The 127789-nt window shown below is 39.1% G+C and overlaps 4 protein-coding genes and 2 pseudogenes across 12 annotated transcripts; 2 read left to right on the top strand and 4 right to left on the bottom strand.

Annotated features, from left to right (window-relative positions):
- Positions 1 to 33706: 33706 nt before the first annotated feature.
- Positions 33707 to 106755, bottom strand: LOC103343431 (putative disease resistance RPP13-like protein 1). Of its 8 annotated transcripts, none has more exons than XM_089052169.1 (10): positions 43646 to 44181; positions 39627 to 43248; positions 39116 to 39275; positions 38313 to 38482; positions 36985 to 37297; positions 36304 to 36551; positions 36041 to 36171; positions 35549 to 35713; positions 34888 to 35009; positions 33707 to 34797 (listed from the first exon to the last, which is right to left on the bottom strand). In XM_089052169.1, the coding sequence occupies exons 1-2, from the start codon at positions 43925 to 43927 to the stop codon at positions 39637 to 39639; spliced, it is 3894 nt and encodes a 1297-aa protein (XP_088908295.1). In that variant the 5' UTR covers positions 43928 to 44181; the 3' UTR covers positions 33707 to 34797; positions 34888 to 35009; positions 35549 to 35713; positions 36041 to 36171; positions 36304 to 36551; positions 36985 to 37297; positions 38313 to 38482; positions 39116 to 39275; positions 39627 to 39636. The 8 variants fall into 8 exon arrangements, 6 of the variants coding, with proteins under 6 accessions (XP_088908295.1, XP_088908294.1, XP_088908296.1 ...); XM_089052168.1 differs by lacking the exon at positions 39116 to 39275 and having other exon boundaries at positions 33707 to 34573; positions 34747 to 34797; positions 43646 to 44180; XR_016126949.1 differs by lacking the exons at positions 38313 to 38482; positions 39116 to 39275; positions 39627 to 43248; positions 43646 to 44181 and adding exons at positions 105400 to 105618; positions 106275 to 106505; positions 106724 to 106755 and having other exon boundaries at positions 36985 to 37066.
- LOC148916755 (putative disease resistance RPP13-like protein 1) lies at positions 75216 to 78765 on the bottom strand. Its single transcript, XM_089052174.1, is given in 3 exon segments — positions 75216 to 75400; positions 75402 to 78119; positions 78121 to 78765. Coding segments are annotated over 3 exon segments (2937 nt in total). The 5' UTR covers positions 78295 to 78765; the 3' UTR covers positions 75216 to 75355.
- On the top strand, positions 87565 to 91171 carry LOC148916754 (uncharacterized; annotated as a pseudogene).
- Positions 97884 to 98516, top strand: LOC148916753 (uncharacterized). Its single transcript, XM_089052276.1, has one exon. It carries the CDS (start codon positions 97884 to 97886, stop codon positions 98514 to 98516), a length of 633 nt encoding a protein of 210 aa, XP_088908402.1.
- Positions 106756 to 107659: 904 nt separating the features above from the next.
- Positions 107660 to 108496, bottom strand: LOC148916752 (putative disease resistance protein At3g14460). Its single transcript, XM_089052275.1, has one exon. It carries the CDS (start codon positions 108494 to 108496, stop codon positions 107660 to 107662), a length of 837 nt encoding a protein of 278 aa, XP_088908401.1.
- LOC148916751 (putative disease resistance RPP13-like protein 1 pseudogene) lies at positions 108455 to 112824 on the bottom strand (annotated as a pseudogene). Its single transcript, XR_016126950.1, has one exon. The product of XR_016126950.1 is annotated as a putative disease resistance RPP13-like protein 1 pseudogene (transcript).
- Between the last annotated feature and the right edge of the window lie 14965 nt (positions 112825 to 127789).

The following is a 127789-nucleotide window of genomic DNA, read 5'->3' as shown; positions in this document are numbered from 1 at the left end:
AAAGTTTAAATTTATTTTCACAAAAAACTTTTAAAAAATGAAAACCATATAACCGAAAAAATGAATACAAAGAACATAAGATTATCAACAATCCTTCCATTCTGAAATCGAAAGAAAATATAACAAATCATACTTTCATACAAGTAATTATATGTAATGTATAATACTTCAGATTAATAATATGTGAATGCAAATAATCTTGCGCGACGAAGGCATAATTGTCGCGCAATTTTTGCGCGACGGATAACGTACACGTCGCGCATACTCTATAATTTGCGCGACAAATAATATCGTCGCGCAAGTATCTTTAGCGCGACGAAAAATAGGCCCCGTCGCGTAAACATATACATATATATATATATATTTCTGAATTATACACACGTATATAGTTGAAATTGACGATCGAAGTAGTTCACTGTATTCACATAGGGTTAAACAGTATAGCTGTAAAAAATCATCAAAATCAGAGTCAAAATAACCGTTAAATCATGACTTTTCGCTTATAACCGTCGAAACGCTTTGTCCCGTTACTTGAGCTCTGAATGTTTTTTTTTTCTCATTTTTGACGTATAAGATCTCGAAGTATAAACAAACATATTTGACGGCTAGATTACTGAAACTAGTTTCCTAGAATGCGTATTGCATAAAAACACAATATTCATAAAAACTGAATAATTTCTTTATACATTCCTTCAGTCAAACATACGATTATGTGATGTCTTGTACTGTAAATATCTGAAATTGAAGATCGAATTACATCTCTGTATTCATATAGGGTCAAGAACCGCAGCTGTAAAAAATTTTCAAGATCGGAGCTAAAATCACCGTTGAATCGGGACAATTTGTTTACAACCGTCGAAACGTTTTGTCCCGTTACTCAATCTCTGAATGTTCATTCATTATGATTTTTGACGTATACGATCTTGAACTATGAAAAAAGAAGATTGCCGGTTGGATCATTGAAACTAGTTCAGGAGTTCGGGTTTAGGGCTTAGGGTACAGGTTTTAGGGTTTAGGGTACTAGGGTACGGTTTTGCGCGACGAAGAGACACTTACGCGTCGTGCAAACCATATGCGATAAACAAAATCCATTCGTCGCGCAAAATCATTAATAATTCGCTCTGAAAAATTTCCCTCCTCCGCTCCAAAGACGTGGGAATTTTTTATCAAAAGCCGCTTATGCGATTTAACACACTTCCATTCGCCGCAAGAATCTCATTGAAAAATTTCCCTCCCTCTCCGCTCCAAAGACTTAGTGAATTTTTTTATCAAAGCCAGCTTATGGACGAACACACGCCCATTCGTCGCGCAATCTCATTGAAAAATTTCTCCCTCTCCGCTCCAAAGACTTAGTGAAATTTTTTATCAAAGCCAGTTTGCTTATGCGACGAACACACTTCCATTCGTCGCGCAATCTCATTGAAAAATTTCCTCCCTCTCCGCTCCAGCACTTAGTGAAATTTTTTATCAAAAGCCGCGATTTAACACACTTCCATTCGTCGCGCAATCTCATTGAAAAATTTCCTCCCTCTCCGCCTCCGCACTTAGTGAATTTTTTTATCAAAAGCCGCTATGCGATTTAACACATGTCCAATCGTCGCGCAATCTCATTGCATTGATTTTTCTCGGGCAAAATCAAATCCCAAAATTTTGGGCGGTCGACAACTATGCGCGACGACGTAGGTTTGTCGTCGCGCAAGGTAAATCTGTTCACAACTTTGCGCGACGAAATCAAGTTTTTTTGTCGCGCAAAGGTCAAATTTTTATAATATTGCGCGACGAAATTTTTATTTTTGCGTCGCGCAAAGGTTATTTTAATGAAGTTTGCGCGACGGATATCGTTATTCGTCGCGCAAAGTCGAATAAGTATTCTGAAAATCGCGATCTTCTCCTTCGTCCCCAATTTCTGAAACCTAACCCTAAAACCTCCCAAATCTCTCCGCCGTGACCTCAGCCCCTAATCCGCCCCAAATCGGACCACTGCCGCCGCCACCGTCGAACCCAGGAGCTTCTCCGCCGTGCCCGCCCATCCCGCCGCCGTGAATTGCTCCGCTTAGGCCGATCTCCGCCGCCGTTGTTCTCTCTCCTCGGGGCACCAAACCGCAATTGAGGTATGCTTTCTGGGCTATTTTTAATGCTCTAGCTGATGGTTGTGTAGGATTTGATTCATTGTGTGCATAGGGTAGTCAATTTGAAACCCTAGGTTTCGGCCGGTTTTGAAATAGAAATTCGGCCACTTCCGTCCGTTTTTCGGGGTAGGTCCGAGAACAAAAGTGCCTCCAATTGATGTTTTCAACCTAGGGTAGGAACCTTGGCCCTTAATTTTTAGGATTTCCCGGTGATTGTTATCGCTTAGGGCACCCACGCTGCCGGCGCGTGTGGTGGCGTGGGGTATCTTGTGCCATAGGGCATTTTGTCCCAAAGGCAAACATTTCGCTGTCACGAGCGCGTAGGTGTGCTCGGATTGGAATTTGGTTATCGTTTGAGTCTCGAACGGTTCGAACCTATTGTGCGATTTTAGGGTTTGATATGTTCGGACCGTTGGATCGATGAAACTCACGTATGTTGTACCATGTATTTATAGGATCGTTTAGGAATCGACGGATTGTGGATCGGAGTCCCGGATACTCGAAATCGCAAACCCTAGGTCAAACTATGATTTTAATTAGTTAGTTCAATTCTTTACTGACATTGTATGTGCTACATTGGATTAATGAAATTGTGCGATGTCGACTTGATTAGACGTCGTAGGGCGGTGACGGCTACACCGAAGTTCGAGCCCGGCTCGGCCAGTATCACCGCCACCGCCCAAAGACTAATGGAGCAGACCACGCATAGCTGGTCCTGGGGATCCAGGCGGCTGCATCATCATCTTCTTCGGTGGTGCAGCCTCTTAGCGCTAGGCGGCGACACCGCCCGCTACCACCACCGACACCACATCCATTGATTGTACTGGTGCCTCGGGGCACCTACAGGTAATACCCTTCCCCTTTCATTTTTTTAAACATTTTTTTAATTGGGAATTTTATGGTTCAATTTGATTGTATATGTAACAATATTGTCATATTCCTTTGCAGCCAAGAGGAACACCCGAGGGCCGTGTCGGCACCTGAAGACGGCGAAGGTCACCCGGGTGACCAACAGTCGTATCAGCATCGGATATGACGAGCGCCATCGGGCTGCACCGACGGCGGATTTGCATAGCTCCTTGGCCCACGACATTGGGCACGTCGTTGGACCCATTGCCCGATGCAATGGAAGTCTTGGAAGGTCATACCTGACGAGATCAAGATGCAAGTTCGCGGCCAGTTGTCGGTATTTTTCCTATCTTTTAATTATTTTTCTTTCAAACTTTATATATTTCTATTACTTAATGTATGTAATCAATTTATTGCAGACGAACTACGACTTAGAGGACATCAACGAGGAGACTTTGGCGTACGTCAACAGACTCTTCGGTGAGAGGTACAAGCAGTGGAAGAGCGACTTGCACCACCATTTCCAGGCGTTTGATGATCCGGAAGTCGCTCTTCAGGAGGGTTGCCCGAAGGAGCTTGAGGGGCGGGAGGATAGTTGGGCGTGGCTCTGCGCTCATTTTCAGGCGCCCGATTATGTGGTATTCTTTTAATAATATTTGTTTAATGTTTATTTTATTTTTTATATCTCATTATTATTTAATTTATTTATAGTTCAATTATTATGTTTTATTTTTTGTATAACAGAATAAAGCCCAAGTGAATAAGGGCAATAGGAAGAAGAAGACTCTTCTTCACCATTCCGGCTCCAGGCCCTTCTCATATAGGATGGATGCACGGCGTCGGGTAAGAATAATATAATTTATATTTAATTTTTAATACGTCATTATTATTAATTTCTTTTGTTCATACTAATATTTTTCTTCTCTTGTTCAATTCGAAATTCCCAGAGATCGACGTCTTTGGTGACGTTTATGTTCGACCTGGGAATGAGTTGGCCGAGTCCCTTCATGTAAGTATTATGTATTTTTAATTCTTATGTTACACTTTCAATTTATATGCATTTTTGAATTTATATTTTATGTAATGTTAAACAGACGACGATGGTGGAGAGGAGCCAGTTGGTTCTTCAAGAGTCCGCCTCCCAACTTCCTCCCGAGACTCGGATCGAGTCTGCATGGATCCTCCGCATGATGCCTGGATTTCAGATTTTGACGCAGACGTTGGATCGGACTCTCGGGAGGAGGCCGGGAACGTATTGTAGGGGATGGGGAATGCCCGAGAGGGAACCTCGACCGCGGTCTTTCGCCGCAGCAAAGCGATCAGTGACTGTTTTGACATCGCGGTTGCCGAGCTTGAGGGTCGGATGTCGGTGATTCTGCAGTCCCTTGCGCGGTCCGGCATTCCAATCCCGAATTTTGTGCGTCGACCTCCGAGCCCGTCCACCCCGAGCATCCCCAAAGACACCACGACCCCTGCAGACACCCATACCTCCGAGCCGCATGTGGCAGATGACCAAGTAGATTTTGGAACATTGTTTGATTAGTTTTTTATTTTTATAATTACTTTTACAATTTGTATACATTTATTTTATTTTATATAATAGATGTTTTCTTTATGATTAATTTTTTTTATTGTAATTTCATTTTAATGTTTTCTTTATGATTAATGTTTTCTTTACGAAACGTAAATCGTCGCGCAAAAATATTTAAATAACAAATCGACAAATATATTTTAATCTTGCGCGACCCGAATTTCGTTGTAATGTGTATGCGACGAATAAGATTTAAATCGCGCGAGTTAATCGGCTCGCGCGACGTAAATTTCCGTCGCAAGAAGCTTTTTGCGGCGATTTACCACTATTTCGTCACAAGCAAATATTTGTGCGACGGACAATGAGGTCGTCCCGAAATGTTTTTGAAACGAAGTTGTTATACGAGCGCAAACTGCGCGACGAATGACATTTGTTCGTCGCGCAAATCCTTTCTTCACGAACTTTGCGCGACGGACGATGCGCGACGAAACTTCTGTCGCGCATAATGATGTGCGACTAAAATCATTTTTGCGCGACGAATATCCTTTCGTCGCGCAAAGACTAAAATGTAGTAGTGAAAGTTCGAAGTTAATTCCAAATAAATTCTGTTTTTCCGTTTCGGAGTTACATAGTTAATTCCCAAAATAAATTCTGTTTTTTCAGTTTCGGAGTTACGTAGTTAAGTCTCCGAATTAATTCTGTTTTTCAGTTTTAATTGTAATAACTCCCCTAGCAGTTAGAAGGGTTGAGAGTTGTGTATTTAGACGGGTTCGTCTAACGTTTTTTGGCAGTTCAGATTTTAATCAAATTAATCAAAGAGAGTTTCTCTTAATTTCTGGTGGATTCCAGTTTCCTTGTTACTCAAGGTTTTCGTTTGAAACCTTATTTGCTTGTGCTGCGTCAGGAAGTCAATAGTATTTTTCACTAAACTAGACCCAGTTAACGTTTTGTTATGAAGAAAATATTATATTTCAGTTTAATAGGTATAATGCCACATGTCGTGATCCCTGGCAAGTGCCACGTGGTATTCCAGTACCACTATAATTTCTCAAGTACATTAATCTCCTCCTATATCTGCTCCCCTCCATGGAGATTATTCATAGAATGGAGCTGAAAAATGCTAGAACATTGTAATTGTAATGGAAAAATAACCAACCTGTAAACAATCACCACACGCAAGCTGGCTAAACTCTACCGGAAACTCATCGTTTCACTCAAGTTGAACCAAACATGGAGCTTTCATATAATCCAAATCTTTAGATGCTCAAACACACAGTTGTTCGATTTTGGGTATCCTCAGCGGCTCCCTGGAGCTTTATCTGTAATATAGTAACATTTAAACATTAGACTTGCGAGATATATATACCCTTTTTTGGTCTATGAAATACACATCTAAGGGCAAACAAATAAATAATGGCAAGAAATAAATAACGGAACTTCAAAAGGTTTTGTTTTTAAGTTTCATAAGTTAACATCACAATTCCTTCTCTTGTTGGATAAATTTTGTTTCATATCCACTTTAAGCATGCAGGAGCTGATCTTGTTTTCAATTTAACCACGGCCAACATTCAAATCTGTGCAAAGATAGGAATTTAATATATTCAAATCTAAGTTCATCATGCCAAAGTTAACATTGGAAGTAGAAATTTATGTTTCATAGAAAGTTTTTAAAAAAGAGACAGAAAGCCAGAGAGATTTCAAACAAACGTAAAAGTGTAGCCAAGAAAAGAGAACAAAAACAAAAAAACTAAGTAGCACACAAACCTCATAGTGTTCAAGCAATGATGCGAATAATGTAGCAACTCCAATGAGTACAAATTTCTAGCCCATACAGGCACGTAAGCCATAGCCAAAGGGAAGAAAGGCCGTATTTGCATTTGGATCATTCAAACTGAAGGAGCACTCTCCATGATTCACAATGTTTTCAGCAGCCCCTGAGAACCGGTATAAACCAAACTTCGTTATGGACGGAGCATGTGAACCTTGATGGTGTGATGCTATCTTAAACTAATTTCCCACCAGGGTTATTAACTTACTATACAAATTTGAACTCCCTATCATGCATTTTGGACAGTGAAGTGTCAATTTAAAACCAAGCGAGAACTAAAACCCAAATGGAAAAACCAGCTTCTTTACAAGAATATTTAACAAACATTTTATTATTGTCTTACAAAATGTACATCCTCTGCAATTCAAGATGGCATAAGGGATTGGAAATGGCATTTGATATAATGCACTAATACTCGTATACTACTGCAGGATTTGCAAAGAAATGGAAAAAGGCACAATGATTACCAACAGTTTAGGATTAGTTAATACTGCTATAACTGCACTGCACATTTTCAGATAAAATGCACTATAGGGAACTTGAAAACTATGGAGAAATATAGATTTAATTGATTATAATTAAATTACATCAGAGTATTTATATAAAAACTACAACCTGACTTTGCTTACTGTACAAGAGTCGTGCTCGAACAATATTCTAACAGATCTTATCAAAACTGCAAGCTGTCTAAACCGAGACTTAACAGCAGTATTAATTTTCTAACTAACTTTGACTTGTTTGACTCCTTTTAGAGAGGTCTCTTTACACCCCCTCAAGCTGAATGGAGGGGACTGAAGTGAAAGCTTGGACCTGAGCAAGAGGAAAAGTTGCTTGCTCAAAGACTTGGTGTGAATGTCAGCAATTTGGTTTTGACTACAAACATACTTCACAGTCAATTTTTGATTGAGAACCTGTTCTCTAATGTAGTGGAAATCTAGCTCAAAATGTTTAGTTCTAGAATGAAATACAGGATTATTTGATAGCGCTATGGCAGATATATTATCACACCATAAGACTGGAAGAGAGGGAAGTTTGTAACCAATATCTACAAATAACTTTGCAATCCAGGAAAGCTTAGTGGCTGTTAAAGTGAGTGATCTGTACTCAGCTTCTGTTGAGGATCTTGCCACATATGATTGTTTCTTTGCACTCCAACTGATGAGAGTAGATCCTAGAAAGATGCAATAACCTCCAGTAGATTGTCGATCATAAGGGCAACCTCCCCAATCTGCTTTAGAGTAGGCTTGCAGAGAGAGAACATTAGAAGCTTGCTTTTGAATAAAAAGACCATGGCTGATTGCCTTTAAGGTATCTCAGAATTCTTTTTACTGCTTGTAAATGAGGGTCTCTTGGAGTATGCATAAACTGACACACTTGGTTGGCTGCATATGAGAGATCAGGCCTAGTCCAAGTAAGATACTGGCACGTGAGACCTAGCTCGGGATAGATTATGAGAGATCGATATTTAGCAGGATTAGGCAAGAGATCACCACTGTGATCCAATTTTATAGAACCAACAAGAGTGGCACAAGGTTTAGCACTAGTCATTTCCACCTTGGTGAGAAGGTCAGTGGCATATTTGGCTTGAGAAAGAAATAAACCAATGAATGATCTCTAAACCTCAAGACCGAGAAAATAATGAAGAGGACCCAAATCCTTGGCTGGAAATAGGGCACCCAACTGAGTAATAATAGAGGTACAGTCTAAAGTAGAAGGACCTTTGATTATAATATCATCCACATATACTAAAACAATAACCAAAGAAGGAACTCATTTGATAAAAAGAGAGGTGTCAGACTGTGAAGCGCTGAAACCAAGAGAAAGAAGTGCTAAATGCAATTTCTCATACCAAGCTTGTGGAGCTTGCTTTAGACCATAAAGAGAACGATGGGGCTGACAGACATGAGTAGGTTTTGAAGAATCCACAAAGCCTTGGGGTTGCTCCATATAGACAACTTCCTTAAGAAAACCATGGAGAAAAGCATTACTTACATCCAATTGATTAAGGAACCAATTATGATGAACTGGCAGGGTAAGCAAAAGTCTAATGGTGACAAGTTGGCCACAGGGCTGAATGTTTCACCAAAATCCACTCCTTCTTGCTAATGATAACCTTTTGCAATAAGGCGAGCCTTATATCTATCCACAGAACCATCGAGTTTTCGTTTCATTAGAAAAACCCACTTGCAGCCTACAAGATTCTGTTAAGGACAAGAGGGTGTTAAACTCCAAGTACCCGTGAGTTGGAGAGCATTAAACTCTTCTTGCATGGCTTGTCTCCAATGAGCAAACTTAGAGGCTTGAAGATAGGTTGTGGAAACAAAGTCTAAATTTGTAGGAAGAATTGAATTGGGCAGAGGATGTTTAGTAGCAGTGTAGGCCTTAGGTTTGTATATTCCACTTTTAGATCGAGTTTGCATTAGGTGAATGGGTTGAACTGGCTGGAGAGGGACAGATTGTATAGGGGCAGATTGGATAGGGACAAATTGTCTAGGGACAGATTGTATAGTGGCTAATGTGGGGCTTGGTCTAACAGTTCTGGCCCATCTATACAAGAATCGCACACCGCCTCGAGAATCCCTTGAACCTTTCTCGCTCTGGCATATTCGGATGATCCAGATCGGCTGCAGTGTTTACTTCCTGCACTGAGGTTCCTGGGATATCGCTTTGCCTAAAGACCAGGTGATGGCACTTCCTTGATGTCCGCAAAGTGCCCAAGCGTTCCACGGAAGAGTATCGATGTTGTTCGCACCGCACTAAGAGATCCGCAGCTTAGTGGCGGGTGGTGATTAGAAGAACATATCCTTGGTTTCAGCTTGGATTCAGACTTTTGAGAGGAATAAGTAGCCGAATTGACTTGGGAAGAAGTTTCGAGTGTGCCAACGCCAAGGGACTCGCCTTTTGGAGAGGGAAACCTCCTAACTATCACTTGGGGCGTAGTGTATCATCCCAAATTCTGCGCTAGACAACTCAGCTGCCCTAAGCTTATTCCACTCAAATCCTACAGAAGCTTCAATCGGGCCACTTCCTGGAGGGATTCGAATGATCTAGAAGTGCATAAAGATGTCAGATGTGCAGTGAACAAGATAAACAATAGTGCAGATGCCCTTTATCCATCTTGGGAGCCTAACTCATGCAGTTTTGCCGATTTTGATGCTTGGTGGAAAGCCAGATTCCACGGTCTACCCGCCTCGAGCACTACACTCAAAATACTTTTTGATGGATGGGACTCCTGGACCATCTTTGCAGAGGCAGAAGTTAAGAACTTCATGGTGCAGACCATCAAAGATATCAATGCACAAGTTATAGAAGGTAGATTCTCGATTCTGCCTGTGCTTTTACTCATTCCGCCTCTGTAATGACGTCGACATTTTGTTATGCCATGCAGATCCTTTTTGAGAAAAATATCGGGGCCAAAGTTGTTCAGGCCGGAGAAGTGTTTGGTAAGCTTCAATTCTGTATGTTCTTTCTTTTCTTTGTCGGATTGCTTTCGACTCCTTCTTCTTCCCTGTGGATCCACTACATCATAGCCTGGTGACCTGGAGCTTTCCTTTGGAGATGAAGGAGATGAAGGAGAAACCTTGGCAGAACCAATAGCTGTCCAAGCAACTCCTTCTACCGTAAGGAACAAAAGGAAAGAAAAGCTGTAGCACAAGATAGTGTTGCCCGAAACTTCGTAAATCTTGAGAGTTTGAGCTTTTCGATCCTGTTCTCGCCTGTTTAATTTAATTCAGCTTGTGTTCTAATATTTTATTTCATGTTCTTTGTAGCTGAAAGCCCTTCTCATGCCTCTACTAGGTCAAAAAGACTTAGAAATAGGAATGAGGTGGAGTACGTAGCCACAGAAGAACACAGCAGCTCTCACAACCACTTCTGGAGCAGATGAAGAGCTAAGGGAGGCTTTTGAAGCTATAGAGCAGGAGAAAGAGCAAGAAAAAGGGGATGTCCCTTTAAAAGAGAAGAGCAAAGAGTATGAAGAAGAGGTGAGACTCTATTGTTGCTGTATGAACTTTTGTGTCTGTTCTTCTTCTAACTTCTGACTTTTGTCCGTCTTGTACGAGGAGATTCCTGCTCAGGTGATGGCAAAAAGCATTCACAAGAAGAAACTCAGAGGGCAGAACCCACAAGCTCAGAACTGACCCTATTCGATGATGTGGAGGCGTAACGCGTTCGCCGTAGTCCAAGTGCTCGTGGAGCGTGCAGAGCCATCCGCTTGAACACGTGGGACGAGTGTAACTTCTGCAGCCCTGCATCCGGGTGGATGTAGTTGCTGTTCCCTGAACCCTGAGGTGTTTTTCTGTCCTCCTTTTATTATGTCAATTCTATCCTCGCCTTTTTCTAACAATCGGTCCTTCCAGGTAGTGTCCAGTGACTACTAGGATTTTGGCAGTAGTGACAAGTTCTTTCAAGCCTCCAATTGTTGTTGTAAGTATTTACTTATTTTGGGTTTTCCCTTGATTCCAAATTTTGCATAGAACTTACTTGAGCTCTTCTTGCATATGCCCATCCATTCCATCCTAGGTTCATCCGCCACGCTTCCTTTCGATCCGAGTCGCGTAATTTGAGGCTATGAATCGATGCCCAACCGACAAGCTTGAGAAGCTCACTCTACTCCGCAAAGCTAAATCTATGGCAGTGGATGAGGTGTGGATAGAGTGAGAATCGCAATCCGAGCTGGACTTGGATGACAGTGGTGAGGCTTTTGACCAGCTAATGAAGGATCTGGACCTGCTGCATAGGGAGAACATGGCTCCCAAGCCTATCCTTGAGCTTAGCTTGGGCCTGGTGAGGGATGTGCTCAATCTCCACAGCCGTTATGAGGATCTCAAACCCTCCTTCAAGGCCTCTGAATTTTGCAAGGCCACTCATGAGGCCAACTTGGCCAATTATGCAAAGCGTATGCGAATGGACCAAATGGTTGCAGGGTATAAGGAGGCCAAGACTGCTGCTGACAAGTTGGAGAAACAAATTGAAGAACTTCAAACACAGCTGGCTGGGTGAGGGAGAGGCAAAACAAACTTGGGGCCGGATTTGGGTACCAAGACCAAGGCCAACTTCCTTGTTCAGAACATGGTTGCAGCTTCCAGGCTAGCATTGGAGATTGCAGAGGCCTCTCTTCATCAAGGGATGCTTCTCCAGCAATAGATTTCTACCAAGGAGACCGGATTGCAAGAAACCATTAGGAAACTAGGGTTGTAATTTTTAAATGCTTGAATGTAATAAAACTTAGTCATAAAAAATGACTATATTTAATAAGACTATTTATTTTTGTGGAAACTTTCTTCATTTTCAATTTTGTCTGACAAAAATAAAAGAAAGCAGAAAAATAAAACATACTTAACAAATTACATCAAAATTACAACTTTGATCAGAAATTTAAACAACGGTTCCATTTTGTTCCCTTTCTATTCCAGGATCTGTTCGTACAGCCTGTGAATCCCATATAGTTGGATATAATTTCTTCAACCATTTGCCATTGATTGGTGCAACATGGATGTCTCCATCTCGATCCTGTAGTCTGTATGCCCCCAATCCAAGGATTTGCTTAATTATGAAAGGACCTTCCCATGTAGGTGACCACTTTCCATAACCAGCTATGTGTGTTCCAAGAGGCAGAACTGCTTTCCAAACTATTTCCCCTTCTTCAAAGCTCTTGTTTTTAACTCTTTTGTTGTAGGCCCTTGATAGAACCTGTTTTCTTGCTAAGAGTTTGTTGATGGTGTCAATTCTACTTGCATCCAATCCTTCCAGTTCTAGCAGCATTGCTTGAAAGTAGTCTTCTCCAATCAGATTGTGTTGCTGAGCAATTCTGAGAGATTGGACTGCTATTTCCATAGGCAGAATTGCATCATGACCATAAGTTAGAGCATATGGGGTCATGCCAATTGCCTCTCTCTTTGAAGTCATATATGCCCACAGAGTTTATGATAATTTCTCATGTCATTGCTTTGGATTTTTCTCAAACATTTTCCTGATAATGTTGATGATCACTTTGTTACTTGATTATGCATGTCCATTAACTTGAGCATAATAAGGAGTGGATTGAAGTAGCTTGAATTTGAATGCTTCTGCCATATCTAGCATATCTCCAGATATGAAAGAAGATCCCCTGTCAGTTGTGATTGATTCTGGAATGCCAAACCTTTGTATAATCTGCTCTTCTATGAAGGTGATGATCTCTTGAGATGTGGTGGATTTAACAGGTTTGGCATCTACCCATTTGGTGAAATAGTCTGTAGCTACAATGATAAAACAGTGTTGTTTGCTACTGGCTGGATAAATCTTGGCAATGAGATCCATTGCCCATCCTTTGAATCGCCATGGCTTGACTACTGGATTCATGGGAACTGAAGGAGCTTGTTGGATTGGACCATGCATTTGATAAGCCCCACATCCCTTGGAATACTCAATGCAATCCTACATCATGGTTGGCCAGAAGTAGCCATACATTTTAATTAACCAACATATTTTTCTTCCACATTGATGAGCTCCATAGATTCCTTCATGGGTTTCTCCCATGACCTTCATGTACTTTTTTTGTCCTAGGCACCTCAAAAGTAACTCATCTTTGTTTTTTGGGACTAAATCTCCATTCCACATTAGGTAGTTTAAAGCCATAATTCTAGTTCTTTTTTTAGAAGGCAGAGTTGGATATTGCAAGTAATTTATGATGGGAGTTCTCCACTCATCTTCAGTGATTATGGCAGAATTGACATCTATCTCCATTCCTCTGGTCAGAATAGATGGTAGACTTTTCTTTCATACCTTGATGATTCTTTGCACACAGTCTTCAAGTATTTGTACCCCTGTTGCTATCTGAGCCATTTCATTGGCTGCAAAATTTTCTTCTCTTGGGATATGTTCCCAAGTAGCTTCCCGATTCACAAGATTTCTGCCACTAGATAGACAGCTAGAGAAGGATTTAGACACTTGTATTCTCCAGCAATCTGTTTCAACACAAACATAGAATCTCCCAAAATTTCCATAGATTGGATTTCTAATTCTACCAGCATTTCGAGGCCAATGATTAAAGCTTCATATCCATTGTTAGTGCATTGGAAATCTAATCGAAAGAATAATAAAGGCTCGATCCCCAGTGGCTCCTCCAAAATAATTCCTGCCCTGTAGGCTATATCAGTCTTTGATCCATCAAAGTACAGTTTCCAAGGTGTGAGGTGAATTGAATAGATGGGATTGTTAAGGCAAGTATGAGCTCTAGTCAACAGATCTGGTGGATTTGAGAGGTAGTGTTTGATTTCCACAAAAGCTTGCTCGTGCTGCTCCTCCCACTTAAACGTCTGTTCCTGATTCAACCTTAACAAGTAGGAGAAATGCTGGATTTTTCCTGCAGAATTGGATATGAATCTTTTTAGAAAGTTGATCTTTCCTAGGAGACTCTGCAATTCTTTCTTGTTTCGAGGTGGTAGAGCTTCTATGATGGATTTTGCCTTATTTTTATCAATCTCTATGCCTCTTTGGTGGATCAAGAAACCTAAGAAATTTCTTGCTTGAACTCCAAAAACACACTTCTTGGGATTCATTTTCAACTTATGTTGTCTCATTCTTAGGAATGCCCTTTTCAGATTTGATATATGATCTCTTTCTTCTGAGGATTTAATCACCATATCATCTATATACACTTCTAAAGAATGACCTATCATGTCATGGAAAATAAAATTCATTGCTCTTTGATAAGTGGCACCTGCATTTCTTAAGCCAAAAGGCATTATAGTGTATTCAAAAGCACCTATATGTCCTGGACACATGAAGGCTATCTTATGGATGTCTTCTTCTGCCACCATAATCTGATTATATCCTGCATTGTCATCCATAAAAGATAGCATTTGGTTATGAGTATCTCTATCTACTAGCATATCTGCCATTGACATAGGATATTCATATTTGGGAGATGCTTCATTCAGATTCTTATAATCCACACAGATCCTAACTGCCCCTATTTTTCTTTTCAGAACTAGCACAATATTGGCTAGCAAATCAGCATAAATGGTTGGTCTAATGAATCCTGCTTTGACCAATCTTTCTGTCTCTTCTTTGACTTTCAGTTCCTTTTCCTTAGACATTCTTCTTCTGGCTTGTTTGACTGGAAGGTAGCCTTCTTTAATTGGCAACTTGTGTTCTACCAATTTTCTATCCAGTCCAGGCATCTCATGGTAATGCTAAGCAAAATCGTCTCTAAAATCATGCAAAAGTGCAATGATTTCACTCTTGAGTGGTTCTTTCAACAATGCACTAATGAAAGTGGATCTTGGATCCTCTTCTGTCCCTAAGTTTATCTCCTGTAATGGATCTTCCACTTCTGGTAAAGAGTCATCTAGTGTTGCTGGTGCAAAATCTAGTACTTCCTCCTGTAAACTCTCTTCCTATTCTTCAAGTGCTCTCATGGGTGAATTCTGCCATTTTGATGGCTGGATTCTGCATAAAGAGCTTCCTTTCTTCCCAATATATCAACAATCTTTTTGTAATGGATCAGATTATTGCAGCTCGATCCTTTTCTTGTTAATTGGGACTAAACATCAAAGTTCTGGAGGTTCATAACAAAAGGTCTACTCCAGTCCTCTAGAGAACTGGCCAGGCCATCTTTAATGAGTTCCAACTATGACGTCTACATCTAGGATTCCATGAGTCTTAGTGATGCCCCCAGCAAAGTTGGTGACCGTCAAACGTGTTGGAATTAGATCATTCTCTGTTCTGCTTATCTTGTTCAGCAATCTGTGAGGCAGAAGATTAATGGCTGCACCTCCATAAACCATAACTTTGGGAATAGGAACACCCCCCAAAATTTGATGTCATGAATAGAGGTCTGAGGTGATTGGCCATCTCTTTGGTTGGTTTGGAAAAAACAAAGCTATTCTGCGACTACTTTCATGGCAGTTCTACCTGCTTTGGAGTAGGTGTCTGCTGTTCTGGCGCCCTTTCTACTTTTACCAATCTACATTCAAAACTTTCTTGGGAGAGCACGTCTCCCTCTAGAGTGTTTTCTTGTCCTTTTGCTACCCTGAACTTTTCTGGCATGATAAATACCATATTAATGCCTAGATCACCCTGTAACAGGCTTTCTAATTCTGCACCAAAGCCTCAGTGTTCTTCGTCCAGTTCTCCATCATACTCCTCTGTTCTTCCGCATATTCTTCTGTCCAGTCATCTAGTTGTCTGCAGATGGTTTATAGTCCAACTGCTCCTCTTCATTTTCTTTAGTCCGATCTTCTTGTTCTTCTACTAGAATAGGTCCAGATTCACCTTGTGATTGTGACAGTTCAAGCTGATTGATTGAGGATGAGGCAGGATGGATGGAAGGTCTACCGAGATTCTGTCTTTGTCAACTCTTATGGTGACATGTTGTTTGTTCGCCTGAGGAGTTGCCTCGATTTTTCCCTCTTCTCGTAGAACTGGTCTCGAAGTACCTGTGTCATCCCTGCTCTTGAGGAAGGTGCAGATTGCCTTTGGACTCTTCTTTTTTGTGTTCTGGTTAGTTCTAGAGTTGGTCTACCGCTTTTTCCAACAGAATACCAACTACCTTCTATGATAGTTGCCAGGCATCTTAATTGGTATCTCCTTCTGTGGCTGCTCTGTGATTCTTTTGTTGTGTTGGGCAGGCCTTAGATAGTCCTTGTATTTGGCTTTGTCTTTAGGTGGAGCTGGAACTGGGCCCTGTTGGTATGATGTTCCAATCCTGTCAAAAACGCTAGGTGCAGGCTGATTTTGCCTATCTAGAGTTACCTCCAACTCACTTTCACACTTGCACTTTGTTAGGATTTTGGCTCGTCAAATATGTCCTAGTTGGTTTAGGATTGTTTTAGGAAAATTAGAGGTATACCAATTCTTGTCCTGGAGGGATTAGGAAAGAATTTCAGTTTTCCTTATTCAAATCAGGTTTGGATTTCTAGAAGTCTATTAGGATTTGGATAAATGTAATTTCCTAATCCACTTAGGAATAGGAATCCAATCAGCCTTGGGACATGTAAGCCAACTCTATATCTATAAATAGGGTGTGGCAAGGCTTATTTTTAAGAGAGGAGAAACAGCCAGAGATAGCCAAGAGTTTTGAGATTAGTTCTAGGTTTGCAAAAGTTCTATAATCTCTATTATTAATCAAAGGAGCGGTGATTTCTCTACCTAGAGAAATCACAACTGGACGTAGGCAAAAGTTCTGCCGAACCAGTATAATTCTTGTGTGTTTCTAAGTGTTTTAATATTTGCTAATTTAGTCTATTGCTGTTGGTTACATCAAAGAACAAGATCTAGAAGGCGGGTTATTTAACAAGTGGTATCAGAGCCAGGTTAAGGGTTCTACGATGTCTAAAGGGAAGATGAATGCGGATCTAGGACCTGCGTTAAAGCCCTTTGACGGCAAGGATGACTTCATGGATTGGCAAAGGATGATGAAGAACGTACTGATACAGCAAGATTTGGATGATGCACTCAACGGTGAGAAGCCGACGGGCATGATAGACGCAACATGGACCAAGGTTCTCAATAAGGCCAAGAGTTCCATCGAGATCTATCTCACAAGGTCAGTTCGGTCACACATCACTGAAAAGATGACTGCCCAAGAAGCGTGGGAAAAGTTGGAGAATGTTTATATGGGAAAAACCGTGTCCAATAAACTTTTTCTAAATGATGAACTATTTGGACTTCGACTGGAAGAAGGAGGTGATATTGAAGATCACGTATGCAGGTTCTAGAATTGCATAACTTATCTTCAAAAGGTGAAGAAACTTACAAAGATGATGATATGGCTATCATCTTGCTGAGGTCTCTACCTTCGTCTTTCAAGCACTTTCGAACAACTCTAATGTTTGGAAAAGAGTCCCTGAAGCTTGAAGACGTGATTCAAGCTCTTCACTCATATGCTAAACTAGATGATATAACTGAAAGCTCTCAAGGCCTTTATGCCAAAGGCAAGGAGAGGGGGCGGGAAAAGACGAAGGAAGACAAAACAGGCAACAGAGGTAGGTCAAAATCCAAGAAGAAAAAGGAAAAGAAGGAAGGTTGCTTCGAATGTGGTTCAGCCGATCATTGGAAGAGGAACTGCAAGATTTGGAAAGAGAAGAAAGCCAAGAGGGAAGGAAGCTCAGGTTCAACTAGTGCGTCACCGAGCATGAGAGTGACGGGGAGCTTCATTCAGTAACATCAGGCTCCAAGGCTTTCACAAATTGGATTTTGGATACCGGATGCACTTTTCATATGTGTGCAGTAAGAGAATGGTCCGATACTTACAAAGAAGTCAGCAGTGGGAAGTTTTAATGGGGGACGATTCTTCATGTCCTGTAAAGGAATCAGACTGTTCGAATCAGAATGTTTGATGGGATGATACGAGTTTTGGGGAATGTTAGATATGTCCCTAGACTAAGAAAGAATTTGATTTTCTTGGGTACTTTAGATGAGGCTGGCTATGGGTATGAGTCTAAAAAGGGAAGACTCAGGGTAGCCAAAGGATCACTGGTGGTAATGCGAGGTGACCTACAACCCAATAAGCTGTATAAGTTAATTGGGACCACCATAGTCGGGAGAGCAGCTATTTCTGTAAATCAAGGTATAGAAGACAAGACTGAACTCTGGCATCATAGGCTTGGGCACATAAGCCAGAAAGGGTTGCAAGAATTACAGCAAGCCTGTTGGAAGGCGTGTCATCTTGCAAACTGGACTTTTGTGAATATTGTGTTCTTGGAAAGCAAAGGAAGGTATCATTCACGAGTAGCAGTGCAGATAACCGAAGCAAGGAGCAACTCAGCTATATTCACTCAAACGTTTGGGGCCCTGCACCAACCAAATCAAATGGTGGAGCCATGTATTTTGTTACTTTCATGGATGATTTTTCTAGGAAGGTTTGGGTTTATTTCATGAAGTAGAAATCCGAGGTTTTTGCAAAGTTCAAGGAATGGAAAACAGAAACCGAGAATCAAACTGGAAGAAAGATCAAGTACCTGAGAAGTGACAATGGAGGTGAATATACAAGTAATGAGTTTACCGATTACTGCAAGCAAGAAGGCATCACAAGGCACTTCACAGTAAAGAAGAATCCCTAAAAAAATGGAGCTGCTGAGAGGATGAACCAAACTCTCATGGAGAGAGAGAGAGGAGCATGCGATTTCATGCAGGATTGCCTGATAGTTTTTGGGCAGAAGCTGTTAATCATGCAAGTTATTTGATTAACAGATCACCATCTACAGCTTCTCGCTTTAAGAGTGCAGAAGAGGTATGGTTTGAAAAGCTGGTGGACTATTCCAAGCTCAGGGTATTCGGCTGTAGTGCTTATGCACATATTCCAAGTGATGAAAGGTCCAAGCTCAAACCAAAGTCTACACATTGCATATTCTTAGGTTTTGAGAAAGGAGTGAAGGGTTTCAAGCTTTGGGATATCAACAACAGGAAAAAGGTTGTCAGCCGAGATGTTGTCCTTAATGAGACAACCATGCCTCTGAATAAAGTCGTGAGCAGTGGGGAGAAGAAAGACGATGTTGAAATTGAAGCAAAAAACATTCCGTTAATCAGTTCAGACGAAGAAGAAGCTCAGGTGGACCAAATTGAGCAAGATGCCGAATCTGATGGTTTTGAAGAAGAAGATGAGCATCAGCATCGTTCACCAGTTAGGAATCAGGTGGAGCAAGAAATAGGGTAGATTGAAGGCACTCTAATCCGCCAGACATCCCAAAGGGTTAGAACTCCAACCAACAATCCACCTACATTCCAGAGATGCATAGCACTGGACAAACCTAATCGGAACAAGAAGAAACCTGATAGGTTTGGGTTTGACCAAGACGAAGTTAATTATGCTCTCAACATTAGTCAAGGAGATCCAACTACTTATCGAGAAGCTATAGCAAGTGATGAGCGAGATAGTTGGATAAGTGCTATGACATAAGAAATGGAGTCTCTTTACAAGAACTCTGTTTAGGAGTTAGTTCCTAAGCCCAAAGACAGAAAGCTAGTTGGATGCAAGTGGGTATTTAGGAAAAAGGAAGGACTACATGAACAAGATGTCGTGAGATTCAAAGCAAGGCTCGTGGCTAAAGGGTACTCACAAAAGGAAGGGGTGGATTATGATGAGATCTTTTCACCCGTAGTTAAGCATACTTCTATCAGATTGCTTTTAGCAATGGCAACTCAGCATGACATAGAGATTGAGCAGATGGATGTGAAGACAGCGTTTCTTCATGGGGATCTAGAAGAGACAATTTTCATGGCTCAACCAGAAGGGTTTATTGAATATGGGAAAAAAAACCTAGTATGTCAGCTAAAGAAGTCCCTGTATGGCCTGAAATAGTCTCCAAGACAGTGGTACAAGAGGTTCGATTACTTCATGCTGAAAATCAATTTTAGAAGATGTTTATATGACTGTTGTGTGTATTATCATGTGTTCCAAGATGGGATGATCATATTGCTATTGCTATATGTGGATGACATGCTAATCGCTTGTCAAGACAAGTCTAGAATTCAAGACTTGAAGAAGATGTTGAGCAAGGAGTTTGACATGAAGGATCTAGGTGCAGCACAGAAGATCCTTGGCATGGAAATTCAAAGAGATAGGACCGCTGGAAGGATTTGGATATCACAAGCCAAGTATATTCAAAAGGTTCTTGAGAAGTTCAACATGCAAGAAGCAAAGGTAGTTTCGACTCCTTTGGCAACTCACTTCAAGTTAAGTGGGCAACAGTGTCCTAAGTCCGAGGAAGAGCAGCAAGTAATGGAGAAGGTTCCTTATCCTAATGTCGTGGGCTGCCTTATGTATGCAATGGTATGCACACGTCCAGACATAGCTCAAGCAATCAGTGTCATTTTCAGATACATGGGAAATCCAGGAAAGCAACATTGGGATGCAGTCAAGTGGATTTTGCGTTATTTGAAGGGTTCTTGGCGACAAAGGATTATGTTTGAGAAGCAAAAAGAAAATGCAAGGGTGTTGGGATATGTGGATGTTGATTATGCAGGGGACTTGGACAAAAGAAGGTCAACTTCTGGTTATGTGTTTACATGCGCAGGAGGACCGATCAGTTGGAGGGCATTACTGCAACCAATTACAGCTTTGTCGACCACAGAGGCAGAGTATATTGCATTGACCGAAGCTGGAAAGGAAGCAATTTGGCTTAATGGCTTGGTAAGTCAAATGGGAATCACCCAAGATTTTGTGAAGCTGAAGTGTGATAGTCAAAGTGCCATTCACTTGGCAAAGAATCAAGTTTTTTCTAGAAGATCAAAGCACATTGAAGCAAGATATCATAGAATCAGAAATTGGGTGGAGTCTAAGGAGATTTGGATTGAAAAGATTCATACGAATGACAATGCTGCAGATTTCCTTACAAAGATAGTGTCGGCCAAGAAGTTCAAGCATTGCTTGAACTTGATCAATCTCGTTGATTGATTAAAGTGGAGCACCTCCTCACTTGAGGTGCAATGAGGCAAGAAGAAGATTGCCAAGGTGAAGACTCTTGAACATTTCCAGAGCTGCTTTAAGGAGGTTCAAAGATACTCTGGGGTGCAACAATCAAGACTTGGTTTGACTCACCAAGGTGGATATTGTTAGGATTTTGGCTCGTCAAATATGTCCTAGTTGGTTTAGGATTGTTTTAGGAAAATTAGAGGTATACCAATTCTTGTCCTAGAGGGATTAGGAAAGAATTTCAGTTTTCCTTATTCAAATCAGGTTCGGATTTCTAGAAGTCTATTAGGATTTGGATAAATGTAATTTCCTAATCCACTTAGGAATAGGAATCCAATCAGCCTTGGGACATGTAAGCCAACTCTATATCTATAAATAGGGTGTGGCAAGGCTTATTTTTAAGAGAGGAGAAACAGCCAGAGACAGCCAAGAGTTTTGAGATTAGTTCTAGGTTTGCAAAAGTTCTGTAATCTCTATTATTAATCAAAGGAGCGGTGATTTCTCTACCTAGAGAAATCACAACTGGACATAGGCAAAAGTTCTGCCGAACCAGTATAATTCTTGTGTGTTTCTAAGTGTTTTAATATTTGCTAGTTTAGTCTATTGCTATTGGTTACATCAAAGAACAAGATCTAGAAGGCGGGTTATTTAACACAATTGCTGCACAAAACTACCCCAACCGAGATGGTTGCCTTTGGCCTTTGATTAGCCTCCCTTGTTACTCTTTTGCCTATGCTGGTGCTAGCTTCTACTGTTAGTTTGCCTATCTTCTGTTCTAGCTAATTTAAGTTGATCATGTTGACTTGAAGCTGGGGAAAGGGATCTGTTGTAACTAAGGGAGGTTTCTCTATCAGTTTTAGTCTTCCTGCTGTTATTCCCTCCTGTATGACATCCCTGAAGACAACATAGTTGTTGGTGGAGTGGTTCCAAGAGTTGTGTCATCTGCAATACCGTCTCCCCTTGAGTTCTTATGGCTTGGGCAACCTGTGGGGTGTCTTTATTGCCTTATGTAGCAGCATTTCATCAAACAAAGCATCAACCTTAGTTAGATCAAAGGAATAGACCTTGTTCTGTGTTGGTTTTTTTGGAACAAACCCTTTTATGAACGGTGGTGGCTTCTAGTTCTTTGGTGGCTTTGTAAGAGCCTTACAACTAATGGGATGTTTCAATTTTGCCATTTCTGCCACTGTAACTTCTCTTTCTTCCTAGCCTTCTGTGCCTTCTTCTACTTCTTCCGAGCCTTCTGTGCATTCCCTGAGTAGTTCCTCGTATTTCGATGTTTTGTCTGCTAGTTCTGCCAGAGCTCCAAACAACATCCTATCAAATCTCTTTCTCAGAGAGATTTTAAGGGCGGTTTGAGCCATCTGAATGAAGTGCCTTTCTTCCATAGGGATTCGGCATTTCATCTTAAGCTTTATGAATTTGGTGATGAAGTCTTAAGCAGGCTCATCTTCACTCTGTTTGAGGGCAGCAAGATCACTGATGGTGACTTTTGGCTGGGTCTTGAAATAGTAGTCATGGAAGACATTTTCCATATGTTCCTAGGTTTGAATAGAATTGGCTGGTAAGCTAGTATACCAGATGAAGGCTTGTCCAGAGAGAGAATTTCTAAAAAGCCTTAGTTTTAACAGGGGGTTATTTTCTATGGCACTGGACAAAAAATCTGCCTATATGCTCAACTGATGAAGCATGGGGGTCTTCTTCATTGAATAAGGTGAAGTTTGGTACCTTAAAACCCAGGGATAAAGGTATCTGATCAATGTAAGCCGGATATGACTTTCTGTAGGTGGGCCTTTCTCCTATTCTGGATTCAATCTCCCTAATCATTCTCTGAAGTGGCCCCATGTCATTCAAAGCATTGACAAGATGCGGATTTCGCCCTTGTTCTAGCTGAATGTGGTTAATCTTGTGCTCCATTCTGTATGGTCTGGGCAGAAATTCCTCCCTGTGTACTTCCTCTTCTTCAAAATCTAAATGGTTCCTCCAGTTTGCCCCAGGTCTGTTCCTATCATTGTTGGCGAAGAGGTTAATTCCCCCTCTACCTCTTCTCGCCTCTTGCTAGTGGAGGGAATGGATTGAGGTCCATCCTTCAGGTCTGTAGGGCAACACACCTGGTTGCTCAGGCAGAAGTGCCAAAGGCTGATCACGTGGGGCCACAGTGGAATAGGTGGAGGTTCGGCTGATTCGGGCCCGAATCGTGCAGGGCATTTTGGACGAACTGGAGCCTCGTGTTCTTGGATAGGAAGGGCTCCTCCCCTCTGTCCAGCTTGGATTTCTCCACGTCCTGGTATTCAGCTATTTGTGCAATGAGAGAATTTTCTTGGTATGGCCATGCCAGTCCTGGTGGAGGTCCATAAGGGAGGTCTAGCAATAGTAATCTCATTGCACAAATAGTTGGGTTCGGAATTCTGGCAATAGTAATCTCACGCTCCTTCCTGAATTGTCTGTTGACTTACCATTGCATCATGGCTGTCATGTTGTTTAGAGTATCATGGCTCTTTTGTGCTGTGGCTACCGTTGGAACACACCTCCTGTATTTGGTTCAACCTTATGGAGCCAGACCTGGAATGTCTACTCCTGCATGCCATGGGCTAATTGCCTAGCATCACTTTCTTCTGACTCCAGTCTTTTCCCGAACCTCGTCACACCCTCCAACGAGATTATTCCAAAAATACCTACTTACCAACTGCAACCTCACAATCATTGGACTAAATGTCCGCATAACACTTCTATCAGTATCGGATCGTTATAGACTTTTCCAAAGTCACCTTCACTAACCTCACTTGTACCGTATGAGCCCCACCACGACTCATGTACAAGGCCTCATTCTTGGTACACATAATCACGTTCCCAATGCCCGTTTAACAAGCCTAGATCTCCCAAACCAAGAAGACCACTACTTCAACCACACTAGTAGATTATACCCAATCTACCACCATTTCCACTTTATGAAGATCCATTAGTAGTTTTTCCTGTAGACGCATCTGAAACGTCTAAAGAGGTTACTCGCATTAGGTATATCTCATTCCTCGACGGAACCCACTACACCACCCACAAACTATGGATGCACACTAGGTATGGGGTCTACAAAAAATTGAACCTAGAGCTCTGATACCAATTGACAGGATCCGCCTCGAATTTCCGGAATCCGAGACGAATCCTGTGGAGACCCCGGCATCACACCCATGCCGGGCTCACTCCCTACGAAGATAGCCTCATTTTTCAAAAGGAGTAAGGGCACGAGACTTTCTGCCCAAAATTCTGCAGAGTCTCTCCAGTAAATCGGACTTTCCCCAAAATTCCAACCTGCATAAAAACACATTTAATATCCCAATCGGCAGCATGCACAATGTAATAACATGCACTTCACATAAATGGCCTCCGGCCTTCAAATAATCCCAAGCAAAACCATTAACAAATCCCTTAAGTCAAATAATAAATCAACCAATACAAATAATGGATTCAAACAATTTTGTGAAGACCCACTGTAATCAACATAAAATAACCTCCCAAATTCCAACATGTGAAGTTTAACATCCTAACACAAACGCAAGTAGTTTAAGGCCTCAGCCCAAATCATATAGCAATCCAAACGGGTTTTACCCCTGTTTTGACCATAACACATTTACACAACCCTCCCTTAGACAACCGGGAGTATGAACAATTATCTAATCATACCTCAGTTTCAATCAAGTTTCAGGACTAACGACAAGGTTAGAACCAAACTCAATAAAACAGCATAAGTAACATTTAGTCTGCGGCTGCACCTAGGTAAGACCCTAGGCTACCTACGTACCCATACTAAGGGATCAAGCCACACGTAGTTCTAAATTCAACATTCAACACTCCAACAATATCTAATCTTTTTCCTTTAATTAAAACTCACGAAGGACTTTAGACTCCTTATTATATCAAATTCAACAAGGCAACTCCTAAACACTTTATGATTTCCTTTCTTTTATCAATTCTTTCCGCGCAACCATACCCTATCCAAGGCGTATGTTGCCAAACATCACTCCCCAATCCGGGACTCAGACATTCATACCAGTGCAAGGTAATGATAAAGCACAACCTCACGGATCTCAATCCGGAAACAAATCCACATATACCTATGTAATATGCATGTCCATATATATATATATATATATAAATAACCACACCCACCTCTCACCATCATCATGTACCAGGGGAAAACAATCCAATTCAGGGATTGTTTGACTAAACCACATGGAGGAGTCCTCAACAACCATGTGGCTAGGGAACGAGCCGTCCAACTGGGGGACTAACTCTCAGCCAGCATGTACAGCCGAGACCCTCAAAGCTCAGACGCAAAACCAGTCCTACATGCACAGACTACCACCCCTCAGGGTCCACGAACCCCTTGCAAGGGCGTCCGAGTTCCAACATATCGAAACCATATCATAATTTTCCGGCATCCCACAGTTCCAGGATCCGTAACCAAGAAATCCCACACGCCCGAAACACGGCACGTGTGTGTAGTAACTAGGGAAGGTACGTATGATGGTGGAGTTCATAACCCTTATCACAATATTATAAAACGACAAGTTCAATAATTGAATATACTATACTCACATAATCCTTAAAACACTATAAATCTGAACATCCGGGGCTCCGATCCATGATCCGTGACATCCTACATGATCCTAGGAATGCCTAGATCAACATAAGTTAAACTCAGGACCATGCAACGGTCCAAACCTAGCGAACCCGGATAACGCGCAAAATGCGATATCCGTTTGAGACTCTAACAGTATCCACATTCAAATCCGAGCACACCTATGCGCTCGTGACATCAAGGGGATCACATTGGGACAAAAATGCCCTCAGCTACAGTGCTCACGCGCCGCCACACGCGTTGGCAGTGCGTGGGTGTCCAAAGTGATTAAGCTTGTCCGGAAAATCTCAAAATCTCAGCTCAAGACTCCTACCCTAGGTGTAACACCCTATTTGGAGCCACTTTTGTTCTTGGGCATACCCCAAAAACTGACCGAAAGTGGCCGGAATCTCATCCCGAAATCTGGCCGAACCCTAATTCGAAAATCAAGCTGCCGACACTCAAAATTGATGCAATCCTACCCAACCATCAGCTAGAGCATAGAAAATAGGTAGAAAAGCATACCTCACTCGTCAAATTTGGAGAAGAAATGAGGGAGAACGAGCGGTTAAAAAATCTGTGAAAATAGGTTTTTCGCAGATTCCGCGATGGCGTGGTGACGACGGCGGAAACTTGCCGGGTTTGACGGTGGGGCACGGCCGGTCAGTTTGGTACGGTGCCGTGGCTGTGGTGGCGGAACCGTGGTTGCACAAAACTGATCGGGAGAGGGTGTGCTCGCGGGAGAGAAAGAGAGAGGACGCAGAGGAGAGAGAGAGAGAAGTGAGGGCATTTCTGACTTTTATCAAAAATCTATTTTTGAAATAATTACGATTGTGCCACTGAGTTTCATTTGATCGTAACTCTCTCGTTACAACTCCGATTCAAGCCCACTACGTGTCTACGGACTCATCTCGCCGTGCTCTACGCAATGGTACAATCAAAATTCCCAATTTCCTTCCCGGTCAAAAGTCAACCTTAAACCTAATAAAATATTCTAGGGGCAAAATGGTCCTTTTATTTGAATAAATTAATATTCACCAACTTATTTAGGACCGGGTCGTTACAGAATATCCCCCAAGTAAGTTCGTTTCTTGCTTTAGACTGGTGAGGACTTCACAATTTTTCACAATATAAAACTGGTAGTTCTGGCCAAAATAAATGATAAGAAAGTGACTGCTTTTTAAGCGCCTTTTACAAAACTCAAAAAGGAAAAACAACTCTAGAAAGACAAAAAGAGGGCTGGACTTCCATTTCTGCTGGATAGATGCTTCGATCCGAGTTGGACTAAATATGCCTGTGGCTGATCGACTATCAACAACTTCAATTAAGTTTCAGTGTAAATCAATACCAACGCTCGAGTTTGGCGAACTTTAATCTATTTCAAGCCCGGCGAATTGAGGCCTCTTCACCGAGGGGGCGAAGTGGCTGGATTTGATGATTACCTTGAGCCGCAATCGCATCAGTAAAACTGAACTCTGCTTGATTTGGCTTGTGCTAAACCAAATTTGTAACGAGAGAAATCTCATTTTGAATGACTTATTTCTCTAAGACTGGACTGAAGTTAGAGATTCTGAATTGTAGTTGGTTTCTTTTTTGTGGCTCAATGAGGTTTTGGTTGCTTCAGTTTGTTTGAAGGCTTTTGAGATCAAGTGATCATTTTTAGTTTTGTCTTTGATTGAATTTTTTGGCTATCCTCTGCTCTGTTCACCTTCTCTTATATTTATAGGAAATGCTGAAGCGGATTTTTAATTTTTAAAATGGGCGGCATATTCTCTTAAAAACAAGACCTTTTTGTTTTCAAATGGCCAAGAAAAGGGAAGTTATCTATTCTGACAAGTAGACCATCAACAGTCAGTTCCTAAGGTAGTCACTTCCATGTTTTTCTTGAAAGAAAACCTAATCCTTCTTTAATTCTATCTACTCTCTGTAAGAGTTCAAACTGCCGTGATGGTTAGTTTTGATGTTCCAGCTAAACAACTCCCTCCTTCCTACTTATCTCTTAAAAATTTAGTATGTTTATCTCTTTGAAAAGGCCACCTGTTTTGGTGCAGAGCTTCTCTATACGTTTATATATATATATATAATAATTCTGACCTTCTTCTTTTGGCTGAGTAAAAATAGGGAAGCCTTTCTGTAAAACCTGCCTTCATTAATTTCCTATCAACCTCTCTGTAATAGTTGAAAAAATTGACTTTTCAATGCCAGGTAGTCACGTTGGTTTGTTTAAAAAAGATCTTCTGACTTTGTCAACCTTCTGGGGTAGAGATTTAGATGGTGTAAAAACGCTAGGCTGGTCTCTTTTTAGTAGATAAAAGCCCCAAATGTTTTTGTCTTATGGCCATTTTCTCTGAAAAAGAAATGGGCTGGGTGTGTTGGAAATTGGCCCAATCTTAAAAGATTCTGGTGGCTGTCCACAATTTGACATGGTTTTGGATTTGGGCTCTTGATTCCAATTTTGAACAAAAAGCCCAAATTGCTTGGATCCTAAGCTTTGTCTTCCTGGGTGTCTAGCGTTGGGCCTGTGCGTGCAGATTTATGTCCCAAACACCTTCCCCTTCACCACCCTCACAAATTCAAGCAGAGCATTCTGCACAATTTTGAATTACTTTCTTAATTATCTAATTAATTGAAATTCCAATATAATACTGAAGAAATTAAAAGGCAAAAAAGAGTAAAGACCTCCTTGTTGTTGTGATATTGGACAGCAAAGCGAGCGAGGTCTTCGGTTTCAAGGCTGTTCTGGGAGGCATGGGATTCGTGGACTCCGCCGAGAGTGGCTATGTTTTGGAAATGGGAGGGATTTGATTCTTCCGCAAAGGATGAGAATGCAAGGAAAGGTAAGAGGACGGAGAAGATGAGTTGCATAAACAGACACAAGAAAGAAGAAGAAGAAGATGATTTTGATTTTAATTTCATCTGCTTTTGTTTTGTGTTTGGGTTTCTGACATTTCGTAAGACAGATAGGAATTTATCTCTTTCGCTGCTCGGAGTCTTTTTCTATACATGTCAAACACGTGTCGCTTTGAGTATCTTTCTTTGCTTAGTCGGTAAGCTTTTGTTTTCCTTTTTCTATTTACTCTTTTCTTTTTCTTTAATTCAAGCGTAGTCTGTAAGTAAACAAAAACAAAAACAAAAACCCAAACCAACGGAGGAAAAAAAAATACTATTTTTGTTTGGAACAAAAAAAAAAACTTATGACATGTTTAGGATCTGGTATCTTATTTGGATGCAATTCTATAAAATGAAAAATAAATTTTAAGTCCAAAGCCACAAAAATCAATTTGGTAGGCCCATTTTTTAAAACCCAAACCCAAGAAAAACTCAAAAGCACCCCATTATTAAAAACAAAAAATCATATATAATTTATAGTTTTTTTTTTCTATCTCTCCTCCCTCTCTCCACGCTTTCTATCTCCTCCCTCTCTCTCTCTGCCCTCCCCCGTCTCTCCATCTCTCTCCTCCTTTCCCCATTTCTTTCATTCTCCTTCCACTCTCTCTCTCTGAGCATGTCTAAACTTTTTTATGGTGTTCATTGAGGACGTCTAAAATTTTAAATTAGAAAAAAGAAGAAGAAGGTGGACACGATTTGGGTGGGCTGAGGAGATTTTTGTGTGGAAGCTAGGTGTGCCATAGAAGAGAGAGGAGGAGGAAGGGGTGGAGGGAAGGGGGAATGGAAGAAGGGTCTGTGAAGAGGGAAGGGGGAATGGATTTCAAGGTGGGCAAAGTTGGTTGGAGCTTTCCATGTTTAAAATATCCTTGAAAACAGAAAGACTAAAAACCCCTTCAAATATATGGAAAATTATATAATGTTAAAGTTCGACAATAAATCATGAAATTTGAAAATTTAAGTGACACGTCTGAGTAGAAATCTTTCATTAGAATCATAAATGGGTCATGGTAGAGAGAGGAAGATGATGATTACAATTCGGTAAAAATGATCCTTTCTGATATCCCTCTCAAAGAATCATGTTGGCAAGGTCGTTTATTGGTTCTAAAGAAAGAAGGAAAATATCAACAAGTCAAAGAACGTGGATTTCTCTTGGGGGGAAAGCCAGAGGAAAATCAAATCACGAATGGAAGCGTTTAGCTTTCAGAGGAAGATTAAGCATTACAGTAGCTATTAAAGGATATTCTTAGTGGAAGAAGGAGACTTCTCTTCCTCTGTTTGTTTAGCTAGAGCTTTTGGCTTGGCTGCCAATATGGTTGTAGAGAAGGAAACTTGGAAACCCGAGTAGTAAATGCGGATCCAGTACCCATACCCTTTGAGTGACAGGTATGGAATTTCGAGGACGAAATTTTTATAAGAGGGGTAGATTGTAACGACTCGATCCTAAATAAATTGGTAAATATTAATTTATTCATATAAAAGACCATTTTGCTCCCATAATATTTTATTGGGTTTAAAGTTGACATTTTTGCCGGGAAGGAATTTGGGAATTTCGACTATACCATTGCGTAGAGCACAGCGAGATAAGTCCGTAGACACGTAATGGGCTTGAATCGGACCTGTAACGAAGAAGTTACGAGCAAAACATTACCAACGGCACAGTCGTAAATATTGTGAAAAGGGTTTGATAAAAATCAGAAAACCCTCCTTTCACTCTCTCTCTCCCTCTCGATCGCGCCTCCTCCCTGTCAAAATAGCTGTGGCGGTTTTTCCACCGCCACCGCTTCTTCCGGCCACCATTTGAGGTGGTGCTGGTCCCAAAATGACCGGCTGGTCTTCCACTTCCAACCCCAGCCAAGCCCTGCCACTAGCAACCCCGAGTCTTGCCGGAAATTGCAGAAAATCAAGCAATTTTTCCTGAATTTTCAGACCGCTCGTTCTCTCTCATTTCTCCACCAAATTTGACATGTAAGGTATGCTTTCTCACCTATTTTTCATGATCTAGCTAATGGTTGGGTAGGATTGCATCAATTTTGAGAGTAGGTAGCTTGATTTTCGAGTTAGGGTTCGGCTTGTTTTGGGATAGGGATTCTGGCCACTACCGGCCATTTTTCGGGGTATGTCCAAGAACAAAAGTGACTCCAAATGGGATTTTACACCTAGGATAGGTAGCTTGGCTGGTAGTTTGGAGTTTTTCTGGCTGCCGGAAATTACTCAAGGCACCCACGAGCTGCCGGCGCGTGTGGCGGCTCGTGGGCTAGGAAAATGGACCGACTTTAGGTCCTAAAGTGATCTCCTAGTCCTCACGAGCGCGTAGGCGTGCTCGGATTTCAATTTGGATACCGTCTGAGTATCGATCGGATATCGCATATTGCACTTTCGGATCGGAATTTGGAGGTCGTGGGCCCCGCGGGACCGTTTGACCAAGTTTGGGTAGTTTGACCCTTGGTTGACCATGAGTCTTCCGAAATAGGTTTACCTTCCCTGGAAGATTAGAATGACCGTAGAGACAGGTCTTGATCGTTAGTTGAGTTATGTGGATTAGGATATTAATTTATTGTTTTAAATTGGGGGATTATCAGATGCTATATTGTGGTAGAGGTTTATGATATTTTGGAAATTAATGTATTTATATATATTAAAGATATAAAGATGTTTGATTACACTGTAAGTACCATCTCGTGATTGTGAGGTCTCACGTGGCGTAGGATTTTCCGGCGTTGAGACAGACCCCATACGTGGCGTTGGATTTTCAGGCGTATGGGGAGATTATGTGATTGTTAGGTCCCACGTGGCATAGGATTTTCCGGCGTGAGGATAGACCCCATATGTTGCGTTCGATTTTAAGGCGTATGGGGAGATTGTGTTATTATGTCAAGGTCGCACGTGGCGTAGGATTTTCCGGCGTGTTGACAGACCCCATACGTGGCGTTTGATTTTCCAGCTTGTGGGGAGATTTTGTGAAATGATGTTTAGGTCTCACGTGGTGTAGGATTTTCTGTCATGAGGACAGATCCTATACGTGGCGTTGGATTTTCTGGCGTATTGGGAGATTGTGTTATTATGTTGAGGTCGCATGTGGCGTAGGATTTTTCGGCGTGTTGACAAACCCCATACTTGGCGTTGGATTTTCCAGTGTATGGGGAGATTTTGTGATATGATGTTGAGGTCCCACGTGGCGTAAGATTTTCCAGCGTGAGGACAGACCCCATACATGGCGTTGGATTTTCCGGCATATGGGGAGATTGTGTTATTATGTTGAGGTCGCACGTGGCGTAGGATTTTACGGCATGTTGACAGATCCCATACTTGGCGTTGAATTTTCCGGCATATGGGGAGATTTTGTGATATGATGTTGAGGTCCCACATGGCGTAGGATTTTCCGGTGTGAGGACAGACCCCATACGTGACATTGGATTTTCCGGCGTATGGGGAGATTTTGTGTTATTATGTTGATGTTGCACGTGGTGTAGTATTTTCCGGCGTGTTGATAGGCCCCTTACGTGGCGTTGGATGTTCTGGCGTATGGGGAGATTATGTGATTATTAGGGAGTTAAATTAAAGATTTTGTTTGGTGAGTTGTGATTTAAAGTAAAAGGCTTTAGTGAAAGAACTACGTGTGGCTTGATCCCTTAGTAAGGGTACGTAGGCAGCCTAGGGTAGTGCCTAGATGCAGCCGCAGACTAAACTCTGTTTATGTTGTTTTATGGAGATTGGTTCGGATCTTGTCGTTGGTCCTGAAATTTGGGGTGAAAAATGAGATGTGATTATGTTAGGAGGTTAAAACCTCGTATGTGGGATATTTGTGAAGTTATTTAATATTGATTATGGTGGGCATTTTTAATTGTTGAAATTCATTGTTGGCATTGTTTAGAGTATTGTTCGACTTAAGAGTGTGTTGGTGGTTTCGCTTCAGATTATTTGAAGGCCGGAGGCCGTCTATGTGAATTACATGTTGTTATATTGTGTGTGCTGCCTGTTGGAATATTAAAATGTGAATTTTGTGCAGGTTGAAATTCGGGGAATGTTCAATTTACAGGAGACTCTGCAAATTTGGCAGAAAGTCTCGTGCCCCTTTTCCTTATTCTGGAAAAGAGGTCGTTGTAAAGGAAATGGGCCCAACATCGGGTGATGTCGGGAATTCCACAGAATTTGTCTTGGGTTCCGATCAGTCTTTAGGGCGGATCCTGTCAATAAGATTTCATATTGAACTTCAATGACCGTTTGCTTGTCAAAATGCTTGAAATGTATGGAAACATTGAATATATGTAACATTCGATGAATAAGCTATAATGTGTCGAGACAAAGCTTTTGTTGGAAACAACAATTAGTATCAAAGTGGCTGTCCTTGAAGGATTCATAGACAAAGCTATAATATTTCCATGCGGGACAAGAGGAAATTGAACTTCAACAATACGAGCTTTAACAGGTTTAGGTACACAATCCATGGCTGTCTTTGAAGGATTCATAGACAAAGGCCAACAAACTGGCTGCATATGGCATTGTTTGGTAGACGGGTCAAAAGTGGTCGCACGGTTTGAAAGATATTTCTAAAAAATTAAAAAAATAGAGTCAGGCCCATTAGCACTTGTTGGTCTCGGAAAAACCATCCTTCTCACGACTGGGCCTCTTTGAAGGAATAAATAAAAAGGCCCAAGGTCAAGAAAGTCAGACCTCTATTTCACACTACACGTCAGAAATTGATAAGCGTGTTTTCTGAACCCACGAGGGAGGCCGAAAGAGATTATCACATTTAATGGCAAATTGACTTCTTACTCACCCAGCAAGAAAGCAAGTCGTACTGAAGCCCCCAAAACCAGAAGATCAAAATTGCCAGCCAGGTTTTCAAGTACAAGAAGTCAAATCAAGAAAACTCCACAAGGGAAACCGGCGGTCCTTGCCAGAAATCCTCCATCATTCCCTCTATGAACTGGTTAGGATCAACGAACTAACAGCTGACCTTGAACCACAAGCCAAAGGTCTTGTCGCAGTTTCTATCATTACAAGTTCATCCCCCTCTATAAATAATAGGGGTCTAGTTTAGAGAAAAAGGCCTCTCTCTCCAAAATCAGACGAAACGTCTTCAAAAACACTCTCAAGATAATAATCTGCCTACTTTGTCGTTAAGATATCCAGTCGACGAATCCTGTGATTATCTCTCGTAGCTCTGCCATGTCTATGGTATGATTTTCTTTTAACATGTATGTTGTTTCAATTCATGTAATCTCTGGACTGAATTGAGAAATCTCTAGCCCCTTTATCTTCGCTCTGTGGCTTGAATTTAAGGATAAATTAATAGATTAACCAAAGAATCTCCTGTTGTTTAATTTGAAGTTCTAGGTAATATATAAATTGCAGAAGACTCTCCGCAGTAAAATCTTAATTAATCGTCTAATAAAACAAGCTTTGAATAATTTTAATACTTAAAATTGGATTTCCGCCTTCCTATTCTTTGAAGAGCCAGAAAAACTGATATTCGAGCCCAAAAAGGGATAGGGGCCTGAATGATATAGTAAAGAAAAGGACAGGGAGTTGAGTTGGGCTCGAACATTACATTACCAGGCTCAATTTAATCATTAATTTAGTCTGAAAACGAGAAAAACATTGAAACAGGTTAATAAAGCCCAGGCAGGGTCTTTACTAATCACGAACTTGGTCTTACTTTGTTGCCCGTTCAATTATTGCTCATACTTGCCAGGGTAATATGCACAAAGAGAAGAATGTCGAAGTCCTCTTAATCGAGGCATAAAAAAGAATCAATTCAGGCCAGCACCCCTCTAGAGCACAATGGCTTGGTAAGGAGTCCAGAACATAAGGCGCAAGATCCTCCAGTATCGATCATTCATCTCCACACCAGATCTATTGGGCTGGTTATAAATCCAATAGTGGCACGCCTACGCTACGACAGTAATCAGTATCAAGAAGAAGTGACAGATAGGGCCTTGATCGGACTCGTCTGCTTCTGATGAACTGATTCAACTTTCAATTTTGTCCAGAAATTGAAAGAGTTCTCTCTGCGAGTTAAGAAGCACCATCCGATCGGGGCATTGGTGTTGATCCAACTACTCTTCCTCGTCCCTCAGAGCTGAATTGACCCCTGTGGTTAGTAAAAGGACGAGAGACGGAAAAAAGGACCAACAGGCATTACATAGAAAGTAACTTTTAACAACATCATCATCCGATAAAGTTTTCTTGCAAGAAAACCAAACGAAGACGTGTCCCCCCAGGGTTTAACATCAGTTTATCTTGTTTGAGATGAAGAATTCTTCGTCAACACAAAGAAAGCTTTTCCATGTGGTCAGATCAGATGACGCCCCACCAAACACAAATGAACCAGCTGCAGGACAAGATAGCTCCGATCAAAGAGCTAATAGAAAGCATATTATTATGATAACTATGAGATTATTTTTTTTCTATTTTTGGGTGTTGTTTGTGTGGGGTCGTTCCGAGCAACGGTCTAGTGCTAAGAATATAAACAAAGGTGCCAACTCCAAATAAAAAAAAAAAAACTTCTCTTTTTTGATTTCACTAAGGTCAATTGGCAAACCTCTCCACAATCACCTGCAAGATCATGTGACGATGGTCAGTAATGAGTAATCCTGTAAGCTTCACAATACAAGCAACATAGATTGTGAGAGAGTGGAGCAATACCTTGGAGAGATCCCAGCCCTATGTTTTCTGCTACAGCTTTCATTCTTTCTCGAAATCTTCAACTTCATCTCATCAAAGCAAGCATTTCTTGAGTTTGTTGGAAGATGATAAGGTCATTCTACCTTAAAAGAGCATGCAATATGCTTTAGTTTTCTTCCATTAGCAGCAGTTACATTGAAATCTCAAATTGGGTCAAGTTGGGGTAGTTCCCGTTGGGAATCTTACGCAGAGAGTCTAGAGATACAATGAAGAAAACAATTCTAATGAAATGGAACTGTAGTTCGGAAGTGAAAGGCACAGATAAGGATCAACAGACTTTTACCTTCATGTGTTTTCTCATACTTTTGTTCCCCGTCTGATTTTGAAAAGCCAAGTCTAATAGCTATACAATGAGGATTTCAACTCGATTGCTTTCCATTTTTATGCATATCTCAGCTCAATAAGATACTCTTAAGTTCAAGACATTAAGAATTGGATTGTTAAATTCATCTTAGGCTATGAACAAACAAAGTTCTCTAGTTAACCCCAACTCATGTAGCTTCTGAAAACTAATGTCCAACCAACAAGTATGTGTATACATTTTCATCCATCTCAAATTAAATTCATAAATGACGTTTTCAAGTTATTACCTACAGAAAGGAATTTTATGATGAAAGATTACCTAATCATAAATGACGTCTTCACCACGTTGTCCAAATGCTGGTCTGTTGCTAGAGCGCCACCTGGAGAAGATTTCCTTCCCCTTTGTTTGCCACAATTTGTTTGTAGAAAAACAAAAATCTATAGACAACAGTAAACTCTCCTCGGGCAGTGACATGAAAGAAACCTGCAAATGAGAACTGTTTATGAGAAGGCATGTTATTGTGCAGAGTGACTAATAACTCAGCATTTGAGACTAGACAGACATAAGTTGTGATCAGCATGCTCTTGGATACCGATAAGGACCAGCCCCAGTGAGAAACAAAGTGACAGACTTATCAAAATTTACCAAGTTTAATACCAATAAAATCAAATTTGCAATTCAAGGCAAGATTCTTTTTTACAGAAAAAGAAAATGCTAATGAACTATTGCTGTTGTTCCATTTTGAGCAAGTAACGTTTTAGAGTCCTTCAGAAGTTAAAGGCGCAGAGAAAGAACACAGACAAGCCTTACCGTCATTTGTTTTCTCCCACTCTGTTACAGATCAAATTTTGAAAAGCCTGCTTCCTCTAATAGCTTTTTAATATGGATGTTTACTTGAGTGCCTTCACTTCCCGTGCATACCTCAGCTCAACAAGATGCTCCTAAATCCAAAGGAGAAATTAATTCTACTGCCTTTAATTAAATCTAATTATTGCAGCTCATAAAAATAAATCTAACAAATGATAATCCATTTATTAGACAAGATAAACATGGAATAATGACAAGGGACCTACTTGATGCTATGTGCCTGACTTTGACTTGAGAGTGAAATGTCGAAAAGCAAAAACTTTGTTCGATAACGAGCTCATATCATATGATCACTTCTTGCCCTATGAAGATGCAAGGAATGTGAGATATCTTAGCCCAATCTTCTCCCCTATTATTCTCATACCTTCACTCCAGGGCAGAACAACTGGAGATGCTCAGAAAAGAAAGAGTCTTGTGGCAGGAATTGGAGACTCAGACAGCCATAAATATGTATCTGTTAAAGAGAAGTGAGTTCAAGGGACCGTGTGAATTCTCAAATTTCAGATGAATGGCATATTATTATGGTAACTACGAGATTGGTTTTTTCATTTTTTGGGGGTTGTTTGTGGGGTGGTTCGGAGCAACGGTCTAGTGCTAAGAATATAAAGGTGCCTACTTTCAAATATCAAAACCCAAACTTTTTTCCTTTTTCGATTTCAACTCGATTGCTTTCCATTTTCATGCATATCTCAGCCCAACAGGATACTCCTAAGTTCAAGACATTAAGAATTGGATCGTTAGATTCATCTTAGAATATGAAGAAACTAATTTCTCTAGTTAACCCCAACTTGTGTAGCTTCTGAAAACTAATTTCCAACCAACAAGTATGTACAAGAAAATAGATATGAAAGAGACTAGTTGATACGCTAAAAAGTTTCTTAACCTACCTGAAAAGTTTTTGTATTGGAAATGGCATCGTATCAAATAGGAACATGAACAGGAGCTTTGTCTCTAGTAACGAGAACAGACCTGGGCATCCATCATATATTTCTAATTCTTCAAGAGATAAGTAGTCCATGTTACGAGTAGTAGTGGCCCTTTCATGATGTAGAACCCCACACCCGAACGACAAGCTAAGTCTTTCAAGCAAGTAAGATGAGAAGGCAAGCTTCCTCTTAGCTTCAGACACTTTGTCTAAAGTCAGCTCCTTGAGATGAGGAAAAGCTGGACACCGGCCTTCTGGTCTTCATTCCTCCCACTCTAGCAAATGAGTCAATTAGATGAGAAGGCATGGATGTTATCTATTACAACAATGGGGAAGCAAAATAAATAAGGACACTATTAATAATAATATTGATAGTTTAATAAAAAAATATATATAAAAAAAAATATAAAATAATATAATTTCACTTGACAACAGCACCCAAGAAGCCTTTGCATCTATAAAAATTATCATGTAAAGGGACTAGCCAGGAACAAAACATGAATAGTGAAATTAATTGTGCGTCAAAGGTTCCACAAAGTTGAAGATTTTGGTGTGGCTTGTGGCTCACAAGAGGGTGAATACGTGTGATTTGCTGCATAAAGGAGACCTAATTCCTATATTTCTTCAAGTTGGTTCATTTTGTGTAAGATGAAAAGGGAGAGTGCCGTCCAATTGTTTGTTTATTGCCCAGCTACGTTGCACCGATATGGATACGGGTATGGTGATACGATACGATACGATACGCTGATACGGATGTATTATTTGAGGGATGCCAGTATCTCAAATTTGAGGGATGTATTATTCAGGAAGGCTGGAGTGAGTTGGCTAACATCAGAAGGGAAGGAATAGGAGGGTATTCGACAATTATAAGGGGTTGGGGATGGAAGGGCTTCTGAATAGGGTGTGGCTCCTATCTTCACCTTGAGCATTGGTTTATTCACAATTCAGGGATGGAAGGCAGCTCAAGGATAATTTCTTTGTTAAAGCTCTTATAGTTGTATTTCTCTTAAGATCAGCTCTGTTCCTGTTCTGTGGTGGACGAGTACTTGTTCACTTCTGTGGTATTTTACTATCTTTTCTCAATAAACAAATGTTTCTTCTAAATAAACAAGTCATTACTGAAGTGTGCAAGACCAAGCATGGAGTTTCCTCAACATTGTCTGTCCTAGAACTTGAGCTCTCACAGGTTATTCACACATATGTACACATTTTCATCCATCTCAAAGGAAACTCATAAATGACGTTTTCAAGTTATTACGTAGGGAAAGGAATTTTATGATGAAAGATTACCTAATCATGAATGGACATGTGATGCTTGTTATGTTAGATTGAGAACATTTCCTTGCTAGAGCTCCACCTGGAGAACATTTCCTTCCCCTTCTTTGCCGCAATTTGTTTGTAGAAAAACAAAAATCCATATACAATGGTAAACTCTCCTCGGGCAGTGACTTGAAAGAAACCTGCAAAAGAAGAAATGTTGACGAGAAGACTTGTCATCCTGAAGAGTGACTAATAACTCAGCATTTGGGACTTCAGACAGACATAAGTTGTGATCAGCATGCTCTACTTGGATACCGATAATGACCACCCCAGCGAGAAACAAAGTGACAAAATCAGAATTTATCAAGTATAGTAAATAAAATAAAATTTGCAATTTAAGGCAAGATTCTTTTCCAATATGTGTGATGTGGGGGATGAGGATCAGGCATAACTTAGAACAACCAAGACTTAACAGAGAAAAGGAGAGAGATGATAAACAAAGCTTAAACACTCCCTAAGAAAATTTTGTAATTGCTGAATGATCTTTCTGCTCAACCAAAGACCACCGGTTGATACTAAGAAAATATACATTAGTAAAGTGACAACGTTTATAACATACATGAAGTACCTGGAAAATTACAAAGATAAATTAATGACATGAACCTATTAAAATTCCCAATGAATGTGCCCCTCGGGCACTGGAACAATATGAATGATAAATATCATGCTCACATCTTCAACAAGATGACAGCAATAATATACTGCCGGTTTTATCTAACTTAAGCTCACAGGTTATCCATAGACATTGAAACATTTTTATTATGACAGAGTACCTAAAAATGTGGGACATTTGATGCCTATCTGTAGGAATGTGTCAATCCAGATATTCCAGGTGAACCTTTCCGCCTCCCCTTGTTGTGACAAATGTTTTTGTAGAAAAACAAAAGTCTATGAACTTTGCAAATGAAAAGCTTTCCAAGAGAAGGTGCTGTCCTGCAAAAAAGAGTATTAATTATTCAGCATTTGACACTTACTATAGGATATAAGTTGCGAAGAAATTGAGTAAATAGAAGGAGAGAATTTACTGGGCAAAATAATAATAGAAATTGGATCGAGTTTTGTGTGTTTTTCTGGAAAATAAGTCTGATCAGAAAATATCATAAGACCAGTAAGCAGCAGTGACAATGTAATTCACAAAAAGCTGGGAATGCATGCAATTAGAAATGAGATGAAATATCAATGGAGAACAAAAAACACAAAAATGTGTATTTCGGTTTATTTGAATTTCAGTTTTTGTATTGAATTGGAAGAAAAGCAGTTAAAGCAGTTATTTGAAGTACATACCTTGTTTGTTTTATTCTCGTAAGATGACTTCATCATTTATCTCGATGCATGGAATGTGAGATATGCTGGCCCAATGATCTTTCTTATTCTGATACCTTTTCTCCAGGCCGGAACATTTGTAGATTCTCAAATAAGAAAGAGATGGCGGCAGACCCTCTTCTGGCAGGAATTGGAGACTCGGACAGTCATAAATATATAGCTCTTGAAGAGAAGTGAGGTGTTGAAGTGCCTCTCTTGGCAAGAATTCCAGACTTTTGCAACTAAAAATGGATAGACTTCGAAGAACAGTAAGGTGTGCAAGTCCCTTTCCATCCAAACATTTCAGAGTTGAAAGTTCCTCGATGAAGAGAGTGTGAAGAGTGGTAGGGAGCAGCTGTTGCTTGAGCAACGTCTCCAAGATTTCATCACTTCCCCTGCCACCAATAATAAGGTATTTAAGGGAGACAAGTGCTTGCAAACCCCAGTTACAGTAGTCTCCCACTGATGAAGATGAAGCCCTCAGTCTCTCACAATTCTCAATACTAAAATGTTGGAGGTTGGGAGGCAAAACCCCATCTTCTGCAATTGACTCCAGATCTGGAAGATTCTTTATAATCAAATATCGAAGGGCTGTGAGTGTGTGAATGCATTCAGGTAATGACCTCAACTTGTTGCATCTATTAACTTGCAGCGAAGCCAGTTTGGGAGTGGGCAATCCTCCCTGGGGAAAACACACCAGATTTGGACAGCCTGAGATAGTCAATCTATTGAGATGACTGAGATTCTCATCAACTCCTTCTTCTTCAATCAAGGATAGTGATTCCAAGTTCTCACAATTCCCAATATTAAGCGACATCAATTTGGGAAAAATGCCCAATGGGAAGGACCTCAATGAATCACAGCTATTCTCTAAACTCAAATAGCGGAGCGATGTTAATTGAACCAACGTCTGAGGTAGGAATTCTAATCTCCTACACCTGTGTATCTGAAGTGAAGTCAACGAAGTGGGTAGGCCATCTTCAGGGAACGACGATAGGGTTGGACAATTCGAGAGACTCAAACTTTGAAGACGATTGATGTTGGGCAAGCACTGTATGTCATTAAAACGTCCAATGTAAAGTCGGGATAGGAGCTTTGTCTCTAGTAATGATAACAGACCTGTTTGGCATCCATCTTCTATTTCCAATTCTTCAAGACAATTGTAGTTGCGACTAGTACTAGTACTAGTAGTAGCAGTGGCCCTTTGATCATGTAAAACCCCACACCCTTTCACGCTAAGCTTCTTCAAGCAAGGCAGATCACAAGGCAGGCTTCCTTTTAGCTTTGGACACTTTTCTAGAATCAGCTCCTGGAGACGAGGAAAGTCTGGACCTCCACTTACACTCGATACCCATTCCTCCCACTCTGGCATCTCCTCAAACTCCAGCTTCTCCAGTGATTGAAATGACTGAAATGGCTGACCATACAACTCAGGACCTAACGTCCTAAGAAATTTCATCCCACATATGAAGAGCTCCTTAAGAGCAGGTAGCTGTCCAAGCGGTGGCAACTCGAAGCAATAATGACAGCCTACAAGGCGCATAACTTTTATTTTATTGAAGGCAGAGTCTCCCAACCAGTTTGGGAAGCTGGTCCCGCCATAAAGTTTGACGGTCAATTTCTCCAAATTCATGCAAGGTTGGAGCTTGTCAAGTACATCTCTCACCTTTTCGGAATGATCGGCATCTTCGGAGACCCATGCCAACTCTAACTCCTTGAGATCTTGTTTGTTCTTCAAATTAGCTTGCAAGGCATCCCTACCATCAAACACATTATTAAGCTTCAAAATTGAAAGCTTTCCTCCAAGATGGGACAACTCCCCCAATTCGCCAATAGTCGACCCAGTAGATTTCCCCACAACAAAAGTAGTCAATGTTCTCAAACTTTTTAGTCTACCCATTTGCACCGGCATCTCTTCAATTTGAGTTCCACTACAATCAAGATGCCTCAAGTTAATCAATTTTCTCATGTCAGTAGGCAATTCAAAAAGAGACCAACAACCTGCCAATAGTAATGTTTGTAGACTATAGAGAGTGCAAACTGTGACAGGTAACCTTTCGATTCCAGTATTAGAGAGATCCAAGTAGCGCAAATGAATGAGTTTACCAATAGAATTAGGTAACTCAACAATATTACCATATTCTGACAACGTTAGCACTCGTAAACATGTTAATTTTGGCAATAACTCATGTAAAACCCTTTTACTTATATAATTTTCATAACATTCTCTTCTAAGAGGTAGGAAGGTTCGCAAATGCTTAACCTCATATAATGGCTCAAATTTCACAACACAATCAAATTGCCCTCTAGCAAACGACAAATGCCGAACTCTTTTCAAAACTTCATGTGATTCGCCCCCTTCCCATCTCAAACAGGATTCCTTTGACACAAACATAGCTAAGTCATTAATGAGATCATGCATTGTGAAATGTGATTTCCCATTTCTTGATCTTTGAAAAAATGATCGTGACAATAAGTCATCAAAATATTTCTTAGTGAGCTCTTCCATTCTTTTCTCACTCTCAGCTTGTGGAATTAAACTTTCTGCCACCCATAGTAGAACTATATCTTCCTTTTGGAATTCATAGCCCTTCGGAAAAATTGAGCAATAAGCAAAACATCGTTTTAAATGAGTTGGGAGATAATGGTAACTCAATCTTAGAGCTGGAATTGTATTACATTTTTCAGGAGGCAGCTCCCAAATATTGCTATTTAGTATGCTATTCCATTCCTCATAATTTGTGTTGAAACGCAAGAGGCCTCCAAGTGTTTCTGCAGCTAAAGGTAAACCATTGCACTTAGTAGCAATTTTCTTACCAACTTCTTCCAGATCTAGACGTGCACTCGAGTTTCCATTTTCAAAGGCATGTTTTGAAAGTAACAACCAACAATCCTCATCGGACAGCTGTTCCAAAAAGTGAATTGGAACGGTGCGTATGCGAGCTGCAACACTTTCGTTACGTGTTGTCACAATGACCCAACTTCCACTTGCCCCGGATGCAAAAGGACGTTGCAAGACACTCAAATCACCATAGTTCTCATTCCAAAGGTCATCCAACACAAATAAAAATTTCTTGCCCTTTATTTGTTGTCCTAGCTCAACTTGAAGAAAACTCAGGTCTTTATTATCGTAAGCTTTTGAATTGACTGACTCAAGTAGGGTTTTAGTTACCCTAGTAACATCAAAATCTTCCGAAACATAAGCCCAAGTTCTAAGATTAAAATGCTCTCTCACTTTGTCATCATTATAAAGGAGCTGAGCGAGGGTTGTCTTGCCAACCCCGCCCATTCCCACTATGGTGATGACAGATACATCCTTGTTGCTTGCTTCATCAGATAACAAGAGGTTCATCAGTTTTTCTTTATCTCCATCCCTACCGTACACACAAGATTCATCCACCAAGGAAGTTGTTGGAGTTCTTTGTGAAATCTTCCCCCCAACAACACCTTCTCTCAGCCCAAGGAATTCCCTTTGCTTTGCAAGGTGCTCTAACCTTTCAAGCAACTTATGTATCCTACCCTTCATGCCTTGATAATTATGATTAAGAAAAGTAGGGAGGAAGTTCCGCACCTTATTCGTGATGGTTTGAAATTCAGCTTCCACCTTGCCATGGGCGGAACTAGGTAGAGGGCTACCATGGGCTCTAGCCCAGGTAGCCTTTTTATAAAATTAAAATATATTACATATATTTTAATGTTATTCATTCCATAAACCCTTAGTAGCCCACTCAAATGTAGTTTTGTAATCCATTGTCTACTCAATTTTTGTAGGCATATAATCATATTTAATTTGTTTGCTCAATTAATAAAATAATCTCTTAATAAACACTCATGATTTTAACTCTCAACCTTTTACTATTTTATCTCAATATGTACTTTAATATATTTCTAGAAAAACTATAGAAACAGTAAGTATCCAAACAAAAATTGGTCCTTAGATTTTAAGCTAAACAACTTTAATTAGTCCACCCATTGAAAAATTCCTGGTTCCGCCCTTGCACCTTGCATCGCAAAACTTTAGCATTGATCTCATCCAGAAGGTCATCCGCATCAAAGACACCATCTTGAAGCTTATTGAGCCACTCCTTCACGTAGCTGTTCAGGAATTGCTTCTCCTCCGCGTCATTAAGCACCGCATTAAGGCTCAACAACGTTATCTCCAGTTTCTTCACAAGCGACTCTAGTTTCTTTCTCCGGAACAAGTCGATGAACTCGCGGGAACCAATCTTGTCAAACAGCACCTGCACGGAAGCTGAGAGAATAGCCTCTCCAACCAAAGCCATGTTTCGATTATTTGCAAAGGATTTGGACCAAGTATGATTTGTGGGTAGTTTTGAAGGCTAATGAGAACTTGAGTTAGGATTTGTGGTGCTCTCAGTGCCATAGATCACTTTGAATCTATGGCTCTCAATAAACACTGAAAATGAATCCCAACAACCTGTACAACCGGTGAAAGAAGAAAGAGAAAATGCAAACCCAAAAAGCTGACAGCCAACATGGGTTGATTTAATGTATACGAATAGAAATTAAAAGAAAATTAAAATAATAATAATAGGCATTAAAAAATTTGTTCCATGTTTTCTTCCACTAATCTCAGTTTTATTATTTCTCTATTACTCACACCAGTAACTAGCATATGTGAATGATTTCTATAAATAAAAAACCAAATATTTTAGTAAAATATAAAAATATTAGGTATGACCAAAATCAGGAAAAATAATAGAATGATCTAACGTTTCAAATATTTATTTATTTGTGGTTATGTTAAATTTCAATTTTAAGTAATTATGATAACATCTTGATTACCATTTATAAAATATATATCTCGTTCATTGACAATTTTGTGTGCATAAAATACATAAAAATATATATAAATGTTATTCCACCAAATATTAAAATCTAAGAATATAGATTTTTATAAAATTGATTCTTAATTTAAAGTATAGTCTATATTTGCATATAATATAACATATTATTGCTAAGCAAAAGAACACTATCATACACAAGCACATGATCATATAAATACTTCTTTGCAAAATCAACCAATTACTCATCGAATTTTTTTCTTCATGTCTTCAATGCGATTTCTTTTTAATTTTTTTTGTTTTGTGTTTAAAATATGTATATATAATAAAAATAATCAAATATAATAATTCTGTATTAATAATATAGAATTATAAATAAATATTAAATGAAATATATATATAAATATATTATACCTTAATTTTTTTACAGAGAAAAGGACCCATAATACAATGCTAAGGTAAGAGTAGACATTGAAGAAGTAAAATTGGGTCCTTAGGCTTGTAAACACAAGAGTTTACATCATTAAGGACTACTTTTACACTGTCATGGACATATGCATTCCAAAAGCTTGTAAAATCATATCCTTAAGTTTGTACATTACAATATTTGGTTTCGCATTTACAAGACTTTGCACCTCCGTTACAACATTAAGGTGAATCCTAATCCATAACATTGTAATACTTATTTACAAAGAAAATGATCCCCTTTACAACATTAAGGTAAATGTAGACCTTAAAGAAGTAATTGTGAAACTTATTCTTGTAAACACTAGGCTTTATAGTATTAAGGACCCATTTATAATTACTTGGACGTCAAAGTTCCATGAACTTATAAAGTATATCCATAAACTTGTAATATCATAATTTACAATAGAAAGGACATCTCTTACAATATTAAGACAGGGGTGGACCTTGAACATGTAAACTTGGTCCTTATTCTTGTAAACACAACGGTTTACGACAATAAGGACTCATATTACAATGGGATGGATGTAAACGTTCCATAAACTTACAAAATAGATCCCTAATCTGGTATAGTACAAGATTTAGGTTCCCATGTACGTGTTTCTGCACCATAATTACAAAGTTAAGTTTCCTTATACTCCATAATCTTATAATACTATAATTTACATTAGAAAAGATCTATCTTACAATGTTAAGGTAAGGATGGACATTGGAGAAGTAATTGTCAAACTTATTCTTGTAAACACAACGGTTTACAACATTAAGGACCAATTTTACAATTACTTGGACTTATAAAGTGTATTCCTAAACTCATAATATCGTAATTTACAATAGAAAGGTGTTGAGGCCCAAAAATCCACGGCTTGGCCCAAATGAATTCTTGGCCCAGCGCAATACCTTATTGAGAAAAAACCTGACTTGGAGCACACAAAAATCCACCATGCACGAGTCACACTCCACGCGTCATGCCAAATAAATAATCCGTCATGCTAGGAATCGAGATTAAGATTATAAATTGCATTATCTTTGCAAATCCATGCTAATTATCCCGTCAAGCATAATAATTAAAAGCATGCCAAGCGATATGTCATGCCAATGATTGAAATAATATTATAAAATACAAGCCCATGCTAAACTAAGCACCATGTCCCTCTTCAAGGATGATAAAATTGAAGCACGCCAAGCGACATGCCATGCCAAGCAAGGAATTATTATTCCGCACCCAACCACGCTACAAGCCTAAGCAGGCCCAAGCCGCTCAAATACCCGGGGCTTGCTTGAGTGGGTTGTGATATGGACGGTAAGGAATCAACATGAGGCCCATTGATGGGCCGAGAAATGGAAAGTCTCGGGTTGCTTAGGAGCCTCGGGACTCAAGCCCATTTCTTAGGCCCAAACATATGGGTGAGCACAAGAGGGAAAAGAAATAGCCCAAATAGCCCCAAATAGCCTATTGACTCCAAAGCCCAATGTTTAACAAAATAGTCCACTTATTTAATGAACCACCTTGGCCCATGCAAAACTCTACAATAAGCCACAAAAAACCTCAGCCCTTGCTATAAAAATAAAAAAATAGAAGTCACGAAGAGAAGGTTAGAGGGTTCATTGAACAAAGCTGCTGGAGGTTCTAGCACATGGTGGGAGCAAGTTCCAAGCAAGAAACATTCAAGGAACTAAGGGATATTAGCCTGCGAGCTGCCAGAAGCACCCTTCGAACCAACATATTTATCCCAACTCCTTTTCCCATCAAACTTGGCCATGGAAAAAAGAGAAGAAAACAATAAAAGAGATGACTGAGAATAGAAGTCTGCCATTGAGACAGCTGCGGGAAAAAGGGGCCTTGAGCTTCAAAAACTCTGATCTTGTACAAATAGATAGAAGAGATTTCATCAAAATGGGAAAAGTCATGGGAGGAGATAGAAATTAGGGAAAATCTTAGCCAACATGGGTAAAAGCCATTGGGGTTTCTTGAAAATTGGTGGTTTCCAGTGGCTATAAATTAAGGCTTCTCCTACCTAACAAATCCAACTCATATCTAGAGAGCAAGCTTCCTCTTTTCCTTGCAAAAACCCAGCAACCTTGTGCACTATTCACATTTCTTCTGCATTCTTCTCTTCTCGCATGAGCATCTATCAAGCTGCCGGAAGAACTCTGTTCTCTATGCCCTTTTTCTTAGCCAAATCGCTCACAAAACTTCCCCTTTCTTACCCTAACACTTCCTTTTCCCTCAAAGCAAGCCTAAATTTCCTCTTAGTGCTAAACTCATGTTGATTTTGCTTCCATGCCACATGCCTCTCATGCCAAGCTCAAAATTTTATCTGTAAGCATGCATAAATTATCTGTAAGTTATTGTTATTTTAGTCGGTGAAGGTAACCAAGATGCTTCCTAAGGCTCTACTGCGTTTCGAAGCATTTTTGGGGCTTAATTTTCGATCTTAGACACAAGGGACAATTTCTTCAGTTTCCTCCTTACAGCAGACAAGCCCATTTGTAGCTGCCGGAAGAAAAAAGCTTCTACATAAATTAGCGACTCTGCTGGGAATTAGGCCATTATCTTCACCAATGCTTCCAAAGAAGAAGACCAAAAGCAACAACATGACCTCCCAAGACAACAAGCCTCATCTAGAGAAAAAGAACGTGCAAGTGAGGGAGCTTTCACCCTTACAGACCTCGTTGCAGCCATCCATGTTATGGGGGAAACCCAGAAGGAGATGGCAAACACAATCAAGGAGTTGAAAAGTTCTGTTGCTAAGCGAAGCAAAGAAAATGAAAGACTTCCACAAGAGTCTGTTGTTGCCGGAAAGAGGTCTAAACAAAAGGGACCATCTTTTGTCACCCAAGAAGATGTCATTGCCATGCTGGAAAAGGAACTGAGTCGAAGCCAAGAAGATTGGAAGTACCTTCCTCAGCCACCGTATTCATCAAGCTTACTCCAGCAGCCATATCCTAAGGGCTACGAAGCACCAAACTTTATTCTCTTTGATGGAAGGAAGGGGAGCCCGAAGGAACATGTCAATCACTTCATCGATGATTTGGGACTACATGCTGGTGATTATGGTCTCCGACTTAGGGAATTTTCAAAAAGCCTTACCGATCGTGCTTACACATGGTATACGACGTTGACACCAGGCTCTATATACTCTTGGGAAGATCTGGCAAGGTGTTCTGTAAGAAGTATTTCCAGCATGAAGAAAGAGTCACCACCACTCAACTCAACAACACTCGTCAAAAATATGGCGAGAATCCCGTGGACTTCGTGCGCAGGTTCTGGGACCTGGCATTGGATTGCTACGATGAGAAAGACGAAGAGGCGCTTGTCGAAATTTGCATCAGCAATATCATGGCAGATTACAGAGTTTATTTGGAGAATATTGGCATCAACCAATTTCCGTGGCTGCTGGAAGCAGTGAGGAAAACAAGTATTTCAGTCAAACTAAATGGGCAGGAAGCTTGGAAGAGTGAAGAGAAAGAACGCCACTCGGGGCTTCATTTAATTAGCAAGATTATCGAGAGACAGCTGCCTTAACCTCTCATAAGAGCAGCAAATCACTCTTTGATTAGTTGGGTTATGAGTCGCATGCAAGTAGAGCAGCAGCTGTGGCTTTGTTAAATATTTCTACAGAGCATGGCAGCCTAGTACAACACATGCCAAATATATGCCAACATAAGCCACAAGCTTTCATGCTAGTGCAAGTCATGCACACTCCTTGGCCCTTTCATACTTGGGGGCTTAATTTGATAGGGGTATTTATCAATGCAAAATGGCTCAAAGCCTTACTACTAAGTTGCTTTTGCACATATCCTTTTGTTTTTGGCTTTTCAAATTTATTTCAAAGATGAACTCCTTTTGTGTTTTCACCATATGCTTTCACAACTTTTGTAGAATGCACCACCATTATGGCATGCCAAGGTCTAAGATGATATATGCAATGAGAATGGAGTATTTTGGAGAAAGAAAAAAGCCTCTAGAATTCTTTCCTTGCTGTTATCTTCTTCTGTTTTGCAAATCATGTTTAAAAAAAAAAAAAATAGACAAGCAAACTTTTCTTTACAAAAGCACGCCACTTAGCAGTAAGACATGCCAAGCAAAGTCACTTGGATGGGGTCCGGGGCCATCAACAAGCAGCATGCCTAAGCAAAATAATATGGGGCATGCATTCTTGAGCTGCTGGAACAATAAACCATTGTTCCCTCTTGATAAGCAACCTGAATATGCAAGACATCTGGGAATTTTATAAAACCTTGGCAAAAACCATGCACATACTAGTCTGGCATTTTTTTTTAGGCATGCCAAGAAGGTGTTTTTCAGGCCCAGTGGTCAGACAAAATTTTGGCAACATATACCTTGTTTTTAAGGATATCCAACTTGTCAGAGAATCTCCAGTAGTTCATAAAAACAAATTTTGCCAACCAAGCAATATATATATATATATATATAAGACATGCAGATTACAACATGCCTCAAGCATTCAGAAATTAATACAAGCTCCAGTGATTCAACAGTGTCCAAAAGAGAAATAAAAAGAAGGGGGAGCTGCTAGAAGTGTGGAGAGGTGGCATGTGTCGATGTGACTAGGAAATGAGGAGTAGAAGGCAGCACTGCTGGAAGCTGTGGAGAGGTGCCGGCAGTTGTGTCGGATGTGCTTAGGGAAGGAGGAGTAGGAGGCAGCACTGCTGGAAGGCGTAAGGCAGTGTCGGCAGCTACGCTGGACATCCCAAGAGGAGGAGTAGGAAGTGTATCCTCCGCGACTTGTGAGATGCTCTCAACCTAAAAAAAAAAAAAAGGGAAGGTCATGCTATGAAGGAAAATCATCCCAGCCCTTACAATATTTGAAGAGAGTGTATGTGTTGGGGTGCTGTGAAAGAAAACATCAGATCACATAAGGAAGGCCTTGTGGAAGTAGAAAAAAAAAATGCAGAGGCAATAGGGCAAACACTTTTGTGATCCTATAAAAAAATTGGCAGCATGTACCTTGCACCTACCACAACCTAACCTGTTAAAATCTCAAGCAACTCATGCATTTCAACCAAGAAAAGTGTACAAAACAAGCTGGAAATCATTATCTCAATGCAATCTAAACCTCAACAATTCATGCATTTCATTATTTCCAACCAAGCAAAGTGTACAAAACAAGCTGGAAATCATTATCTCAATGCAATCAACCTCAACAATTCATGCATTTCAATATTTCCAACCAAGCAAAGCGTACAAAACAGGCCAAAGCTTAATATCTCAAGCATTCAACATCAAAAGTTCTGACAGAAAATATGCAACAATGCTATGTTTCAACTTTCCAACAACACGAGTTTTAGGCTCTCCAAAAAAAAGAGGGGCACAACTCAAGCTCAAATGTAGCCAACTATGCTGCAGATCAATACATCTTGCGGTTTCAAAAGGAAAAGCTACTACGCACCCAGCCAGCCAGCCCCTCACAACGAAGAAATGCAACCTGAAAAGGCGAAGTAAGGACATGTGTTATAGAAGGCTGGTGCTGGAAGATATGCCCTTTCTATTAAAAGAAATATATATATATATATATATTACGGTGCAAAGAAGGAGAATCGGGTGCCTCAACTAGATCACGGTGCATGACTAAAACAGAATAGAAGAAGTGCTTTGAGATGATCCTTTCGATGTTTCCACCATGCACCAAGCGCCATTCTCAGTCGCTCATTTGTCAAGGAGAAGGTCTCGTAGCTTACGACACTGGCTCTCCAATTCGTGTTCCTTAAGGCTTAACGCATTAACAACAACTCTTGCTTAAGGGGATCATGCATACATCTTCATGCTACAAGTAGTTCGTGCTCTAAAAATAGTGTGTGCTATAACTTCTTCTAAGTATTCAGCGGGAAGTCCACGCAAAATCCTAATAAGACACACGCTCAAGCCCTTCCAAAGACACTGCAGTAAGGTAAAAAAAACGATGTTTCCTTTACAACCTTCAATCATCCGCAAAACATCTTTGGTAGTTGGGTCTGTCAACTCGTGATCGAACCACTCTGGCTAGCCCTTAGTGATGTTGCAAGGGTATTGAAAATAAAAAAATTAAATAAATAAAATCAAGTAGCCGCCGGAAACATGCATTTTCTCTATACAGCACCTGGAAATGAGAGTAGCCTCCAAAGCTTACCTAGTCCCTAAGATCAAGTTTTGGCAAGTGTTTCTAAGCTATGAAGGTAGTCGTCCATGTTTCAACCCATCGTGCAAGGGGAAATAAGCCACCACTAATCACAGAAGTCATTATAACTTATTACGTGAATTCCTGCAAGAATTGCCAACAAAGAATATGCTGCAAAAGGGAAAAGCATCTCTGTGTTAAAGCCAAGAAATCTCCACACTAGCATGCAAGCCATATGAACTTTACAAGTCAAGCAAAGCAAGCTATCTCATGCCAAGTGAAATGCATAAACAAAAAAATTTGAAGCATCATGCAATCTATTACTCGAGCTTATGATAAGCAAAGTTCTCATTCCGTGCTCAATCAATCATTCTAGCAAACCCTTTCACAAAGCAAGTGCTACAAACTAGACACCACTTACCTCCTAGTAACCTTTTTCACAAAAACAAAAAAAATCCCTATGAGCACGGCATTCTTGCAGACCCATCATGCACATGTTTATATCTATTCCTATAAAGCCAAAAAATAAATAGTTATCAATGTCCAAGCTCTGAAAAAGAAAACCAATGGTGCTTTCCTCAAGCTTTCAACAGCCTCTAACCCTATGTATTAATCATGCAGTTACAAGCATGCGCTCGTGATGCATATAGTTCAATAAAAAAGGAGTTCAAGCCAATATGCAATTTATGACCCAAGTTTGGGACAAACAAAGTTCTCATCTTGTGAATCAATAAGCATGCCAAGAAAATTCTCTCTCAAAACAAAAATCAAGCATTGCAAGACATGCATCCTATCAATTTCTACTTCTCACGGCCAAGAACAAACTCTACAATTAATCAAGCATATGTTCGCAAGGGGAGTAAGCCTAGGCCAAACACCAGTCTATCCTTATTCCTCAAATACTCAAATTGGCAGAGTCACTTACCGAAAGACTAAAACAGAAGCCCAAAAAAAATACAAGTTAGAAGGCTGGAAGATTCGAGGGTTCCAGCAGCAAAACGTCAAAGCTTCCAAAGACTCACCTTCCCCGCTTGTGCCAGAGACGTATACACCTACATAGAAAAAAAGCATCATGCAAAATTTAGCCTTTTCACTAGCTCAAAAAAGGGCCACCACATGATAAAAAGGGGGAAGAAAAATGGAGAAAAGAAAAGGATGCAATCTACACCAACGATTTATTCGCACAAAGTTCACACTCTTCCGGCAGCGTGCAAAAAGAAAGAAATCAAAAGGCGGAATAATCCCAAAATCTGACGCAAACTCTTCCTTGCTAAACGATTACTCCAACAAAAAATAGGATGGGTCAAAATGAGTGGATGCTTGGCTGCCAAAACAAATAGCAAAACTCATGGGTATGAGGAACCCAACAAATCCCTTAATAGATTCAAGAAATTGCAAGAGAAAAAGGGCATACCTTGTTAATCCCTTCAAATGATAGCCTCAGATGCACCAAGAAAGAACGAATTGGGAATTTTGCATGAAAATTCTGCACAGAGACAGTCTTTTCAGCAACAGCAAGTTTAATTTATTCAGACAGAAGATGATGGAGTTGGATTCGCTCGAACTCCCTTCCAAATGCTAAAAACGGGTGGCTGTTGCCTGATCTCACGCTCTCTCTCTCTCTCTCTCTCTCTCTCTCTCTCTCTCTCTCTCTCTCTCTCTCTCTCTTTCTCTCACTTTGAATTCGTTGGAGGAAGAAAGAGGAAAAATAAGATGAAGGTGATGGGGAAAGGATTACTCAAGGTACGCATAAAGAAGAAGGAGAAGAAGGAAGAAATAATAAAGGAGGAAGTTGGTATCTGGGAAACCACAAATGGCTGCTGGAGCTTTTGGATCGGGTTTAATTATTCAGCCCATTCCAGCACTTACCCATGGCCCTAATAATTAAGAGGGCTAATGTTGAGGCCCAAAAAATCCACGGCTTGGCCCAAATGAATTCTTGGCCCAGCGCAATACCTTATTGAGAAAAAACCCGACTTGGAGCACACAAAAATCCACCATGCACGAGTCACACTCCACGCGCCATGCCAAATAAATAATCCGTCATGCTAGGAATCGAGATTAAGATTATAAAATGCATTATCTTTGCAAATCCATGCTAATTATCCCGTCAAGCATAATAATTAAAAGCATGCCAAGCGATATGCCATGCCAAGGATTGAAATAATATTATAAAATACAAGCCCATGCTAAACTAATCATCGTGTCCCTCTTCAAGGATGATAAAATTGAAGCGCCTCAAGCGACATGCCATGCCAAGCAAGGAATTATTATTTCACACCCAACCACGCTACAAGCCTAAGCGGGCCCAAGCTGCTCAAATACCCGGGGCTTGCTTGAGTAGGTTGTGGTATGGACGGTAAGGAATCAACATGAGGCCCATTGATGGGCCGAGAAATGGAAAGTCTCGGGTTACTTGGGAGCCTTGGGACTCAAGTCCATTTCTTAGGCCCAAACATGTGGGTGAGCACAAGAGGGAAAAGAAATAGCCCAAATAGCCCAAATAGCCCCAAATAGCCTGTTGACTCAAAAGCCCAATGTTTAACAAAATAGCCCACTTATTTAATGAACCACCTTGGCCCATGCAAAACTCTACAATAAGCCACAAAAAACCTCAGCCCTTGCTAAAAAAAAAAATAGAACTCATGAAGAGAGGGTCAGAGGGTTCATTGAACAAAGCTGCTGGAGGTTCCAGCACATGGTGGGAGCAAGTTCCAAGCAAGAAACATTCAAGGAACCAAGGGACATTAGCCTGTGAGCTGCCAGAAGCACCCTTCGAACCAACATATTTATCCCAACTCCTTTTCCCATCAGATTTGGCCATGGAAAAAAGAGAAGAAAGCAATAAAAGAGATGGTTGGGAATGGAAGTCTGCCATTGAGACAGCTGCGGGAAAAAGGGGCCTTGAGCTTCAAAAACTCTGATCTGGTGCAAATAGATAGAAGAGATTTAATCAAAATGGGAAAAGCCGTGGGAGGATATAGAAAGGAGGGAAAAGCTTAGCCAAAATGGGTAGAAGCCATTAGGGTTTCTTGAAAATTGGTGGTTTCCAGCGGCTATAAATTGAGGCTTCTCCTACCTAACAAATCCAACTCACATCTGGAGAGCAAACTTCCTCTCTTCCTTGCAAAAAACCCAGCAACCTCGTGCAATATTCACCTTTCTTCTCCATTCTTCTCTTCTCGCAGACAGAGCATTTGTTGCTGCCGGAAGAACTCTGTTTTCTATGCCATCTTTCTTAGCCAAATCTCTCACAAAACTTCCCCTTTCTTACCTAACACTTCCTTTGCCCTCAAAGCAAGCCTAAATTTCCTCTTAGTGCTAAACTCATGTTAATTTTGCTTCCATGCCACATGTCTCTCATGCCAAGCTCAAAATTTTATCTGTAAGCATGCATAAATTGTCTGTAAGTTCCTGTTGTTTTAGTCGGTGAAGGTAACCAAGATGCTTCCTAAAGCTCTACTGCCTTTCGAAGCATTTTTGGGGCTTAATTTTCGATCTCGCACATTGTGGGACGATTTCTTCAGTTTCCTCCTTACGGCAGCCCAGCCCATTTGTAGCTGTCAGAAGAAAAAGCCCCTACAAAAGGATATCCATTACAATATTAAGGCAAGGGTGGACCCTGGAGATGTAAACTTGGTCCTTATTCTTGTAAACTCAACGTTTTACAACAATAAGGGCTCGTATTACAATGGTTTGAATGTAAACGTTTCATATACTTATAAAATGGATCCTTAATATGGTATATTACAATATTTGGGTTCCCATTTATGCGTTTTTGCACAATAATGACAACGTTAAGGTTCCTTATAATCCATGATCTTATAATACTATAATTTACATTAGAAAGGATCTCTCTTACAATGTTAAGGTAAGGATGGACCTTGGAGAAGTAAATGTAGTCCTTATTCTTGTAAACACAATGATTTACAATATTAAAGACTCCTTTTACAATTACTTGGACGTCAAAGTTCCATAAACTTATAAAGTGTTTTCATAACCTTGTAATATCGTAATTTACAATAGAAAGGATATCCATTACAATATTAAGGCAATGGTAGACCTTGGAGATGTAAACTTGGTCCTTATTCTTGTAAACTCAACGGTTTACAACAATAAGGGATCATATTACAATGTTTTGGACGCAAAAATTCCATAAACTTATAAAGGCCTTAGAGAAATTTGAACATGTTTCACGTACTATATATGCATTTACGACTCTGGAGATGAACTCACTTTGCATTTGCGAGAGAAGCGAGAGCTCTGTTGAGGCGATTTTTGACCAGTGTTAACGGCAATCAAGGCGATTCCCTGCGTAGGAAACGGCAACAAAGGAGATTTCCGACCAAGGCGATCGGTAGTCGAGAATCATAACAACACGAGATAAGGTACTGTTCTGCACCCTCTTCTAATATAATTGTATGTCGCACGTCCTTCCTTGACATGAACATAGGGTTCCGTTCGGTAGTCTAGTCGCCATAGGTAGCGATGTAGGAATCGGTAGTCTAACTCTTCTGCATGGGCCTTAGTTTCCTTTTATCTATTTTGTAGATGTCTGATAGCGAGTCACCGTTCGAGAGTGAGCCCAATGCTTTCGAGGGGGAGTCATTAGACGGTCTGTTCGATTCAAATAGTGAGGCTGTAAGCCTCGATGCTGAGGACGGAGAAGATACCGATGTTGAGATACTCGGTGAAGGCCCAAGCTCCGTTCCTACCCACGGCATCGGAAGGGGCTTATGACCCAAAGCACCCCATGCCATTGGCTGTGGTATACTGTGACGGCAAGTATGTTGGCGGTGACCAGCACTATGAGTTCCAGATGGAGGACTCTCGGGTGCCGGAGGATCCTACCGGTTACCAATCGGTAGCCCCTACTTCCGGTCGTGGAGAGACTACCGTTGGACCCTCTCCTCGCCCTAGGGTGTCGGTAGTATACCCTAGCAATCCTAGGGTACCCGTAGGAGTGCCGAATGAGCATTTGTTCGGTGTCGATTACTTGGAGCCGAACAAGATAATTCAACGGGAGATATGTAACACCCCGACCCCAAATTTATCCCATGTTTTAATTTATTTAAGTGGAATTAAGAATTTACCCGTGGGATAGAGGTATTTTAGTCATTTTCTTATCCGGAAGGAATTTGAAAATTTCAGTTGTACCGTTGCGTAGAGCACGGTGAGATGAGTCCGTAGACACGTAGTGGGCTCGAATCGGAGTTGTAACAAGAGAGATACGATCAAATGAAGCTCAGTGGCATAATCGTAAATATTTGAAAAATGGATTTTTGGTTAAAAGACGGAATTGCCCCCGTCTCTCTCTCTCTCTCTCTGCGCTCTCTCTCTCTCCTCGGACGGCTGAACAGCCGCCACGCTTTGGCCGGCCGTGCTCTCGCCCAGCCACCAAAGTCGACGGCCGGTGCCAAAATGACCGCCGTCCTCTTCCTACCCCAGCCGGCCTCCCGCCACCACCGTGATTTCACGGAAACGAGGAGAAAAGCTCTTTGACAGAAATGTCGCCGGCTTCGTTCTCCGTCGTTCGGCCGCCATTTTTGGCAATCAAGGTATGGAAATTCATCCCTTCTGCATGATCTAGCTGATGGTTGGGTAGGATTTCATAAATTTTGAGGCTAAGTAGCTCGATCTACGAATTGAAATTCGGTCGGTTTTAGGGTCGAGATTCCGGCCACCTCCGGTCAGTTTTTGGGGTATGTCCAAGAACAAAAGTGACTCCAAATTAGGTGTATTACCTAGGGTAGGAGTCTTGGCTCACGATTTGGAAGTTTTTCGGCGATGCGATATCGCGACACCCACGCGTGTGGCAGCGCGTGGGCACCTGTAGCTGAGGGCATTTTTGTCCCATTGTGATCCCCTCGATGTCATGAGCGCGTAGGTATGCTCGGATCTCATTTTGGATACCGTTAGAGTTCCGAACGGATATCGCATATCGCGTATTTTTGGGTTCGCTAGGTTTGGACCGTTGGATGGTCCTCAAGTTATAATATGTTGATCTAGGTATTACCAGGATCGTGTAGGATTTGACGGATCGTAAAATGGAGTCCCGGATACTCCGAAAATGCCAACCCTACGGTTAGGGTTTTAGTGACCGTCCGATCGTGCGATCGTGAGCTATCCGACCTTCCGATCTGGACCAAACTTGCAGGACGTGTGTCCTAGATTTTGTAGAACCTATAGGAACTTTCGGATCATAATTTGGAGGTCGTGGGCCCCGCGGGCCTGTTTGACCAAGTTTGGGTAGTTTGACCCTGGGTTGACCGCTAGACTTTTGTTGTTGTTCTATCATCCCAAGAGGGTTAGAATGACCTTAGTGACAGGTCTTGAGCGTTGTTGAGTTAAATGGTTTATATGCGAATTTAGAATATTATTATATGATTTAAATTGCGGAATTATCAGATGCTATACCAGGGTTGAGGTTTGTATAGGAGTAGAAATTATATGTTATATATTTAATTGTGTGAATGTATAAAGGTAATAAAGCGATCGAATGTTAGTTTACAGTGCTATACGCACTACCCCACGTACCCCCCCATATTGTGATCATGTTGAGGCCTTTAAACCCGTGTGGCTGGTGAGAATGTAGCAAGGCCAAAGTGAACAGTATAATGGCTGGTGAGAATGTAGCCAGCCAAAGTGAATAAAGATGAGGGCTGGTGAGAATGTAGCCGTGCCCAGCAGGAGGTTGCACGCGCCTTTGGATTAGCCGGCGTGTTGACCTCATACGTGGCCGGGTGCGTCCCGACGATGAGAGGAGATTTGATTGTGTGAGGGCTGGTGAGAATGTAGCCGGCCAAGTGTGAGGTCGCACACGCCTTTGGATTAGCCAACAGTGTTGATGCGGACCCCATACGTGGCCGGGTGCGCCCCGGACGATGAGGGGAGATATGATTGTGTGAGGGCTGGTGAGAATGTAGCTGCACCTGCAGGAGGTCGCACACGCCTTTGGATTAGCCGGCGTGTTGATGCACTCCCATACGTGGCGGGTGCGCCCGACGATGAGGGGAGATATGATTGTGTGAGGGGTGAGAATGTAGCCGTGCCCAGCAGTGAGGTGGCACGATCTTTGGATTAGCCGGCGTGTTGACCCATACGTGGCGGGTGCGCCCCGACGTATGAGGGGAGATATGATTGTATGAGGGCTGGTGAGAATGTAGCCTAGGCCTGGGCAGGAGGTCGCACGCGCCTTTGGATTAGCGGCGCAGTTGATGACCCATACGTGGTCGGGTGCGTCCCGACGATGAGGGGAAATATGATTGTGTGAGGGCTGGTGAGAATGTAGCTGTGCCCAGGAGGTCGCACGCGCCTTTGAATTAGCCGGCAGTTGATGCGGACCCATACGTGGCGTGGTGCGTCCCGACGATGAGGAGATATGATTGTGTGAGGGCTGGTGAGAATGTAGCCAGCCCGGCAGTGAGGTCGACGCGTCTTTGGATTAGCCGGCAGTTGATGCACTCCCATACGTGGCCGGGTGCGTCCCGACGATGAGGGGAGATATGATTGTGTGTGGGCTGGTGAGAATGTAGCCAGGCCCAGTGTTGAGGTCGCACACGCCTTTGGATTAGCCGGCGTGTTGACAGTTCCCATACGAGGCCGGGTGCGTCCCGTCGTATGAAGGGTGATATTGTGATTGTGTTTGGTGTGTTGTGATGGATAAATCCTAGAATGTATGTATTTGTGTGGCGGTAATGGTTTATTTGATATTATGAGCCAGGATGGATAGATACGAAAGAGCTACGTGTGGCTTGATCCCTTAGTATGGTACGTAGGCAGCTTGAAGTTACTAGGTGCAGCCACAGATTAGACCCCACTTAGGTGGTCTTATTGAGATTGGTTTGGACCTCGTTGTTGGTCCCGAAACTTGGTTGAATTGAGGCTTGTCCTGTAGAATGAGTGAGTGAAGATGTGCATAACTAGATTTTGAATTTTGTATATGCATGTTTGATGCATTAAGTTATTTTAAAAACATGGTGGGCAGTTCTGCGAGAATCTTTTGAAGGCCGGAGGCCATTTATGTAAATTGCATGAGATTATATTGTGCGTGCTGCCGGTTGGGTTATAAATGTGTTTTATGCAGGTGGAAATTTTAGGAAATGTTCAATTTACGGGAGACTCTGCGAAATTTCGCAGAAAGTCTCGTGCCCTTAATCCTCTCTGTAAACAAGGACATAGATTTAAGGAGTGAACCCGCATGGGGTGATGCCGGGTCTCCGCAGGTTCGCCTCGATTCCGAGAAATTCGGGCGGTCCTGCCAAGATAGCCAAGTACCGTGCGAGTATCGCATCCCGATTCGGTGAGGATGAGAATCCCGGGTCCTACCGGGTCCTGTCAATTCCATCCACGTGTCTGGTTTTCATAGGCTGCCCATTTTGGGTATAAACAATAGTAATGCAATTGACAGACATAAATAAACTAATCGCAATACGAGAAATGTAATTAACTGCCAAAAGTTGGCCTTTAATTGATTTCTAACAAAAATGGCATCGCTGAATTATTTTCTATGACTACCAGAATTAGAAATATTAGTATGCATTGCATGAATTGTGTTATTATTTAGATCACAAGCTACAGCACAATTTCCGTTCTTCTTTTTGCCAGTGACACTATTTATGGTCCTAAACAAAATCCTACATGCAAGCATTTGTTTTGTGCATGTCATAGTAAAAGCAGCAACCCCAAATAAATTCACTCATTATCCATATCATACACAAGTACATTATTAAAATAAAAAAAGCCACCAAAATCACCACCAAACTTATTATTAACGATATGAAAAATATGAATGGAAATTTCAACATATAATATGAACTTGAGGAGCGCCATTCATATTTAAAAATAAAAAAAAAAAAATTATTAACAATGTAAATTTCAAAAATTATGAAAATATTTATTCCCGGGCATAAATCGTATAACATGAATGATAAATTAATCACAATAAAGAAACAAGTTCTAGAACTTCAAACTGGTCTGCCAAAAAATGGAATTTAAATATAAAATTGCATACCAAGTGGAGAAAATCCAACTAATAATAAAGTAAACTTGAAATGCCAAAAATATTCAACAAAAAACCTGAACAACATAAAACCAAGGAAAATAATTGTTGCTGACGGGTGTGGTTTTCAGTGAATCTCAAATCTGTGATGAGATGGGGTTCAAGATTCGAATATACAGCAGTAAGACATTATCTCTGGGCTGAGATGAGATCGAAGATGCCGCACTCAGTTTGCGTCAAGCCTTTGTCACTGTTGAGAGAGAGGAGAGCTTATCAATCTGTATATGAGAGGAAGACGCAGTCACTGCCCGTGAAGAAATAGAGGAGTCAACGTGTGAGATGGGTTGTTGGTCGTCGTCAACATAGTGAGAAAAGAGAGGGAGCTTTTCTGTTTATGAAAAAAATCTCAAATGAGATGAGGAATTAGGGTTGAGATTGAGAGATACTATGGTGTGGAAAGGCCCACCATAATCTTTTCTTTTTCTTTCTTTTTGAAAAATAAAATATATAATATTTACCTACTACCTGTTGGGGCAGTTTAAAAAAAAGTGGTGGAAGATTTTTATGGTGAACTTATTGTGTTGGAAGATTTTTGATTGGTAAATAATTTTTTATGTGATCATGGTTTCAAGTTCTTCCTTTTATTTTTGTTTTAGTGTTGATGGACTTTATCAAAAGTGATTGTAGTAGGCTGGTCATTGTGGTGCTGAACTCAAACTGACAGGCATATGACATATATATGGTTGGAATATCCGGGGTTTGGAAATTGGTATCAAATTGCATTCTCATTTTCTATAAGTTACAGGAATGCAATATCATCTCGTGTAATTAAAAACTTACATGTAACGAGAATGTCATTGTTTTACTATCCCGGTCAATAACACAATGACTCATAAAAAAATTATCCTACATATTATTAATCGGAGATAATAAAAAGTGATATCCCCATTACATGAGTGCTCTCTCTCTCTCTCTCTCTCTCTCTCGTGTAAGGTAGATTTTCAAATACTAGGCCCTGTTCGTTTTCTTTTTAATAGGTATAATACCATGTGTCTAGATACCTTGATACGTACGTGGCAACTGCCACGCGGTATTCCAGTACCTCCCTATAATTTCTCCAGGCATTAATCTCCCTCCTATATCTACTCTCCCCATGGAGAATTGTCCTAAGATTGGAGCTAAAAACTGCTTGAATAGTTTAATTACAACGGAAAAATAAAGAGTCACCACAAGCTGGCAAAACTCTAGCAGAAACTCCTGATTCACTCGAGTTTAACCAAATCTAAAAGCCACCCAGAATAACAAGAAGTGGAAGGCAATTTTTTATTACACAACTTCTATTTAACGAAGCAACCTACAACTACATATAAAGAATACATTAGGGGTGTATCGCTCTAAGCTAATTAAGATAAAGATTACAAGATAAACTTCGTTTTGGAAGAGGAAACAGTTCAAGATAAAAGATGAAGTTACAAATTCAAGATGGGGAAAACCACAAGGCTCAGCCACAATGATTGCCCCAGTGCTTCAAAAACTATTTTAGAACAGTCTTGGCAATAAAACCAGCACCTGGGTTAATTTAAAAACAGAGGGAAAAAACATGAGCCATGAAACTCACTCTGTAACATCCTCTACTTTCATAGCTAATGAGCGGAAAATGTTGACAGGAGAAGTCTTCCTGTAAGTGACCGCAGCGGAATGCCAAAACATATGACAGTAACAAAACATCTTATCCACAACAGACTTTTCTGCTTCCTCATTATTTCAGCTGTCCCTTTTTACAAAAACGAGCTGTGAACTAGAAGGATGCTGAAAAACACAGTTGTTTGGTTTTGGATTATTCTCAGCTGCTCTCTGGAGCTTTATCTGTAATATCGTAACATTCAAACATTAGACTTACAAGACATATTTATGGCATAAATTGAAAAAAAAAATAGTCAATATACACCTCTTAAGGACAAACAAATAAACAAAGGGAAGAAAGAAATAACTGAAATAACATCACAATTTCTTCTCTTCTTGGATAAATATTGTTTCATATCCAATTTAAGCATGCAGATGCTTCTTGTTTTCCATTTAAGCCACAAATTCAGTTATGTTATCAATTCGTAGGGCGGCATGAATCCATCTCGTGGATAGAAAATACAGTTCTTTGGCACAGTTTGTACCAAATTGTAATACAGGAGGAGGGCTACTAAAGTTATAAAAAAACAAGACTTAAAGTAATAGTGCAGTACTTTCAATGAAATCATAAAATGGACTATGATTCACAAACCAACAGGTAAGAAGAAACTAATTCCTCAGCAAGGATCTGACAATTTGTAATGAATCAATTTAATAAGAACATTCGTCAGCAAGGATTCACAGATTACAAAATCCCTCCCTCCCAGATATACATTGCTCCCATGAAACAGTAGGATGAAGGAAACTATGAGAAAAACATCCAAATCTGGAATGATACTTAAGGAGATTTTTATTTAAACAATTGTTTTCATCAATCTGGATGAATACGGTACGTGTTGTTGACAGATACTGGTACTCCTTAGTACTGAATGAAATTTGACTGAACATATCTTTTATATTTTTTTACAAAGATGTAACTGTTAAAATATGAGAACTATGAGAGAATATTTGTTTGTGGGAATGTTCTGTGTATTCTTCTCCTTGTAGGAGGTCATATTTATAATACAACAAAACCTGAATGGGCAAGTAAATAATAAATTCCTAAATCTATTTACAGTAGGAAATCAGGAATTAAAGTAAATCAATTACAAATAAAATAGGAATCCTTGGTGTGTAAGGAAAGTAAGTCAATATCCACAAGTCACGCCAACACTCCCCCTCACGTTGGTGCATAGATGTCGCCAATGCCCAACTGATCCAGTGAATTGTGGAATGCTTTACTGGAAATCGCCTTTGTCAAAATATCCGCCAATTGATCCTCGGATTTCACAAAAGAAAACTGAAACACTTTAGTCTCAAGCTTCTGTTTGATGAAGTGTCGATCCACCTCAACATGTTTAGTACGATCATGCTGAACCGGATTCTGTGCAATGGCTATAGCAGCCTTGTTGTCACAAAAGAGATTCATTGTAGATGTAGGTTTATACCCAAGTTCAGTAAGCAACTTTCTTAACCAAAGAAGTTCACAAATCCCTTTAGTCATGCCTCAACTCGGCTTCTGACCGATAAAGCTACTACATTCTGTTTCTTGCTCCTCCATGTCACCAAATTACCTCCCACGAATATGAAGTAACCCGATGTGGATTTTCTATCTGTTACATTACCTGCCCAATCTGCATCTGAATAACCATCAATATTTAGATGACCATGCTTTGAGAACATAAGTCCTTTTCCAGTGCAGACTTCAAATATCTAAGTATCCAAGAACTGCATTCATATGGTCTTCACTTGGAGAGTGCATAAATTGACTGACAACGCTCACTGCATAAGCAATGTCTGGTCGAGTATATGACAAATAGATCAATCTTCCCACTAAACTTTGGTATCTTTCTTTGTTAGTTGGAATTTGATTCGGATATTCTCCAAGATGATGATTCTGAACAATAGGAGTGTCCGCAGGTTTGCAATCTAGCATTCCTGTGTCTGTCAATAAGTCCAAGACATATTTCCTTTGAGAGAGAAATATGCCTTGCTGCGATCGAGCCACCTCAATTCCCAAGAAATACTTGAGTCCACCTAGATCCTTCATCTCAAACTCTGTAGCCAGATAGTCTTGTAGATGTGATATTTCCTGTTTATCATTCCCAGTAATAATCATATCATCAACATAAATTATTAATGCTATTACCTTCCCTTTCCGATGTTTCAAGAACAAAGTATGATCTGAGTTGCACTGTTTGAAACCATTATTCTTCATTGTCATGGTGAACCGTCCAAACCATGCACGTGGTGACTGTTTCAACCCATACAATGCTTTAGCCTGCAAACTGTTCCAGTTTGAGTAGTATTATAACCAAGAGGAATGTCCATGTACACCTCCTCCGTGAGTTCGCCATGTAGAAAAGCATTCTTTACATCAAACTGGTGTAGTGGCCAATCCAAATTAGCTGCAAGGGACAATAAGACTCTGACGGTGTTTAACTTTGCAACTGGAGCAAAGGTTTCTTCATAGTCTATACCATAGGTCTGTGTGTACCCTTTTGCCACAAGTCTTGCCTTGTATCGCTTGATAGATCCATCTGCATTGTGTTTTATAGTAAACACTCATCTACATCCGATAGTCTTTTTTCCTCGTGGTATAGTCTCCAATGTCCAAGTCTGATTTTTCTCAAGAGCTTTCATCTCCTCTTTTATAGCTTGGACTCACTTAGGATCTTTCAATGCTTCAGAGACCTTGGTTGGAATATGGATAGCAGACAACTGATGCACAAAAGCCTTGAGTGGTTCAGACAGCTTCTCAGTAGATACATGATTTGCAATTGGATACTTGGATGTCTTACCAATATCAGGTGAATAGCGGTTTGGTGGCTTCCCACAATTTTGCTTGAAAGGTAATTGATATTCAATAGTTTTATCCTCTAAATGCACAAGTCTAGTAGGAGTAGTTACCTCAAGGATATTCTTAGGAGATTGGTTTGTTGGTACTGTTGAGTTAGAGGGGGGTCTTCATCTTGTTGTTCTGTATTGTCTGTAGGTGTGAGACTCGGATCAGAAATATCTTGGTATGGATCAGGTGGGTCAGGTAATTGATCGCTATGAATGGGCGATTGGTCGCCGCAGAGAGTAATATTGTGCTCCGGACTGGATGATCAATCATTTCTGTACATAGGAGAATTTCTTCGCTTTCCAAGTTGCTCCAATTCTGCTCTTCGTTTCGTATCTCCCCCAAACGTAGAATTAGATGATGGGTCATGGAAGAACAGCTTTGATTCCAGAAAGGTCACATCCAAAGTGACATAGGTACGTCGGGTAGGAGGATGATAACAACGGTAGCCTTTCTGATGAATGGCATAACCTACAAAAACACAACGAAGCGCACATGGATCAAGTTTGCTACGTTGATTTTTGTGGAGATGAACGAAAGCCACACATCCAAAGATTCGGGGTGTGAGTACCAAAACAGAGGGCAGAGGTCTGTATTGCGCAAGCACCTGTAAATGAGTTTTAAAGGTCAATACACCAGAAGGCATGCGGTTGATTAGGTGAACTGCAGTGACAATAGCATCATCCCAGTGATGGCGAGGAACATGAGCGCCAATTAGAAGTGCTCGGGCGGTTTCAAGAAGATGTCGATTCTTTCGTTCAGCAACACCATTTTGTTGCGGTGTTTGAGGACAAGTCGTCTCATAGATAATTCCATGTTGTTGGAAGTAAGTCTGAAAGTCATGATTGACAAATTCTCCACCATTGTCGGAGCGAAGAATCTGGATTTGAGCATTAAACTGAGTTTTCATCTGTTTGTGGAATGACTGAAAACGGGAAAACACTTCGTTTTTATTCTTCAGCAAATAAAGCCATGTCATCCGTGTACAATCATCTATGAATGTGACAAACCATCGAACACCAGAAGGAGCAGTGATAGGTGAAGGTCCCCAGACATCAGAGTGAATTAACGTAAATGGAGTAGTACACTTGTTCGTACTCAACGGGTAGGGCACACGGTGACTCTTAGCCAAAATACAAGTATCACATGTGAAGTCGGAGTCCTTGAAACCTGAGAATAAATCTGGTATAAGATGCTTCATATAACTAAAAGACGGATGTCCCAATCGACGGTGCCACAACCAAATTTGCTTTTGTTTGCTATCAAAGGGATGCGTCACACTGTTAGCCATGCCGAACTGAAGTCATCGACATAATATAGCCCCCCTCTCTTAGTACCACGACCAAGAATCTCCTTAGTGTGAATATCCTGAAGCAAACAAAACTCGGGTAAATTAGTACACAACAATTTAATTGTTCAGTAAGCTGACTAACGGACAACAATTTAGTGGATAAAGATGGAACAAGTAAAGTATTAGACAGTGTGAGAGAGGATGAGAGTGCAACAGTGTCATCACAGGATAAGTAACGCCATTGGCATTTGCAATACAGTTCGTCAAGGTTGTGTAGTATTCAGAAAATCATCAGGATCAAACGTCATATGATCAGTTGCACCGGAATCAATTATCCAACTCCTGGAATCAATCTTATCGGAAGTATGGAATCCATAATCAGTACCATTACTAGTCGTATTGCATTGTCCTCGATCTGTAAGAGTAGCCCACCAATCGGGGTAGCCATGCAATTTAAAACAAGTCTCACGAGTGTGTCTCGGATCACCACAATATGCCCAATCTAGTCCATGTGTCGGTGTCGTTAGTCGAGAAGTCATAATCTGTGCAGCGGAAGATGCATAGGATACAAGTAGAGTAGGAATTCGGATCGCATCCGAGCCCGAGTTGGGTCCGAGTCGGAGTCGAAATCGGGATCGAGGTCCTGAATCATAGACAAATTCGGGGTTGTGGTCATCATCGGAGTTGGGGTCGAGGTCGTCTTCGGAGTCGGGTCGGGGTTGTCGCCGTCATAGTCGAGGTCGGGGTTGGGGTCGTCAAAATAGGATCCTGATTCCGGATCGGGTTCGGGTCGTCAAAATAGGATCCCTGATTCAGGATCAAATTCGGGCCAAAGTCTGATATCTGTAGGAGCTCAGCCATTTGGGCACTCAACTGAGCTATGGTTGGTTGAGAAGGAGAGAAGGAGTCGGTGGTGCTACCTCCAGGAGGGTTGAAAAAATCATCAACCCCCATAGCGGCGGCAGGGGTTTGAAACTAGAGTCAGCAATTCCAAGATCGCCGCTCTGATACCATGCTAAAATATGAGAACTATGAGAGAATATTTGTTTGTGGAAATGTTTTGTGTATTCTTCTCCTTGTAGGAGGTCATATTTATAATACAACAAAACCTGAATGGGCAAGTAAATAATAAATTTCTAAATCTATTTACAGTAGGAAATCAGGAATTAAAGTAAATCAATTACAAATAAAATAGGAATCCTTGGTGTGTAAGGAAAGTAAGTCAATATCCACAAGTCACGCCAACAGTAATAATGATTTATATTTCATGCAGACTCACACGAGCAACTTCGGATCACATAGATTTAAAATGAATGTAGAATTGAGGGCAAATATTTGTTCTGGAAATGAATTCAATTCTGGACAGTTAGTCCCTAAAACTATAATCTTTCAATGCAGGACAAGAGGAAATTGAATTTCTATACAAACTTTAATAGGTTTAAGGTCACAATCCATGGCTATCTTTAAGACAGAGTCCAGCTTTGAAGTTAAAAGGATAAACAGAGGTTTACCTTCATGTGTTTTGTCATACTTCTGTTCCTCGTCAGATTTTGAAAAGCCAGTTCTAATAGCTACTCGAGTGCATTCCATGTTCATGCATATCTCAGCTCAACGCAAGATACTGCTAAATTCAAGGATGAAGAAATTAAGAATTGGAATGTTAGGTTGATCTTAGAACATCAGCAAATTAATTTCTCGCACTCACCAGCGTGCTTGAACTCTTGCACTTCCTTAAAGCCCATCCATGGCCATGGCTTCATCCAGACTTTTGCTTCGTAAAGCTTCTTCTTTCCGGCATCGATGGCCTCGATCGTCAGATGGTGCAGAGTTCCAGCAAACTCAAGCAGAGCATTCTGCAAGAATTTCAATTAATTGCTTAATAATCTAATTAATTAAAATTCCAGCATAATATTGAAGAAATTAAAAGGCAAAAAAGAGTAAAGACCTCCGTGTTGTTGTGGTCTTGGACGGCAAAGCAAGCGAGGTCTTCAGTTTGAGGTCTGTTCTGGGAGGCATGGGATTCGTGGACTCAGCCGAGAGTGGCCATGTTTTGGAGTTGGGAGGGATTTGATTCTTTTGCCAAGGATGAGAATGCGAGGAAAGGTAAGAGGACGAAGAGGTTGAGTTGCATAAACAGACACAAGGAGGAAGAAGAAGAAGATTTCGATTTCAATTCCGCAGTAGAACACTTGTAGGACAGATGGGAATTTATCTCTTTCCCTGCCCGGAGTCTTTTTGTATACGTGTCATACACGCGCGTGTTGCTTTGAGTATTTATCTTTGCTTAGTTGGTAAGACCCGTTTGGTATCCAATTTGGATCCAATTTTTTAAATTCAAAAACAGATTTGTCCCAAAAACCTGTTTGTTATGCCCATTATTAAAATACAAATTTATAACTAAACCAAATCCTAGACATGTATTTATAAAAAAAACTCAATCACTATTTAAACATAGAAACATACCCAAAATCAACCTCAAAATCAACAATTGTATATTTTTTGGGTGTGTTTATAAATGGGTTTTTAGTGTGTGTAATGATGGGTTTTGGGTGTATTTATAAAGTGTTTTGGGTGTTGGGTTTTTTTATAATTTTAGCCCCCATTCTGAGTGTTTTAGTGAAACTCCCTTTTTAAAAATCCAAACCTAAAAAAATTCAAAAACACCCCTATTATTAAAAAAAAATTAAAATAATTGTGAGAGTAAAAATTTAGGTCCAAATAACAAACCACTTCCCATGAACCCTACATTTAGGGAGTGGAGGGAATTAAATGACATGATATTCACTACCATTGAGCATGGAGATAAATAAGGGGTATGGGACTTGCAGTCCAAGGGTTCAACGCCTATAAAAGGCTAAGTAATCCCCCAGCATAAGGGGGGAGAGATATGAGATTATTCTTACTATATGCAATATTCCTGAACAAACACTGACTTGAGCGTCGAAGTGTTTTTTTGCAGGTACTCCCCTCTCATTGGTGGCAATCGAAGATGGTTTCCAACTTCTCAACATAGAATATAAATCACTTGTTGGAATACCCGAAATTTCATGCTCCAACAGTTAGTGCCGTCTGTGGGAACCATATAAAAAGTCATGATGAGATGCCGTGGATACACTCTTTCCTTGGAAGCTACAATGGAGGCATGAATTAAATCCCCCAACAGAAAAGAATTTCTTAACTCTCTTCTTTAGGATTTCACGAATTGACATACAATATGAAATTTTATCACTCGCTAATTGAAGTTATTCTGAAACAAACCAAATGAAAGGGGATGGACACATTTGCCCATAGAAACAACAATGGGGGCACGAATTATTGCCCCATATAGTGAACTTCTCCACTACCCGCTTTTGTAGTTTCACAATGGTGCTTTTGCGGGACGCAATCATATTATGTGGGTGAAGAAATCAAAAACTGATGAATTTGGAATTGGCTAACGAACCAATTTCTATGGGGTCAAGGGCTAAACTGCAAACAGATAAGTTTTTCTACTCTCTTTTAGGATCCACGAATTATGGCATGGAACATGCTTACATCTTTTATCAATGCATATCTTCATGCCTTTCTAAAGTTTATCATAGATTCATAGCATATATATTTATTCCGTAGATGAGAATGGGTTGCAGTGATCCTTGATGGGTCGAATTTTACAATTTTATAGAGATTGGTATCCAAATTTTAACTAGAGCATATGCAGCCACATTCCACTTGTGCAAAAGCAATAACTTTGTGATTGAGTCTCTAAATTGATCCTACATAAACAAGGCTGGCACATGATTGTGATCCGGTCCAGACTAAAAGTGGAATGAATCGGGGTGATGCCCTTGTATGCAAGAATTTGTGGGATACATGGTACCCGTACTTCAATGGTTTGATTTTCATACTTATTTGATTAAAAGTATGTTCCCATGGTAACAAAATGAATTCTTATAGTTATTTTCTTGACAATCATAGCCATGAGTATTATAAATTTAATTACATTCAATAATTCATTGTCTGATACACCTTGTGTATTTGGAGCAAGTGAAGGCACACAGTGAAGTGCTGGGGGCATCTAAGCTTCCCCTAGTTGTGACTAAAATGGTTTTTCTAATTGGTACAATGAATAGAGAACCAAGAGAGTCACATATGATGGTTTTTCTCGACAGTATGACATGCTATTGTTGTCCACTTGTAGCTTGCTTGGACATGATATATGTCTTTTGAAATAACTACTTGGCACATGGTTTTTCCCGCACTAACGTCATTGATTCTTTACAAATTTATAAATAAACCCAATCCTAGACATGTATTTATAAAAAAAACCCAAGCACTATTTAAATATAGAAACACACCCAAAATCAACATCAAAGTCAACTTTTTGGGTGTGTTTATAAATGGGTTTTAAGTGTGTGTAATGATGAGTTTTGGGTGTGTTTATAAAGTGTTTTGGGTGTTGGGTTTTTTTATAATTTCAACCTCCATTTTGAGTGTTTTAGTGAAACTTATATAGAATGTTCAAAGGCATATTTATTAAGGCCAGCGAAGGTGACTGGCATTGGGCTCAAACATTGTCCCCATCGGAATTCAACAGCGAGTTGCGTGATTTGCAACAAGCCAATAGCGAAGCTATTAGCATTTGAGTGATAAAGAATGATGATCTTGGTCTTATGACTCATGAGCTTATGGTATGTCTAGTGCGATTTTACAAACAGCTAATTTTTTTTATTGTTGGTGAAGTCATGGCCTCAGGAGGCGTATGATCAGAAGCTTTTAAATTGATTATATACATTTGACACATGCCAATGTATTTTACTTATTCCTCTCGCATTTTGGGAGATGAGAACAGTTGCATGTATGGCTCTATAAAACGCCTGAATTTGAATCTAGTCATATGCTGCTCAATATCTAGATACTACTAAGCCTACATATTGATTCGTACATGGAGAAACTTTACTGTACATTGAAACTGATTTTTGTTGATGAAAACATTTGCGTGGTGGAGGCAGCTACTGCACCACTCAAGATAAGCTATAAAGCCTATTTCTATATGGCAATTTATGAAGCCCAACTAACCACAAAATCAACATAAACAGAGGCTGAACGAGAGCCACAATGTGTAGTTAGTAAACAGATGCATTCTAAAACAATGGGTGGCATGCCAATACTCAATTGATGCTTGTGACTGAAAGTCAAATTCAAGTGGTCGAAGACCATGATTGTGAAAGAAATTCAAGCTCATGTGGCTGAAGGCCATAGTTGTGACTGAAAGTCAAATACATAGTTGAAGACTATACGACCGAAGCCCAACTCAAAAGCGTGATCGAAGATCATATTCATGGTCGAAGACCACACTAATGGCTCAAGGCCGAATTCGTGATCGAAGATTATATTCATAGTTGAAATCCATACTCGTGAAACTCCACATGTTTATGATCGAAGATCGTACAAGTCAAGTCACCACATAAAATTCTACACACAGTGAATTCCCACAAAGAATATTTTCTCTCTCTACATCCGAGACACGTGTCCAGAGAGAGAAAAATGGTCCGAGACACGTGTCCAGAGAGAGAAAAGGGGGCAGATGTGGGAGCAAAAATTAAGGCCCAAGTAACAAGCCACTTCCCATGAACCCTACATTTAGGGAGTGGAGGGAATTAAATAACATGATATCCACTACCATTGAGCATGGAGATAAGTAAGGGATATGGGACTTGCAGTCCAAGGGTTCAATGCCTATAAAAGGCTAACTAATCCCCCAGCTTAAGGGGGGAGAGATATGAGATTATTCTTACTATATGCAATATTCCTGAACGAACACTAACTTGAGCGTCAGAGTGCTTTCTTGTAGGTACTTCCCTCTCATTGGTGGCAATCGAAGATGGTGTCCGGCTTCTCAACATAGAATATAAATCACTTGTTGGAAATTTCATGCTCCAACAAAAAGGTTTTATAATTTTTTTTTTCTCTCCTCCCTCTCTGTCTCTCTCTCTCTCTCTCTCTCTCTCTCCTCCCTCTCAATTTTTTTTAGATCTTAAAATCACTATTTGAAAATTCATGTTTTTAAAAAGAATCACAGTTTTTTAGTTTTTTTAATTTTTTAATAGGATACCAAACAGGGCCTAAGCTTTTGTTTTCTTTTTTCTACTTTTCTTTTTCTTTAATTCAAGTGTAGTCCGTTAGCAAACAATAATAAAAATAAAAAACCCAACCCCATAAAATAAAAAAAAAACATTCTTTTTGTTCGGAAAAAAAAAAAACTTATGACATGTTTAGGATATGTTTGGTATCTTATTTGGATCCAATTCTATAAATTGAAAAACAAATTTTAAATCTAAAGCCACAAAAACCCATTTGGTAGGTCCATTTTAAAAAACTCAAAAATTCCCCATTATTAAAAACAAAAACAAAATTTAATTTTATAGTTTTTTTTAATCTCTCTCCTCCCTCTCTCCACGCTCTCTATCTCCTCCCTCTCTCATCTCTCTCTCTCTCTCTCCCCCTCTGCCTAAACCCTCCCCCGTCTCTCCATCTCTCTCCTCCCACTCCCGTCTCTTTCTCTCTCCTTTCACTCTCTCTCTCTCTCTCTCTCTCTCTCTAAATTTTTTTATGGTGTGCATTGAGCATGTCTAAAATTTTTTAAAAGAAAAAAAGAAGAAGGTGTGGACTTGGTCTGGGTGGGCTGAGGGAATTTGTGTGTAAAAGGTAGGTGTCCCATAGTAGAGAGAGGAGGTGGAAGGGGTAGAGGGAAGGGGGAATGGAGGAAGGGGCTGCTGTGAAGAGGAAAGGGTGAATGGATTTCAAGGTGGACAAGGTTTTGGAGTTGCCGGTGGCACACAAGGGATGGGGGAAGGCGATTTTTTTTTCTTTCCAATTTTAATTGTTTAAAAGATATACAATTTGTGTTATAATGAATTTTCCATGTTTAAAATACCCTTAAAATATATGGAAAATTGGATGGTGTTAAAGACAAATCATGGATTTTGAAAAATTAAGATGACAAATTAAAACTGAGGCATAATCATATGGCATTTGTCTTAAAATTGTTGAGCGTTAGCAAGCAAAACATACAATCACAATCACTCATGGAAATAAGAAAGAGAATGTATAAAATAAAATCAGTGTCAATTTAGTTCCATGCACAACAATTTTAATTTTTAAGTGCAAATAAAATGTGAGTGCATGTTTATTTACTTGTTAACACTAATTTTTTTTAAGAGAATGTTATAATCAGTTGTGCATGTAGAAACTCTTAATATGCCAACTCCAAAGTGTCTTGTAATTTGCTTGAGGGATCCAGCTACTGTGCCTAACGGTAATATTCCCTCACTCTAAGTGCGTGAGGTTGTAAGAGAGAGAGAGAGAGAGAGACTGAATGAATGAAATGAACATTCTCTCTGCTACATGTATAGCAGAATAGTATTCTACAATTCTTCTTGCTTCTTCTCCTTTTCTCCTTCTCTGACTTGGTTCAAAACACTCAAAACATTAACTAGATTTTAACTCGATTGCTTTCCATTTTCATGCATATCTCAGCTCAACAAGATACTCCTAAGTTCAAGACATTAAGAATTGGATCGTTAGATTCATCTTAGAATATGAACAAACTAATTTCCAACCAAAATATGAACATTTCCTCGCCATTCTTTGCCGCAATTTGTTTGTAGAAAAACAAAAATCCATATACAATGGAAGAAACCTGCAAATGAAGAAGTGTTTATGCAAGTTGCTTACACAAGTTGCTTTGATTTCAAAGAGTTAATGCAAAGTTAATTGGATGCAAAATTGATGGCAAATTTGGGGCAATTCAACAAATTTGTGGACATAAAAATAGTTACAAATGTGTATTTTGGTTTATTTGGATAGTGAATTTTAGTTTTTGTATTGAATGAGAAGAAAAGCAGTTAAAGCGGTTATTTGAAGTACATACCTGACCAGAGTTTGTTTGTCTCTATGTGAGAAAGAGAGAGGTCATATCATCATATGATGACTTCATCATTTATCTCGATGCAAGGAATGTGAGATATGCTGGCCCAATGATCTTGTCCTGTCTTATTCTGATACCTTTTTTCCAGGGCAGAACATCTAAAGATCTTCAGATAAGAAAGAGATGGTGGCAGACCCTCTTCTGGCAGGAATTGGAGATTGTCACACCAACTAATCTTTAGCTTTTGAAGAGAGGTGAGGTGTTGAAGTGCCTCTCCTGGCAAGAATTTCAGACTTTTGCAACTGAAAATAGATAGACTTCGAAGAAAAGTAAGAGGTGTGCAAGTCCCTTTCCATCCAAAGATTTCAGAGTTGATAATGAAGAGATCCTGAGAGTGTGAAGAGTGGTAGGGAGCAGCTGTTGCTTGAGCAACGTCTCCAAGATTTCATCACTTCCCCTGCCACCAATTCTAAATTCTTCAACTGCTTGCAAACCCCAGTTACAATAGTCTTCCACTGATGAAGATGAAGCCCTCAGTCTCTCACAATTATGAATGTAAAAAACTCGGAGGTTCACAATTATGAATGTAAAAAAGGCGGCTCGAGAAGGGAGGTTTATTGTTAGCGTCGTTTTGGAGGCAAACAGTTTTTTTTTAAACACTGTTTCAGTTTTTTAAACTTACCTTTATTGTAATAAACTTATTGCAAGAATTAATAATTTTTTTCTACTTACTCTTCTTCCTTTCTCTAAATTAATATATTAACACATGGACTATATATATATATATATTGCATAGTACATGTAGAACCCTAATTTCTACCCTTAGCAGATAACTCCATCAATTTCAAGAATTCTCTTCATCTTTTGACTGCAAGTAAGTCATTTGTTTTTGTATGTACATGCATCATACTTGTATAATTTGACTGTAATAAACTGTAATTTGAAGTTCTGTACAATTTTTTTCAATTTTATTTATTTATAAATATACTAGTTATCTTATTCGTTTATGTGATATAATAGAAATATGAGTACATGCATCATACTTATATCTTAGAAATATTAATGGTATTGTTTTATAGCTATGATATTAGTGTTGAGAGTGGGATGAGTGAATTATGTTTTGTTTTGATGTTGAATAAATATTTTATGTTTTGGAATTGATTATTATGCTTTGAATGACAATTAGTACTTATGTTTGATTATATTTAAAAGACTGTTATGGTTGAATAAGAATTAATTGTACAATTTAATCGTATTGTATTATTCATAAATTTTTCATGTTCTCTGAACTTCCAATCTTTGAAAATCATTGGTTAGGAGTGGGCAATCCTCCTTGGGGAAAACTCACCAGATTTGGACAGACTTCGATATACAAGGCATTGAGATGACTGAGATTCTCAACCGCCGCTCCTTCATCTTCAATCAAGCTAAGCGATTCCAGATTCTCACAATTCCCAATAATAAGTGTCTTCAATTTGGGAAAAATGCCTAAGGGGAAGGACCTCATTGAATCACAGCTATTCTCTATCCACAAACAGTCGAGCAATGTTAATTGGTTGGCCAACATCTCATGAGGCAGGAATTCTAATCTCTTACAATTGAATATCCTAAGTGATGTCAACGTAGTGGGTAGGCCATCTTTAGGGAACGACGACAGCGTTGGACAATTTGAGAGAGTTAAACATTGAAGACGATTGATGTTGGGCAAGCACTGTATGTCACCAAAATTTTGAATGTAAAGTTGGCACAGGAGATTTGTTTCTAGTAATGATAATAGACCTGTTTGGCATCCATCTTCTGTAATAAATTTTTCAAGAGAGTTGTAGTTGAGACTAGTACTAGTACTAGTACAAGTAGCAGCACTAGCCCTTTGATCATGTAAAACCCCACACCCTTTCACGCGAAGCTTTTTCAAGCAGGGCAAATCACAAGGCAAGCTTCCTCTCAGCTTCGGACATTTTTCTAAAATTAACTTCTGGAGATGAGGAAAGTCTGGACCAACACTTCCACTTGGTACCCATTCCTCCCACTCTGCCATCTCCTTAAACTCCAGCCTCTCCAGCGATTGAAATGGCTGAAAGGGCTGAGGCTGACCATACAACTCAGGACCTACTCTCTTCAGGAATTTCATCTTATATATGTAGAGATCCTTAAGAACGGGTAGTTGTCCAAGCGGCGGCAACGAAAAACAATAATGACAATTTTCGAGGCGCATTACTTTCATTTTATGGAATGCAGAGTCTCCCAACCAGTTTGGGAATCTGGTCCCGCCATAAAGTTTGACGGTCAATTTCTCCAAATTCATGCAAGGTTGGAGCTTGTCAAGTACATCTCTTACCTTTTCGGAATGATCGGCATCTTTGGAGCCCCATGCCAACTCTAACTCCTTGAGATCTTGTTTGTTCTTCAAATTAGCTTGCAAGGCATCCCTACCATCAACCACATTATTAAGCTTCAAAATTGAAAGCTTTCCTCCAAGATGAGACAACTCCCTCAATTCTCCAATAGTCGACCCAATGGATATCCCCACAACAAAAGTAGTCAATGTTCTCAAACTTTTTAGTCTACCCATTTGCACCGGCATCTCTTCAATTTGAGTTCCGCTACAATCAAGATGCCTCAAGTTAATCAATTTTCTCATGTCTGTAGGCAGTTCAAAAAGAGACCGACAACCTGCCAATAGTAATGTTTGTAGACTATAGAGAGTGCAAACTGTGGCAGACAACCTTTTGATTCCAGTATTAGAGAGATCCAAGTAGCGCAGATGAATGAGGTTACCAATAGAATTGGGTAACTCAACTATATTATAATATTTGGACAATGTTAGCACCCGTAAACATAATAGAGATGGCACTAACTCATGTAAAACCCTTTTACTTACATAATTTTCATACCATTCTCTTCTAAGAGGTAGGAAGGTTCGCAAATGCTTAACCTCATATAATGGCTCAAATTTCGCAGCACAATCAAATTGGCCTCTAGCATATGACAAATGCCGAACTTTTTTCAAAACTTCATGTGATTCACCCCCTTCCCATCTCAAACAGGATTCCTTTGACACAGACATGGCCAAGTCATTGATGAGATCATGCATTGTGAACTTGTCATTTCTTGATCTTTGAAAAAATGATCGCGACAATAAGTCATCAAAATATTTCTTCGTGAGCTCTTCCATTCTTTTCTCACTCTCAGCTTGTGGAATTAAACTTTCTGCCACCCACAGTAGAACTATATATTCTTTTTGGAATTCATAGCCCTTCGGAAAAATTGAGCAATAAGCAAAACATCGTTTTAAATGAGTTGGGAGATAATGATAACTCAATCTTAGAGCTGGAATTGTATTACATTTTTCAGGAGGTAGCTCCCAAATATTGCTATTTAGTATACTATTCCATTCCTCATAATTTGTGTTGAAACGCAAGAGGCCTCCAAGTGTTTCTGCAGCTAAAGGTAAACCATTGCACTTCAGGGCAATTTTCTTACCAACTTCTTGCAGGTATGGATGTGCACTCAAGTTTCCATTTTCAAAGGCGTGTTTTGAAAGTAACAACCAGCAATCCTCGTCGGACAGCTGTTCCAAAAAGTGAATCGGAACGGTGCGCATGCGATCTGCAACACTTTCGTTACGTGTTGTCACAATGACCCAACTTCCACTTGCCCCGGATGCAAAAGGACGTTGCAAGACACTCAAATCACCATAGTTCTCATTCCAAAGGTCATCCAACACAAATAAAAATTTCTTGCCCTTTATTTGTTGTCCTAGCTCAACTTGAAGAAAACTCAGGTCTTTATTATCGTAAGCTTTTGAACTGACTGACTCAAGTAGAGTTTTAGTCACCCTAGTAACATCGAAATCTTCCGAAACATAAGCCCAAGTTCTAAGATTAAAATGCTCTTTCACTTTGTCATCATTATAAAGGAGCTGAGCGAGGGTTGTCTTGCCAACCCCGCCCATTCCCACTATGGTGATGACAGATACATCCTTGTTGCTTGCTTCATCAGATAACAAGAGGTTCATCAGCTTTTCTTTATCTCCATCCCTACCGTACACACAAGATTCATCCACCAAGGAAGTTGTTGGAGTTCTTTGAGAAACCTTCCCCCCAACAACACCTTCTCTCAGGCCAAGCACATCCTTTTGTTTTGCGAGGTGTTCTAATCTATCAAACAACTCTTGAATCCTATCATTCATGCCTTGATAAAAAGGATTAAGAGAAGTAGAGAGGAAGTTCCACACCTGAGTTTTGACGGTTCGATATTCAGCTTCCACCTTGCATCGCAGAACTTCAGCATTTATCTCATCCAGAAGGTCATCCGCATCAAAGACAGCATCTTGAAGCTCATCAAGCCACTCTTTGACGTAAGTGTTCGTGAACTGCTTTCTCCTCCGCGTCATTAAGCACTGCATTGAGGCTCAATAGCGTTATCTTCAGTTTCTTTACAAGCGACTCGTCCAGTTTCTTTCCCCGGAACAAGTCCCTGAACTCACGAGAACCAATCTTCTCGCACAGCACTTGCACGGAAGCACAGAGAAAAGCCTCTCCGACCAAAGACATGTTTTGATTCTTTGCAAAGGAGTTGGACTTGAGTTGAGATTTGAGGCAAGTTTTGCAGCAAAGGATTTGGCTGTTGAGAAGTTGAGTTAAGATTTATGTTGTTCTCCGATAGTGCAGCTAGCAGAACTTGGAAATACAGGTAAGGGAGTATGAAAGCTTTTGTATTTAACAAGTACCGTTGGTTGGCTGTCTCTCTGTGACTACGGCATATTTCAATAGATGAGGTAGAGGGAAGAAAAGTGGTGGTGTATTGGTCATTGTGGTAATAGAGTGATCGTGTAAGCTGGTCATTGTGGTGGGAGCTCATACGTGGAAAATGACTGAAATGTTCGAGTAGAACTATCAAAGCGGGGTATGAAATTTGAGACTATTAGTCTAGAAATCAAGACTATTTTTTTGCTAAATTAAACCCAGTTAATATTTTATTATGAAGAAAACGTTAGATTTCAGTTTAATAGATATAGTGCAACATGTCTTGATCCCTGACAAGTGCCACGTGGTATTCCAATACTACTGTATAATTTCTCAATACATTAATCTTCTCCTATATTTGCTTCTCTCCATGGAGATCATTCATAGAATGGAGCTAAAAAAATGCTAGAACATTGTAAATGTAACGGAAAAATATGTAAACTTCATCAGCTATTAAACTTTAACACTAACCTTGTTCTGCCATTTGATTGAACCCTTGAAGTAGAGAGATCTTTTCTAAGATAACTGACTGCAATATTCTAGATGAGTTGAATATCTTGATGAATTGTGTGTATCGGCTCTTAGAGGGAGCTCTTCTATTTATTGGTAAACAAAGCTGTCGTCCAAATTGTAGACGACATTATTAAGTCTAAAGAGGGGGCCTCCACGGTGAGAGGACCTCCTGATTTCAAAGCTTTTTTTGTCGTCTAACTCCTGATTTCAAAGCTTGCGACCAATCGAAGCACTTTGCCCCTGCTGACCGCGTTGAAAAAGTTGGAAAGATATTTACGTCCTTTTCTTCTACCAACTGTCACAAATGGCTTGTCGCATACGGCATATGCGTCAGATTGACAATATACATGCGTAATCTCAACATTAATTGATGTCCTATTCATTTTGCATGGCTCAAACTGTTACGTATAAGGAAACACAAATTGAACTGTAAAATATGAAGTACAATTTAGCTAAAGCTCTTTGTTTTTAGTGTTGGAAGATTTTTGGTTGGTAAATAAATTTTTATGTGGTCATAGTTTCAAGTTCTTCCTTTTATTTTTGTTTGTGTCGATGGACTTATCAAAAGTGATTGTACGTAGTAGACTGGTCATTGTGGTGCGGAACTCAAACTGACAGGCATATGACATATGGTTGGAAAATTTGGAGTTTGAAAATTGATAAGAAATTGCATTCTCATTTTTGGTAAGTTACGGGAATGCAATATCATCTTGTGTAGTAAAAAAAACACAATAACACATGAAAAATTAGGGGGGCTACTAATGTTATCCGCCATAATACAATAACACACTGAAAAAGTTATCGAAAAAGAAAAACAGTGTTATCCTGGTCAATAACACAATAACACTGTGTTTTTACTACACAAGGGGGCTACTAATGTTATCAAAAACAAGTTCGGATCACATATAGATTTAAAGTGAATGTAGAATTGAGGGCAAATATTTGTTCTGGAAATGAATTCAATTCTGGACAGTTAGTCCTAAACCTTAAGACATTAAATAAGAGCTGGCTTTGTCAGCAGCTACCTTGAAATGTCGAATTGGGTAACGCTTGGGTAGTCCCCAATGGGGAATGATCTAAACAGAAAGCACCAACATATTTTCAAGAAACAAAGACTATAATTCAAGGCAAGACTATTTTCTGACCGTATGTTGCCCATATTGCTTCAATTTGGAAGCAACTAGGAACCATAATTCCTTCGTTCAAAATAAAGACACTAGATTTTGTTGGAAACAACTTTTAGTCTAAAATTGGCTGTCCTTGAAGGGCCAACATTAATAAAGACTACGTCAAAGCTAAAAACTTAAAGGGGACGACACTGAAAGATGCATATTCAATTATCAAATGTTATAATCAAAGGCACGACACTGAAATGTCATTATCTCTTTACTTTTCGACAAGCGAACTTGTAACACCCCGACCCAAAATTTATCCCATGTTTTAATTTATTTAAGTGGAATTGAGAAATTACCTGTGGGATGTCCCAAATATTTAGTCATGCCACCAATTTCTTATCCGGCTAACAAGGAATGCTTGGGAATTCAGATGTACCAAGGAGCACTGAGACTTGAGTCCTTCTTAGACACATAGTGGGCTCGAATCGGAGTTGTAAGAGAGACAAGATATGAACAATGCAAAACAAATGAAGCTCAAATTTGTGGCATAATAGTAAATATTTTGAAGTGGATTTTGGTTAAAAGCGGAATTGCCCCGTCTCTCTCTCTCTCCAGCGTCTCCCTGACAACTCTCTCCTCGAGTTTCAGCGATGGTGGAGCCACGCTTTGGCCGGCCGCTCTCGTCCGAAGCCTAGACCAAAGTCGAGGGATCCCGGTAATGACCGGTTCCTTGCAACCTACCCTACTCCCACCGCCATCGCCACTTCGCCGAAAATCGAAAACAACCGGTTTCCAACCAATCCTAAGAAAAAGAAAGAAAGAATATATATATATATATATATTCGACCTCCGTCGTCCGCCGCCATTTTTGGCAATCAAGGTATGAAAATTCAAGATCCTCGCATAAGATCTAGATGGTTGGGTAGGATTTCATAAATTTTGAAGAGGCTAAGTGAAGAAGCCTTGTATCTACTAAGGTTGTGAAATTCCTAGGTTTTGCAAGGAGGAATCGCGTCCGGCCATTCTCAGTTTTGGTATGCCCAACTCTAAGAACAAAAGTGACTCCAAATTATGTGTATTACCTGGGGTAGGAGTCTTGGTGTTGGCTCACGATTTGGGAGTTTTCCGTCGGATCAATATCGATTAGACATCAATTGCCCAACTGCCTAGATGCAATTGAGGGCAAAAATTTTGTCCCACTGTTTCTCTCGATGCCTCACGGCGTGTAGGTATGCTCGGATCTCATTTGGCTTCTAATACCGTCACATAGAAGAACGGATATCGCATATCTTATTTTGTCAATAGGTTTGAGACCAAAAATAGTTGGATATGAGAATATAATCACCAATTAAAGAGAATATCATAATTTAGGATATTGATCTATTTTGGGGATATTATCATCAATTAGGGATATGATTCTAATCAAAATCCCTAATAACTCAATCTTTTCATTTAAGGGAAATAATATCTTCCTTCCGGAATATGAACCAACCCTAGATGGCTAGAGCCCTATAAATACATAGGGTTTCAAAACCCTCAAAACCCCTCTCTCCGATCGCCCCTCTCATCTCTCCCTCTCTCAACGGAAGTCACCACACGGGATCCGACCGTCCTCGTGGACCAAACTTCGTAGCTATTGCCATCTTTTCTAGAAAAATCTAAGAACCTAAATTAAGGAATCGGATGCCTTTGGGTGTGGGCGCAAGAACCAAGGAAGCTCGAAGGGCAAACCCTAAACTCTATGTTACATGCGAATATTCTCCCTTGAGACCCTCCAGCCACGTTGAACGACTAGACTTTTATTGTGGGTTTCTATCATCCCAGGAGGTTGTTAGACCCACGATGAGACCTTAGGGGTGACAGGTGGGGCTGATTTTTTTGAGGCGTTGTTGAGTTTTTTAAATGGTTTATACGTGAATTTAGGATATTATATGTGATTAAAAATAAATTGAATTAATTTTCAGAATGCATATACCAATTTTTTTAACAGGTTTGTCACATAGGACTAATTTAGAAATATGTACATTAAGACCAATATATAATAAATTGTGGACCATTTGATGTATAAAGGACCAAAATAAACTCGTATAAATGTTAGACAATTTGAATAACTACCCAGCAATTTCTCTAGTTACCCCCAAATTGTGATCATGTTGATTTAAACCCGTGTGGTTGCCAACAAGAAGTATGTACAAGAAAATAGACATGGAATAATAAAAAGCGGAATCTAACAACATAAAAGAAAAATATGAGATGAAAGATTTGGGCAGTTTGAAATATTTTCTAGGAGTGAAAGTCACTCTTTGGATCTAAACATGGCTTATTTATTTCATAAAGGAAGTATGATCATGGACCTGCTAGCAAATACTAGAATGCTTGACTGTAAACCAGTTGTTGAGAATCATAAACTTGGGGTTTATGTGGATCAGATCCCAACTAACAAAGAAAGATACCAAAGGTTGGTTGAGAGATTGATCCATTTATCAGACACGCCCTGATATTGCCTATACTGTAAGCGTTGCTAGCCAATTTATGCATTAACCTTAGTGAATATCATATGGCTGTTGTGATGCATATTCTGAGTTACTTAAAGTTTGCTCCTGGAAGAGGTTTAATGGATTTAAGAAAAATGGTTACTTGGATCTAGAAGGTTATGAGCAGATTATCCAAGGATATTTAGATAGACGTTCTAAATCACGTTACTTCACCTTTGTGGCGGTAACCTAGTTATGTGGCATAGCAAGAAGCAAAATAGGTCCCATTCGTAACTTTGCAGATTTGAGTAAAGAGGAAAAGTGGGTTTGTGAGTGGTGATGGATACCTAGAATATATGTTTGATGTTGCTACAAAGCTCCACTGTGATATCTGCATTTGAAATTGCTAACAATCAGGTGCAACATGATCGAAAGAGCTAACCATGTGGCTTGATCGACCATTAAGGAGAAGCTGGAGCATAAGTTAACTACCTTTTGTGGCACTGATATGTTGACCTAGCTGTGTCAAAACACCGATATTGAAGACCACTTGACAAGGTGGGTCATTATTGAGATATCTATGCACCAACTTGAGAGTGTTGGCATGGTTATAAGTCAATGTTCTATTTGTACCCACTATGTATGTAGTGTATATATATATATATATATATATATATATATCTCCTTGAGAGAAGAATAACATATTAGTTTAAACCCTAATTACTTTTGAGTAAGTCCTTGAATTCGCGGGAACCAATCTTGTTGCACAGCACCTGCAAGGAAGCTGAGAGAGAAAAGCCCCTCCAACCAAAGCTACAGCCATGTTTCGATTCTTTGTAAAGGATTATGGATCTTCTGGTTCAGTTTTGCAGCAAGTTTTGAAGGGCTGTTGAGAACTTGAGATATTATGTGACTCTCAATATTTCATTGACTTGGATAGTGCCAGAGCTACCAATGGCCAAGCCTTTAACCAAGCCTTGCCTCAACCCTAACTGAATAGTTCCGTGTAGAGAGCTGCAGAGAATTTTTGAATGGTATTGTTCTCTCCAACAAATGCATAAACAGTCCTAATGGAAGATATTGCCTGCTCTGCTATTGTCCCAGCTTTAATGCACTCTTCTCTTCTCTTTTTAGCTAATTCAGTTAAAGTTCTTCCACAAGATCCAACCAGGAACTACCAGAAGCAAGGAAAATTTGTGAGCCCCAAATTACATAGTCAAAAGTTCCCAACACCATGAAAAATGCTACTGTGTAACCCGCAACGAACGTAGACACTTTGCTTACAAAATCTGGCACCTGATCATTCAAATTCATTATATGAAAAAAAGAGTTAGGACAAAATAATGTTTCTGATATGTTACAACGGAAGGTCATTTGTGATGACACAATTTCCATTTAATAATGCAACATTCAAATATTCAATATTTATATGTGTCCATCCAATACGTAAGTTTTGAAAGCTCTTACTATAAAATAAATAATAATAAAAACTCATTTCATTGACTTAGGCTTTTCCAAGCAGCTAGCACCGGCCCCGGCCACAACGAAGCCTAGACCAGAGCAAGCGCGCCTTGCGAGATCCCGGGAATGACCCGGTTCCATGCCGCAACCTTTTTAGCTAGGTTGCGACACAACCAACTACTCCCACCGATTAGCACCAACAGCCATCGCCACTTCAATCGACACTAGTCACGGCGACAACCGGCTAGCCAAGTCCAACCAGTCCTAACCAGAAAAAAAAAAAGAAAGAATATATATATATATATATATTCGACCTACCTTTGTGTGCACGACGACTCCTCTTCTCAACAAGCAGTATAATTCTCCAAGATCGCTCTCATAAGCTAGAAAGTAGAGAAAGCAAGTTTTCAATTTGAAGAGGAGTGAAGAGAAGCCTTGTATTTATAAAGGTTGTGCATCCTAGGTCAAGGAGGAATCATAAGTCTATACTCATTTGGAGCCCAAGTCTAAGAATAAGTCAAAAGCCTACTCCACTATATATACATGTCTGCCTCCCTTGAAAGCTCTTGGTGTTGTGACTATCACCGGTAAGTTTTGTCGGATCAACATCGGGATTAGAATCAATTAGGAGCCTAACTCAAAGAAAGAAGCCTAGATGCAATTGGGAAGCCCAAAAAATATTTCTCGTTTCTTCCATGCCTCACAAGCGCCATGCAGCAACTGGAGGCATTTGTGGGGGCAAATATTCTGGCTTCTAATAACAAGGCGTCACGTGGAGAAGAAGAATATATCTTATGTCAATAATTGAGCCCATTTATTTGGTCAATTAATTGAGACCAAAAATAGGGATATGAGAATATAATCACCAATTAAAGAGAATATTCATTAATTTAGGATATTATCTTATTTTGGGGATATTATCATCAATTAGGGATATGATTCTAATCAAAATCCCTAATTGACTCAATCTTTTCATTTAAGGGAAATAATATCTTCCTTCCAAATAGGAACTATTCTTTGAAAAACCCTAGATGGCTAGAGCCCTATAAATACATAGTCACATCCAACACACAAGGTAATTTCAAAACCCTACGAAAAACCCCTCTCTCCTTGCCATCGCCCCTCTCATCTCTCCCTCTCTCACACGGCTAAGTGTCACCACACGGGATTCTAGCCACCCGACTATCCTCGTGAGAGAAAACTTCGTCCATTTTAGCTATTGCCACATCTTTTCTCAAAAATCTAATCGAACTAAATTAAGAATCGGAGTGCCTTTAGGTGTGGTTTTTTATTCCTAATTGTTTCGCAAGAACCGAAGAAGGGAGAGAAGGAAGCTCGAAGGGTAAACCCTAAACTCTATGAATCTACATGCGAATATTCTCCCTTGAGGGGCGTTGAGACCGTTAACTATTGGACCAACTATTGTGGGTTTTGGAAATTCTTGTTTAGTTTTGGAACAAGTTTTGAAGGGCGTTGAGATTAGGTAACTCTCAATTTCATTTGACTTGGGAGTCTTCGGGGGAGATTATTACTACCAAATACTTATATTATATAGCAAAAAAACAAATGCTTGTGTAACACACTTGACATGGGGATGGGGTCGACAGACTCGACATAAAGCTACCGTCCATCTAGAATTGGGTTTATTTATAAATTTGTATATATTATTTTATGCGTTTATGCTAAGCAAGCATTGATATATATTTTCCTTCTCTCATTTTTAATATTAAAATCAAATTATTGTTTAACCAGAGTTTAAGCAATCCAAGAATAACATAAACAAACAACGGAAGGTCATTTGTGATGTCCCAATTTCCATTTAATAAGTTTTGAAAGCTCTGAACTATAAAATAAATAATAATAAAAACTCATTTCATTGACTTAGGCTTTTCCAATGAGACAAATGCTTTTGTAATGTGGGGACTCCACATGGTTTTGACACTTTTGTCTCTCTCCACAAGAGGGAGAAAAACTTCCCTCTCACGCGATTCAGCGTCAGCCATCCGCATCATTATGCCAATCCAATGAAATCGTGGTAGCTGCCAAACCCCTTACCCATTCCTACTCTTCGTTTTTTTTTTTAAATTTATTTATTGAAATCTACTAATGCAAAATGTGCACAATTTGATTAAAAATTTGTGAAATGTCATTGGTGCTGATTCTTTTTCCTTTTATTAGTTTTGGCTTACTTTCCTTCTTTCTTTTTATTTTATTTTATTTATATCAAATCTCTTTGTAAAAAAAGCAAGGTATTGAAATTACGAAATCACGCATAAAAAGAAGAAGAAAATGAACAAGCAGAGAAGTACCCTATTCTATTTTTTTCCTTCTCATGTTCTGAATACATATACTTTCATTATTTTTTTGGAAGACAGACAAGTAGACTCAAAGGAGAACCAAAAATTAGTTAATTGGAAAGAATTGATGGATAATGGGGTATTGCAAATTTGTGTATATCTGTGTTGCCGTGCATTATACCCTTCAGAATACTGTTTGCTTAGAAGGCCAACACCAAAGCTATGATCTATCCCCTGCTATAAATGACTCGACTTCTTGGCGTTAGTTATTCGCTAAGAATTAACATGTAATTAAAAGAAGGGCTTCCATTAGAAGCTGCAGTTAGCTTGAAATTTTAAAATACACGAAGCCAAATTGGGTCAAGTCGGGTTAGTTCTCATTGGGAATGATACGCAGAAAGTCTAGAGTTCAGGGAAAGGATACAACAAAAAGCAAAATTCTAGTGAAATGGAACTGCAGGTCCAATTGCAAACAGCGACCTTTCAGGGTGCTTTCATTTTCATGCATATCTAAGCTCAACCAAGTACTCCTAAGTCAAGTATGAAGAAATTAAGAATCGGTTATATTGATCTTAGAAAACGTTATTTACTAAAATGGTCCTCAAACTTATACCTAAATTGCATTTTGGTCCCTCAACTAAATTATTTGTTCAAATGGTCTACCTGTAAAGATATCAACGGTCCTCACTCTGCCACATGTCAGAAGATTGACGAAGAGAGTTGTTGAAATATTGTTAAGACTGTTAAACAGTTTTTAGCAAAAGAGTTAGTGTTCTGTTAGAGAAGTTAGAGAGGTTAGGAGGTTAGAAACATATATACAAAGCTTTGATAAGCTAGTATAAAAACCATTACTGTACTGTGTTGAATAAATCAATGAATGAATACATCAGTTCTTCTCCTAAGTTTTTCTGCTTCTCTCTGTTAAATCTCTGTTCAATATTGCTATTCTGACATGGTATCAAGAGCCATAGTACGATCCTGAGCTTCTTTGCTTCCGCATTCCTCTTCTTTGCTTACAATCTCTGTTCTTCTGTCTGTATCTTCTCCTCTCTTCTTCTTTGTTAAAATTCTCGGGTTTCTTTCTCTCTTCTTTCTCACTACTTTCGTAGTCTTTTGCTCTGCCTACCAGCTGTTTGTTCTTTTGCCTCACAGAATCTTCTGCTTGTTCTATTGCCTATTTCTTTTCTTCTCAAGATATTATCTCCCTAAATACTCATCATGGTGACTGCTACTCAACTTCAGATTATTCAATCTCCAATTACTACCTTAATTCCCACTGTCTCTGCTTCTGTGACAGTTAAGCTTGATGATACAAATTACCTCACATGGAATTTTCAGATGCAGCTTCTTCTTGAAGGTCGAGCTTATTGGGGTTTGTTGATGGTTCACGGTTGTGTCCTGCTCGTTTTGATGAAAATTCTGATGTTGAAGGTGTACAAACTGATGCTTATACAGTGTGGAAAATGCATGATCGTGCCTTGATGCAATTGCTAATTGCAACTCTTTCTTCTACTGCAATCTCATATGTTATCGGGTGTACTAGTTCTCATGATATGTGGGTTCAGTTGAAGGACAGATTCTCTACTGTTACCAAAGCTAGGATTTTTCAGATGAAAAGTGAGCTTCAGAATATCAAGAAGGGTGTTGAACCAGTCTCTTAATACTTGCAAAAGATAAAGGATGCTAGAGATCATCTTGCTGCTGCTGGGGTTTCCTTTGATGATGATGATATTGTGATCTTGGCTCTTAATGGTCTTCCCCCAGAATATAATACGTTTCGGTGTATGGTTCGAGGCAGGGAAAATGTGCTCTCTCTCAAAGATTTTAGATCTCAGTTGCTTGCTGAAGAGGCCATTCTTGAACATACTACCTCTGCCACTCCTTTTGCCTCTGCGATGATGGCGAACAATCAATCATTCAAAGGAAAATCTCTTGTTCTTGCTGACACTTCCACATCTATCCCATCTTCTATTTCATCTAGCCACAATGGTGGTGTCAATAGTGGTGTCAATGGAGGTTTCCACTCTAGCTCTAATGGTGGCTCTTTTTCACATAATGGTGGTTTCCACTCTGGCCCTAATAGAGGTTCCTTCTATCGAGAAAGAGGCAGACCTCGGCATTAGTTTTCATCTGGTCCAAGACCATATCAAGCTCCACCTAATTCTGGTATTGGCATCCTTGGTTCGGGTACTGATATTCCAATTTGTCAAATATGCAACAAGAAAGGTCATCTAGCTGCTGATTGTTATCAACGACATCAGCAATTCACAGGTCCTAATTCCTATGTTCAATGCCAAATTTGTTGGAAATATGGCCACACCGCTATTCAGTGTTACCACAGGGGCAATTTTTCCTATCAAGGCAAACCTCCTTCATCCAATCTTACTGCAATGCATGCCAATTGTTCTCCTTCGTCATCAACTGAGCAATTTTGGATAGCTGACACTGGAGCAACAACCCATATGACTTCTGATTTGTCTCAACTTAGTCTTACTACCCCTTTCTCTGGAAATGAGACAATCACCACTGCAGGGGGTTCAGGTTTGAATATTTCTAGTGTTGGCTCTTCTTCCTTGAATACTCCTCAGTGTTCTTTACAATTATCGAAAGTTTTACATGTGCCAAAGATATCTCAGCATTTGCTTTCAGTGCATCGGTTATGTAAAGATAATAACTGCAGATTTATATGTGATGCCTTTGGCTTTTGGATTCAGGACAAACTCACAGGGAGTGTTCTTCTCAAGGGACTGTGTAGAGCTGGCCTATATTCTATTCCTTTCTTTCCTTCACAACCTCATCCTACTCCAGCTGCTTCTCTCATCAAACAACATTTCTGCTTTCTTGGACATCCAGTACATACCAGTTTGTGGCACAAACGATTTGGTCATCCCTCCAATATTATTACTACTGCTATTTTACGTCAATTACAGGTTCCTTTTTCTTCAGACAAAGTCCAATCTGTCTGTCATCATCGTTTAGAAGGCAAACTAGCTAAACTTCCTTTTCATTATCCAGCAGCAAAATCTATAAACCCTTTAGAAGTGATTCATAGTGATGTGTGGGGTCCTTCTCCAACAATATCTGTTGAGGGGTTCAAATATTATGTTAGCTTTGTAGATGAGTGTACTCGATTTACTTGGATCTTTCCAATGTTCAATAAAGCAGAAGTTTACTCTATTTTTGTAAATTTTCATGCTTACTTAGTCACTCAGTTCTCTGCTTCTCTTAAAGTTTTTCAAAGTGATGGAGGTGGTGAGTATCTTAGTCATAAATTTCAGCATTATCTTCTTGCTAGAGGTATCATTCATCATAAATCTTGTCCCTATACACCTGAACAAAATGGCTTAGCAGAGAGAAAATACAGACACATCTTAGAGACTGCTATCACTTTGTTGCAAACTGCTCATTTACCCCCAAAATTTTGGTTTCATGCTTGTGCTACTTCAGTATACTTAATCAATAGAATGCTTTGTAAAACTCTTCATTTCAAATCTCCTTATTTCTTATTGTTTGGTTCTGGTCCAGCCATTAATCATCTAAGGGTATTTGCTGTAAATGGGTTTATAGGATCAAGAAGAATGCAGATGGTTCTATAGCTAGGCATAAGGCTCGCTTGGTTGCTAAGGGTTTTAGTCAAGAGGAGGGTATTGATTTTTATGAGACCTTCAGTCCAGTAGTTAAACCAACCATGATTCGATTAATTCTTGCTCTTGCTGCTCAGTTTCAGTGGTCCTTACGGCAGCTTGATGTTAAAAATGCGTTCTTGCATGGGATTCTTCAAGAGGAGGTTTATATGACACAACCTCAAGGCTTTGGGAGTAAGCATCATCCTTCTGACTTTGTTTGCAGACTCAAGAAGTCCTTGTATGGTTTAAAACAGGCTCCTCGTGCCTGGAATGAAAGGTTTACTAGCTTTTTACCAAGCTTGGGTTTTCAAGCTTCAAATGCAGATCCATCTCTCTTTATTCAACATTCGTCGCTTGGTACTGTGGTTTTGCTTCTTTATGTTGATGATATCATTCTTACTGGCAGTAATTCCTCTCTTATTGTAGCTGTAATTGGTGCTTTAACTCAGGAGTTTGATATGAAGGATTTGGGCCAGTTGACTTATTTTCTGGGGCTGCAAATTTCATATCAGTCTGCTGGCTTGTTTGTGTCTCAAACTAAGTATATCAAGGAACTGCTTGACAGGGTTGATTTGCAGGATTCAAAACCATGTCCTACTCCTTGTCTCCCATATCACAGACTGTTGAAAGATGATGGCAAACCTTATTCTCATCCAGAGCAGTATCGAAGCATTGTTGGTGCTCTGCAGTACCTCACTTTCACAAGGCCAGATATTGCCTTCTCAGTGAATCAAGCTTGTCAATTTATGCATAATCCCATGGAGTCTCATGTTGTGGCAGTTAAGAGAATCCTGCGGTATTTGAAAGGAACTCTTGATTTTGGCATTTGGTTTAAGCCTGGTCTTCTTCATCTGCATGCTTATAGTGATGCTGACTGGGCTGGGGATCCTAATGATCGCAGATCTGTTTCGGGATTTATTGTTTACTTAGGCTCTAGTCCTATTTCTTGGGCTTCTAAGAAGCAACATACTATCTCTCGTTCGTCCACTGAGGCTGAATATAGGGCTTTGGCTATTGCTGCTGCTGAACTTGCATGGATCAGACAGTTGTTCTGTGATCTGAACGTCCCATTACATGTTCCTCCTTTAATTCATTGTGATAATATCTCTGCTATTGCTCTCTCTTCCAACCCGGTGTTTCATTCCCTAATGAAACATCGCCAAATTGATTATCATTTTGTCAGAGAACGAGTCATTTGAGGTGATTTACTTGTGCAACATGTCTCATCTGTGGAACAATTTGCTAACATTCTCACTAAGGGGCTGTCTATTCCTTTATTCCAGCATCATTGTTCCAATCTCATGCTTGGCTCCTCCAAGCATGAGATTTAGGGGGCATGTAAAGATATCAACGGTCCTCACTCTGCCACATGTCAGAAGATTGTGAAGAGAGTTGTTGAAATATTGTTAAGACTGTTAAACAGTTTTTAGCAAAAGAGTTAGTGTTCTGTTAGAGAAGTTAGAGAGGTTAGGAGGTTAGAAACATATATACAAAGCTTTGATAAGCTAGTATAAAAACCATTACTGTACTGTGTTGAATAAATCAATGAATGAATACATCAGTTCTTCTCCTAAGTTTTTCTGCTTCTCTCTGTTAAATCTCTGTTCAATATTGCTATTCTGACACTACCAACACTTTATTAATTAGCGCATTGGTCCTACTATTACATTCTGTCAATATTGCCGTCAAATATAGGGGTAAAATAGCCCAATAAAATAAAAACTAAAAACCAAATGTAAAAAAACCTATCTCTCTCTCCCACCTCCCAACCCTAGCGCCCCATCTTCTCCTCCCCACTACCCACCATCTCTTCCCCTCCCTCCTTGTCCCCTCCTCTTCTTCCCTCTATCTCCCTCTATTTCAATCTTCAAATGTTTAATATGGGGGCTGCAAGGCTCTGGGTTTGTTCGGGAGAGAGAGAGAGAGAGAGAGAGAGAGAGAGAAGGAGGCTGTTGTAGACCCACGATGAGATAGGGGTTGGGTGGGCTGATCTTTTTTTCAGGGTTACTTTTTGTTATTTTTTTTTTCGTTTATAGTTTTAATTATTTTTAAAAATAAAGAAAATTTTGTATTAATTTTAATCATATTGTTTTATTTTTTTATTTTATAAAAGTATTATTTACCCGCACTAATGTAGCATGTGTTGCTCACATGACTAAATTTAACAGAAAATGTAATTGTATGACCAATGTGTCAATTAATAAAGAGTTGGTGGACCATTTCAATGAATAATTTCATTGCGAGACCAAAATACAACTCGAGTATAAGTTTGAGGACCATTTGAGTAAATAACCCAGCAAATTAATTTCTCTAGTTAACCCCCAACACTTGTAGCTTTTGAACATTAATTGCCAACAACAAGTATGTACAAGAAAATAGACATGGAATAATAAAAAGGGAATCTAACAACATAAAAGAGAAATATGAGATGAAAGATTTGGGCAGTCTGAAATATTTTCTAGGAGTGGAGGTCACTCGATCTAAACATGGCTTATTTCTTTCATAAAGGAAGTATGTCATGGACTTGCTAGCAGATACCAGAATGCTTGACTGTAAACTAGCTGATACACCTATTGTTGAGAATCATAAACTTGGGGTTTATGTGGATCAGGTCCCAACTAACAAAGAAATATACCAAAAATTGGTTGGAAGATTGATCTATTTATCACTAACACACGCCTTGATATTGCCTATGCTGTAAGAGTTGCTAGCCAATTTATGCATTCACCTAATGAGGATCATATGGCTATTGTGATGCGTATTATGAGTTACTTAAAGTCTTCTTGTGGGAGAGGTTTATTATATAAGAAAAATGGCCTCTTGGATCATGAAGGTTACACTGACGCAGATTATCCAGGGAATATTATAGATAGACGTTCTACATCAGGTTACTTCACCTTTGTTTGCGGTAACCTAGTTACGTGGTGTAGCAAGAAGCAAAATGTTGTGTCTCGGTCCTCTGTAGAGTTTGAGTACAGAGGGATTGCCCAAGGGGTTTGTGAAATATTGTGCTTGAGGTGGTTACTTGCTAAAATTGGGTTTAGACTGGATGTTGCTACAAAGCTCCACTGTGATAGCCACTCTATGTTTGAAATTGCTAACAATCCGGTGCAACATGATCGAACAAAGCATGTAGAAGTTGATCATCATTTCATTAAGGAGAAGCTGGGGCATAAGTTAATTTCTATACCTTTTGTGCCTTCTTTGGAGCAACTTGTAGATATGTTGACCCATGTCGTGTCAAAGCACCGATTTGAAGACTCACTTGACAAGTTGGGTATTACAGATATCTATGCACCAACTTGAGGGGTAGTGTTGGCATGAGTCAAAATCAACATTCTTATTAGGAATAGAATTTGTATTTTATTGTGTAGAATTAGGAGATTTGGTATATATTTCCTATTTGTACCCACTATGTATGTAGTATATTATATACATCCTTCCTTGAGAAAATAATAAATATATGAGTTTAAACCCTAATTATTTTGAGAAAGTCCTGAATTTGCAGGAACCAACCTTGTTGCACTGCACCTGCAAGGAAGCAAAGAGAAAAGCCCCTCCAACCAAAGCTCCAGTCATGTTTCGATTCTTTGCAAAGGATTATGGATCTTCTTGTTCAGTTTTGCAGCAAGTTTTGAAGGGCTATTGAGAACTTGAGATATTATGTGACTCAATATTTCATTGACTTGGAGTATTCGAGTGAGATCATTACTCCCAGATACTTATGTTACAAAAATAATCAAGAACCCAAATGCTTTTCTAAAGCGGATGACCCTACACGGTTTCTTTGACACTGTTAATTTTCTGTCCTTAAAGGAGCATTACTGAGGAGCCTCATTTATATAAGAAGTCACATCACATCATTTATATAATAAGCCTTGATCGTAATAATTAAGTTGTTTTTATATATTTACAAACAACTAACATTATGTTGTAAAGATTAATAATTAATAATTAAGTTGTTGGTCATTTACTATATAACATGTACCAATAGAGAAACGCTCAAGCGCCAAGTCGTAGACCTCCAATCCGCCAAGAATGGAGGATAATCTCCAATCCGCCAAGAATGTATGCATCCATATTCCATAGGGATAGAGAAATAACGCTCAAGCGCGAACCGATTAATAAATAAAACAACTCTAATAACTCATTTAGGCCCTTATCTTTTTTCTTATTATAGAATTTTTCTATTTAAACCCTACATTTTTCTTTATTCACCCTAATACTTAAATCATTAGGCTCTTAAGTTTTATTATTGTGTAAAAAGACAAAAAAAAAATGTCATCCAACTTAATTCCTAACCCTAATACATCTATGAACACACCCCACACACCCTGACGGGTTTGGAATTCCTAATTACTATAGGATTCTCAGATATTTAGGTTTGTTTTCTGTTTCAAATATGTCCCTACTATGTTGGGAGACTTGTTTTACTTTTTTAACTATTTCCTTATGCACGTTACCACGTTTTTGTTAGTATCACTAGTAAAATATCACCCTTGAGCAACCACATTTCGCGCGACGAAAAATTATTCGTCGCTACAAACCTTGCGCGACAAAATTTTGCCCGACGAATTGTTTTTCGTCGCGCAAAGTCTTGAGTGACCAAATTTTGAGCGACGAAAAACTATTCATCGCGCAAAGTCACTTTGCTCGATCAAAAACAATTCGTCGCGCAAAGCACTTTGCGCAACGAAAAACAATTCGTATCGCAAAGCTACTTTGCACGACAAAACAATAAACTTCATCGCACAAAGTTACTTTGCGCGACAAAACAATAAACTTCATCGCGCAAAGTCCTTATAAAAATAAATAAAATAAAAAAATTATTTTTTAAAATATTTTTGTTAGAAAATATATTTTTAAAATTGACGATCGAATTAGTTCATTGTATTCATATAGGGTCAAAGAGTGTAGCTGTAAAAAAATCATCAAAATCGGAGTTAAAATAACCGTTAAATCGTGATTTTTCATTTATAACCGTCGAAAAGTTTTGTTCCATTACTTGATCTCTGAATATTTATTTTTTTGATTTTTGGCGTATATAATCTCGAAGTATAAACAAACAAGTTTCACGGTTGGATCGTTGAAACTATTTTCGTAGAATGTGTATGCCATCAAAATAATATATTTACTAACAATTAAGAGTTTATTTATACTTTTGTTAAATATAAAATAAGATTTTGTGGTATCCACTAGTGTAAATATTTTAAATTGACGATCAAATTAGTTCATTGTATTCATATAGGGTCAAGGAGTGTAGCTGTAAAAAATTATCAAAATCGGAGTTAAAATAAGCGTTAAATCGTGATTTTTCATTTATAATCGTTGAAATTTTTTGTCCCGTTACTAGGTCTCTGAATGTTTATTTTTTGCGATTTTTGGGGTATACGTTCTTAAAGTATATACAAACAAGTCTGACGGTTGGATCGTCGAATGGTGTGTGTATATATATATTTATTTACTTATTAAGTAGTTTTAAATTTATTTATTTTGTACGTATAACAATTAAGAAATTGAATAGTATGTACATTTATTAAGTAGCTTTAACCTTATTTATATTTTAAATCGTAAAATAAAATAATTTTATTTTTTTATTATTCATAGCAATTATTTTTATAAATATCGTGCTACGAACCAATTTTTCGTCTCTCAAAAGTTTGCGCGACCAACAGTTCGTCGCGCAAAACTCTAAAAATTTGGGTGGGTACCAAAAATGGGACGCGGGATTTTTTTAAAAAATTAGACTTTTGCGACCAATATTTTGTGTCGCTCAAAACTTCTTGCGACCAATATATATTTTCGTTGCACAAAATTTGGTAGTACCAAAAATGGGACGCGAGAATTTTTTAGACTTTTGCGACCAATATGTATTTTAAATCGCACAAAAATTTCAAAATTTGGTAGTACCAAAAATGGGATGCGGGGATTTTTTTATTTACTTTGGGACCAATATGTCTCGTCACACAAAACCTTGCGCGACTAATATTCCAATATTTTTAAATCGCGCAAAAATTTCAAAATTTGGTGGTTACCAAAAATGGGACGCGGGATTTTTATTTTTATTTTTATTTTTTACTTTGCGCGACCAATATGTTTCGTCGCTCAAAACTTTGAGCGACCAATAATCCAATATTTTTAAATCACGTTTCGTCGCGCAAAGTGATACGGTTTTAAAAATGAAAATAACTCCTCCACCATTTTCTCAATGTCTTTCTCTTACCTCTCCTCTCTCTTTCCCACTCCCCAAATCCCACCATTTCTCTCACACTCACTCTTCTCACTTAATCTCTCATCATCTCTCTCTTCACTATCTCTCACTCTCACACACTCTCTCATCTCTCTTTTCACTATATCTCACTCTCACTCACTCTCTCATCTCTCTATCACTATCTTCTCTAATTCTCTCACACTCACTTCTCTCTCTCATTCTCACTCACTCTCAATCTTGCCAAAAGGTATATTCTCTCCAAATTTTAAATTTTTTTCATTAATATGTGTTTTTGGAGTTAATTTTGAGTTTGTGTGGGGAAGGGATTGAAGTTTGGGTTGGATTTGTGGTATAACAATTTTAGGGGAGATTATCCCTTCTTTTTTTTTTATTGTTATTTGACCTTTTTTTTAGGGAATCATCAAGACTTTGACGGCTAAAGTTGAGGATTAGGAAGCTATCAAAACATATCCACCACCACTACCACCACAATACGCTTGTATTAGGATTTTATTATTGTACTTTGTTAATTTATGTGTACATTTTGAATACTATATATATATATTTATTGGATAATTTGATCACTATTTTTCATATGTAATTTTATTTTGAATATGTCAATTTAAATTAAAGTAATTAAAAAATATCATACAATTAAATTAAATTTAAAAATTCAAAATTCAAAAAAATTAATATCAATTTAAATTAAAGTAACCAAAAAAAATCATACAATTAAAATAAATTTTAAAAGTAAAAATTCGAAATAATTATTATTAAAGAAATAATAAAACAAAAAGTCAAAAACCAAAATATTTCGTCGCGCAAATATTTGCACGACATTAGTATTCGTTGCATAAAACTCTAAAAATTTGGGCTGGTACCAAAAATGGGACGCGGGAATTATTTTTAAATTTTTTCGTTTTCGCGCAAAACTTTGCGCGACCTATGTTTTTCGTCGCGCAAAACTTTGCGCGACAAATATTTTTTCGTGTAAAGTCCCTTTGAGTGACCAATGAAAAACTTCATCGCGCAAAGTCTTTTTCGCGATATTTGCAACGGATTCTGTGCGACGAAGTTTTTGTCGCTGAAATTTGTGCGACTACAATGTATTTTGCGCGACGAAATTCTCTTCGTCGCGCAAAGTGTAAAATGTAGTAGTGTATGAATCATTGGCTGTATTTCAGCTGTTTGTTAGTTCATGTAAGGCTATATAATAGCCAAAGGTTGCTGTTCAATAATAAGTCATTCAATCCAGTTCTTATGTTTGAGTTCTTTGCTTTCTTGTTCTCATTCCCAACAAATTGGTATCAGAGCCCCCTTTGGCCTGAGAAAAAGAAGCCGCAACTTTTGAGTGATTTCCAAACACAGAGAGAGAGAGAGAGAGAGAGAGAGAGAAGAAGAAGATGACCTTTGAAGGAAATTTTGTGCAACCATCCATTCCACGTTTTGATGGTCATTATGACCATTGGAGCATGCTTATGGAGAATTTTCTTCGAAGCAAAGGGTATTGGAGTCTGATTGAAACCGGTTATGAAGAACCGGTGCCAGGAGCACGACCTTTATCTGAAGGGCAGCAGAAAGAGTTAAAAGCATTGAAGCTCAAAGACCTCAAGGCCAAGAACTATCTTTTCCAAGCGATAGATAGAACTATTCTGGATACGATCTTGGAGAAGGATACATCAAAGAAAATCTAGGAGTCCATGAAAAGGAAATATGAAGGCAATGCTAGAGTGAAGCGCTTGACTCTACAAGCCTTGAGAAGAGACTTTGAAACTCTCGAAATGAAGGTTGTTGAAACGATTATTGATTATTTTGCTAGAGTCATGTCAGTAGCAAACAAGATGAGAGTGTATGGGGAAGCTATGACTGATGTTACAGTTTGTGAGAAGATTTTTAGATCCCTTACCAACAAATTTAATTATATAGTATGTTCGACTAAGGAGTTTAGGGACATGGATGCACTCACTATTGATGAGCTTCAAAGCTCACTCATTGTGCATGAGCAAAAGTTTCACAGGAGCAGTGGCATTGAGCAAGCTTTGAAGGTGACAACTGATGAAAGGGTTGGAGGCAGAGGTCATGGAAGAAGCAATTACAGAGGAAGAGGTCGTGGAAGAGGAGGTCAGGCATTCAACAAAGCTGAGGTGGAATGCTTCAAGTGTCACAATCTTGGACATTTCCAGTATGAGTGTCCAAAGTGGGATAAGGAGGCCAATTACACAGAAGTGAATGAAGACGATGAGATGCTTTTGATGTTATATGCTGAATCACATGAGGTAAAATGGAATGATGCATGGTTCCTTGACTCGTGGTGTTCTAATCATGTGCGGTAATCGAGTATGTTCACCAATCTAGATGAGAGCTTTCTACATTCAGTAAAATTGGGAAACAATAGTAGAATGAATGTGGTTGGAAGGGGATATGTGAAGCTGCTATTGAATGGAGTTAACCATGTTGTACATGAAATGTACTATGTTCCAGAGCTCAAAAATATTCTCTTGAGCATAAGACAACTTCAAGAAAGAGGCTTGGCAATATTGATTAAAGAAGAAGTCTGTAAAATCTATCATCCGATGAAGGGCTTGATTATTCAGACTATGATGAATGTAAACAGAATGTTTATACTGCTAGCTCAGACTCCAGCCCCTACAAATGCTCAGCCAGAAAGATGTCTTCATACAATCTCTCAAGATCTCTCTTCCCTTTGGCATCAACGATATGGCCACTTGAGTTACAAAGGTTTGAGAACCTTGCAAAACAAGAAGATGGTTCATGGACTTCCTTAGTTTCAAGCTTCAAACACAACATGCACGGATTGCATTGGCAAACAACACCGAGATGACATTCCAAAGAGAAGCATGTGGAGAGCAAGTCAGCCATTGGAGCTCATTCATGAAGACATTTGTGGGACTATTTCCCCTATATCCAATAGTGGCAAGAGGTACACATTATGTTTTATTGATGATTATAGTCGTAAATCATGGGTGTATCTGTTGACAGCAAAGTGTGAGGCATTGAATTGCTTCAAGCTTTTCAAAAAGATGGTGGAGAAAGAGAAAGGGTTGTTTGATAAGTGCTTGCGGACAGATAGAGGGGGGAAATTCACTTCAAATGACTTCAATGATTTTTACGAACAAAGTGGAATCAAGAGACAGTTAACCACTGCATATACACCACAACAAAACGGCATAGCGGAGAGGAAAAATCAAACCGTGATGAATATGGTCCGTTCCATGCTGTCTGAAAAGAAGATTCCGAAAACATTTTGGCCGGAGGCTGTGAATTGGACTTTCTATGTTCTGAATAGGTGCTCGACATTGGCAGTGAAGAATGTCACACCACAAGAGGCGTGGAGTGGAGTAAAGCCCTCAGTTGAGCATTTTCGGGTTTTTGGATGCATAGCTCATGTTCACATTCCAGATGCAAGAAGAGGTAAATTAGATAATAAAAGTTTTGCTTGTGTTTTACTAGGAGTTAGTGAGGAGTCCAAGGGGTATAGATTGTTTGATCCTATAACTAAAAAAATTGTTGTGAGTAGAGATGTTATTTTTTAGGAAGAAAAACAGTGGGATTGGGGAGTGAATTTTGAGGCGCAAATTTTGTTAGACTTGGAGTGGGGAGAGAATGAAGAAAACAATGAGGGTGAAGAAAGGGTGAGTGAAAATGGAGATGAAGATGGCAATGATGATATAGGGGAAATAAGTGAGAGTGAGGGCAGTGAAGAAGCACAGGGTAGAGAAGTAGGAAATTCTAATGGGCCTGATGTGAATGAAGGGAGAGTGAGATGTCCTCCTCTTTATTTGAACGATTATGTTAGTGGAGATGGTTTAAGTGAAGATGAGGCACACATGGCACAAGTTGTGGCAACTGAAGATCCTTTTCATTTTGAAGAAGCAGTGAGGAATGTGAAGTGGAGAGCTATGGACAGTGAGATCAACTCCATTGAAAAGAACAAGACATGGACATTAATTGAGTTGCCTGCTGGAGCTAAAAAGATCGGTGCCAAGTGGGTTTACAAGACCAAGTACAATGAGCATGGGGAGATTGACAAGCACAAGGCACACTTAGTAGCTAAAGGCTACTCATAGAAGCACGACATAGACTACACAAAGGTCTTTGCACCAGTGGCAAAGATGGACACGGTGAGAACGATCATTGCATTGGCAGCACAAAATGGTTGGAAGATTTTTCAGTTGGATGTCAAGTCAGCATTCCTTCATGGAGAGCTAAGTGAAAATGTTTATGTTGAGCAACCAAGGGGTTACGAGAAGAAAGGCAAGGAGCATTTGGTCTACAAGCTACACAAGGCTTTGTATGGATTAAAACAAGCTCCATGAGCTTGGTTTAGTCGGATCGAAGCACATTTCATCAATGAAGGCTTCCAGAGGTGTGACAGTGAGCAAACTTTGTTTACAAAGAGGAATATAGAAGGAAAGATTGTCATTGTAAGTATCTATGTTGATGATTTAATTATTACTGGTAATGATGAGGATATGATGTCTGAGTTCAAGAGTTCTATGTTAAGAGAATTTGATATGTCTGATTTGGGAAGCATGAGATTTTTTCTTGGCATCGAAGTACTTCAAAGAGCAGATGGTATCTTTATATGTCAAAAAAAGGTATGCACTGGAAATTCTGAAAAGATTTGGGATGCTAGAAAGCAATGAGGTGAATAGTCCGATTGTTCTGGGCTTTAAGATCAGTAAAGATGAAGATGGAATCACTGTGGATGAGACGTACTTCAAGCAATTGGTGGGAAGCTTGATGTACGTTACTGCCACAAGACAAGACATGATGTTTGTCACCAGCCTCATAAGCAGGTATATGGCAAAACCAACTGAGCTTCATCTACAAGCTGTAAAGAGAGCTCTTGGATATCTAAAGGGGACTGTGAATTATGGAATTCATTTACAAGAGAGGTGGAGATGGTAAATTGCTTGCTTTCACGGATAGTGATTATGCTGGAGATATGGAAGATAGGAAGAGTACAAGTGGCTATGTGTTCTTGCTAAGTTCTGGTGCTGTGTCATGGAGTTTGAAAAAACAGCCAATTGTTACAGCATCTACTACGGAAGCAGAGTTTTTAGCAGCTACACTGTGTGCGTGTCAAGCAATTTGGATGAAAATACTATTGAAGGAGCTCGGGCATAATGATGAAGTCTGTACTCATATCAAGTGTGATAATAGCTCAACCATTAAGCTTTCAAAGAATCCTGTGATGTATGGTCACATCAAACATATCGATGTAAGGTACCACTTCTTGAGGAATCTTACAAAGGAGGGTTCGATGGCTTTGGTTCATTATGGGAGTGTTGATCAAGTGGCAGATGTAATGACCAAACCACTGAAGGTTGATGCGTTTCAGAAGCTTCGGAGCCTGTTGGGAGTTTGTGAGATTGCTGATGTAAACTAAATGCTTGATGGCAGTTAGTTTAAGGGAGGGAATGGCGGGTTTAGGATTCCTAATTACTATAGCATTCTCAAATATTTAGGTTTGTTTTCCATTTCAAATAAGTCCCCTACTATGTAGGGAGACTTGTTTTACTATTTTTGACTCTTTCCTTATGCACGTTACCATGTTTCTGTTAGTGTGAATCATGGGCTGTATTTCAGCTGTTTGTTAGTTCATGTAAGGCTATATAATAGCCAAAGGTTGTTGTTCAATAATAAGTCATTCATTCCAGTTCTTGCGTTTGAGTTCTTTGCTTTCTTGTTCTCATTCCCAACACACCCCACCACTCTTTATATTAAGTTTTAGAAAAACACAAACTCCTCTACACCTTTATTTTATCAAAGATTATTGAAGAGAAGTTTGTTTTATCTAAAGATTTATGACCCTTTGTTGTTTGGAATTTAAAAAAAAACTAGTAAAGTATAACTACCACCCTCTTTTCCCATTTTGAAATATGGGATTGGAATATGAAATTCTATTGTATAAATATCAAATCAGACAATAGAAATATTAATTTGTTAGGTGGATCAAATTGACATATAATTTTGATTTTTTGAAGTAGCAAGATGCTCTGTTTGATTTATGTTCATGTGTTTACTAATACCATCTCCAGTAGGGTATTCATCCATCGTTTTTCCAAGTTCATTCTAAAAATAATAATTCATTTTTAAAATAATAAAAAAATAATTCTGCTGCACATTTGACAACATTGTTTTTATCTCATTAAGTAATGTGAGGGTGAGGTGAACTTAGAGTAGTGAGGGTAAGATAGCGGGGGTGTGGGGTGTGAGGTTGATGAGTTTTTTATTTTTATTTTTTCTTGTGTGTGTATATTTAAGGGTAGTTTGGAAAGAAAGTGGGGCTTTCTTAGAAATTGTGAAAATTTGAATCAAAAGTTGGGGTGAACTTAGAATATAAGGTGAACAAAGAAAAGTTTGGGATTTAAATAGAAAAACTCTGTTTTTTATTGTATAATAAATGTTCATTTAGCCAATCATAATTCCAGTCCCTAAATTAAATTCAATAAAAATGATTCAATTTCATTAAGGGGTAAATGACAGCGTTTCCTCGCACTCACCAGCGTGCTTGAACTCCTGCACTTCCTTAAAGCCTACCCATGGCTTCACCCAGACTTTGGCTCCGTAAAGCCTCTTCTTTCTGGCATCGATGGTCTCGATCGTCAGATGGTGTAGAGTGCTAGAAACCACTGCAAGAATTTCAATTAATTGCTTAATAATCTAATTAATTAAAATTCTAGCATAATATTGAAGAAATGGATTTCAAGGTCGGTGTCCCATGGTAGAGAGAAGGAGGAAGGGGGAATGGATTTCAAGGTGAGCAAGGTTGGTTGGAGCTGCCAGTGACACATGGGATGGGGAAGGCGATCTATTTATTTTTTTCAATTTTAATTGTTTAAAAGATATACAATTTTTGTTATAATGAATTTTTCATGTTTAAAATACCCTAGAAAATAGAAAGACTAAAATACCCTTAAAATATATGGAAAATTGAATGGTGTTAAAGTTAGATGACCAATCAAGGATTTTGAAAAATTAAAGTGACATTTCTCTTAAATTTTTCTTTAAGATGACAAATTGAAACTGAGGTATAAGTTTAGGTGATATTTCTCCAAATTGAAACTGAGGTATAATCATATAGCATTTGTCTTAAAATTGTTGAGCTTTAGCAAGCAAAACATACATTCACTCATGGAAATAAGAAAGAGAAGGTATAAAATATTTCAGTGCCAATTTAGTTCCATGCACAACAATTTTAATTTTTAAGTGCAAATAAAATGTGAGTGCATGTTTATTTACTTGTTAACGCTCAAAATTTTTAAGAGAGATGTTATGATGAGTTGTGCATGTAGCTCCTACTTTTAATATCCCAACTCCTAAGTGTCTTCTAATTTGCTTAAGTGAAGGCATAACAAGGAAGATTTCATGGTAACAAGGAAGAGAAGGGTCATAACAATCTATAAAAACAGAACATGGAAAAAATGGTAACATGAGTAGCCCATCCCATAGCTTAGACAACCTCAGAAGATTTCATATTGAACTTCAATGACCGTCTGCTTGTCAAAATTCTTGAAATGTATGGAAACATTGAATATATGTAACATTCGACGAAAATGCGATAATGTGTATAGACAAAGCTTTTGTTGGAAACAACAATCAGTATCAAACTGGCTACCCTTGAAGGATTCATAGATAAAGCTATAATCTTTCAATGCGGGACAAGAGGAAATTGAACTTCAACAATACGAGCTTTAACAGGTTTAAGTACACAATCCATGGCTGTCTTTGAAGGATTCATAGACAAAGGCCAACAAACTGGCTGCATATGGCATTACATAGAAAGTAACTTTCAACAACATCATCATCCGATAAAGTTTTCTTGCAAGAAAACCAAACGAAGACGTGCCCCCCAAGGGTTTAACATCAGTTTATCTTGTTTGAGATGAAGAATTCTTCATCAACACAAAGAGAGCTTTTCCATGTGGTCAGATCAGATGAAGGCCACCCCTCCAAACACAAATGAACTATCTGCAGGACAAGATAGCTCTGATCAAAGAGCTAATAGAAAGCATATAATAAGGATGTTAAGTTTATTGCTGTCGTTAAGTATCCCTTTAGTAAAAAACATGTGCCCCTTCCACTGCCGTCAAGGGACCTTGTAAATTATCAGAAAGATTAAGATGGATGGTTCCGAGCAACGGTCTAGTGCAAAGAATATAAACAAAGGTGCCAACTTTCAAATATAAAAAAGTAAACTTACTTTTCTCTTTTGATTTCACTAAGGTCAATTGGCAAACCTCCACACAATCACCTGCAAGATCGTGTGATGATGGTCAGTAATGAGTAAACCTGTAAGCTTCATAATACAAGGAACAGAGATTGTGAGTGAGTGGAGCAATACCTTGGAGAGATCTCAGCCCTATGTTTTCTGCTACAGCTTTCATTCTTTCTCGAAATCTTCAACTTCAACACATCAGAGTATGCATTTCTTGAGTTTGTTGGAAGATGATAAGGTCATTCTACCACAAAAGAGCATGCAATGCGCTTTAGTTTTCCCTAAGAATCAACAAGTGAAAGAAGGAGGGCTTCCATTAGCAGCAGTTACCTTGAAATCTCAAAATACACAATCCATGCCAAATTGGGTCAAGTTGGGGTAGTTCCCATTGGTAATCTTACGCAGAGAGTCTAGAGATACAACAAAGAAAAAAAATTCTAATGAAATGGAACTGTAGTTCGAATAATTGCAGCAAGCAAACCTTTCGGATGTGAAAGGCACAGAAAAGGACCAACATAATTTTACCTTCATGTGTTTTCTCATACTTTTCCTCATCAGATTTTGAAAAGCCAGTGAGGATTTCAACTCGATTGCTTTCCATTTTCATGCATCTCTCAGCTCAACAAGATACTCCTAAGTTCAAGACATTAAGAATTGGTTCATTAGTTTGCCCCAACTCGTGTAGCTTCTGAAAACTAATTTCCAACCAACAAGTACGTACAATAAAATAGATATGAAAGAGACACTGAAAAATGCATATTCAATTATCAAATGTTATAATCAATGTCACGGCAATTAGGTAGATTTATATGAATCCAATTTGTGCTTTGTTTTGAATTTGAATCATAAACATCTAGTTGTGTAATACTTTCTTAACATACCTGAAAAGTTTTTGAATTGGAAATGGCATCGTATCAAATAGGAGCACGAACAGGAACTTTGTCTCTAGTAATGAGAAGTTGAGAACAGACCTGGGCATCCATCATATATTTCTAATTCTTCAAGACATTATTCCATGTTACGAGTAGTACTGGCCCTTTCATCATGTAGAACCCCACACCCAGACGACAAGCTAAGTCTTTCAAGCAAGTAAGATGAGAAGGCAAGCTTCCTCTTAGTTTCAGACACAATCAGGTCCTTGAGATGAGGAAAATCTGGACACCGGCCTTCTGGTCTTCCTTCCTCCCACTCTGGCAAATGAGTAAATCAGATGAGAAGGCATTGTTATCTATTACAACAATGAGGAAGCAAAATAAACCAGGGAGAGTGCAGACCAATTGTTTGTTTATTGCCCATAGTATCTCAAATTTGTGGTATGTATTATTCAGGAAGGCTGGAGTGAGTTGGCTAACATCAGAAAGGGAGGAATAGGATGGTTTTCGACAATTATAAGGGGTTGGGGATGGAAGAGCTTCCGAATAGGTTGAGGTTCCTATCTTCACCTTGAGCATTGGTTTAATCAGAATTCATGGATGGAAGGCAGCTCAAGGATAATTTCTTTGTTAAAGCTGTTACAGTTGTATTTCTCTTAAGATCAGATCTGTTCCTGTTCTGTGAAGGACGAGTACTTGTTCACTTCTGTGGTATTTTACTATCTTTTTTCAATAAAAAAATGTTTCTTCTAATTAAACAAGTCATTAATGAAGTGTGCAGCATTAATATTCATTGCATAAGGAACACTTATGTGATTCCCTACCGGAGGAAAATCATAAATGACGTTTCCTCAACGTCGTCTGTCCCAGGTTATTCATACATATGTACACATTTTCATCCATCTCAAAGGAAACTCATAAATGACGTTTTCAAGTTATTACGTAGGGAAAGGAATTTTATGATGAAAGATTACCTAATCATGAATGGACAGTGATGCTTGTTATGTTAGATTGAGATCCGTTTACCACATTGTCCAAATGCTGGTCTCTTGCTAGAGCTCCACCTTGAGAACATTTCCTTCCCCTTATTTGCCGCAATTTGTTTGTCGAAAAACAAAAATCCATATACAATGGTAAAACTCTCCCCGGGCATGCTTGCCTACACAAGTTGCTTTGACCTCCAAACATGGGAAAGTTTCTCAAGTCTGCAAGTACACATCCAACATTTCAAGTCTCATCAAATAGAACTTTGTAGCTGAAAGAATGATTTGTGGGACGGAAAAAATATTTCATTTGCAGATAAGATATTATATGCATATCTACACAATCATAAAGCTACTAGGTGATGAAGCAGCAGCTGGACCAGGGAGATGGGGAAAAGGAAAGTTACCACCTTTGAACCATGCGACTAGTATAAATTTACCATGTCAATCTTTTCAGTTGAACAAAACTATTTGGCATGTGTGTAAGATAATACAATAACCGCTGGTAATAAATTGTTTTTGTTACTGCTGATTTTTATATTTAGAAAGTGCAACAAATAGAAGAACAATCTTACAAACGTCAAAAGCACGTCTTCAAATAATGCATATATTCTTCAAATATTCGATTGTCGGAAAAATAAAAATGAAATACATGAACTATTCGGAAATTGATTCTCTGATATTTTTTTTTAGAAAGCGTTAGAAAGTACACCTCCAGATCTTCCACAAAAAGATCTAATTGCGACTTTCGATTTGACACAACCTCAAAACAGAGATCAAACATCCTAACAATACATGAAGAAATTTAAATACAGTAGAATCTAAAAACAGAGGAAAGGAGAGAAATTACACATCCCAACATTTATAACATGAACAAATCTAAAAACAGAGAAAAGGAGAGAGATGACAAACAAAGCTTAAAATTTTTTGTAATTGATGAATGATTGAGTTTTTGTGTGTTTTTCTGGAAAATGATTCTGATCAGAAAATACCATGAGACCAGTAAGCAGCAGTGACAATGTAATTCACAAAAAGCTGGGAATGCATGCAATTAGAAATGAGATGAAATATTAATGGAGAACAAAAAAAAAAAAAAAATGTGCTGAACAAATGAATATGAATTAAATAAATAAAAATGTGCTGAACAACATAGAGCATGCATGATCTGGGAAGAAGCATTCGATGCAACTGCAAAGGTTAATTGGATGCAAAATTGATGGCAAATGATTTAAAATGTGTATTTCGGTTTATTTGGATAGTGAATTTCAGTTTTTGTATTGAATTAGAAGAAAAGCAGTTAAAGCGGTTATTTGAAGTACATACCTGACCAAAGTTAGTTTAAATTTGTCTCTATGTGAGAGAGAGAGGTCGTATCATCATATGATGACTTCAGCATTTATCCGGATGCAAGGAATGTGAGATATGCTGTCCCAATGATCTTCTCCCGTCTTATTCTGATACCTTTTCTCCAGGCCAGAACAATTGTAGATTCTCAGATAAGAAAGAGATGGCGGTAGACCCTCTTCTGGCAGGAATTGGAGACTCGGACAGTCATAAATATATAGCTCTTGAAGAGAAGTGAGGTGTTGAAGGGCTTCTCTTGGCAGGAATTCCAAACTTTTACACGCAGTAATAGATAGACTTCGAAGAAAAGTAAGGTGTGCAAGTCCCTTTCCATCCAAAGATTTCAGAGTTGATAATGAAGAGATACTGAGAGTGTGAAGAGTGGTTGGGAGCAGCTGTTGCTTGAGCAACGTCTCCAAGATTTCATCACTTTCCCTGCCACCAATTCTAAATTGTTTAAGCGAGACAAGTGCTTGCAAACCCCAGTTACCGTAGTCTCCCACTGATGAAGATGAAGCCCTCAGTCTCTCACAATTCTCAATACTAAAATATCGGAGGTTGGGAGGCTCCAGATTTGGAACGTCGCTTATCTTCAAACTTTCAAGGGCTGTGAGGGTGTGAATGCGTTCAGGTAATGACTTCAACTTCTCGCATCTGCTGAATTCCAAATCAGTCAGGTTGGGAGTGGGCAATCCTCCCTGGGGAAAACACTCCAGATTTGGACAGCTTGAGATTCTCAAATTATTGAGATGACTGAGATTCTCGACCACTTCTTCGTCTTCAATCAAGCAAAGCGATTCCAGATTCTCACAATTCAGAATATTAAGTGTCGTCAATTTGGGAAAAATGCCCAAGGGGAAGGACCTCATTGAATCACAGCTATTCACTAGCCACAAAGAGAGAAGCGATGTTAATTGTGCCAACATCTCAAGAGGTAGGAATTCTAATCTCCTACACCTGTATATCTGAAGTGAAGTCAACGAAGTGGGTAGGCCATCTTCAGGGAACGACGATAGGGTTGGACAATTCGCGAGACTCAAACTTTTAAGTCGATTGATGTTGGGCAAGCACTGTATGTCATTAAAACTTCTAATGTAAAGTCGGGATAGGAGCTTTGTCTCTAGTAATGATAACAGACCTGTTTGGCATCCATCTTCTATTTCCAATTCTTCAAGAGAATTGTAGTTGAGACTAGTACTAGTACTAGTACTAGTAGTAGCAGTGGCCCTTTGATCATGCAAAACTCCACACCCTTCCATGCAAAGTTTCTTCAAGCAAGGCAGATCACAAGGCAAGCTTCCTCTTAGCTTTGGACACTCTTTTAGAATCAGCTCCTGGAGACGAGGAAAGTCTAGACCTCCACTTCCACTTGGTACCCACTCCTCCCACTCTGCCATCTCCTCAAACTCCAGCCTCTCCAGCGATTGAAATGGCTGAAATGGCTGACCATACAACTCAGGACCTAACGTCCTAAGAAATTTCATCTCGCATATGAAGAGCTCCTTAAGAGCAGGTAGCTGTCCAAGCGGTGGCAACTCGAAGCAATAATGACAACCTACAAGGCGCATAACTTCTATTTTATTGAAGGCAGAGTCTCCCAACCAGTTTGGATAGCTGGTCCCGCCATAAAGTTTGATGGTCAATTTCTCCAAATTCATGCAAGGTTGGAGGTTGTCAAGTACATCTCTCACCTTCTCGGAATGATCGGCATCTTCGGAGACCCATGCCAGCCGTAACTCCTTGAGATCTTTTTTGTTCTTCAAATTAGCTTGCAAGGCATCCCTACCATCAACCACATTATTAAGCTTCAAAATTGAAAGTTTTCCTCCAAGATCGGACAACTCCCCCAATTCGCCAATAGTCAATCCAGTAGATTTCCCCACAACAAAAGTAGTCAATGTTCTCAAACTTTTTAGTCTACCCATTTGCACCGGCATCTCTTCAATTTGAGTTCCACTACAATCAAGATGCCTCAAGTTAATCAATTTTCTCATGTCTGCAGGCAATTCAAAAAGAGACCGACAACCTGCCAAATGTTTGTAGACTATAAAGAGTGCAAACTGTAGAAGGCAACCTTTTGATTTGAGTATTAGAGAGATCCAAGTAGCGCAAATGAATGAGGTTACCAATAGAATTGGGTAACTCAACTATATTATAATATTTTGACAATGTTAGCACCCGTAAACATAATAGAGATGGCACTAACTCATGTAAAACCCTTTTACTTACATAATTTTCATACCATTCTCTTCTTAGAGGTAGGAAGGTTCGCAAATGCTTAACCTCATATAATGGCTCAAATTTCGCAGCACAATCAAATTCGCCTCCAGCATATGACAAATGCCGAACTCTTTTCAAAACTTCATGTGATTCTTTCCCTTCCCATCTCAAACAGGATTCCTTTGACACAGACATAGCCAAGTCATTGATGAGATCATGCATTGTGAACTTCTCATTTCTTGATCTTTGAAAAAATGATCGTGACAATAAGTCATCAAAGTATTTCTTAGTGAGCTCTTCCATTCTTTTCTCACTCTCAGCTTGTGGAATTAAACTTTCTGCCACCCACAGTAGAACTATATATTCTTTTTGGAATTCATAGCCCTTCGGAAAAATTGAGCAATAAGCAAAACATTGTTTTAAATGAGTTGGGAGATAATGGTAACTCAATCTTAAAGCTGGAATTGTATTACATTTTTCAGGAGGCAGCTCCCAAATATTGCTATTTAGTATGCTATTCCATTTCTCATAATTTGTGTTGCAACGCAAGAGGCCTCCAAGTGTTTCTGCAGCTAAAGGTAAACCATTGCACTTAGAAGCAATTTTCTTACCAACTTCTTCCAGCTCTAGATGTGCACTTGAGTTTCCATTTTCGAAGGCGTGTTTTGAAAGTAACAACCAGCAATCCTCATCAGACAGCTGTTCCAAAAAGTGAATCGGAACGGTGCGCATGCGATCTGCAACACTTTCGTTACGTGTTGTCACAATGACCCAACTTCCACTTGCCCCGGATGCAAAAGGACGTTGCAAGACACTCAAATCACCATAGTTCTCATTCCAAAGGTCATCCAATACAAATAAAAATTTCTTGCCCTTTATTTGTTGTCCTAGCTCAACTTGAAGAAAACTCAGGTCTTTATTATCGTAAGCTTTTGAACTGACTGACTCAAGTAGGGTTTTAGTTACCCTAGTAACATCGAAATCTTCCGAAACATAAGCCCAAGTTCTAAGATTAAAATGCTCTTTCACTTTGTCATCATTATAAAGGAGCTGAGCGAGGGTTGTCTTGCCAACCCCGCCCATTCCCACTATGGTGATGACAGATACATCCTTGTTGCTTGCTTCATCAGATAACAAGAGGTTCATCAGCTTTTCTTTATCTCCATCCCTACCATACACACAAGATTCATCCACCAAGGAAGTTGTTGGAGTTCTTTGAGAAATCTTCCCCCCAACAACACCTTCTCTGAGGCCAAGCACATCCTTTTGTTTTGCAAGGTGTTCTAATCTATCAAACAACTCTTGAATCCTACGATTCATGCCTTGATAAAATGGATTAAGAGAAGTAGAGAGGAAGTTCCACACCTGAGTTTTGACGGTTCGATATTCAGCTTCCACCTTGCATCGCAGAACTTCAGCATTTATCACATCCAGAAGGTCATCCGCATCAAAGACAGCATCTTGAAGCTCATCAAGCCACTTTTTGACGTAAGTGTTCGTGAACTGCTTCTCCTCCGCGTCATTAAGCACTGCATTGAGGCTCAATAGCGTTATCTTCAGTTTCTTTACAAGCGACTCGTCCAGTTTCTTTCCCCGGAACAAGTCCCTGAACTCACGAGAACCAATCTTCTCGCACAGCACCTGCACGGAAGCACAGAGAAAAGCCTCTCCAACCAAAGCCATGTTTTTGGTTGTTCTCCGATAGTGCAGCTAGCAGAACTTGGAAATACAGGTAAGGCAGTATGAAAGCTTTTGTGATTGTAATTTTATATTATGCATTTAACAAGTACCGTATTGGTTGGCTGTCTTGTCAGTGTTCGAGTTTCTTTGCCCTCACTATGTGACGGTTCGTCAATACCATTAATTAATTCAAATTGTGTATGTGGGTTCTTGGGACCCACACGGCCTAAGGAATAATACGCTGGTTTGGACTGTTGGAGAGTGGTGGATTACTCGAATGCCGATGATCTCTCTGTGACTACGGCATATTTCAATAGATGAGGTAGAGGGAAGAAAAGTGGTGGTGTATTGGTCATTGTGGTAATAGAGTGATCGTGTAAGCTGGTCATTGTGGTGGGAACTCATACGTGGAAAATGACTGAAATGTTCAAGTAGAACTATCAAGGCGGGGCATGAAATTTGAGACAAATAGTCTAGAAATCAAGATTATTTTTTTGCTAAATTAGACCCAGTTAATGTTTTATTATGAAGAAAACGATAGATTTCAGTTTAATAGATATAGTGCAACATGTCTTGATCCCTGACAAGTGCCACGTGGTATTCCAGTACTACGGTATAATTTCTCCAATACATTAATCTCCTCCTATATTTGCTTCTCTCCATAGAGATCATTCATAGAATGGAGCTAAAAAAATGCTAGAACATTGTAATTGTAACGGAAAAATATGTAAACTTCATCAGCTATTAAACTTTAACACTAACCTTGTTCTGCCATTTGATTGAACCCTTGAAGTAGAGAGATCTTTTCTAAGATAACTGACTGCAATATTCTAGATAGGTTGAATATCTTGATGAGTTGTGTGTATCGGCTCTTAGAGGGAGCTCTTCTATTTATTGGTAAACAAAGCTGTCGTCCAAATTGTAGACGACATTATTAAGTCTAAAGAGGGGGCCTCCACGGTGAGAGGACCTCCTGATTTCAAAGCTTTTTTTATCGTCTAACTCCTGATTTCAAAGCTTGCGACCAATCGAAGCACTTTGCCCCTGCTGGGAGCAGAAGGGACCGCGTTGAAAAAGTTGGAAAGATATTTACGTCCTTTTCTTCTACGAACTGTCACAAATGGCTTGTCGCATACGGCATATGCGTCAGATTGACAATATACATGCGTAATCTCAACATTAATTGGAGTCCTTCTGTGGTGCTTCAGCTATACAGGTACAGCCACTCACATGGCGGTGTTTTTAAAACAAGGGAAAACGGTTGTGTTGGTTAACACGTTAAAAGCAAGGGGTAAAATTGACGCATGACTGATTTCTCTTATTCACATGCTTGAATCTTGAGAAACCTCTTCTTAGAAATCCCAAATTTATTTGATTTCTTCTATTTCCCCAAATCTGATTCACCTTTGATTCATTAAACTTCAACTATTATTTATTATGGCTTGTACTAAATCTCTGGTTGCTGCCCTTCTACTAAATCCAAATGGAGCAGATGCACACAAAGTTGCAGTCATGAACTAATGAAAACTTCCATCTCCTGCGAAATATGTGAAAAATGGAGAAGCTGGGATGGGTTTGATTGATTTTTGGGTTTAATTGATTTTTCATGTTCGTGTTTGATGGAGCTGTGTTTGATTCTTGATGTCTTGGTTTGATTGATCTTTGATGTTTGTGTTTCTTTTAGACGGGAAGAGAGAGAGAGAGAGAGAGAGAGAGAGAGAGAGAGAGAGAGAGAGAGGGAGGGAGGGAGCTGAGGGAATGGGGGAAGGGGGAGAGGTGTCGGGAAGGGAAGGAGGGGATGGGTTAGCTATTTTTAGTGGATGGGCAATTTGCTACATTCAGAGTCATTAATCTATACAGAGTCATTCCGTTTTTGCGTCATGGTACTGCAATTGCATAGTCTTTTTACAATTATCCAATTATTATGAGTAATTACATGTAAGTTCACAGTATGTCTTGAAATTTTATATGCAATTATTTTGCAATGGATGTGCAATTGCACAACAATTCTAGGACATGCATTAACAACTGAAACATCAACAAAGGCGTTGTCTCTTTGAAATTCCTTCCACTATTTGGAAATTGCATGGTTGTCAATACAAATGCTAACGACACAAGTTATGTTAAATTACACATTACTCATATCGCAATTGAATTTGTAACTCACATCCTAAAGTCGAATAAGTATAAGAAATCACTATTACACTTCATAACTTAGACCCTAAAGCCTAATAAGCATATAATTTAAATAAATAAATAAAAACCCCTTAAATATCAACATACCATCCATTTGTATCACTAATAATCCTATCGCTCAAAATAAGTGACCGATTAATTGGATCTCCATTTTTCTTGGCAAAAAAAACTGGCTCTCTTTTTTAATTGTTACATATACTATATACTAATTAAAATATTATATTTGACTAAAAGAAATTAAAATATTATATAATAATGTATAGATACCCATAGAAAAGAATAATTAGACTATCTATATTATATTTAGACCAAAAAAATAAAATGAATATAACTAATGTAGGGTTTAACATTGCAATTGAGAGCCATACTGTAAATCTAAGCTATTTACTGGAGACCTGAATCCAATTTCTTCACCTTGCAGAGGTAAGGTCAAGGATTAAAATATCAGTCATGCAAATAATATCGGGTCTCCAATTTATGGATATTTTGGGAGATATATTTTTATTGTTTTAGGTATCGGGAAAAAAAAGAAGACAAATATAGGCATTGAAACACATAATTTTGGTATAAAACTTTCATAAATGTTATATACATTATCAATGAATGTATTGAACAAATAAAACTCAAAATTTACTAATAATAAGATATACATATGATGAAATATAAGTAGTATGTAATGCGCATTAATAAAAAAGTTTGAAAATAAAATGTTGATTATAATGAATAAACCATGCATAAATCCATAGTTTGTTTTAACATTGGATTACAATTTAGATAAGTGTCCATCTACATAAATGAAGAGCTCCAATGAGGTTCAAACAATGAGGAACACCATCTAGATTCATCCAATAGTCATACCAAGTCACATAACCCGAGCAATTTGTAAGCTATGTTTGAACATGGTGCACATAGGTCTTTCTTGAGCTCCCTACTGTCTTTCCATAAATGAGATAATTAGGATTAACCCAACTAGTAGGAAGGGTCTGCCCTGGAATAGTGCAAGTGGCGCCAATGCACAGGGTCCCTGATTTTTGAGGACCCCTTAATTTTTTTATTTTATATAATTTATATTAATATTATAACAACTGTATATATACTCCAACGTGCAACAAATTGACACAAAAACTTATTCAGTGGAGTTGGTTTCTAGTGCATATCCCTTGGTACAAGGCTTACGTGAAAATTTTTAAGAACAAAATTTTAAATAGTTTTAAAAAAGAAGCACGTGAAAAATATAAGGGGAAAGATCCAATTAAATTAACAATAGTATATATCACACCCATACACTTTTTCTTTTAAAAAATAATAATAATTTCTTCGACTCAAAACAAAACAAAACAATAAAAAAAATAAAAAAATCATGTCTTCTTCTTTCTCGTGAACTCTTATTTTTTTCTTACCGAACATTCCAACATTTAAATTTATCAAACATACTCAACGAATGCAACCTTTGCGTTCGCGTGAAAAAATAGTGTGCTTGTTTGAAAAAGAAAGTTAGTGGGATCCATTTTCCCAGGGAATGGGCAACTTTATTAACGAATGCAATCCTTTCGTTCGCATGAATAAATATTCCGTTTGTTTGAAAAAGTAAGTTAGTGGGGTCCATTTTTTCGGGGAACAGATAACTTTACTCAACAAATGCAACCTATGCGTTTGCGTGAACAAATAGCCCGTTTGTTTGAAAAAGTAAGTTAGTTGGTTCATTTTCACGGGGAACGGGTAACTTTACTTAACGAACACAACCTCTGCATTTGCGTGAACAAATAGCCCTTTTGTTTGAAAAAGCAAGTTAATTGGGCCCATTTTTCAAGGAAACGGGCAACTTTACTCAACGAACATAACCTATGCGTTTGCGTGAACAAATATCCCGTTTGTTTTAAAAAGTAAGTTAGTTGGGCTCATTTTTCTAGGGAACGGGCAACTTTACTCAACGAACGCAACCCCTGCGTTTAGGTGAACAAATAGCCTGTTGTTTGAAAAAGTAAGTTAGTTTTGCCCATTTTTCCGAAGAACGGGCAACTTTACTCAACAAACGCAACCCCATCGTTCGCGCGAACAAATAGCCCGTTTGTTTGAAAAAATAAATTAGTTGGGCCCATTTTTCAAGGGAACATGCAACTTTACTCAACGAACATAACATCTGCGTTTGCGTGAACAAATAGCCTGTTTGTTTTAAGAAGTAAGTTAGTTGGGCTCATTTTTCCGGGGAACGGGCAACTTTACTCAACGAACGCAACCCCTGTGTTTACGTGAACAAATAGCCCATTGTTTGGAAAAGTAAGTTAGTTTTGCCCATTTTTCCGGGGAACGGGTAACTTTACTCAACAAACGCAACCCCTGTGTTTGAGTGAACAAATAGCCCGTTTGTTTGAAAACATAAGTTAGTTGGGCCCATTTTTTTGGGGAACGGATAACTTTACTCAACAAACGCAACTTTACTCAACGAACGTAACCCCTGCGTTCGCGTGAATAAATAGTCCGTTAGTTTGAAAAAGTAAGTTAGTTGAGCACATTTTTCCGAGGAACGGACAACTTTACTCAATGAACACAACCCTTGCGTTCGTGTGAACAAATAGCTCGTTTGTTTGGAAAAGTAAGTTAGTTGAGCCAATTTTTCCGAGGAATGGATAACTTTACTCAACGAACACAACCCTTACGTTTGCATGAACAAATAGCGCGTTTGTTTGATAAAGTATTTTAGTTTGTCCAATTTCCCGGGGAACAACAAAATTTACTCAATGAGAGCACCCCTTGCATCCTTGAAGTAAAATACCTTGTATGTTGAGTAAATCATGGAGTTCGTTGGGTAATTTGGTCAACGGACAACATCATTTACCCAACGAATGAGTCGCTTAGCGTTCGTTAGGTAGGTTTGTTGGCATAAATTACTGAATATGACTTTCGTGATTTACTACTAATTTAACCCAATGAACTATTGGGAATAAAATTGAACTTTGTTGATTATCTCCAATTATTACTATATTGTTAATTAAAAATAATAATAATATCATACATATGATTGTTGATACAAATATAAATTTAAAAACTTTCAACAAAAATTATTACTTAATGGTCGATTGATTGAGCCACATTGAATTGACGAAAAAGAAAACTGGACTTTTTCGATTATGATCAATGCCCAATTGATAATATATGACCATGAATGTTTAGGAAATGAAGTGGAAGTATGAGAAGTCTTCTTATATCCAATCTCATTGCATAGCCCACATACGAATCATATTCCAAGGATTATTGTGCTGTTATGATTGTAGACTAAATATAATAGTTGAAAACAACAATTTTGCCCATAAATGATGGTGAAATATCTAGAAAAGAAAGCAACATCACATATTTGGCTTTAGGGCATATATTTAACATCCTTTCATATTATTTTATTTTACATAATTCAATTATGTTTAACATATGAAATGACCAATTTGCCCTCATATTTAATGACAGATTGGACGAAATGTTAGGGAATTAAATGGCAGGGGAGACATTGGAGATAAAGACATTCATATCTATAATTTTATAATAAAAAAATGTCATGAGATAAATTAAAAATTGGATACTAGTTCAGGGACTAAATCAACAATTTAGCCATGTTTAATGGTTTTTGTGGGCATATATCACATTTTTGATAGCACATGTATGCAATTCTCAATTTACAATATGCATATGCATATACTTGTATGCAATTCGTAGCATCTATGTGCAATTATCATTTTACAATATGCAATTGCATATATATGTACGCAATTTCGTAACGTCTGTTTGCAATTCTTGGTTTACAATATGCAATTGCATTCCGGCCTTCTTTTGATTTTTAACTTTTTTCGTTTTTACTAGAAGGCTCATTGGCTCACACTCTTATAATGTATGCAAAGATCACCAAATTTCCTCTTTTTGGCTAGAGGGCCTCTTTTTCGTGTGTGTTCATTTGCATGACAATACGAATAATCTACTACTACTTAAAAGCAATAGAAAATTAAATGTGATATCATCTATTTTCTCTAACCAAAACTACATGTCACATAAATAAGAAATAAGATCTCAAAAAATAAACAGAGACAAAGAAAACACTTCACCTAAAATATTTTGTAATACGTTTAGTTCAATTTATAACTTGTAGAGTCACAAATGTTAGCCCCTAAATATTAGGCTCTCAGAAAAAGGTGAGAATCTCACCAAGTATGCATGAAAAGTCCAAGTGAGCATACCCTTTCCTGCAAATGAGACGGAGATAGAGAGGGAGATTATTTAAACACTATAATGGTATCTCAAAACACATATTTCAGTGTAACAAAAATGCACTTTTCTTAACTGCTCTTTTCCTGAATCCTTAGCCAGAGCAACCAATATATAGCAGTTACGGCAATCATAGCAACCAATACCGATCATGAACATCACATTTGAACCATGCACTTACAGATTTAGCAATACAATCTTTGAAATGGTAATGGAAACCCAAGACACTTCACCTAAAATAAAAATAAAAAATTCATGTCTTCTTCTTTCTCGTGAACTCTTATTTTTTCTTACCGAACATACCAACATTTAAATTTATCAAATGAACACAACAAACTAAACCTCTGCGTTTGAGTGAAAAAATAGTGCATTTGTTTAATGAAGCATTTTATGAGGTCCAGTTTCTCGGGGAACGGCGAACTCAATGAACGCACTCCTTGCGTTTGCCTGTTTGTTTGAAAAAGTAAGTTAGCGGGGTCCATTTTTTCGGAAAACGAGCAACTTTTCTCAATGAATGCACCCCTTGCGTATGCGTGAATAAATATCCCGTTTATTTGAAAAAGGAAGTTAGTTGGGTCCATTTTCCAGGAAAACGGGTAACTTTGCTCAACAAACGCAACCCCTGAGTTTGCATGAACAAATAGCCAATTTCTTTGAAAAAGTAAGTTAGTGGGGTCCATTTTCCCTGGGAACGGGCAATTTTACTCAATGAAAGCAACCCTTGCGTTTGCGTGAACAAATTGTCCGTTTGTTTGAAAAAGTAAGTTAGTTGGGACATTTTTTTGGGGAACATGCAACTTTACTCAACAAACGCAACCCCTGCGTTTGAGTGAATAAATAGTGCGTTTGTTTGGAAAGTAAGTTAGTTGGATCCATTTTTTGGGGAAACGGGCAACTTTACTCAACAAACTTAACCCACTTACCCAGGAAACGATAAACTTTACTCAATGAACGAACCTCTTGCGTTCCTTGTGTAAAACACCGTGGAAGTGCATATACAACAATATTCACTGAAATGTTTATTATTGTTGCTAATTGTTACTAGATTGTGAATGGGTAAATAACTCAATGACATAGCATTCGAGTCAAACGTTTCTTTAAACATCACACTATCGCTAATTGCATACAGGGGTCAAAAATTGCATAAACTGTATGCAATTGCACATAAGAAATAATATAGTAAAATAGTGTGTTGGATGTTAATACTGGTATTAAAATTCTATAGCTAGGAAAGCACCAACACTGAGAAATGTGTCGTGCAAAAGTTAACCATCAACCACTTGGATTGAAGAAACCAAAACCAGTTCTGAGGTTTCTCAGTTAAAGAACTCATCTTTCTCTTTTGATGCCAACCTCAGTTGTCCACTAACAAGCCCAAAAACTCCAATTGGATTCATCATGACCAGAGTTCTTGAGTAATAAAACAAATCAAAAATTGAAAAAAAAAATTAGGAAGAAAATTCAACAATCCAAGACTTCAAAGAAAATCAACAACCTGATTGTTCAAAATTTCATACCTTATTTTGAAGCAGAAATCCATAACCTCATACATGGAAGAAAACAAATCCTCCATAAAATGAAAATTACATGGGTTTGATGGAGAAAGGATCACAGTGGGTTTGAAGCACAAATTACATGTTGTGATGAAATTAAGAGAAAATATTAAAATATTAAAAATTATTAAAAGAGGGAAAAAAAAAATTGCCAAGATTTAGTCCAAGGCGTTGAATTTTTTCTCCCATCGAAGGCTCTATAACACAGACATCCTCACTCCAGATTCAATACTAAGTCGTTGAATTTCTACTCAAATAAAGGCCTTTCACACCACTCCCGTCGAACTCGACCAAATCACCCTACTCTGTCTCCTCTCCGATGGTTCTTGCATCGCAGCGTCAGGAGAGAGGAGATGCTCAGATTCCGACTTGGGGACAAAGATGAGGATTGGATTTTAGAGAGAGACAGAGAGAGAGATTGCAAAGATGAAGCAGCTCCAGTGCACGCGACATCTTCCTCGTGTTCGTCAAAGCTTTTTCGTTTATTTTCTCAGTCACGTGTATTTCACGTGCTCTTTAATAAGAAAGGAGTGAACAAGTCATCAGGTCATTCAATCTCAACCCTTGATTTTTAAAATGAAATATGAACCCTTAGATGATTGGATGTATTGGTACAGCTGAGGCACCGCAGAATTTTCACATTAATTGATGTCCTATTCATTTTGCATGGCTCAAACTGTTATGTATAAGGAAACACAAATTGAACCGTAAAATATAAAGTACAATCTAGCTAAAGCTCTTTATTTTTAGTGTTGGAAGATTTTTATGGTGGACTTATTGTGTTGGAAGATTTTTGGTTGGTAAATATATTTTTATGTGGTCATAGTTTCAAGTTCTTCCTTTTATTTTTGTTTTAGTGTTGGTGGACTTATCAAAAGTGATTGTAGTAGGCTGGTCATTGTGGTGCGAAACTCAAACCGACAGGCATATGACATATGGTTGGAAAATTCGGAGTTTGGAAATTGATAAGAAATTGCATTCTCATTTTTGGTAAGTTACGGGAATGCAATATCATCTGTTGGCGTGAGTCAACGTTCCTATTAGGCATAGAATTTGTTCCTATTAGGAATAGGATTTCTATTTTATTGTAATTATCTAATTTGAGTAGAATTATGAGATTTTGTACATATTTCTTATTTGTAACCACTCTGCATTTAGTATATATATTCCTCCTTGAGAGAAGAATAAAATATCAATTTTAAACCCTAATTATTTTGAGTTGGTATCAGAGCGGGTTCCGATCCGTCTCTACAACATCAAAACCCTAATCCTAAAAATCCTTATTTCCTCTGCACCTAGCCTATACACCTAATCTTTTGCTGCCGCCGCTATCTACCACCATGTCAGATGTCACTGACTCTTCTTCTTCTACTCCTATTGTGACGGTTCATACCGAATCATCCACCAACCTACCTGTGGGATTCAAATTGAATGGATCCAACTATGAGATATGGGCTTCAATGATCGAACTCCATGCTACTACACAAGGCAAATTGGGTTACCTGACTGGCGACACTGATGCCCCTGATTCCAAAGACCCGAAATTTGGGAAGTGGAAAATTGATGATGCTATTGTGAAAAGTTGGATGATGCGAACTATGGAACCCAATTTGTTGAATATGTTTCATACTCTAACTACTGCTAAGGAAATTTGGGATGCTGTTAATCAAATGTTTTATGATGGCTCTGACATATCCCAGCTCTATGAATTGCGGTGCCAAGCTACCCGTCTCAAGCAAGAGGGCCGTCCTGTCTCTACCAATTTTGCCGAACTTAAGGCAATCTGGCTTGAATTGGACAAGAGACGTCCTTTTCAGATGAAGTGTGCTGATGATATGAAGATTTTTTAGGCTACTATTATGCCAGATCGTGTGTATGATTTTTTGACTGGCCTTGACAATACTTATGACAAGGTCCGAAGTGATATTCTACTAAGTGATTAAGTTCCAAGTATCGAAAATGTATTTTTTATGGTTCGTCGAGAGGCTCAACGCCAGATTACTATGCTTGGATCCAGCACCAAGATTGGGGAACCTCTGTTGTGTTTGCTTCCAAAAACACTGCTTTGGTTTCGAGCGCATGTGGTCAGGCTCTTCTGTTCCGCCTCGTCGCCGACTTCGGAAAAAGACAAACTGAAGTGTGATCACTGTGGTGAAAAGAGACAAACTATCGACACCTGTTGGACATTACATGGGGTATCAGATTGGGAGAATGAGCGGAGGCATTTCAAAAATGAACAATTGGACAGTGAAGCTCATGTCGCTGTTGCCCCCACCTGACATCACTACTAGGCACGACCACCTTACTGCTACTCCACCTCCAACTTTGACTGTCGTCTCAAGCACTATAACACCTCCGCCTCCAGGTAACTTTGGCAAGGCTTTCCATGCCCATGATACCCGATATACAAGTTGGATTATTAATTCAGGAGCTACTGACCATATGACGTATAGTTCTGCTTTATTCTCTACTACTCTTCCTCCTCATCTTGATCATGTTCGACTGCTAATAATGCTGCTGCTCCTGTCACGGGGGCTGGTTCTATACTCTTGACACCTGCTTTACCATTGGACAAAGTGTTACTGGTTCCATCTTTGTCTAGTAATTTATTATCTGTACCACAAGTTACTGAGAAGTTAAACTGCGTGTACTGATGTATCCGTCTTTGTCTTACTACAGGATATCCAGACTCGGGAGATCTTTGGTCGAGGTACTAAAAAAGGGGGGCTTTATTATGTGGATGATGTGGCAATTAGTCGGGTTCTTCGTGCTGGTAGCGCCGAAACTTCTCAGCATCGCTGGATTTGGTTGCTACATTACCGATTTGGTCATACCTCATTTGGATATTTACGGCATTTGTTTCCTGCATTATTTAGTGGTGTTAATGAGTCCGATTTCCAATGTTAGACTTGTATTTTAGTTAAGAGTCATCGGGTATCCTACCCTCCAAGTTGTAATAAACGGCTTATGTCATTTGATTTAGTTCATTCTGATATTTGGGGACCTTTCTCGGTTTCTACAGCCTTGGGAGTTCGTTGGTTTGTGTTATTTGTGGATGATTGCACTCGTATAATGTTGTTATATGGGATGAAAAATAAAAGTGATGTGGTCGAAATTTTTCAGCGTTTTATCAGATGATTCAGACTCAATTTATGCTCCCTATCAAGGTTTTCCGATCTGATAATGGTGGAGAATTTGTTAATTCAGCATTATCCAATTTTTTTCACACTAAAGGTGTACTCCATGAAACTACTTGCACTCAAACACCACAACAGAATGGGGTTGCTGAACGTAAAAATGGGCAAATCCTTGCTGTTGCCCATGCTCACGCTTGGTGCGTCGGTTCCAACGCGGTTCTAGATGGATGTTGTTACCTATGCAGTCTATCTCTTGAATCGTCTACCTTCACGAGTTTTGGATTTCCAAACTCCTATGCAGGTACTAACCCATCATGTCTCTGCCTCTTCTATGTTGACTTTGTCTCCAAAGGTGTTTGGTTGTGTCGTCTATGTTCATCTCCATCAGAATCAGAGGAGTAAGCTGGACTCATGTGCTATCCGTTGTGTCTTTATACGTTTCTCTCATCATCAGAAAGGTTACCGATGCTATCAGCCTGCAACCCGATGTCTATATGTCTCTATGGATGTTACCTTTGTTGAGGATGAAATGTTCTTCTCTGATACACCCGAGCATGTCCTTCAGGGAGAAACTAGTAGTGAAGGACATAGCTGGCTAGATTTACAAGGGGGAGTAGTATTTGATAGTTTGATACAAAAGAAAGAACCGACCGAACCTGCTGAAGCTGCTACAGTAGAACATGCTACACTAGCTGAACTGCTATTTTAAGCGATGTTACTATCACATCTTGAATCGATTGCCCCATGAAGCTTCTCTAATAGTACCTGATCAAACTCCCCTGGATATTCCTGAGGTAAGTGCTTCTATGGATAATTCTTATGTTTTACTGCCTAGACAAAACCGTGGGGTTCCACCTGATCGTTACTCACCAAAAGGCAAAGCGAGATATGCTATTGCCCATTATGTGTCTGATCACAGGTTATCTCCTGAGTGCAAAGCGTTTGTGACCAGAATTGATAATATTAAAATTCCAACCCTTGTTGAGGAGACATTTAATGATCAAAAGTGGACTGAAGCCATGAATATTGAAATGGAGGCGTTGCAAAAAAATAATACATGGGACATTGTTGATCTACCAAAGGGAATGAAGCCTGTAGGATGCAGATGGGTGTTTATAGTTAAATATAATGCAGATGGTACTGTGGAGAGGTACAAGGCAAGATTAGTAGCTAAAGGGTTCACTCAGACATATGGAGTTGATTATCATGATATTTTTGAGCCTGTGGCTAAAATGAATACTGTCAGAGTTTTGTTGTCCTTAGCAGTAAACTTGGATTGGACCTTGAGGCAATTTCACGTAAAAAAATGCATTCTTACATGGTGAACTAGAAGAAGAAGTGTACATGAGTCTTCCACCAGGGTATAGAGTTACCAGTGAAACAGGGAATGTGTGCAAATTGAAAAAGGCGATGTATGGGTTAAAGCAGTCTCCTCATGCATGGTTTGGCAGATTTACCACAGTTATGAAGAAGTTTGGTTACCGACAGGCCAATACTGATCATACTCTATTCATTAAACACAGGGCTGGTAAGGTGACTTTGTTGATTATTTATGTTGATGATATGATTGTGACTGGTGATGATACTGTAGAAATCGAGGAAATGCAGAAACGTTTAGCATCTGAATTTGACATGAAAGATTTGGGCAGTCTGAAATATTTTCTAGGAGTGGAAGTCACTCGATCTAAACATGACTTATTTCTTTCACAAAGTACACCTATTGTTGATAATCATAAACTTGGTGTTTATGTGGATCAGGTCCCAACTAACAGAGAAAAATATCAAAGGTTAGTTGGGAGATTGATTTATTTATCATTGACACGCCCTGATATTGCCTATGCTGTAAGAGTTGCTAGCCAATTTATGCATTCACCTAGTGAGGATCATATGGCTGATGTAATGCGAATTCTGAGTTATTTAAAGTCTGCTCCTGGGAGAGGTTTATTATTTAAGAAAAATGGTCACTTGGATCTGGAAGGTTACACTAACGCAGATTATGTTGGGAATATTACAGATAGACGTTCTACATCAGGTTACTTCACCTTTGTTGGTGGTAACCTAGTTACGTGGCGTAGCAAGAAGCAAAACGTTGTGTCTCGTTCCTCCGCAGAGTCTGAGTATAGAGGGATTGCTCAAGGGGTTTGTGAAATACTGTGGTTGAGGTGATTACTTGTTGAAATTGGGTTTAGACCGAATGCTACTACAAAGCTCCACTGTGATAATCAGTTTGCATTTGAAATTGCTAACAATCTGATGCAACATGATCGAACTAAGCATGTAGAAGTTGATCGGCATTTCATTAAGGAGAAGCTGGAGCATAAGTTAATTTCTATACCTTTTGTGCCTTCTTCAGAGTAGCTTGCAGATATGTTGACCCATGCTATGTCAAAGCGCCGATTTGAAGACTCACTTGACAAATTGGGCATTACCGACATCTATGCACCAACTTGGGGGGGAGTGTTGGCATGAGTCAACATTCCTATTAGGAATAAAATTTATATTTTATTGTAATTATCTAAGTTGAGTAGAATTATGAGATTTTGTACATATTTCTTATTTGTAACCACTCTGTATGTAGTATATATATTCCTCCTTGAGAGAAGAATAAACATATCAGTTTTAAACCCTAATTATTTTGAGTTCATCTTGTGTAGTAAAAAAAAACCATCACACGAAAAAGTTAGGGGGGCTACTAATGTTGTCCCGGCCAGTAACACAATAACACAATAACACACGAAAAAGTTATCAAAAAAGAAAAACAGTGCTATCCCGGTCAATAACACAATAACACTGTGTTTTTACTACACAGGGGGGCTACTAATGTTATCAAAAACAAGTTTGGATCACATAGATTTAAAGTGAATGTAGAATTGAGGGCAAATATTTGTTCTGGAAATGAATTCAATTCTGGACAGTTAGTCCTTAAACCTTAAGACATGAAATAAGAGCTGGCTTTGTCAGCAGCTACCTTGAAATGTCGAATTGGGTAACACTTGGGTAATCCCCAATGGGGAATGATATAAACAGAAAGCACCAACATATTTTCAAGAAACAAAGACTATAATTCAAGGCAAGACTATTTTCTAACCATATATTGCCCATATTGCTTCAGTTTGGAAGCAACTAGGAACCATAATTCCTTCGTTCAAAATAAAGACACTAGGTTTTGTTGGAAACAACTTTTAGTATAAAATTGGCTATCCTTGAAGGGCCAACATTAATAAAGACTACGTCAAAGCTATAAACTTAAAGGGGATGACACTGAAAGATGCATATTCAATTATCAAATGTTATAATCAAAGGCACTACACTAAAATGTCATCATATCTTTACTTTTCGACAGGTGAATTGGTTCGACATCAGACTTCATTACAAGACAGATTGCAGTTTCTGAGCTTGTCAGTTGGAAACTTGAGCAAAATGTCCCGAATATTTCACATGCCACCAATCTTCTTGCTATCCGGGCTAACAAGGTGCTTGACCCTGTCAGATGACAAAGGAGCAGTTCTTACTTGAGTCTTCGTAGCAGACGGGCCTCTTTCGAAGAAGACAAGATGACTGAACAATTGCAAAACAAAGGAAAAAATTTGTGAGTCAAATTACATGTCAAAAGTCCAAAATACCAAAAAAAAGAAAAAAAGAAGAGGACTGCTAGCACCAGCCAAGCCATCAAACCAGCCCAAGCCGCAAGAAGCAAGAAGCGGCAGTGCCCACAAAGTGAGCCATCCTAGGCGAACCCAAGCCAGCTCTAGCCTATTGGCAACTCCATCCCAAGTTGCTCCAGCCCAAGCGTGCAACCAAAAGAAAACAAAAGGGAGCGGCCCAAGTAGCTAGCACCGCCCGAGCCACAAGGAAGCCTAGACCAGAGCAAGCGCTCGCAGATCCCGAGGAATGACCCGCCCATGCCGTAGCCTTTTAGCTAGGTTGCGACACAACCAACTACTCCTGCTGATTAGCACCAACAGCCATCGCCACTTCAATCCTTACTAGTCACGGTGACAACCGGCTAGACAGGGCCAACCAGTCCTAACCGGAAAGAATATATATATATATATATATATCAACCAGTCCTAACCGGAAAGAATATATATATATATATATATTTGACCTACTTTGGTGTGTACGGCGACTCCTCTTCACAACAAACAGTATAATTCTCCAAGATTGCTCTCATAAGCGAGAAAGTAGAGAAAGCAAGTTTTCAATTTGAAGAGGAGTGAAGAGAAGCCTTGTATTTATAAAGGTTGTGCATCCTAGGTCAAGGAGGAATCATAAGCCTATTCTCATTTGGAGCCCAACTCTAAGAATAAGTCAAAAGCCTACTCCACTATACATGTCTGCCTCCCTTGAAAGCTCTTGGTGTTGTGACTATCACCGGTAAGTTGTGTCGGATCAACATCGGGATTAGAATCAATTAGGAGCCCAACTCAAAGAAAGAAGCCCAGATGTAGTTGGAAAGCCCGAAAAATATTTCTTGTTTCTTCCATGCCTCACAAGCGCCATGCAGCAACTGGAGGCATTTGTGGGAGCAAATATTCTGGCTTCTAATAACAAGGCGTCACATGGAGAAGAAGAATATCTCCTATGTCAATAATTGAGCCCATTTATTTGGTCAATTAATTGAGACCAAAAATAGGGATATCTTAAATATGGGATATTATCTTTGTATGAGAATATAATCACCAATTAAAGAGAATATCATCAATTTAGGATATTATCATCAATTAGGGATATGATTCTAATCAAAATCCCTAATTGACTCAATCTCTTCGTTTAAGGGAAATAATATCTTCCTTCCAAATAGGAACTATTCTTTGGAAAACCCTAGATGGCTAGAGCCCTATAAATACATAGCCACATCCAACACACAAGGTAATTTCAAAACCCTACGAAAAACCCCTCTCTCCTTGCCATCGCCCCTCTCATCTCTCCCTCTCCCACAAGGATAAGTGCCACCACACGGGATTTTGGCCACTCGACTCTCCTCGTGAGAGAAAAATTCGTCCATTTTAGCTATTGCCGCATCTTTTCTCAAAGATCTAATCAAACTAAATTAGGAATCGGAGTGCCTTTGGGTGTGATCTTTTATTCCTATTTGTTTCGCAAGAACCGAGGAAGGGAGAGAAGG

The sequence above is a fragment of the Prunus mume genome, linkage group LG5 (genome assembly GCF_029339155.1).
Source record: "Prunus mume cultivar Tortuosa linkage group LG5, ASM2933915v1, whole genome shotgun sequence".
Lineage (NCBI taxonomy): Eukaryota > Viridiplantae > Streptophyta > Magnoliopsida > Rosales > Rosaceae > Prunus > Prunus mume.
Note: the sequence above shows the minus strand (reverse complement) of the source record. Positions and strands in the feature narration are given on the sequence as shown.

Coding starts and splice junctions, on each gene's coding strand:
- LOC103343431 (XM_089052169.1), bottom strand. CDS start 43,927: ATGGCTTTGGTTGGAGAGGCTATTCTCTCAGCTTCCGTGCAGGTGCTG. Junction 43,249..43,645: donor CTAAAGTTTTGCGATGCAAG/GTGCAAGGGCGG, acceptor GCCCATGGCAAG/GTGGAAGCTGAATTTCAAAC.
- LOC148916753 (XM_089052276.1), top strand. CDS start 97,884: ATGAAAAGGAAATATGAAGGCAATGCTAGAGTGAAGCGCTTGACTCTA.
- LOC148916752 (XM_089052275.1), bottom strand. CDS start 108,496: ATGAGGTCCTTCCCCTTGGGCATTTTTCCCAAATTGACGACACTTAAT.